This window comes from Vulpes lagopus, chromosome 21 (genome assembly GCF_018345385.1).
Source record: "Vulpes lagopus strain Blue_001 chromosome 21, ASM1834538v1, whole genome shotgun sequence".
Lineage (NCBI taxonomy): Eukaryota > Metazoa > Chordata > Mammalia > Carnivora > Canidae > Vulpes > Vulpes lagopus.
Genome location: NC_054844.1, coordinates 15,242,231 through 15,382,953, shown reverse-complemented (window position 1 = coordinate 15,382,953; position 140,723 = coordinate 15,242,231). Strand labels below are relative to the sequence as shown.

At 36.5% G+C, this 140,723-nt stretch overlaps 1 protein-coding gene and 1 long non-coding RNA gene across 2 annotated transcripts; one reads left to right on the top strand and one right to left on the bottom strand.

Annotated features, from left to right (window-relative positions):
• Positions 1–11,338: 11,338 nt before the first annotated feature.
• Positions 11,339–15,639, bottom strand: LOC121480398. The gene is made up of 3 exons (XR_005984949.1): positions 15,569–15,639; positions 13,032–13,156; positions 11,339–11,583 (listed from the first exon to the last, which is right to left on the bottom strand). It is a non-coding gene; the product is annotated as an uncharacterized LOC121480398 (long non-coding RNA).
• A 43,453-nt stretch (positions 15,640–59,092) lies between these two features.
• On the top strand, positions 59,093–139,620 carry SLC15A5 (solute carrier family 15 member 5). The gene is made up of 9 exons (XM_041736770.1): positions 59,093–59,453; positions 63,858–64,080; positions 75,013–75,182; positions 85,863–86,083; positions 90,274–90,460; positions 103,572–103,760; positions 114,562–114,690; positions 134,035–134,143; positions 139,078–139,620. Exons 1-9 carry the CDS (start codon positions 59,093–59,095, stop codon positions 139,223–139,225), a joined length of 1,737 nt encoding a protein of 578 aa, XP_041592704.1. The 3' UTR covers positions 139,226–139,620.
• The last annotated feature ends 1,103 nt before the right edge of the window (positions 139,621–140,723 follow it).

Genomic DNA, 140,723 nt, shown 5'->3' with positions numbered 1-140,723 from the left:
TTCTCACACATTTACCACCTGCTGTATAGTATACTTCCTTTTTCTTTCCTTCTTTTGTTTTGTCCTGATTTTACCTTCTTCGGGGTTTTAAGGTGTGCCCTCAGGAGTAGCTGTCTAGGATTTGATAGACAAGTCCGTGTTCTACCAAAAAAGGAAGTAAGACTTAACAGTTTGCTCTAGGAAGCAGAAATTAATCAGGAGCGGGAGAACAATTTCTACATAAGCCTATCAGTAGGAGTACTGGGAAATCCAACATCAGAAGATAGTAGTGCTTCATTTTCAGGTCTCTAGCTTTTGAAAATTATATTTATTTCCTTATCTTCTTAGTTAAGTACTCTGGAACCTGGCGGTAACACTAACTCGAATAGGACAGACTTTGAGATGTTTCTATTCTGAATTCTCACCACAAGACTTTAGTATTTTAACTTACTATGAGGGGATACAGCCCAAACCGTAACATTACCAAAAAGGTACAAAGAGCTATTATTAAATAATTTGATCTACAGAATTCCAGTGGAGCAGTTCTAAACGTGTTTTTGAAAAGAGCACCTGACTCATCTGATGATCTAATTATAAGATGTATTCAAATTTCACTAATCAATGAATAAATCCTGAGTGCTTGCTATCAACAAACCATGCACAATTATTGCCTGTCTGTTACATATATGACACTGTCTTTAGTACAACATCAGCATGTGACAGTAATAAATTTAATTCAAAAGGCATTTATGAAGTGAATACAAGGCCCTCGGCTTGATACTAAAATCTGCAACTAAGATGAACAGCATCAAATAATTTTGCTCAAGGAGTTTATAATCTAGTAAACACAAAGGCCGGAAAAGTATGAAGGCCACCAAACTTGAGGATGAAAATATTTCAGTTGAGAAATGAGAATGATAACTGGGGTATGAACTAGGGCAGTAAAGAATTTACACCTTCTATTTGTTACAAACTCTTAGATGAGTACAGAAGAGAAAGAGTTTTTATCCAGCTTGTTCTACTTTGGGTAAAGGGAGGGGTTCAGGCTTTGAACCCTTCTCTTCACCATCATTTTAAGTATATAATAAAATCTTTCAGGAAAGCTCGACCCAAGATTCAGAACAAGTAATTCCCTATTAAATATTAAAACCGTTTTAAAAAGTCAGTGATTTGTGGTGGGAGAGCAAAGGTCATTCAGCAGAGTAGCTGCCACAACAAAGAAAAGAAGGATCAGATCAGAAAGGTCTAGAAGAATAAAGCATTTGCAGCCTAGCAGTTCTTACCTTTTAAGAAAAGCCACAAAGGAGAAATATCAGAAAGGACTGCCATTACCACAAGACAAGGCTTACTGTAAGTGGGAGGAGATCAGGTCCCCATCATTTCTTGTAAATATCTCAGATCTTCATTTTTTTCTAAATCCACAGAAAAAAATGCCTCTACAACCTGAAACTAAGGGGGCATATCCTGTTGAAGATTTGAGTAAACATGGCTGAGAACCTTTAAGATTAAGAGAACCAAAAAATGAAATAAAAATTAGCAACATTCTAAGCATACAAATTTTATTTTAGAATGACAATATGCTTTGTAAAAGTATGATAGATTATGTCTCCCAACAATCTTATAACGGAGTCCCTACTTTTCCTATTTTGTATATATGCACTCTGAGATCCAAAGCAATTTGGAAGCTTTACCAGCTTCTGTAATAAAGTCTGAACCTAAAACCTAGAGGAGGAAAAATTAGCCACAATGAGAGGAACAGGACTAAAAAATAATAAAACTCATAAAACTAATCAAGTGAATATGGCAAAGGTATAAAACAGGCAGGTAAGTCAAAAGACAGAATAGAGTCCAGAAATAGAATCACACTTAATTGGTCAATTGATTCCCAACAAGGTGCCAAAGCAATTCAATGGACGAAGGAGAGTTTTCAACAAATTGAGGTGGAGCAACTGGATAGCCATATAGGAGAAAGGTATATATACTTCAACTCTAATTCACACCATACATAAAAATTAATTCAACATGGACCATAGACCTAAAGACTAACACTGAAACTTCTAGAAGAAAATAGGAAAATATCTTGGGGGGTAGGCAAAGATTTCTCAGACCAGGCACAAAAAGCATTATCTATAAGAGAAAAAAAATTTAAAAAGTGGACTTCATCAGAACTGAAATCTTCTAATCAAAAAATATTAAGTGAATGAATAGGCAAGCACAGACTGAAAGAAAACATTCTCAATACATTTATCTGACAAAGAATTTTGTATGCAAAATATATAAAGAATAGCTTATAACAATAATTAAGAGACAAAAATATACAATTAAAAACAGAAAAAATATGCAAAAGATTTGAATAGACACTTCACAAAAGAAATTATGTGAATGTCTAAGAAGCAGATGTAAAGGTGCTCAGTGTCATTAGTATTCAGAGATATGCAAATCAAAACCGCAACGAGATACTTCTTCCCAAACATTAGAATGGCAAGAATTAAAATGACAGACAAAATCAAATATTGATGAGGGTGTGAAGTAAATGGGATTCTTATACATTGACTGTGATAGTATAAAATGGAGCACCCACACTAGAAAAACTGGCTTGTAGTTTCTTATAAACATAGATCCAGGCTATCATCCAACATGTCCACACTGAGGTATCACTCAAGAGAAATGAGGACATATAGACACAAAGAGAATTATTTTAGGATTTTTTTGCAGCTTTATTTGTAATTGCCAAAGCCTGGGAAAAAACCTAAATGTTCATCAGTAGAGTAAGAGAAAACAAATTGTGGTACCATTCATACAGGAATACTAACTAGGTCTCAAGAAATAGAAAGTACGGATGCATGGTAACACAACTGAATTTTGATACTATATCAAGAAACAAGACACATTTCATTTATATGAAGTTCAAAGACAAAACTAATTGGTGACCTCAGAAATGAGGAAAGAGGTTGTGGTGGGATTGGGTGCCAGTTGGCTGAAAAAGACTATAAGAAAACTTTCTGGAGTGGTGTAAATATTCAGGATATCAGTTACATGAGAATACACATTCATCAAGACTCACTGTACACTTAAAATTGGTGCTATTTGCTTGATACAAATTCATTTGTTTTTGAAATATGAATTCTGTGAAGGTCATAAAGAGCTAAACCAAAAAAATTACATGTTCACCTCTATCGATTCCATCTTAATTTTGGGTTGAATGTATGGAAGGAAAATGTAAATATATTTCAGAAAAGACTGTAAAACCCTAGTTTATTACTCTGTTTCTTCCTCTTCCACAGAAACAGTAGATATTATTTGCTTTTCCCAGAAGAGGGATATTCTTAAGTGCAATTGTCTGCCAAGTGTTAAGAAGGACATCATCCTTTTCACTGAAGCAGTTAAATAGCAACACCTAATCTTGCCAAGATTCTCTGGGAAATGTTTCAGGCAACGTGGAGACATAATTCTCCATTTGTAGGATTAATGTTAACTTTTCCAGCAGATACCACTACTCTCACTCATGAACCCTACTATAGGTCCATTCTGACACTCCAATTTAGTTCAATAGTCTAAGCTAATCTAATCATTCCTTTCAGTGTAGATGATATATCGGAGGCTTTAAAACACTGAATTCACAGAAGCAAACCTAAAAATATTATTTCAAGTTTAGAAAGTAAGCACTATGCACCATTTGCTAATATCTCCATAATTGCTTTTGCTTCTATCACATCATATAAGCTTACTGACAACAATTACCAGGACGTACTAATAAGAGTTACCATTACTTTCCATGTGCTGAGAGAAATCACTTGGCAAATCTTGTAGAACCTACTTTTTTTCTGCCAGACCTGTTTAAAATTCTCCTTTTTCTCAGTTTTGATTTAGTAACTTTAGATCTCTGCATTATGTTGTGTTTTGCACAGAGCTATTGACTTCAGCTAAGGAACCGTGAACTATAATTATTTTGCATGACTAAGCTCTGGTACACCATTGTCAGACAGGCACTTTACAGTACCAGTAGTTTCAAAATTTAGAACAGAACTGTCAAACAAGCAAATGCCTACACCAAAGACTTCTATTTTCAAGCTACAGGCATGAGTTCTATGATGTGCAATAATAGAGTGAATCTTTGTGTTCTTGTGAAAGCTCCTGATTTGACAGTCCTGGAAAGAAAGCCTGTTTCTTTCTAGAACAGATATATCAGTGGTAGCAACAATACAAATTTCTAAGCAAGGCTGAGGTATATGGCATGAGTGCTGGAAATGGGAGATTCAGGCAGTAAGATTATTAAATGCTAAGGACTGTATTTATGGTGAGCAGAGAACAATTTACCCAAACTGAGAATATCTGATTTGGCCCATTACAGCTGGACATCTTCCTAACCATTCAAGAATATTTTTTATGGGGTTAACCAATCTATACCAACTAAAATTTTTATGCTAGAAATAATATAAATCTAATACAAATATTTTTCAACATTTTAAAATGCTCAACAATGGAGCATGTTACAGCAAACAGTACTAGACAGGGACATACATTTTCTATAAGTTAAATGTTTTTTACCGTTTCAACACAACCAGGTATGGCCCATCAGGAACACAGGCCAAACAATTTCTGTTTGAAAGTGGACCTCTTACCCTTTACATTTTTACAACACTTCTTTCCCAAGGGTCTTTTCTTCCACTGAGAATTTGATTCTTAAAACAACACTTTAGAACAAGCATTATCTTTTTTGCATAGATTTAAAAGCTTAAGAACAGAGATTAAATGACCCTGAAGTGTCCATGACCATGAAAAATGTAAAGAAGGATGGGGGGCCGCCCCAGTGGCTTCGTGGTTTAGTGCTGCCTTCAGCCCAGGGCGTGATCTTGGAGACCCGGAATCGAGTCCTACGTTGGGCTCCCTGCGAGGAGCCTGTTTCTCCCTCTGCCTGTGTCTCTGCCTTCTCTCTCTCTCTCTCTCTCTCTCTCCACGCCCCCACCCCCCACCAGCTCTAATAAATAATTTTTTAAAAAAAATAAAAAAAAAGAAAAGAAGGATGGGAATCATGACAAAGATGTCTCTCAGTTGCCTGTCTTTAAACACTTCCTTTTTATTGACATCACCAGGCCAGTGTTCAGGCTCTCCAAAATTAATTCATACTGATATATTTATTATTGCTGTTTATAAATTAGAATTCTTATTTAAGTAAAAAGAGAAAGCCCTGCCTATCTATTGGCCAGACTACTCAGATCTACTTTACGAAGTCCTCCCTTTCCAGGTGGATTCTCCAATTTTAGCCTCTCTCCCCGCGAGTATATCCTACCGAGCTTGGGATGTCTGGACTTTCTGAAGCACAGTTCTGATCGAGCCACTCCTCCACAGCAACTTAAGGTAGGATTTAAGAACAATGATCTCAACTGGTCTACCTTTCCAATCTCATCTGCAGGATATATCATATGACTGTAAAAGTAAAATGTTGGGAAATAGATTGGGTCTTCTTACCTCATTTGATAAATTTTGGGGGTGAAAATCTTGATGTAATACTAAAGCAAGTTGGACCTGCACCCAACAGAATATGTATGTGTAACTTAAACTTCTCTCTTTAAAAAGAGTATAAAGGATTTGTTGGAAATTGTTAAGCAGATATTTTGAAAATAAATCAGTATACATATGTAAAATATGAAATTTGTATTAGGGAACATTTTTAGTTTACAATTTCTTGACACCCTCAAAAGTAGTTGGTAACTAAAAAGGAGAGAGTTTAAGTAACTCTGTATAAGATAGAAGAGATGAAAAAGAGGAGAGGGTTACTAGAGCAGAAACTTTACAAACCAAAGCCAGCAGGAGCTTTGGGTCAGCAGGAGCCATAGGGCAAAGGGTTGAGAAAGAGATAGGATGGCTGGTGATAACAAAGAACTTCAAAGGAAGAATGGATGTTGCTAATGAGGATTTTCATCAGGATTTCAGACACAGTATGTGATGTAACCTTCCTCCTCTTTCTTTTCCCATATACTCTTCAGTAAAGTATCCAACTCTCTCTAAAGTCTTAAGGAGTTGATTTTCTATCTGGAACTCCTGAGAGATGCTGAGCTGGACTCCAACAAACAGAGAGGCCCCTTGAACACAGCCATGTTTTGGTAAACCACTAACATAAAATGAACACACAGCAGGCTCTGACCACAGTTTCAGTTCTTCCTTGGGAAGAAAATGACAATAATTGGATTCAATAACTCAATAATGGCAAAAAGTTAACACAGAATAAATTTTTTCTTCTGTACATTCTACTCTATTTTGTCCAGCAAAATCTATGCTGCATGTTGCTTTAGAAACTTTACTGTGAAGTCTCAGTATTAACTTGGGCACCTGCTCATAGTGTAGTCCACTTATGTGGGAGTTTACAAATGACCTGTATGGAGAGATTTTTCTTTTCAATATGGTCTTTAAGCACAGACAGTGATGCTCTTCATGTCTGCCATCTCTTTGTAAGATCAGTGACCATCTCAGCTCTCATTCACAGGGGATACGAAAGGTAGAGATGGGGTTTAAACTCCCTATTATGTTAAAGAGAGTTGCTTCCTGCTTTACATGAGGTCTGTAAATAGATTGGTCTACATTTACAGTGACAGGACACTTCTGTCAACACCATGAGGCTTCATCCTTCATAATCAATGTCAGCAATGGCTTAGGAATGCCAAAATTTTTTAATAGCTTATGGGGCCAGTATACAAATTATTGAGGTCTTAACTGTACGTGAAATTCCAGGACAGGCAGAGAAATCAGAAGACTGGGCCCGGGAGAGTCTATATGTGTTGCTTACTCTGGGTTTGGTTAATTGATGACATATGTCCTACCTGTTTCCATTGCTGTACTTCTCTGTTGTCTTATCTGACAATATCTTCTTTTCACCTCAGTTTATCTAAAATTTAAATTGCCTAACCTAACTTCTATTTTTCCTTAAATCTGAGGCTTTTCACAAATTAAAGGTGATTTTGTTGTCTACGAAACTTTTTAAAAGATTTTATTTATTTATTCATGAGAGACACACAGAGAGGCAGAGACAGAAGCAGAGAGAAGCAGCCTCCCTGAGGGGAACCCGATGAGAGACTTGATCCTGGAACCTCAGGATCATGCCCTGAGCCAAAGGTAGATGTGCCCCTCTACTGAACTTTCATGCAGATTTTATTTACCTCCTTTATGGTATGTTTATGTTATCTTATAATTTGATAACTTTTGTAATATTTTAACACTATCATTAGATTATTTTTGCTCACCTTTAAATATGCAGTATAAAAACATAAATGGCCCTCAGTTCATTAAGAAACAATGTGCGTTTGTGTGCATGCATGTGTGCATACACACAGAAAGACTAGAAGGAAATAAAGTGGTAATAATTGTTTTTTCTGGCCTAAAGTCATCTGTATGATTTCCATCTTCTTCCTTTTACATATCTCTATTTTTGAAAAATGTCCACCATTATATCTATTAATTTTTTAATGTAAAACACAATATATTTGATTAGAAATTTAAATATTTGATAACTTCCCTTGCCAAAGGTACTTCAGGCTTTTTTTTTTTTTCACAAAATACTCTCAAATGATACCAATAAAATACAAACCACTTATCATCTAGGGTTATTTGCAAGAAAGATAAATAACCTTGGTTCTCATGTTCATATAACGAAAACAAACTCGAGTAGCATCAGTTCAAGTGGTTTTCAAAGTATTTAAAGTATAATTCTGTTTTTAAATGAAATCTTAAACAGAACCTTAATATTTAAAATAATTTACACCAAGGTACAGGTTTCTCGGATGGTCCTAAATCTCTAGTGACTAGGACAAAAATGCATTTCCTAGGTTAGGAAATCCCTAAATCATTCTTGTGGAATCTTGGGGTTCATCTAGCTCAATCCTCTTATTTTACCAGAAAGCAAATTGAGGCAGAGAGGTTACAGTATCTGTCAAGATAACACAGCTGGTAACTAGAACTTGCATTTTCTAAGTCTAAGGTTCTGGCTGTTATGTCATACCATCCTAATTCCTGACTGCAATTATTTTAGGACATGACATTTCCCTGACTCAATTCTGGATTGTGACGTACATATCATTTGAATTCTTGAGTCCTTATCCTTTACTAGTCATCAATATCTAGAGTCCTGCTTTCATTCCAGACCTCAAAGAAACCCTCTCTGCCAAAAATGTCTGTTCCTCAATGGTGATTTTCTGATTTCCCAGGGCTTGTCTTTAGCGCCTTGCCTGTTATCTGACCAGATTGCTCATTACTACATGGCTCCTCCTCTTTTGACAGTGAAGACTTGTTTGAACCTTAAAGTACATCTTTTATGTCTATTCCACATTTGGCCTGACTTTGCAGTTGAAAGTATTCCAGATACCATGTGCCTTTCCCCAAACTTACCACTCCCTTGCTGAACAACACATTTAGGTTTCTCCACTTTTCTGCTCTCTCTTTATTGCCCAAGCCATAGGGAAAATGTGAGAGTACATTCTGTCTTGCTTTTCTAAAAATGATTGAAGTGGTGTATATATATATATTTTTTTCTTTCATGCACACAAGTCTACAAAGTAATGGTATAAGACAACAAATGACTAATAAGCTTTTCTCTAAGATCAACACGAAGGTGTCCATTCTCATCACTCTTATGCAACATACTACCAGAAGTCCTAAAGCAGTCAGGCAAGAAAAAGAAGCAAAAGTTAACAGAATTGAAAAAGAAGTAAAATTGTTTCCATTTGCAAACGACATGATTTTCTATAGAGAAAATCCTAAAGACTCCATCAGAAAGCCATTAGATCTAATTAATGAATTCAATGAAGTTTCAGTATACAAAAGTAACATATTAACATATTAAAATTGGTAGTATTTCTCTACACTAACAACAAGTTTTCTGAGAAAAAGAAAAATCAATACTATCTGTAATAGCACCAAAAAGAATAAAATACTTAGGAATAAATTTAACTAAGGAGTTGAATAAAATCTCTATGCTGAGAACTATAAGACATTGATAAAAGTAATTGAAGAAGATATGAATAAATGAAAAGGTATCCTGTGTTCATGGATAGGAAAAACTATCATTATTAAAATGTCAATACTACCAAAAGACATCTAGAGATTCAATGCAATCCTTGTCAAGATTCCAATGGCATTTTTTTCAGAAATAGAGAAAAACACTCCTAAAATTTATATGGAACCACAAAAAACTCCAAAAGTAGTCCTGAGAAAGGACAAAGCAGGAGGCTTCACATTTTCTGATTTGAGTACTGTAAAGCTACCGTCATCAAAACAGTGTGGTTCTGGCATAAGGACAGACTAATAGACCAATGAAATAGAACCAAGAGCCTAGAAATAAACTTAAGTATATCTGGTCAGCTAAGATTTGACAAGGAAGCCAAGAATACTCCATGCATGGAGAAAGGTGGTCTTTTAAATATATGATGTTGGGACATTTGGATATTCATACGTCCAAAAATGAAACTGAAACCCTATCTTACACTACTTATAAAAATTAACTCAAAATGGATTAAAGTCTTAATGTAAGCCTTGAAACCATGAAACTCCTAGGAGAAAACATAGTAATAATCTCCTCACCATGGGCCCTGGTAATGATTTTTTGGATGTGACACTGAAAACATAAGTAACAGAATAAAAAATAAATAAGTGGTATTACATCAAACTAAAAAGTTTTGCACATCAAAAGAAACCATCAACCAAGTAATAAGACAACATACAGAATGAGAAAAAATATTTCTTTGCAAATCATGTATCTGATAAGAGATTAAGGAAAAACGATATAGAGCAAATCATATGACTCAATAACAAAAATAATAATAATAATAACAACAGAGAACCCAATTTAAAAATGGGCAAAGGAACTGAATAGGCATTGCTCCAAAGAAGATATATGAAAGGCCAGCAGAGACTTGAAAAACTACTCAATATCACTTGTCATCAGGGAAATGTAAATTAAAATCACAACGAGATATCATCTCATGCCTATTAGAATGGCCATCTTCAAAAAGACAAGAGATAGGGGGCACCTGGGTGGCTCAATGGTTGAGCGTCTGCCTTTAGGTCAGGATATGATCCCAGAGTCCTGGTATCGAATCCGGCATCAGGCTCCCTACATGGAGCCTGCTTCTCCCTCTACCTATGTCTCTGCCTCTTTCTCTGTGTCTCTGATGGATAAATAAATAAAATCTTTTTAAAAAAAGACAAGAGATAGCAAATGCTGATATGGATGTGGAGCAAAGGGAAGCCTTGTACACTGTTGGTGAGAATGTAAATTGGTACAGCCACTATGGAAAACAGGATGGAAGATCCTCAGAAAAAGAAAAAGAATACTACCTATGATCCAGCAATTTCACTTCTGGGAATATATCCAAAGGAAATGCAAACATTCACTCGAAAACAAACACTGTTTGGTCTCATATGTGAAATCTAAAAACAAACAACCAAACAAACAAAAACCAAACTCAGAGAAAAATAGATCAGACTTGTGGTTACCAGAAGCAGAGGGTGGAAGGAGGGGAAATTGGAAGAAGATGGTCAAAAGGTCCAAATTTCCAGTTCTAAGACACTTGAGATGTAGTGTACAGCATGATGACTGTAGCTAACACAGCTGTATGATATATAGAAAAGTTAAGAGTATAAATCCCATGAGTTCTTGTCATGGGGAGAATTTTTTTTTCCCTTTCATTTTCTTTTTTCCTTCTTTTTCTTCTTGTTGTATATACAATAAGAAGATGGATAGTGTCTGAACCTATCATGGTAATTATTTCACAATATATGTAAATCAAACCATCATGCTGTATACTTTCAACTTATGCAGTGATGTATGTCAATCATTTCTCAATAAAAATAGAAAAAAATTTTTAAAGAAATAGATCGAGATTGACTTGGATTTAAAAAAAAAAAGTAAAATGTTTGTAGAGGGGATTCTTGCAAAGATTATTTTTCACTGGAGTTTAAGATGAATTATTTTATATAGTATGTCAAGATAATTTCAGTCACAAATCCTTCCAGATTTCTGCCTTGGATCTAATTCATAGATGGTCATATCCTTCTCTGTATTTATTAGTCATTAAGTGAGCCTTAGGTGAAAGCCTGAGGTAAGAAAAGAGTTCATCTGACAACAAAGGTCATCCAGGCTTTTCTCTGCACCTAGAAATATACGAAAATGTCTGCAATGTTATTCTGGATCTGTTAGTCAGCTGTCCTGGTCCTCTTATGAAACAAAGCGGTAATTGCCTATGACCTGAGGTTGATGCCAAAAAGTGTGGGATCCTCCTCTACGGTCTCTCTATACATTTATTAGAAATTTTTATGTTCCAAGTATCAGAATACCCAACCCAAATTCAATTAAAAGTGATTTATTAACTCACATAATTGACATAAATGATTAGTCCACAGGTACGTCTAGTTTCTTTAGAGCTTAGACCAAGTTTTACAAAATGCATTTGCAATCTCTCTTCATTCCTCAGCTCTGCTTGCTTGGTGTCAGCTGCATTCCAGGCAACCTCTCCCCTCATGTTTGCCAGGTAGTCCTGTCTCCAGAAATGTATCAAGTCATGGAGGTAAGCTTTCCCAACCCTAATTGGTGTGAATTGGGTCATGCATCCATCTCTGAAATGAGGTAGATAAAATACAATGAATGACTCATGCTGCTGTGGTGGTTAATTTTACATGTCAATGTGGAAGGTGCTTTTGCATGAGATTAATATTTAACTCTGTGAACCTTGAATAAGCAGATTGTCCTACATAATGTGGGTGGGCCTCATCCCACCAGTTGGTGACTTGAATAGAAAAAAAATACCAGCCTCTGAGAGCAAGAAGAAATCCTCTGGTAGACTGCCCAAGGTTTTCATCTGCACCATCAGCTCTCCTTGGTCTCCAAGCTGCCAGCCCACACTAAAGATCTTGACTTCCCAGCTTCCTTCATCATTCAAGCCAATTCCTTATAATAAATTTTTTATCTCCTATTTGATCTATCTATCTACCCATCCTACTAGTTCCATTTCCCTGGAGAGCCCTAGGCTAATACAATTGCTGAATGGGTCTTCCTCCAGAGGTGGGAATGAGAGAGAGCTTCATCCAGATGTTGAGACAGAAACTAGGAATGGTCTTAGGGAGGACATAGCAAGGCTTGGCTTCTAACTAGACAATGAACAAAGATCCACAAAGTTTTCACAATTTTCTATGACCTTCTGTTCTCTCTGCTTCCTTTTGTAGCTCATTCTTTAGACCAAGTAGCTGGCTAGGTTTGAAATTCAGTTCGGCCACTTATTAAATATATGACCTTTGGTAGGTTATTTGACCTCTCTGTTCCATGTTTTCTCCTCTGTTTCTCACTTAGAGATAATAATAATAATAATAATAATAATAATAATAATAATATAATAGTTCATATCTACCTTATAGGAATGTGATGATTAAATACATAAACAAAAAAAAGGGCCTGAACATAGAAAATATATGTGCTATTGTTATTATTATTATTATTATTAATCATAACTTCCTTTGATCTCTACTTCTTCCCTATTTATTGAGTTCCTAGTTTCTCCACATTACATTGTTCACTGCTCCCAATTGAACTTTCCAGACCTAGTTTTTTTCAGGTTCTTTCTGACCCTTCCATCGTAATTTACCCATGCCAATAAGATTTTTATCAATGCATACTTTCTTTAATTTATAAAACTGAACAGACAACGTAGAATCATAATTTTTAGAACTTGTGGAGATCATCTAGTCCAGTAGTCTCCAAAGTAGAGTGCACAGGAGTTTTGATTCATTTAGTTGAGGGAGAAATACTTTAGGATTTATATTTTATGTATTTTAAATGTAAAATTTAAAAAAGAAATGAGTTTGTTATTTAATGAATGGATTCATAATAACATATTTGTGTGTATATTATATATATATATATCTTATAATACTATATGTTAGAGGGTAAATGCTCAATTTTTTTTTAACTGATAGGATAATGTAATCAAAAAAGCTGAGAGACCAGTGATCTCACTTGGTCCTCTTCTTCACAGAGGAGGCAAGTGACCCCAAAGAAAGAAACAACTTACCCAAGATCTCAACAGTGAGTAGAAGAACCTGATTTTCAATGGGAGACAGCGTGAGATGACGATAGATAAGTCATTTAAACCATGGGGTCTCAGTTTCTTCATCTTTAAAGGGGAAATTATAAGCCCTACCAAATAAAAATGTTAAGATTATTGAATTAAATGAAAGTGTATTAAAGAGGGTAGCACAGTGGTTGACCCAATGAAAGGGCTCAATTAACATTAATTCTCTTCCTTTCGTGTCTCAGAATAGAGGTCTTTTCATTGACCTATAGTGCCTCTCAAAAACTGGAATAAATAGTGCTGTGTTATTTGGTGCTAATAAAGATATATATTACTAAGGAAAATTTTTGCATTTCAAAGTATTTTTAAAGGAGGCAAACATCATCATCATCATCATCATCATCACCACCCCAGCACCACAATAGACTATAGCTGAGGATATAGGGGTAAGAGTTTCCTTTGCTATCTTCCCCACAAATCAAACCATCTGAGTCAACATTGTTGTTGGTATCAGATTTCTCTAGTGGAGGAATTTAGGAGCAGTGATCTGTTTGGAAGGGGAAGCCAAGGACTTGTCCTAAAGGTGGCTGCATAGAAAGTGCAGTTTATTTAATGTATATTTATTTGGGGGGGACTATTCTATTGCCCCACCCTCACTGCAGTCATCTCTGGTTGTTGTCACATATTCCAGTATCCTTAACCTAGCAGTCTTTCCACTCTTTCTCAAAATCCTATGCAAACAATAGTAAATCTCTTTCGTATTCATATGTGTTCCAAATAGCCACTATCCTATATGAACTCTTCACTTTCAACTTAATAAGTCTTCCCATCCTTAAATCAAAACTAATTAGCTTTGTTTTTCAAATTGCTGACACTGGGGGTCTTTGCTATAACAAACCTGTGTGTGATTAGTGATATAACGGCTGGTGCTGAGCTTGGGCAAATATTTATAGAGTAATCATATTGGATAGGGTTGAATAACCTCTTGGATTAAGTGTGAGCGTCTGCCAGGCAATGCTGCAAAATTGTGCTAATTTAATGGTACAGTCCATTGTTCCATCTACTGATACAACCTCTACAGACACTGATACAAATATAATCAGGGATATTAGGGCACAGTATGGTTCCTTTATTGGCACCCGTGGCAGTAATATGCCAGAAGAATCCAAGTATCACTTTGCAAATATAGATTATGTGGTAGGTAAATGGAAGCTCACTCAGGGAGAAGATTAAATATACGCGTGTACACGTAACATAGTGACGACCCTAAGGTAAGTAGCCATTGGATAAATAGATGTTGCCTTATTTGTCTATTAGCTACGAAAGGGACAATTTTGCTTTTATTTACTTTCAGGAACAGTAAACAGACCTGAATTAGGCAAGCCAGTGCTAAAGGAGGATTTCTTGTATATCAAGCTGTACGATATTAATGCCAACTGCTCATGGGGATACAGCAAGTAAATCTGAAAATATACACAGTTAATTCTCAATAGTAGTTCTCAACTTGCAGTCTGAAAGGAGATGCAGACCTTGGGAAGGAAGAAAGGAAAGCAGTAGCTTTTAAAAATCATGCAGTTAGGTGATGGCCAAATGGAGTCTACAAATTCCATCCTAGTGTGTGAACCCACTGTCCAGTGCTTTGCCAGCCAGGGCATTGGGACCTATTAAAACAAAATACTATAATATTGACATACAAATGACTTTAATAAACTGGGTCATTTCTTTACAAATAAATATTAGTTACTGGCAGTATTATATGAATGTTAATTTTTTAAATATTTTATTTATTTATTTATGAGAGACCCAGAGAGAGAGGCAGAGACCTAGACAGAGGGAGAAGTAGATTCCTCATGAGGAGCCTGATGTGGGACTCGATTCCAGAACCAGGATCATGACCTGAGCCAAAGGCAGAAGCTCAACCACCGAGCCACTCAGGTGCCCTATAAATGTTAATTTAATAAAGATTCTATATTTGAGACATATAGGTAAAAAGACCTGGAGTTTTTTATTTGCATTAATAATTTCAGTTGCACCATTTTTTAAAATACAGCTTAGCTATCTTTTTTAGACACTCCAACTGGTTAGCTATATTTAGATGTGAGGAGGAGGCACAGTAATTCTTAAAGAGTTCTATGTTTCTTACAACTGACTTGACTGACAGTCCTTAAGTGCTATTTCTTTCAAAGCAAATATGACTCACAGCCCTTAGGTAGAGTGTGTGCACAGACTAGAAATATTGATCTGTCCACATCCTAGAAACATTAAGACACAATAAAAAGAATTTTTAACTTAATTCTGAATAATGCAATAGCAAAAGCGTACGAACAGTACACAATCGGCAATGGTAATGTATCCGTAATGTTTTCTAATGCCAAGGATTTAATTTAAACTCAGAAAACAGAATCTGTCTTTCCAGCCCAAACTCACCACCCCCAGCTTAGCTGTGACATTTCTGAGAACAATAAGTGCCTAAAAAAACTTACTCAAAGATATAAATAAATATGCATTATTTCAGTCATTGGGTACCCGGGACCCACCTCATAATAACTGGTCGCCAGCTCAAAATTTAGAAATGAGAGCAACCAGGAGGCAGTCTGGTAAGACTTCCCTTCAGAGTTTGCTAATGATGGAATGAAGAAATCTTCCCTATTACTCCTCATCAACACTGGCCAGAGGTAAATGGAGGAAGAGGCAGGTTGCAATAGGCAGCCTGGCACCAGTCGATAGATACTCCCCTCCCTGGTGCTTCTTCAACTACATGGAAACTTCTTTTTCCACTTGCCCCTGGCCAGCCTTCTTGCTGCAATTATTTCTGGTTCCCACAGAAGGCAGCAGAGAATAATCAATACTGCTGTGGGTTACAAAACATGAAGTTTTCTCAGTTTTGGCTCCAGTGGTTCTCCCAGCCTCGCAGAGGTGCCAGCTGCTGGATTCTTCCCTCCAACAGTAGTTCAACGACAGGGTTGCAGGCTACATGGCTGTCACTACCTTAGGAGTAGTATTTTCAATTAAAAAAAATAGGTTTATTACATATAGCTCTGTTTCCATTTAATAAATGTATATAATCCTTCCCCAGGGCAATGGAGATATGCTTCCACACAATGACATTATTTGGGGAGCAAATGGCAATAGATGGAAGAAGAATGGGTGAGAGGCCCAGAGAGCTGATGAGTGTAGGAAGAAAAAGACAGATGGATCACCAAAAGACAGTGTCCATGCCTTCTGACTTCTCCTGTTTCCCAAGTCTGTCTTTCTGCAAATCAGTGCCCCAGTCCTTCACCCTCTCCTTCCTCAGTACCTCCCTGGAGTTTTCAGTGATGTGCTTGGCTCTTGCCACATAAAGCCCGAGTATCGCTTGGGAAAGTGCACATTCAGCCTTCACCTATAGGTTAAAACTTACCCCATACAGTACCATCATTCCAGTCCTTAGGCAGAAGGAATTTAAGGGTTCATATTTAAGATGCTTTATCTCCATGTTAAATCAGGTTGATTGCTTTCATGACATTGTGATTAGGGCAACCAAGTTTCTGCAGGGCTGGATTCCTGTCCCTGAGCCATCTTTAGCACCTGGTCTTTCACCTCATTTGTGCCCCATCCCTGTATGTGAGTTCTTGACATCTACTGCTGAATGTCTGAGTATCTGTTTCTTTGGATCTCTGCCAGATGTCTCTATAGAGACAGGCCCCATAATAACTATATTACCCCATAATATTACCCCATAATATTACCCTGTAATAACTCCATCTCTGCTTTGCAAGACACATGAGATTCAGTCTAACCCTGCTTCATATGCCAGCTCTTCTTTCTCCTTGGAATCATCTCCCCATTTCAAATTCTCTTTTTATACTCATGCCCTTGTCCTCCTGAGTCCAGAGCAATAATCTGGTTACAGTCCTATTCTAGAAGCCCTGCCATGTCTATGGACTCTTGGTTCTGACCATCTTTGAAGTGGTTCAACTCCATACCCCCTAGAAATTCTGATCCAAAACAGTCTAATTAATTCCAGGCAAGAATCTGTATTTTCAAGAAGCCAATTTTTATGGTTATTTAAGCTTTGGAAACACTGCCCTAGAGCAACTTTTCTAGAGCGCAATTTGAGACTAAAATTCTTGTGATACTTCCATGTCTTAAATGAGCCAGTAAAGATTTCAACACAAATTCTGGACTGTAGGAAATGTTTTTGAACAGAATAGGACTTGTGTTTCAGGCAATGGGCTATTTGCTGATTGTTTTAGGTGGAGTGGTGTGATTCAAAACTAGAATCATTCTTTGACATCTCTGGAAACATCATTAGAGACAGCCAATAATTAGAATGAAGCAAGATGATAGTTTAAAAATAGGTCAAATGAAAAGGACATAGAATGAGAGCTAAAACAAAAAGAATTCCATGAAACCTGGAAACGGAGCACTGAGTTTACTATGAAGAATGTTCTGACTCTAAGAACTATCAATTTACCCAGAAAGCATTCCAAAATATGCTTTGTAGAACCATAACCTGTAAATAAAGAACTTAAAGGAAATTAAATGTACGTTGTTATCTGTGGTGGCCATTGGTGCTTTGCCTCCGTGCACATTGCCACCATTCTGCAGCTGTGTTTTTTCTGGTAATGTCTGACAATATGGTTTGTTACATAAAGCCTTTTCAGTAGCTTCTGTCTCCTATTTCTGCAGTTAGCAAAAGCTAATCACAAAAAGGCAAGTATCAATATTAATTGCACAACACAGGTTTATGATGCAATTCTCTTCCTCAGGAAAGTGCTAGAATGAAACAAGAAAAGGAGCAAAACGAATGAGCAATTGTCTCTAGCCTGGTCTTGTAATAAGAATTCATTAAATATTTCTGAGGATGGCAGAGTCATCTAACTCAATAGAACCTCCTAGATGCTCTTCCTGACATGTAAATCATCGATGAGCAAGAGAAACCTACAGCAGAGCTGAAATTTACTACCCCAGGATGTGGCCCGAGCTGGGTTGGTCTTCTTCCAAGTGACAAGCCCTGCCAAGCGTTTAAACACCTGCTGTAGTTATCAGGACACATATTCCCTTAGACAACTGAGAAACAACTCATCGAATAAGCCAATAAGTAAAATAAAGCGCCAAATATGCCCTCAGCAGAGGCTGATAAAATAAAACATTTAAATAAATTTAGCTGAATACTTCCAAATGGCACACCTGACAATGAAGGGAATGCACAGTGGTGGAAGCCATCAAGAGAAAAGCAATATTGAGCCATTTTTCTATAATTCTCAAAAGCTAAAACCCAGATCTAACCTCACCTTCATCGTCTACAGCTAATGTGACTTCTTGCCTGAGGGTGAAGAAAGTGAAATAGAATAAAACAATAGCAACAACAATAATACAATTTAGAATTACATGTTACAAGGGACTTGGAATAAAGAATGCAGTCCTCCCTTATTTATTTGGGTGAAGAATGATGCTTTTCTACCTTTCCTTGTTATTTTTTCTTCCTCCACTACTTAACACCTGTTCAAAAGTCCCTGACTTAAGAGGCAGGGCTTAGCTAATGAGGTGTGTCAACACAATTGGAAGCCCATTTCTAAATGAAAATTGCACTCTGCTGTGAGCACAATCCCTTCAGGTTGGAGAGAACATTGATAAAGCAGCAGGGGGGCTAGCTGGTGCTTTCTCTGGAAGAAGGAGCCTGTAGGGTTCCCCAGCTCGGGGAGAGAGAGCTTGACCTAGAGCTATGGGCGAACGTGATAATTCTCCCCCAAATTAGTCATATTTCTCCAGGTTACCTTCAGAGATAGTGAGTAAAGACAGATATAATCCCTCTCCTAATTGTAAACCAGCACCAGCCTAATTATATTCCCATTTACCCCAGATACTCTAAAATCATTGGCTTTCTGTTTGCTAATTCCTCTTATTCATGGTTTTATGACTCCAGAGGAGGCTTTAGGGAGTACGAATTGAAAAACAGTGCAGTGAGTTAGTTCCACATAGACATTAACTATGAAAAAGTAATGGAATGGAGGAGAAAAGGGACGGGAAGAAAAAAAGCCTCATAGTTTAGATGATTTCAGTCAAGGCTGGAGGAGGAGGTGAGGATTTGCCATTTAAGCATGGGGTGAAGGTCACAGATGTGAGAGTGCAAGGCAATGTTCTAGCCATCCAGCCTGTATTTCCTATCTATCACTCATTCTGGGATAAACTCCATTCCCTTTGTCTTAGGATGTGTTCATATTTAAGATCTATGTAACTGTATTTTTATGTCTGCTTATTAACATTAGCCCTGGGAGGGTCCCCCCATACCAAAGATTATGGGATGATGCTGAAAATCATTAGATGTTAGGACCTGAGAAGTCAGACAAAGGGTGAAGGTCACAGTGGTAAACATGTTTATTTAAGTCTTTCAAGGTAATGTTATCTCCATGTTCCTTTCCCCAGTCGTCACCCCACATGATAAGTGTGGTTATATAATGACATGTTGGGAGGAGGCAGTGTGTGTGTGTGTGTGTGTGTGTGTGTGTGTGTGTGTGTGTTAGAGAGAGAGATCACGCTATGTAGTTCTTTATTGAAAACAACTGCTCTTAAAACAGGCTTAAATGCTTTATTCTTCTGTGGCTTTTTGAGGCAAGTTAAATAATAAAAATCTTCCGAGTTATTGCCAAGATCATATAATGTTTATCTCTTAAGTTTTCCCAAGGCCACAACTAAAAAGGAGATTACAACACTAATATTACAGGGTGCTACTATCAGGGAAGGTCAAGCTTTACCTTAGCCTTCAGTTGGGGAAATGGCTGTTGCTGGCCAGATCAGTACTACTAGTCCACAGGCTAGAAAAGGAGGAGGATCAAGGTCGAACAGGGCCAAACAAGCACACTGTCTGAAAGGGAAATTCCTTCCTAGAAAATGGGCATTTAAGGTGGAGATATATTACTAGAAGGCAGTGTGCATCCAGGATTGATCCTTCACTGCTACAGATCAAGAAATGTAGTGGTCACCTCACCCAGATGACAATTAGGCCCACATTTATACCAAAAGCAAGCAGCCTCACAACCTCGTAGAGAAGCTGAGAGCAGGAAGAGTGATCCAATCATCTTCACACCCACAGCTGGAAGAGTTCCTTCTAAGGTACTCAAGCAGCATGGCTGGAATCAATCCAGAGAAAATCTAAGAAATTCCCATGAACATTTTTGCTTTAAAGCAGACAGGTTATTTGTGTTTTTAGTTTTTTGTTTCTTATTTATGCTAGGAAACATTGAGAAATTGAGTTTAAATTCAAAGGTTGCTTGGTAAATATGGAATCAGAGAAATGGAAATCGCATGGCCTCAAGAGATGATAGTTTCATCAAACTATGCAGCCTAGTGAGTCATTCCTCTCCACTGAAGGGTTGTGTTTGCCAATTTAATCACATATTTGTGTTCTCTAGTAAACTTACGCTCTTTCTTTTCAATGTCATTCTTTCCCTGGAAATACATTTATTTTCACCCTACTTTTTTTCTGGATTCCATAAAAATTCTATTATTTGTATTTATTATCACCATGCTTCCCAATTTTATTTAATCATCCTTTTTTCCCTTTTTTTCCATCTCCAGAACATTTTCCCAATTAACTTGTTAATTTTTAAGGTCTAGCTTAAGGCCTTTCTTTCCTTACCTGCCCTGCTGACAGTTTTAGGGACTTTAATATCTGATTCAATTTGATACACAGCCATCACAGGCAAGGCAATGGATTAAGTGCTGGAGTGTATATAAACATTTATGAGATATAGTCCTTGGTTGGTTTTTTTTATATTTTATTTATTTATTAATGAGAGAGAGAGATTGGCAGAGACATAGGCAGAGGGAGGAAGCAGGCTCCATGCAGGGAGCCCGACATGGGACTCGATCCTGAGTCTCCAGGATCAGGCCCTGGGCTGAAGGTGGCGCTAAACCGCTGAGGTACCCGGGCTGCCCTCCTTGTTTTCTTCATATCACATCAGCATCACATTGGTGAGCCTGTTAGACGACTTCAGAGAGTCAGAGAGTAGGGCGTGCATGTGCACGGGTCTAGAACAATGAGTGCTTGGATTCCCACCCTGCCCTGACACTTGCTAACTGTGTGATCTTGAGCATCAATTTGCTCAACTCCTTTGTGACTGTTCCTCATCTATAAAGTAAGGATGTTAATAACAGCTTCTAGCCTGTGAGGTTATAGTGACAGCTAATGAGTTCATATGATTACATTTCTTGGAATCATCCCTGGTAAATAAACAAACAAAAACAGTATGTTTGCTATCATGCTCTGTTTTCTCAACTGTTAAGACCTTCACATTTACTTCTTTGTGACTACCTATAAGCACAGAGATACTTTGTGTTTATTATCATGCGGATGGTCTTCTTTGTCACTTCATTTTCTGATACTTTTAGTCATGGGGATGTGGATGGGCAATATTTGTCCTTGTTTTTATTCACTCAATCATTTACTAAACAAAATTTTGTTGTGTAACTTCTCTGTGCCATCCCTTTTAACATTAGATATTCAAAGATAAATAAGATAGATACAAAGCATCTAGCCTGATGAAGCCCTTAGAGGAAGAGAGAGGTTTATACAAATGAAATAATAAACAAGATAATCACCAAAAATTGTGATACAAGAACTATGAAGAAAATGAAGAGAATGTTGTGGTAACAATCACAGGAGGGGCGTTGCTTGTGACATTTGTGATGCATTATGAGGTGTGAGATGTGGCAGGAATCTACTAACATTAGAGCTTGGAGGCCATGTTTAGGAATTTGGATTTTATTCTAATCAAAACAGGAACCAATTGCATTGTTCTCAATACCGTCTCTGTATTGAGAGGCAAAAAACAAAAATCAGAGTCCATCAGGAGGTCACTACCATTGTCAAGAGTGTGTAGATGATGAGAGGCGAAAATTTTAAGCTGTATCTTGGAGGTAAAGCAGACAGTACATCTTCCAAGTAGATGGATAAGCACCATAACAGGAGAGGCTGCTTTCTCAGTGAGCCAAGAAGTGAGACAGGTAGATGAGACTTCAACTGGGGTGGGAGTAAGGGGTGCTTGAAATCTATTTATTTATTTAAATTATGCTGTAAATGAATTAAGAGAAAAAAAATGGATCCCAAACCTAAATCTACTAACAAGTGATGATACATGATCAAAAAGGCCTTTTCCAGACAGGATTATAAAGTAGGTAATGTTTGTCCTTGGCTTCACAATCCATATTTCAAAAACGTTATTAATAATTTTTGAGAGCTTATATAAACGGAATGTCTTTCATTTTTTTCTTTTTTTTTGTTTTTATTTACTTATTTATGAGAGACACAGGGAGAGAGGCAGATATAGGCAGAGGGAGAAGCAGGCTCCCTGCAAGGAGCTGATGCAGGACTTGATCCTAGGACTCCAGGATCACGACCCGAACCAAATGACTTAACCACTGAGCCACCCAGGCATCCCACTAAGTGCCTTTCATCCATTTTCTCACTTAATTCACACAGAAGCCCTGTAGGCATTTACTCTGATTACACTTAATTTAATAGATGTGGCAAAATTGAATCTCAGTAAAATGATTTTTCCAATATTGATGGAACCAGGGGCGACACAGCTAGAACTGAACCCAGGCAGCCTGAACTCCTAACCACTAAATAGAACCACTATTTTACACTTTTCATGACATGCCTAATGCTCTTTCTCTCTTTCTTGTTCTTTCTCCCCCACCCCTACCCCCCCCACTCCAACACACACACACACACACACACACACACGCACCTCTCTTTAAAATAAAAATCTTCCCTCAGGAAGAATCTGTCACTCCTAGTCTCCAAACCCACTAATGACCTACAGAGTTTTGATGAATTACATCTTTCATTTCAATACTAGAACCACTAATTGTGAATATCAAGCGTGAGCAAGACAGTAGAGAGATGCTTCCTGAGACACAGCAGCCTTACTGGTTCCTCTGATAGCACATCATAGCCAGCCCTGTGGATAAATGTGGCCTTAGCCAGGAAAGGATAAATGATAGATGATTTGGAAGGAATAAATGACAGGAGTGTTAAAATGTTTTAGGGCATGGGACATTCAAATAAATGCTATTGGATGATTTATTTTCCAAAAGGTGTTATATTCACTGCTGAAACACACCTACGTGTCTGCCAGAAATGTGGCCATAAAAAATCTATGTGTATAAAAAATTTACACTGTAGTGAGCTGACCTCAACCTCTCATTTACCAAAGCCACTGCCTTAGCTCCCAGAACACATTTCCAACTTCCTCCTACACTTCAACACTTGTCTGTGCCACTGCTTTCTCAAGCAGAATGGATTCAAAATTCCACTCATTACCTTCTCCAAACGTTTAATATTTGAAATCTGTTAATGCATCCTTTCAGCCGTCGCCAATACTATAAACTTCAAAGTTTTCATAATCGCCTCCCTCATCCTTACTCAGCTTTCCAAGTCCAATCCAATGCAATAGCGAATGCAGGAATGTGTTCTTCCTAATTATCTCACCCATCAACCCTTTTTTGCCATCTGCATGTGACTCATGTAGCCCTAGTCTTCAACATGTCTTAGTGCAATATCTTAACCCAGGTTTTCTAAAAATCAGAGTTTAAGGCAGAGCATAAACACTGACATTTTATTGAGGGGAAGGATAAGGAGCAATGAGAAGATGAGGCCAGGGAAAAAGGAAGAGCAAATACAAGATGATCTGTTATGGAGCTGGTACAGCTTCTCAAAGAAATCCAGAGAATTTTTCAGTTCTATAAGGCAGAATAAAGCACTGCTAGGAAGGATCTATGGGAAAGGAAAGGAAAGACGAGCAGATTGTCTCTATCTCTCACTGCTCAAAGTCTTCCTTTTGGGCTTTAACTTTCCCATACTTCCATCTTGTTACTGGATCCCTCTGGACAGCCACTGGAGACATTGGAGCCTCTACATATCCACTCAAGTAGGACCTAACATCATAGCTACTGTGGCTCCCCCATCGCAATGGGTGGCATGACATTTGTGCTGAAGCCCAATCCTCAACTCCTGGGGAAAGTGTAAGTGACTGGTGGTATTAGGAAATAGGTGACTAAAACTGCAGCATGGCATGGTGTGAGCTGTTGCTGTGACCCACCTGGATAGAAAATAAGGCAATTCACTGAGGTTGCGGTGAAAAGGCAAGCTGATGTGAGAACACAACTGACTGAGTCTGATAAAGCTCACTCAGGGCAATTCAGTTCTATTTTCACCCTCTAATAATATATGATCTTATATGTAAACAAGATGGCCCCATTTGTTCTCTGGAGGGAATGTATAAAACCAGTTATCCAAGATTGTGCCAGTCGCCATCGCCTAAAACAACTTGAAGAGGTTAACAACACAAGCTACATTCCCAGCTGCTTTGGCCAATCCTATAGCCACATCAATATATATTATATCTCTCTTCTATCCACTTCGATTGTTTTCATTCTTGGCCAGAACTCTTGTTGGTCTGTATTTCTTACCTAGTGGATAACCTTACGCCTTCCTTCTGGAAGGGTCTGAGCTGTAATTTCCTTGTCCTAGGCAGGTTGTGATTGCTACAATTGCCCATTCACAATTATTATAATGCACACAGGCGCCAAGGAAAAGCCCAATAAATCTCCCAAGTTCCACACATGTTCCTTACTGCTCCCATGTGTAGTAGAAGCCCTGGATCCTAAGAGTAGTCAGAGTCAATCACTGTGGCCTATAGAGTAACTCTTTTTTTTTTTTTGCCTGATGGTCTACTGCACAAAAACCGTATAGGGGCCAAGCAGTAATTATAGCTTTCAGTTCTAACTTCGCAAAGCCTAAATTTTATAGGGTAAGTGGGAGAATGAAAGTGTCATAAAAATAGATCCTATTCCTACCTTTTCATTCCTTATCCTAAATATTTTTGCTATTCGGGATATGGCTCCAACTGCTTGTTGCAGGTACAACAAATATACTGGCTTACTCCCTTAAAAATTGTCCTAAATCAGCCTTCAACAGGCTATTCCACATTTTATCAAACTTTCTACTTGTGAATTATGAGAAACACACATGAATATCTTGGGAGTGAGCCAAATGTTGTACCTCCCTTGCCAAACAAATGGATCTCTTAGCCCAAGGCAATATCGTGTGGGATACTGTGTCAATGGATTAGGCTTTCTGTAAGGACTGGAATGTAATGCTGATATGGGTACTGCAGGAAAGAAAAACAATCCCACTCTTTTAATCTCCTATTGCCACTATAATGAATCACCACAATTAGTGGCTTGTAACAACACAAATTAATTATCTTACAGTTCTGAAGATCAGAAGTCCAACATGGATTTCACTGGTCTAAGATCAATGTGTTAGCGAAGTGTATTCTTTTCTGTAGGTTCTAGGGAGGAATGTGCTTCCTTGACTTTTCCACTTTCTAGAGACTGTCCACATTCCTTAGCTCATGGTCCCCTTCCTCAATTTCCAAGCCATCAATGTGGAGCTGAGTCCTTCTCACACTGCCATCTTTTTTATTCTTTTATCCACATCCAAGGGCCCTAATAATTAACATTGGGCTTATCTAGAAAATCCAGGATAATCTCTCTATCTAAGGTCAGCTAATGAAGAACTTTAATTCCATCTGCAACTCTAATCCCCATATGCCACATGAGCTAACATATTCATAGGTTTCAGTAATTAGGACATAGGCATATTTGAGGAGGGGGCGACATCATTCTGTCTGCCATGTCCACATCCAGAATAATGCATTTTGTTGAACCAGATAAAACTGTCATTTATGTAGCACAAAAATGGTCATATATTGACAGATTCATATGCTTCAATCTATTATCAGTTCTGGTAAAGATGAGTTACTGCCTTCTTCAAGATGGAAGGCTAGAAGGCCTTCAGTGTAATTGACCTGTGATCATGTGGCTGGCTCCAAAAACATGGTGGCTTATGAGAGATGTTAGTCATAGCTGCTGGTGAATTGTACATGCCACAGTGCTGGCTGCTAGATTGCCTTAGTAAGTGGAAGACCCTGTTGTTGAACTTATCTTTAGACTCCACTGCTGCCACCATGGCCACTCTATTTATAGGCCCATTAGAGAAATCCTGGAGTATCAAGGACAATGCTGGATGAAAGTCACAGAACAGCACAACTAATTTACCTTGTATTTACACTGTTTGCTATTACAGTGGGAATCAACTGTTCATGGAAACTTTGGCTTTGCCAGCAGCTGCCCAGAGGGGCCAGGTAACAACCCAAAAGAAAATGGGCATCAACACTCATAGTATTTTGGCCAGTTGAAGACAGAAGACAGGGAAGAATTGGCAGATAAACTGCTTTCTGTTTTTGACATTTTCTGAATAGAAGTGCTATTCAGTCTTGCCAGTCAGCTATGGGGTTTGGTTTTCTGTTGGATACTATAACCAGCACTTTACATTTGCTCTGTTTCATTTCTTGCTTCACTTTCCTTTTCCTTCACTGCTACATTCCCAGGCTATCATGCTTCATATCTCTCCTCCCCACAAAATAAAACACCAGCATGCATATTTTGCCTGTTTCTGAGATAGGCTAGCACAGCTATATGATGGGTAATATTAGGCAGCAGACTCAGAATGGAATTTTGACGTTGAATTTACCCACTGGTCTGAAGTATACATGTAAGGATCCCTAGATGCAGTGACATCCCAGTTCTTAAAGCTAACTCCTATGGTTAACTGGGAAAAAAATATATGTGTGTGTGTGTGTGTGTGTGTGTGTGTGTGTGTGTATGCAAAAGCAAGGTATTATCAAGAAAGGAAGTGTCTGTTATAGTTGGGGCATTGATAATGATGAGGATTGTTGCATAGGATAGTGATTTGTGAAGGCATTGGAGGTCTTAATGAAAGAAAATGATAGGCTTAGGCACTTCCTTACCAAGTTAAAACACACTGTTAAGGCCACAGATAGCCTTAACAGAGATTTGTATCTCATGTAGCTATGAAGGTTGTGTCAGAGGATGACCTTCTTCCAGAGGAGGTTGAGCCAATTTGTGATATTAGGAGATGAAATGATTGTGGCCATCATAGAGGCTCAAGAGCCTGCTTAGTGACATTGTTGGGGCTGCTCAGGCCAGGGAGAGAGGCAGACAATAAGCTGGGTTTGGGGACAGGTGGAGCTAGGTAGATCTGAGCTGGCACATAATCTATTACAATAACCATGACAGCAGCATCCTATGGCCTCCCTTCAAGTCCATCCTTGTGATTAGAACTGGTTTTATTGAAACATGTCAATCCCCAACAAGTTTTCCTTAAATATGAAAACTCTATATTCCTAGAAGCCTACTTAGGATATTTTCCTAATCTATCTATCTTCCCTAATCTGTTTTCTAATCTACTCTGCTCCCCTTTTCCTATCTTTGAATGCAAGAGCTGTTGTTCCTGCTCTGGAATTTCACCCTAATCTGCCTACATCTGATGGTCTGCAACTCTATGATCAAAGCCCCTAAAAAATGATAGTTTTTCAGTAAATCCTTCTAGGACACCCAGACAAAAGAAATCACTTCCTCTTCTGTGTTTCCCCATAATTTAACCTAGACCTTAAGGCCCAAGTCAGAGACATCTATTCAGAAAATGCAGCTGTGATGTAGTAGAAAGGGCATAGGACCTGAGTGGTCTGGATTGTAATCTATATTCATTTGCCAGGGCCACCATAACAAAGTATCACCAACTGGGCAGCCTGAACAACAAAAACGCATTGTCTCATAGCTCCAGAGACTTAAAGTCCAAAATCAAGGTATTGGCAGGGTTAGTTCCTTCTGAGAACTATGAGGAAGAATTTGTGCAATGTCTCTCACCTTGATTTTAGTGGTTTGCTGTCAATCTTTAGAATTCCTTGGCTAATAGAAGCATCATCCCAAACTGTCTTCATCTTCACATAGCAATTTCCCTGTATGTGTGTCTGTTTCTAATTTTCCCTCTTTTATAAGGACACCAGTTATATTAGATTAGGGGCCCATCCTACTCCTGTATGATCTCATCTCAATTTTTCTAATTACACCTGCAACAATTCTATTTCCAAATAAAGTCAGATTCTGAAGTAAGAGTCAGTACTGCAGCATGTGAATAGAGTCAGGAGTATAGAGGCAAGGGGTAGAGAGATACAATTCAACCTGTAATCCTAGAATCCCAGTGACTTTGGAGAAGTCTCATAAATTTTTTAGGCTTCATTCTACTTATCAGAAAAAACAGTAATAATAATACAAATATAAAGCCTGGATTCAATGAAGATCAGTAACTATATTTTAGAGCTGGTAGGTAGAATAACAGAGAAAGAGAAGGGATTAAAATGAAAGAATTTTCCCTAATTTAAGTAACAATGTCTGCCTCTCAAGAATTCATGCTTTTAGAGTAAAATCTGGGATTAAAAGGTTGGCCAGCAAATAGGATACAGCAAGAGTATAGAGTAGTTCTTCATTCATAATGAATTTTTCTTTAAATGGTGAGGAAAGAGAGAGCAAAAGCTAGAACATGCATGAAAGAAAATTAGAACATATTACATGATCTTCCTAGGCCTGTTTCTACATCTGAAAAAATGCTTATCTCCTACAAGTATGAAAAGAGCACCAGGAGTTGTAAGCTAGCTATCTCTGGAAATATGTTAGCAGATACAGATTAGCACTGTTTATTTGAATGTATGTGCTGTTCTATTTCATCCCCATGTTTCCTTTTACTTTTTTCATACATATCTTTCATCATACAAGTACTGAATTCAGATTTTCTGTTTGTATCCACAAATATTCTGCTGCACTTTTAAAATAATTTTCTTAAGATACGTATGTACGTAAAATATTTCTTTATGAAATTTTTATTATGCAAGGGGAGAACAAAAAAATCTTCAGGGTCAAATCATTCTCAGAAATCACTGGCATTGAAAATAATTTGTATTCATTAATTGAAGCTGTTGGAAAATTGTACCTTAGAATCCCCAACAAAGGCATTTTGCATTATTCACAACGTTTAAATGAGGCTGTCAATCTCATTACACAATAAATAAGGAGGTTATAATGGTTTTGCATAGTTGCAACTATTAATGCTTTTAGCAGAGACTTCCTAATCTTAATTTAAATATTTAGAAGACCCTCAAACACGTGTACACATATGCACACATGACAGAGAGAATGAGAGCAAGAGAGTGAGAGCAAGAGGGATTCTTCCAACAGTCTTCAGGCAGATCACAACTCTACATCTCTCCCATCTCTCCTATCTTCTGTCTGAGATTTTCAAGTCTGTCGCTATCAACTCCATCCAGCATTCAATTTTATCTTTTGTAACTGGTATTTATGGTCTTACATTTGGCAGATTGCTGGAAGAGAAACAGATCCGAATGATAGTTCCTCTACCTGATGCTCAGCAAACCAATAAAAACTGACCCTGAGCTTTTGAGGTGAAGAAAAGATAGGCTATTTATGGTATGGCACCATGCAAGAGAATGGGGAGCTAATGTTCAGAAGTCCTGAACTCTTATTTCAAAGTGAGAGCTTTTCAGGGCAAAATTTGGGGCAGGGATCTTCTGAGAAGGTGGAACCCATTTATTAGAGGTCCATAAGATCATATTAGCAGATGCTCTGGTGCCACTTCATTCAGTCCCCTGGGAGGTCTTTTCCACCTCAGGAGACTTGGAATCTGAAAAATATATTTATTCTTTACATTAGAGATTTCTTTAAGTACATCTGGTGACTATATCTTTAGAGTAGTGCTGATTAACAACTTGTAGGCTAGTGGGATTGCATCCCTATAGGTTCCTTGGTTGATCCATCTGTGCCTGGGGTGATACAATCTCTAGTGTTCATTCTTTCATCTGAAGTGAGAAGATGGACATTGGCTTCATAAGCAAAGTGAGAAAAAAGACTAGAAGTTGAGTACAATAAGATTCTCTTGTCATCAAACAGGTTGAAAACATACATATATATAAATAACTATAATATAAAACAGAAGACACCATATAGAGAAATAAGTTACAGTGTGTGTTCAAGTGAGGAAGAATCTCCCTGTGGACGGGAGTAAAGGAGGATTAGGAAGAGCATCATAGAGGAGCAGTGTTAGTCAAGGGCTGTTAGCAATGAGCAGAATTTTTGAGAAAGACACAGAGACAATAAAGAGTCGAACTCAACTAAAGTGCTAACTAGGTCCCCAAAGCTCCACCAGACCTTATGCCAGTTAACAAGTATCCCCTTTCCTGTATCTACTTCCTATTCCCTGTACTCTCCTATTTATTCAACATCCTTGACCAACTCCTTTGACTTCACATGCTATCCCTGTCCAGTCGTAGGCTTCTTGCCTCTCCATCTGGATAAGCAGAGCCCAGTTCAGCAGGGTCAGTCAGTCTAAAACTGTAATCACAGCTATCATGATGCTTATTTGTTTGCATGTCTCCTTCTTTTCCATTTGACCATGCTCTTCTGAAAAGCAGTCATAATCTTTATCTGTGTGCCTAGAACCTAGCAGGGCACTGGGCACATGCCAGGGGCTCAATAAATATTGGTTCAGTGAGTCCAAGTCCCACCACATCAACTCAGAAATATAAAATGTGCTTGCTGTTTTAAAATCTTCCCTGAACTTCTAGTCAACATTCTGACTAACATGTGATTTGTAAGCCTGTGGCCCAGTTTTGGGGGGATACTCCTAATCTAAGATAATTATAATTATCCAAAATAATAAAATATAATCTAATCTCTGTGATATTGTTTCACAGAGCCTTATTAATGCATCTTTTAAATTTTCCTTAGGGCTTGTCATGTACAGTTCTGGGCATGTATAGATGCCCAATAAATATTTTTATATTGATTAATTAGATAACATTTCAGAAATATTAATGGCCAGTCTCTCAGAATCATTTTATTATATTAATCTAACATGTAGTCATTGGACACTTACTACGTGTGACGCTGTACTGAGGTGCCAAGGGGGTGTTGGATGGTCGAAGGAGTGTGCCAGAATCGCAAAAGAAGTTTTTATTGCATCAGCCTGTTTCTACCAGGCTTAACCAAATAAAACTTGAAAATTGACCTGATGAGGTGATCTAAAAGTCTCTTTAGGCTCATAATTTTCCAAGGCTCATTATACAATTTCACATTAGAGTTTTCAGCTCTTTAGATCAAAAAGTAATAGACCAAAAACAAACTAAGAATATAAGCAATATTTAGACCACTGTAGGAAGACTCATCCCCCCCTCTCAGCTAATTGACTGAACCAGAAAGCCTAATTAGTGCTACAATCACTTCATACTGGAAAGCATTCACTGTACATTAGAAGAATCTAATGTTAACCAACATTGTACATTAAACCTAGATCATGTTCACTAGCAAGGAAATCATTTTTAATGGAAAGAATTCAGTTTTAATGTTCCGTAATGGGCCATTTATTAGTATACAAGAGGGTCAGAAGAACTAATTAGAGACTATTTGAGCAAGTGTAAGTAATATGGTTTTCCCAGGTTGCCAATTGGGATTCCAAATCCCAGAGCAGAATACTTACATGCAGATACAGTATCAGATTTTACAAGCCTGTGGGATTATTTGAGTGCCCCAAAGCTCAATTTAAATGCCAGGTTGAGAAAATTTCCTTCAGTAAAGCAAGTTTAAGTCACATTTGTCCTTTTGATTTTTATGGGATCTGAGCAGCCAAAAGCCTACTTAGTTTTTTTAAAAATTAGGTTCATAGCATTCTTTTTTCATCTTATGTACTTCAGTATATAAATACTGAAAAGTAAGATCTCTTTTTTTCCGCACAGTCCAACATTCATGACAATAATTATCTGAATTGCTCAATTCCCACTATGTTCCTGTTTGCATGCAACACACTTTACCAGCATTTCCTCAATGTGAAGCCCTCCTAACAGTTTCTTTTTTCAGCAGTTGTGAGGAAAGCTGTCTGAGGAAAGGGAGTAATTTTGGAATTTGATAGCAAGGCCCCTGAGGATATGAAAACTTGCTCAAAATGCATTGTACAACTGCCTTAGGCAAGTAAGGTATACCCAAGCTATGAACATCTGGCTTGCAACTATTATTTACATAATGAACTCGTTCTTTCCCACCCTCAGTATTTACCTCAGGATCCTCTACTCTCTCCCTCAGGGAGTGCTCTAGAATGCAGCGGAGCCATCCTACACCAATGTCAGCCAGCTGGTAGCCAGCATGGCCTCTACTTCCTTACCTCGCTCTTCAGGATCAAGCACATGCTTTGCTCCTCGTGTTTGTCCTTTATGGCTTGCACTTTCATTGTTTCCATCTAAGGTTGTTTGTTTGTTTTTTTTTCTGAATGTATAAATTTCTTCTTTAAGCAACAACCAAAACTCTTTTCTTCTTCTTTTTTTAAACCATTCTTTACGGATTACCTATTTACTTTTCTGTTTAATTTTGAATTAAGATTATAACCTATATACAACAAAAGAGTATAAAAGTCAGTCTTATGATAGAGTTTACAAAAGAAGTGTGTTTAAGTAAACTTAAAGACAAATTAAGAACAGGAGCCAAAATTATCCCCCAGATTAATCTATAAGAGCAATGGAATCTACAATACAAAGGAACAAGATGAGAATCCGGTTCTGAAGGTAAGATAGAATAGCAAAGAAACAAGACTTTTCAAGATAATTTTCCATTGGAAGAGGAGGAGAAGGAGATTTGTCCTATATAACACCAACAATTTTTTTTAAGATTTTATTTATTTATTCATGAGATACAGAGAGAGAGAGGCAGAGACACAGGCATAGGGAGAAGCAGGCTTCCCGCTGAGCAGGGAGTCTGATGTGGGACTGGATCCCAGGACCCCAGGATCAGGACCTGAGCCAAAGGCAGACACTCAATCACTGAGCCACGCAGGTGCCCCTGACACCAACACTTCTCTTGAAGTTATAATAAGAACATGTGGCATTTGCATGGGGTTAGATAAGTGGAATAATAGAAAAGATAGCATCCTAAAATAATCCCACACAAATAACATGGTGTGGGAATTAGAGATCAATGGGGGGAATAATCGTTATTAAGTCAGTGAGTCTAGGACAATTTGTTATCTACATGGAAATTAATTAAATTGGATTCTTAACCCATGCCATATCCAAAAATGAATTACTCCTTGTAGATTTAAGGCAAATATGAAAGGTAAAACTAGAAATTATAGAATAAAATACAGGATATCTTTTAGTGCAGAGACTTCCTAATAATAAAACTGGCACATCATATAGTAAAAGATAGGTATGTTGCTACATTGAATCTAAAAACTTAAATTCATCCAACAACATAAGGGGTTAAAAAGAAAAATCACAAAGAGGCACCTGGGTCGTTCAGTTGGTTAATCAGCTAACTCTTGGTTTCTGCTGGGGTCTTAATCTCACTCAGGGTCCTGAGATAAGTTCCTACTTGGGCTTAGTGCTCAGCATGGAGTCTGCTGGGGATTCTTTCTCTCTTCCTCTCCCTCAGCCTCTTCTCCTCATGTTCTCTCTCTCTCTCTCTCTCATAAATAAATAAATACAATCTTTAAAAAAAAGACAAACCATAGAGCAGAAGACTTTCACTACACATATTTTTAACAAAGGATTTATATGTAGAGCCAATAAGCAAAAGACAACACAATAGCAAAATTGGCAGAAATATAAATGAGCATTTCACAGCAAAGGCAAATAGCCCTAAGCACATACTAAGATGCTTATCTTCCTATCCTCGGGTCGCCTGGGTAGCTCAGCTGGTTAAGCAGTTAAGTGTCTGCCTTCTGCTCAAGTCATGATCTCAGGGTAAGAAGACTGAGCCACCTGTCAGTCTCCCTGCTCAGTAAGGAGTCTGCTTCCCCCCTTTGTCTCTGCCCCTCTCCCAGCTTGTGCTCACGTGCTCTCTCTTAAGTAAATAAAGTCTTTAAAAAAAATCCCTATCCTCATTGGTAATCAGAAAAAAATGTAAATTAAAATCAAAGTAAAAAAGTAATTAATTTTGTGAAAATTAAAATAAATTAAAAAATTAAAATTCAATCAAAAACAAGGTGAGAGTCTCTAACACACTGCTGGTGATGATTTAAATTGTTGCATCCACTTCAAAAAAAGTTTATTCTGATAATACAAGGGAAAATTGAACATAGATTCATATCCTGATTCATCAGTTCCATTCCTAAATATATATGCTATGGTCTGAATATTGTATCTCCCCAAATTCATATGTTGAAACCTAATTCCCAAGGTGATAATATTAGGAGGCAAGGCCTTTAGGAGGTCATGAGTCTAGAGCCCTCAGTAATTAGTGCCCTTAAAAAACAACTAGAAAAAGCTCCCTTACCTTGTGAGGACACAGAGGAAAGGTGGCCATCCAGAAGCTTCATCCTACTCTCTGAAGAAAATCCATGGTATTTTAATAGGGATTGCATTGAACCTGTAAATTGTCCTGGGTAGCATAGACATTTTCACAATATTAATTATTCCAATCCATGAGCGTGAACTATTTTTCCATCTCTTTGTGTCTTCCTCAATTTCTTTCAGAAGTGTTCTGTAGTTTTGCTTGGAATCAGAAAAGACCCCGAATAGCCAGGGGAATATTAAAAAAGAAAACCAGAGTCAGGGGCATCACAATGCCAGATTTCAGGTTGTACTACAAAGCTGTGATCATCAAGACAGTATGGTACTGGCACAAGAACGGACACATAGATCAATGGAACACAATAGAGAACCCAGAAATGGGCCCTCAACTCAATGGTTAACTAATATTCAACAAAGCAGAAAAGACTGTCCACTGGATAAAGGACAGTCTCTTCAATAAATGATGCTGGGAAAATTGGACAGCCACATGCAGAAGAATGAAACTGGACCATTCTCTTACACCATATACAAAGATAAACTCAAAATGGATGAAAGAAAAAACAAAAAAAAAAAATGGATGAAAGATCTAAATGTGAGACAAGAATCCATCAAAATCCTAGAGAAGAACACAGGAAACACCCTTTTTGAACTTGGCCACAGCAACTTCTTGCAGGATACATCCATGAAGGCAAGGGAGACAAGAGCAAAAATGAATTATTGGGACTTAATCAAGATAAGAAGCTTCTGCACAGCAAACAAAACAGTCAACAAAACTAAAAGACAACCTACAGAATGGGAGAAGATATTTGCAAATAACCTATCAGATAAAGGGCTAGTATCCAAGATTTATAAAGAACTTATTAAACTCAACACCCAAGAAACAAACAATCCAACCATGAAATGGGCAAAAGGCATGAACAGAAATTTCACCAAAGAAGACATAGACATGGCCAACAAGCACATGAGAAAATGCTCCACATCACTTGCCATCAGGGAAATACAAATCAAAACCACAATGAGATACCACCTCACACCAGTGAGAATGGTGAAAATTAACAAGACAGGAAACAACAATGTTGGAGAGGATGTGGAGAAAGGGGAACCCTCTTGCACTATTGGTGGGAATGTGAACTGGTATAGCCACTCTGAAAAACTGTGTGGAGGTTCCTCAAAGAGTTAAAAATAGAGCTACCCTACAACCCAGAAATTGCACTGCTGGGAATTTACCCCAAAGACACAGATGCAGTGAAAAGCCAAGACACCTGCACCCCAATGTTTCTAGCAGCAATGTCCACAATAGCCAAACTGTGGAAGGAACCTTGGTGTCCATCGAAAGATGAATGGATAAAGAAGATGTGGCCTATGTATACAATGGAATATTATTCAGCCATTTGAGACAATGAATACCCACCATTTGCTTTGACATGGATGGAACTGAAGGGTATTATGCTGAGTGAAGTAAGTCAGTCAGAGAAGGACAATCATTATATGGTTTCATTCATTCAGGCAATATAAAAAATAATGAAAGGGATTATAGGGGAAAGGAGGGAACATGAGTGGGAAAAACCAGAGAGGGTGACAAAACATGAGAGACTCGTAACTTTGAGAAATGAACAAGGGGAAGTGGAAGGGGAGGTGGGGGGGGGGATGGGGTGACTGGGTGACAGGCACTGAGGAGGGCACTTGACAGGATGAGCACTGGGTGTTATACCATATGTTGGCAAATCAAACTCCAATAAAAAAAAATACACAAAAGAAAAAAAAAATAGAAGCTCCGTTCTCATCAGATGTTGACTCTGCTATCGCCTTGATCTTGGACTTCCCAACCTCCAGAACTGTGAGAAATACATGTTGGTTAATTAGCCACTCAGAATATAGTACTTTTGTTATAGTAGCCCAAACAGACTAAGACAGAAAATTACCAAAGAGAAACTTTAATCTTTGAGGAAGGAGACTTATATAAGGATACCCTTAATAGCCCCAAACAGGAAATGACCTAAATGTCCATCAGCAGGATAAACCATGGTGTGTTCACACAATAAAATAAGATTTAGGAATGAACGTTAATGAATTACTATTATATGCATCAGATGAGGTCATTGGCCTAAGGACCATGAGTACTATTCATGTCCTCAGGGTTAAAAAAAGTACCAGCATTATACCCATATTCCAGCACTCGGGAAAGAGGAAGAAGATGCAGAGACAGCAATTTTCTCTAAGGAAGTGGCCGGGAAGTCACAAACATTCCTTCTAATCACACTACCAAGAATTTAGTCATATGAGCATACAATGGCTGCAAAAGTGACTGCAAAACAGAACCTTTAGCTAGGCAGACAAGTGCCCTTTTTAAGCTCAGGTGAAAGTTCTATTCCTATAGAAAAGAAAGAAAGTAATATGATATTGCAGATAGAGACGTAGCCCAATCAACTGTACGCAATCCCATTCCCTCTACCCTCTCTCCGATTATAACTTTTATCATGAAATTCCTGTTTACCATTCCCATTCATATCTGTGTGTCCATGACACTGGATACAGATTTTTTTTTTTTTTAGTTTTTAAACTTTATATGCATGGTGTCATACTAGATATATCATTCTGCATGTTCTTTCCCATTCATCCTTACGTTTTTGAGGACTTTTTTCCCTTTCTAATACATGTAGCTCTACTTCACTCAATTTACCTGCTGTATAATGTTCACACGTGAATGTCATACAAGCTCTCTATTAATTCTCCTGTTGTTGAAAATTAGGTTGCTTTCAATTTTTCTCCAAAGTCCAGAGCTTAGAGAAAAGGTGTTAGCAATGGTCCAGGATGGAGATAGCCACACTCTGAGCTATGTGCTGTGTCAGTACTATGAAAATTAAGAAGGTGGAGCATACTCAGGAAAAGGAAAACTTGCTTTTAATCTCCTTCACAGGCACTTTTCTTCCTCTTTTTCATAAATTAGTTTTCATAAATTAGTTTCCCCCCAAGTTTTGTCCTCTTCTTGTTCTTTAATCTCTCCCTATATAATATTGTCTGCTCCAGTGAATCAAAGTATATAGTCAGCCTTTGCAGGATTCCTCTCTTCCTTACTGCATAGACCTCCTGGCTACTCCCTCCTTTCTTCCCAGCCCTTCCCTTCCCTCTGCCTCCCTCTTAAACCACCCCCCACATGCTCTCAATATACCAATGCAGAGCAGTTCAGCTCCCTATCCCCACCTCATTTAATTCTGCACTAAGTTTTGAGAGTAGGGCATATCTAAAAGTTAAAATGATAATAAAATTTGAAAAACTGTACATGAAGCCTTTATTAAGCTCTTGACAAAAGTTCTCTGTCCCTCCAGCCTGCGTGTGTGTGTTGTTATTTGTGACACGACTCTTTGGGGTAAGTAGGGCAGGGAGGAATGGAAAGGGAGTGGTCATGTTTCCAGTTACAAATATGGAGGTATCTATTCTTGACATCCTCCTTTGCATGTGCATGTATGGAAACTTGCTTTATGTGTGTCCTCTAAGCATGAATTAGCACTAATTGGTTTATATACCTGTTGTGTGTTTCAGCCACTTTCACGCTTTGAATCTTGGGCTGAATATAGTTGACAGAGGTAGCACTAATTAATTAATGCCACTTTATTTTGCATACTTGGAGTAGGGTCTTGGATATTAATGCAGATTTATGTAAAAATAACCAAATTAATACTGCTGTGACACTTCTTTTAATGGGATCAGAGCCTATTTCTAGATAGAAACAAGTTAAAGTAAACATCTGCCTCTAGGAACTATTTTTCTTCAACCAAGATTGATTTTGATCTGTCTCACAGAGTTATTTAAGGAAAAAGAAAGTTAGAAAACCTCTTTAAATACAACATGCGACTTAAATGCTAAGGCAGCAAAGAAACTTTTTTGGGTGAGAAAACAAATCAGAAAGCAAAAAAAGGATGGATTCTCTTTCCTGAATCATAACTTAGCTTGAAACACCCTCTAGAAATCCTTGACACTACCAGCTTTTTTATGGATCATGTACTAAAGACCACAATCCACACAGCAGTCCATCCTCTCCTGAGTTTCCTATAGGACCTCAATCAAACTGGCTTTCTATAGTCTTGGCCCAGACTAGCAAGAAATCCATCTGGTAGTGTGAGGTTTGGTCACTCTTGCTGGACACCCATACCACACCCACATCCTAAGTCCATAAAATCTACTGTGTCTTAAGCAACAAAGTAAGATATACATACAGTAACACAAAACAAATAATAAAGCGTCAAGGACCTAAAAAACCAGCCTGGAGGATGATGGAAGCTCTGAAGACAGGATCCAATTAAATAGCATAATGCTTCTTTCTTTCACTTATTGCTCAACATTCCTGTGTACCCCCAAAACAACACACACACACACACACACACACACACACACACGCACAGATACTTTGCTTGCTCCAAGAACTTAATTAATATTATTGACCAATTGATTATAAATAAGAAGGGGGGAAAGTGCCTCCAGAACATAGGAGATAACTTCTTAGTATGATACATTTACACACTGTTGATGCAAACAGGTAAGATTGAGGTGTCCCAAATATTTGAGGATATAGAAAGATAAATTGGGAAAGGAGTTTAAAAGGTTTTATTGGTGAAGAGGAAGCTATTAAGGGACGTGATGAATCACTAAATGGATATTAGCAGTAGCAGTATCTTGAACTTATATGGAACTTTTTATTTAATAATATTTGTGGTAATTTGTTAATAATTAAACATAACTGTACCTTGATTTCCTATCTCTATGAAATACATCTTAAATTTCTTCCAGATGCTCATCTACATTTTCCAACACATCCTCATTGGTCTGTGTAGTAGAATAGTCTTAGCAAGACTATGGAAGGGGAGAAAGAAATAAAAATTTTACTGGGTATCTACCATGTGCCAAGATAGACTAAATATGTTATTTCATTTAATCCCCACAACAATCATATGAGTATTACATTACCATTCCCAATTTTTAAATGAGAAATCAGAGATTTAGAGAGGCAAATAATGTTTTTAATGTTTCACTAGAAGGTGGAAGAATTGGTATTTGAATGGAAGTCCATCTGGCTTCAAATTCCAGCAAACTTCCTTTCCCCTACGTTAAAATCCTCCCTAATGAATGTAGTATATAACTGTGAAGAGATCTTCATGGAGAAATTCTCCCCCATGACCATAATCTAATTTCAAGAATTTTTTTAATGGAGAAAACTAACATCAAGTCTCATAGCAAAGCCTGCTAGTAGTGAAAACCTTTAGGGAAACTTCTTAGAATACTGATCCCTAGAGTAGTTAGGCAATAGCTTTGCATCCTACTACTAAGTCATTCCCAGACTAGACTTTTCACTAAAATGCGGTTGATTGCAAGTGACTTCCAAATCCAAACAGGCATTTTAGGTCTATTTAATAGATCAATACAGTAATTCACTCCTGGGCCCCTGAAATCATTTGTTTGGACCTGATGTCTATGTAGTCAGATTGAGGTGTACACATTAGCATGTGCAGGGAATTACATAAATAACTTGCATTGAAAGATGTTAAGCCAATTTAGATTGTGTGAAGGAGGCAGTATTTAACTCATTTCCAAGTGACTGGGATTAAATGGGTCATTATAAAGGCAATGCCTTCAATGAGCATCGCAAAGGAAAATAAACCTTTTGGCCAAAAGATAAAACTCCATCATGTATAGATGCTTCAGAATTCAACTGAGCAGAGGCTAGAAAGAAAAAAAGTTAAGAAAACCTAATATAAGTTGAAAGGTTTTTTTTTTCCCCTTCTTTTCCTTCTCCTTTTTAATCACTTCTATTTGACAGTGAAAGAATCTCCCAAGGGAAATAGTAGAGGACCTGTTGCTTGATTCACTTAAACTCAGTGGACAAAACACCAGAGGGGAATAATTTTGCCTTAATTCCCCAGAGGAATGGGTCTATGCGGAACTAATAATAATTTTCCATCTCTAATTTTGATGACACAAAAACCAGAGTTATGTGCTTATTTGATCCAGTGTTGGATTGGATTTTAGCAGCAACATTTCATACCAACTGAAGTCTGTTAATTATGTGTGCTGGGATACCAGCCAAAAAACTATTACAATAGTCTGAAGGGAATAAAGTAAAAAGTTTTAACATGGATCCTTCCATGAGGAACAGAGAATTGGCAGTAGAAGGAAAATTTCATTACAGCTGAGGTGTGACTCATTTGTCAGGTGTCGAAGTAAAAGAAGATTCTCTATAAGAAAGACAAAAGAGAGTCCTTTGAAAAGAAAGTTAAAAGGAAATCCTTTGCTGATCAATGAATGACTTCAGCGTGCCCACAGATGTAACACTGATAACAGTGAAGCCATATAAACATTCATTCATTTATTCAATCATTTGATAGACAGTTGTCTTATCACCAAGTACTTTGCCAGATGCTGTCAATTTGAAGAGGAATAAGACTCCATCCATGTCTTCAAGAGAGAAGGACAAAGTGGGGGAAAGGTGATATAAATAGAGTGTAATAATATAACATCTTGAACTACAGCTACATAGAAGCACAGAGAAAGAACATGTCACCTGCCATGGACTGAAAGCATAAGGACATCTTCCTAGAGGACAGAAAAGCTGAAATAAATCTGGAAATGTGAAGAAAACTTAGCCAACTGGAGAGGATAGTATTCACAAAATAGAAAACTTCATGGCCAAAGGAAAGAAAGTAAGGCCAGTGCTACATTGGGAACTATTAGTTCAATGTTGGAGCAGAGAGAACCCTGAAGGGAGAGGGAGAGAAGCCAGATTATGGTGAGCAATGTGAGTCTTCTTAAGGAGCAAGGGCTTCATCCCGGGGAGTGACAGGATATGGAAAGGACTATGGAAGCTAGAGAAGGGATTGTAATGTCACCAAAGTACAGACAAAGTGATTAATAGGAAATCTCTTACAATAATTAAGGCAAGTGATAATAAGACCGGAATAAGAAACACTTAGGATAAAAAAGGGGAGACAATCTGAAAAGTATCTGAAGGTAAAATGCATACAGCCTAATGATTGACTGGATGTGGAAGACAGTGAAAGAAGAGAAATACCTCAAATGGCAGATGTTTAAATGAGAAAGGGGAAGGGAAACAATGAAAGGTAACAATGCTTACCCCCAGGGCCAGGACATAAGCTAAAAAGAAAACATAATAAAGACATGTAGGAAGAGACTCTGAGTAATCCTGGTAAATCATGCCATTTCCCTGAGCTAATGTCTTCATTTTTACCTGTGGTACTTGCACTGATGCCATTGAAGGGATTTGAGCAAGAATCCCCAACATGCAGATTATTTTGAGCTGAAAGCTCAAATATGGTGATCTTGTGGTCTCACAAGAAACTTTTTGCCCCCTCCTTTACTACCTAGAAGAATACAAACTGGAGGTCTTTTCCAGAATTAAAGTAATTACTAGAGGTAAATTTTATCTGAGTGATCCTTCAGCATGGCAGAGTGAACATCTAATTACCAAACATCTGCTCTTCTTATTGCCCTGTGAATTGCCCTCCTCCCCCTTTGAAGCCCCAGTCCCCCATCCTATTCCTTAGCACAGGATGGCATATATATCTCATTTTGCCTTTCTGTTTTTGAACCCCTAATACATGTGGGATTCCCATATACATGAAATTAAATTTAGTTTTTTTTTTTTTCTGTTAGTCTGTCTCATGTCAACTTAATTCTTAGACAAGCTGGAAGAATGTTTGAAGGATAAATGAAAAATTTTCCTCCCCAACACTATCTAATAATATACCCAGGTTTATTATATTTGTGTTCTGGTGTTTTGTTTTGTTTTGTTTTGTTTTACTAGATAACATATATCTGTATGTTACATATAAAAGTGCCTCAGTACATTTTGGTTGATTGAATTTGAATCTAAATCTGCTAGTACTTACTGTTCCATGCCTTCTTTAAAGTCAGATGCCAAACTAGTTCTATAATGCTCTTTTAGGCCTATTATTTCCTTCTCTTCTCTTTATTTTTCTATCAGTGTCTCCAACAGACTGAGACACATTGAAAATTTCTATCCAATCTGATTATCCTGTAGCACAATTCTGATATGAATCAGCATTTTCATTATATAAATCTCAATTTTCAGTTCAAACTACCAGTATTTAAGGCATTACATTTGGAAACTCTGAATCATTCAGAGTTTACCTGTAAGTACAAGCTAGGAAAATGATAAAAATCAGAACTTAATTCTGGTAGCTATTTGGACAGATGGAATATCAACATGGCCTTTCTATTCTAATTTTTACTAATCTGCCCTGACATATAAATTTTTTCATTCATTTAGTGAGTATTCTTTGAGAACTACTTTGAGGCCATTGGATGTTTCCATTGTGAGGGGGTAGGGATGGGCAGCAAAGCATCCTGCTATTATGGAACTTAATCTACAATAGGGAAATATTCAATTAAATGTGTGTGTGTGTGTGTGTGTGTGTGTGTGTGTGTGTGATCTGTGTGGATGGATAGATAAATGGATGGATAGATAGATGGATACATTGGTTAAAAATTAGGCAGGGTAAGGTATACTGGACTAAAAGGGCTTCTTAGGATGTGAGAACCAGTGTTAAAACCAGAAAAATCCCAGGCAAACCAGGACAAGTTGGCCACGCTAATGTGTGAGGGTGGGGTGGGGGACACAAAACAATTTTATTTTTTTTAATTTTTATTTATTTATGATAGTCATACAGAGAGAGAGAAACAGGCAGAGACACAGGCAGAGGGAGAAGCAGGCTCCATGCACCGGGAGCCTGATGTGGGATTCGATCCCGGGTCTCCAGGATTGCGCCCTGGGCCAAAGGCAGGCGCCAAACCGCTGCACCATCCAGGGTTCCCCAGAAAACAATTTTAAAGAGGAAGTTCAGTGTATGCCTAATTGAGAAGATGGTATCTGAGCAAAGTCTTGTTGGAAGTGAGGAAGTTAGATATGTAGATATTTAGGAGAAAAGTATTCAAGACAGAGGAAAAAGCTAAGGAAAAGACCCTACAGTAGTGACATATTGGGTGTTTGTGAACATTGTGAAAATATGTATCATGGATGGACAATGTCTACAAGGCAGCAAAATTAAATGAGTGAGGTTTGAGCCAAAAGAGCAATATTCAAATCTAGGATCTTCTACTTCTTAATAGTCTGATATTGGACCTCTACAAACTCTCTAGAGGAATAATTACACATTTTTGGCAATATAAAAATACTAAGTTTAAATAGTTAGTGATAAGATAAAATTATATTTGTGCTAAATTACCAAACCAAATGAACTTGGACCCAAAATTCATTGTAGCTGTTTTATAATAAGTACTCTTTGAGTCATTTAGATTCTGTCAATATAAATAAACCCAACATGAGACCAATCAGTATAATTTCTCTTCTACATATTTCTGCCTTTGTCTTAATAATAAAATATGGGTGTGGAAATCCCAAAACCTTCAATAAATATTTGGTATGATGATAATAACCCCAGCCTTAAGCTGTACCAAGACTAAGTGTTTCTCACACACACACACACGCACACACCCTTAAAAACTTGGATTTTCTCATCATTTTAATTCTTAATGACAGCTTAGCTGTATAATTCATACTGAAGAAAATCTTTCACTGAGAAGGACTTTATACGAATTAGTTAGAACTATTGTTTTCAGTAAACCATGCAATTGTATTAAATTTCATATTCATTTTCCATGTTGTGGACAGCATTTACCTGTTCAGCTAGAGTGAATACTTCAAATAAAACTAGATTTACAGAGTCCAAATCTTTCCTTCTTGGTCATTTTCTACTCAAGGATACATTTTGGCCTGACATGAACCAAATCACAACAGAAGTCTCTTTCTTTTCATATTTTACCACATCCTAAGCAATTCCTCCAAGGACTTCCTCAGAGTTATCTGCAGATGGGAAAGGCAATTCACAATGCAATAAAATTTATAGCTCATAAAATTATGAATAAGCCAAACGTTAAAAAAGAAAAGTTAAACTAGGTTTAAAATGATTTTTATAATATCAGCCACATGAATTGACACAGAAAATGAATTGCAAATGTAAGGGAATGCAACAACTAAATGTTCTGTGCTCTCTGGGTGTTAAATGGAGACTGTCAGCATAGCACAAAGAGATTCAGGAAATAGTCATTGATTTCTCTCAGTAGAGGTGGCCAAAGGAAGGCCCAAAGTAGATTCTTTAAAGCAGATTAACTGGGTATGACTATAAGTACACAAGTCAAAAAAGGGAGGTGTTTGGAAATTAGATGATGAAGTGAAATGAGTAAACCCGAAATCATCTATATGGTTATTTTGTTAAGAATGATAAAAATATAAGCAAATAAAGAATTAATCTAATCTTTATTTTCTCTCAGTACTAGAAGTTCTTTTTTAAAAGAAATATTTGAATACTTAGCAATATTAGGATAACCTCAGTTTTTCACTTCACTAACCTACTTACCATGGATACCCTTGGCAACAATGACATCAGTATCTAGAAGGGTTGTTGATGAAAACAGATATTATAAATATCTAATCCAGAATTGTCAAGTCCCCAACACAGAAGTGTCTTTGGTGGTCTTTTCTTTCTCTACCCACCTTTCTTGGATGACCTCATATATTCTGTTTGCTCTAATGATAATATATACATTGATGATTCCTAAATAAACATCATTATGGCTCATATTCTTATGCCCCCAACCATATTTCTTCTATTGAGATCTGAATATTTCTCAGTAACTTCAACCATATGCCTATATTCACACTAAATATCTGGCCCCAACCTGCTCTTTCTTCTATATTTTCCATCCCGGTTAAACATCTTTCACCCAAATGTGTGGGGGACCCAGGAAAAGGGTAATGAAGTCGCATTTTATGCATCCTTCTGGTACCAATATCTCTGGCTCATTCCAACCAGTCAGCATATTTAGGCATCAATACCTAAGACGTGTCTTCTGAGTTTCTCTTTTTGTCTAACTCTATTATCACTTGTTCATTGCCAGCTCTTCTCTTACTTAGCTCTGTATCACTGGGGTCCCTCTGAAAACTTTGTTTCTGAAGCTCCCTTACCAATTGATTTCTGCTTCAGTTTGATCAGGGTGAGTGGCACATGTGGAAAATTGGAGGCTGGGAGAAGGAAGAGGATCAAGTTATTCTAGCCACATAGAGACCCAACTATTCCATATTTATCAGACTTCAAGGTTTTTCTCAAACTCTGGATAGAATTCTTTTTCACCTTTTCCACAAAGCAAGTTTCCACTGTCTTCAAACCCACCTCAAATACAAACAGATTGTCTCCTCTCCTCACCTCTTACACAGGCATCTTATATAAGCATCAAGCAACATGCTCACAGCACTTTGAAAACACCTTCAGTATAGCACTTAATGTATCAATGAAATTGGTTCCTCATCAAAGATATTAAGGGTACATTTTATTCTTATCTAACTTGACATTTGACATTCAGTTCTTTTTAAATCTACTGGGCAATCCCACCTCTGCCACTCCTGTTTTCTTCCTACGTTTCCACTCACACAACTCTTTTCTCTGTCTTAAATATTAAAATTCTCTAAGATGTTTTGTATTGCCTTTGTTTTTCTCTCCCCACCCTTCTTGACTGGCTTCAACCACTTTTATGTTTCCATTTAGCATCAGTAAATAGCTGACTCAACCAGTATCTGTGGTCCATGTTTGCCTCTGCAACTTCAGATATGAATATACTAGGTATCTCTTTCTGTATGATCCATAGGCTTCTCAAAAGCCTCATAAGAAACTTAGTTCATTATTTTCCTCAATTTCATCAGGTTTCCGACTACAATGTCCCTCCACCAATCTGTGTCTCAGGAAATATCATTGTAAAACTTCTCCAGCCTGGGAGTCAAAATTGATTTCTTCTCCCCTAGCACAGATATTTAAATCAGCCAGAAATATTTTAAATTAGCCGCTTTAATGACTCACTAATGTGTACCCTGTTTTCTATCCCCATCAAAATACCTTAAACAGACACCTGAAACGATGTTCACCATTACCAATCATCAGGGAATTGCAAATCAAAACTACAATGAGATATCACCTTACACCTGTCAGAATGGCTAGAATAAAAAAGGCAAGAAATAACAAGACTTGTCAAGGATGTGGAGAAAAAGAAACCCTTGTGCACTGTTGGTGGAAATGCAAATTCATGCAGCCATTGTAGAAAACAATATGAAGATTTCTTTAAAAATTAAAAATGGAAAACAGAATTACTATATGATCCAGTAATTCCGATACTGAGTACCCAAAGAAAACAAAAACGCTAATTTAAAAAGATATGTGCACCCCTATGTTTACTGCAGCAGTATTTGCAATAGCCAAAATATGGTAACCCAACTGTCCATCCATGGATGAGCAAACTAAGAAGTAATATATATATATATATATATATATATATATATACACACATATATATATATATATATACTTCATCATATATAGTGTTATAATGTAGTAATGTTACTCAGCCATAAAAGAAGAATGAGATCTTGCCATTTGTAACAACATGGTTGGACCTGATGGGTATAATACTAAATGAAAGAAATCAGGTAGAGAAAGACAAATACCAGGCGATTTCATTCACATGTTTTTAAAAAACTAACGAGAGAGAGAGAGAGAGAGAGAGAGAGAGAGAGCTGACTCTTAAATGTAGAGAACAAACTGGTGGTTACCAAAGGGGAGGTAGGTAGGGGATGGGTGAAAAAGATGAAGGACATTAAGGGTACACTAGTGATAAGTGCTGAGTAATGTATGAAATGTGGAATCATTATATTGTACACCTAAAACTGATATAACACTGTATGTTCATTATACTTAATTAAAAAAAAAAAAGTCCTGGAAATCCCAAAACACAGCCACTTCATTGGCTGGAATAGAGATAGGGAGAATTTTCCACATTGAATGCCTCTTCCATTATCCAGTAGCCTCTGCGGTATCTGGCAGTAGGTCTGGAGGAAATGAAGCTCTTTTCCTCACTGAGTATACCCTGCAATGCTCCTAAAGAATGTGCATGTGCTCCACATGGCTCACTAACGGTGAGTTTGCCTGCCCTCTGTTGGCTTTTGGGTGCAGCACAGAGCGCTCAGAATTTCAGTGTTTCAGTGGACATGCGCCCCCCTCGCCTGCCGACCATCAAGGGCAGTGCAGGATGCTCTGGGTTTACTGGACGTAGATGTGCAATCCCCCACTCACGCACGACTACTAAACTAATAAATATTTAATATCAAACAAAGAAAACTACTATACTGAAATAAAAAGCATCTTGGTATAAATAGAGGTTAAAAAAATACCCTTAAATAGAGTCTCATTACTTATTACCCAGATTGCTTCTATACTAACCAGTTTCTATGGCCTCCTGTTCATACTTCCCATTGCTGCTAGAAAAATGTTCCTCGTTGCTCCCTAGAATATAGTTCTGACTGCATCAATCCATATATGGAAACTTTTGATGGCATTCTACTAAGTTCAGAATAAAATCTATACCCTTTATCTTTACAAAAGATTCTCCACAATTTCACCTCATCTAATTCATCTTTCACTACCCCCTTCTTTTCACTGTGCTCATGTCCTATCAAAATATTTGCAGTTCTCAAACTCTTTCTTTGGTTTCACATATCATTGCCTGTGGCTCACTCCTCCCCCTTCCCATAATGCACTTCCTTTGGCCTGGATAACCCATTGTTCTCCATTGATATTTCACTCAACCCTACCACCTCCAGAAAGCTTTTTGTATACAGTTGCCTTAAAGTGTATTTCATCTGTTATCCCATAGTGCCTTGTGTTGTGTTATCCCATAGTGCATACTTCTATGAAAACAATTGTCACTATTTTCTTTTTTTTAAGATTTTATTTATTCATGAGAGACACACAGAGAGAGGCAGAGACATAGGCAGAGGAAGAAGCAGGCTCCTCATAGGGAGCCCCATGCAGTACTCAATCCCAGGACCCCAGGATCAAGACCTGAGCCAAAGGCAGATGCTCAACCACTGAGCCACCCAGGTGCCCCAATGTCACTATTTTCTAATTTTATTTTTATTTCAATCTCTACCATCAGACTATAAATTCCTTGAAGGCCAGATCTATGTCTCTTTCTTTGAGTCCTCTCTATTTATTATAGTTTTCTAGGAGAAGCAAAATTAAATAAATATCTCTTGGATGAATAAAGTCATCTTGTCACAGTCATATGTACATATGGAGTATCTAAAGTGTATACTTATTGAGGAAATTGAGAGTTAATGATCAGGTCTTATTTACCCTTGAATCCCTAGCATCATGCAGAATGGCTGGCATACAACAAGTATTCAATAAATGTTAAATTTTTATTGGCCCTAAATACTCCAGATTGAGTTGATTTGGTGCATAAGTTCCCTGGAAAGCCATGCCAGCCCTCTGCTCTCTTGTCCTATGTCAAACTATGGAGTAATTTAGTCTGTCAGTCTGTCATTTGAAGACCTATATTAAGCAAACACTATGAAAACCTTAAAAGATTTGGTCTTTGTTCTCTTGGAATTTTTACATAGTTGCATATATAAGTTTAATACCGGAGTCCATCACACGGACAAGACAGACAAGGCCTTACTATTCCTATAAAATAGTTCTACACACCCCTTGCCCTCTATGGATTCAGAGGTAACCTTGTTCCCATTTGTGGATGCTGTTTTACAATACAAAAACTTTTCTAAAATCCCTATCAAGAGCTAGGAAATGAGTCAGAAAAAGACATCTCACTCTATGAGATAACTCTCTCTAATTTCCTCATTAGTGAAAACGACATCATCATAAAGAATATCTGCCAACAATCTGATATAAAAATGTACATGCATCATGAAAAATAATTGCTGTTCAATTACTACTGAATTATAAAGCCGTCGTACAGGTGCAATAATGCAAGAGCTTTGAAAGTATGAAAAACTGCTTAGCTTAGGTAATTACATGTGTTCAAATAAAGTCCCCAGAATAAAATTTGCAGTTTGAAAAAACCAATAAAATCAGAAACAGAATGCTATTTATAGCTATATATTTTTTAATTTTCTGGGGTTTTTTCCTCTTATATAAATTTTGAAAGGCCAGGCATAATTTTTAACTCTGGGGTCCAGAAAAAGAGAGCGATGTAGTAGCTCTTCTGTGCTTTCCACCTTCCCCGCCTCTCAAATTGGATCCACAGGGACAGTACTACAAAGATAGAAATAGCCATAACCAAGGTAATTGTATCTTTAAAATAGTTAAATCTTACTTATGCCCTCTGCATAGTTTACATATATGAAAGGAAAAATTTATAGGAAGACAATTCCATTACTATTGTGAAAGGGATATATTTCTTGTAAATTTCCAAGGTCTTTAGCAAGGGAAATTAGAATCAGAGAGCCAGAAAGGACCTTAAATCTCATCTAATCCAAGGCCTTTAGTCACTGTTTAAGAAAACGGAGGTCCTAAAAATTTTATTGTACACATTTGTGTAGACAGTGGAAAAACTGGATCTAAACGCATTCTTGTAATATTATAGCTTCGATTAAGCATAAGCTCTATTGTTCCAGATCAGTTTCTAATTTTCAAAGAACTCAAACTTCAAATCTCTAAGACATATTTTTACCCAACTGCAGTGTTGTAAAAATAAAATTAGACTAGCAGCGAAAGGACATGAATTTATGGCAGGACAGGCTATTAATTAGTTAAAATAGCTTAGAACAGTCATTTCACCTCTCAGACCTTCAGTTGTAAAACACTGTGAAACAAGGAGCTTGGCCAAAATGCCCTCTCCCAGATCTAAAATTATACAATTTTGAAATTAGAGGCTAGCTGGTCTAAAATTATGAGTTTCTAAAATGAGATATGACCAGTCCTATCTGTGTATCCCCAATCTCAACCTCCCCCACCAATGGTAAGACATCTTCTTTAGGGGAAGCATCATTCCTTTAAAGCATGTCTCTTAACTTATGGCCAAGCTCATAGTCTAAGCAAATGATTGTTTTGCGGGAGGGTGGGTGGTGGGGGGTGGTGGGGTGTTAACATTCATCATTACTTTAAGTTTTCAAGACCAGTGCTATAGAAGTTAATTACTTCCTCCTACATATTTTCCCCAAAAGTGGTGCAGGCAAAACCCAAATCTGAGATGAATGACAGAGAATTAGTCTTACCTTCTTGTTGATTAAAATAGAATGTGGTACAACCACTTTCATTTTTGTTTTAATGAAAATATAATCTAGTGTTAAAATAACAGCCACATTGTTTAATTTACTCTAAGTAATAAGAGGAAGTGACTCCAAAGAAATCACAATTAAATGGTGCCTGGGTGGCTCTGTTGGTTAAGTAGCTGCCTTCAGCTCAGGTCATGATCCCAGGCTCCTGGGATCTGAGACCCACAAAGGGCTCCCTGCTCAGTGGGGTATCTGCTCTTCCCTTTCCTTCTGCCTCTTCCCTGTTCATGCACTCTTTCAAATAAAGAAATAAAATATTTTTTAAAAAATTAAAATTAAATTATATTTGTATTTTGTAATTAATTTTAAAACAACTAAAGCATATCGGTTTTCCTATTTTAATAAAAACTTGAATTTTTTCTCAAAAAAAGATTATTTTTGTTCTACAGTTTATGGTTAGCTTTGGCTGCGGTCTCCTACAGCTGTCTCTAAATCCCTTGCATAGGAATGGCATAAGAGCCCCATAAATTCTCATGAAATTTGAATGGTATCCAATAGAGGTGATTAACTACTAAGCAATGTTCTAAACTTTCTTTGCTTTGGGAATGTGTATTATTGTTACACAATGTTTCATTGGAAGGTAGGTTTGCTTGGGCTCAAAGCAAGAAGAAACTCTTTCCACATGCATAAAAAAAAAAAGTGAATCTGATTCCCCTCTTTCATGGCCTATTGAATATGCTATTGGGGCCTCAAACTCCATCTGTCACATAGGTCATCTTCTTTCACCCCAGATCTGTTCCTTTGTGCTGCATAACACCACTATCCACAGAGATGTCTATACTAGAAACCTACACATCATCTTTATTTTTTTTTAAAGATTTTATTTATTTATTAATGAGAGACAGAGAGAGAGAGAGAGAGAGAGAGAGAGGCAGAGGGAGAAGCAGGCTCCATGCAGGGAGCCTGATGTGGAACTCCATCCCAGGACTCCAGGATCAGGCCCTGGGCTGAAGACGGCGCTAAACCGCTGAGCCACCTGGGCCATCATCTTTAATGTCCTTCCTTCCTCATGCCACACATCTAAGGAGCCCTAAAACTTCTGTGTCTGAATTTCTATCAAATCCTAGTGCTTTTTTCCCCCTATTTACTTTTACCTAGATTGCTATATTCATACTCTAGGTGATAATGGTGGGAAAAAGAAGTAGCTAGAAATTATTGAGTCATGCCAGTGTGCTCTCTGAACCAGATTCTGAATCTGCTCCTGCCTTGAGCCATTAAAAAAAAATTCTCAGGTCCTTCAGAGAAAATGCTCTATATTACAGACAACACACTGTCTGTTAGGAAACCCTTCGCCTTACATATTTTCCCCAAACTGAATTCTATCCCTCAAAAGAACCCAAGCATAGATAGATCTTGCTTCAATGGAAACCTTTTTGTGAATTTGCTGATGTCGGGATAAAAGCACTACTGTATTTTCTGTGGCACTTTCTTTATCCTCCATCATGACACATAGCTCACTGGACTGTAGTTCTTGCTTGATTGTTGATATTCCTTACTACATGGTAAGCCCCAGAAAGTCAAGGCTGGTATTTTGGTCATTATGTGATCCTCAGGGCCTGGCTTCTACTGGGCACTTAATAAATATTGGGTCATAGTTAGATAAAGTCCACTGGTACACAAGGATGCTGTTGTTTTCTTCATAATGTCCCCCAAATATCTAATCCTAAAACATTCTTTCATTTATTCATTCAAGAAGTCAACAACACATTCATCCATTCAAAATGTTTTAATACATAGGCATCAAGTGGATTTTACTCAGTTACTAGAGTCAAGATCCTGGTAACAGACTGGGAAAACCAAAGGAATAGCACTCCTTTGAGAACTCTGAATAAAGGTTATTTGTATCTGAATTCGGCAAATGGCATAGCCACCGTCAGCCACTAGACACATACTAAAGCAACTAGTACATTCCAGGCAATGTGCTAGGCAGTGGGGCTATAAAGACAAGTAGTAAACTGCTCCTGTTCTCCAAGATCTCATAATCAGTGCAGAAAATAGTCATGCAGACTAATTAATAGAACATAACATTATGTATTAAAAGAGAGAGAGAAAGAGAAAGAAAGAGAAAAAAGAGGAAGAGAAAAAGAGAAAGAGAAGGGAAAGAGAAAAAGAGGTATAGTGTTTTCAGAGCACAGAAAAGATTATCTGAGAATCAGAGGAGCCTTTCCTGAGGATGTGATACTTATGCTGAGTTTTAAGGAATGAAAAGAGGCTCCCTGAGTGGAGAAGTGTTCCAGGCAGAAGCAGTAGCATATGAAAAGCATGAAAAGATAAAAGAGCATAGCCTAGTCATGAAACTGTGAGTATGTTATCCAGCTCCATGGCAGACTGGCAAGGGAAGATTCTTGTCACAAGGCAGCAACTTGATCTTCAGAGGCCTTAGGTGCCAGCAAAGAATTTTTAATTTAATCTCTTAGTCTAAAGGAGTTGTTCAAAGACTTTAAGCATGGAAGAAAATTGATCAAATTCAAAATTTTATGATTTTTTTTTATTAGAGACAGAGAGAGAGACAGAGACAGAGACAGAGACAGAGACAGAGACAGAGGGAGAAGCAGCTCCATGCAGGGAACTCGATGTGGGACTCAATCCCGGGTCTCCAGGATCACACCCTGGGCTGAGGGCAGCGCTAAACCTCTAAGCCACCACGGCTGCCCAAATTCAAAATTTTTTTAAAAAGTCTCTGGAAAAAAAAAAAAAAAGTCTCTGGAGAGTTTAGGGAGAATTAAATGGAAGAATGTTTCCCAATATTTTGGAATTGGAAATGACTTTAGGTGATATGTAGTTTGGGCATTAAATAATGTAGAATTCTGTGAAAAAAAAAAAACTTGTTTTTTTTTTTACATATCTTTCCATATTCTTATCATAAAAAAAAAAAGCATCTGTTAGGTGTAGGCTCTGGAGTCAAAACACCTAGGTTGAAGTTTCTGCTCTATAATTGATTATCTTGAATAAGTTATTTGGATTCTGTGCCTCAGTTTCCATAACTGTGAAATGGAATTCATAAAAATAACATTTATGCCATCAAGTAGTTTCAAAAATAAGTGAATTAATTCTTAGAACAGAGCCTGACCGAAAAGCACTTAATAAATGTTAGCTATTATTTTTAATTAGTATTATTATCTTTATCTTCTATTAGGGTGAGTGATACCACTTATAGTAATTATTTAAATTTTCCTGTTAAATAGACTTACTTGATTTTAAAGAGCAAATCATTCTAAACAATACTGCTAAGGAATTAATATAACATATGAAAAAAATCAGGACAGTCAGAGGGACAAGAGAATACACAGGTATGGCAAATAGGTGAAAATAATGGTTGAGATCAAAGGAAGCCAAATTGGAGGCAGGGAGAAAGGGAGAAAGGTTAAAAATTCAAATTTAGATCAGGGTAGAAAAGGTGAAGAAGAAAAAGATGGATTTGTGAAACATTTAGAAGGTTGAATTGACACTACTTTCATGCTCCCAAAGTCTAGGATGGTGCCTGGCACGTGGAAAGAACCCAACAAATATTTTCTACGAAAAGATAGATAAAAGAGGTGAGTAAACAATAAAGAAAAAGTCTAAGAAATCTCACAGTTTCCAAGTTTGAATATTTGGGTAGGTGGTGATGTTAAAGAAAGTAGAACAAGAGGAATAGGACCTGGAAAGAAGATAATGAGCGTAGGATGTGATGAATCTGAATTTTTCAGTAGAAATCTAGATGGTGATGTCCATCAGTTTACCAGAAACTCAGGACAAATGTCCTGGTTACACATATAGGTTTGGTAGCTAATCAATTCTATATTCTTAAGTACATCTTTGTTTTTCCTTCATGATCAAAACAGAAAGAAAAGACAGAAAAATAGGGATGGTATGGATGGTTTCGATCAGTCAACATTCTCCAGAGAAACAGAACTAAAAGGATAAACATTTATCTTCTATGTAGGAACTGATTATTGTGAGGAATTGATTTACATGATTGTGGAGGTTTTATGAGTCCAATATCTGACTGAGGACTCTGAGAGGCTTGAAAACCAGGAGAAAGTTACAGTTCTGGACCAAAGGCAGTCGGCTGGAAAAACAGGAAGAGCCTATATTGTAGGGAAGTCCAAAGACAATTTCCTTAAGGATCACCTTCTGCTCAGGGGAGTGAGCCTTTTGTTCTATTTTGGCCTTCAATTGATTGGATTAAGCAGTCCGTTTTGCTTAAAGTCAGTGATTGAAACATAAATCTCATCCAAAAATGCCTTCATAGAAGCATCCAGAATGTTGTTTGGCCAAATTATCTGGGCATTGTGGCCTAGCCAAGGTGACACATGAAAGTATTACAGTGTACATGTGATAAATCCTTCTCATCTTACTGACTTTATACACATATATCTTCTATGTAGGGTTCAGTGCAATAGCAAAATTTATAATAGTCATTAGTTGGTATGGAAGAAAATCCCCTCTGGAAGACAATGGCCTTCATTATTAGTTATCCCCAGAAAAAGAAGAATGGAACATTTTCTGTGTCCTTGGGACTGCATGAGCTATTATCTGCTGGGGTCTGAAGTAATTCTCTTTCTCACTAGATAAAAGGATCAGGGTAGAAATATATACAATTGCCAGAACCTATGTATAATGGAAGAGTAAGGATTAACACAGAATGTCTTTCCTAAAACAAAATTACAGCCCAATATGTACCTTTGCATTTCCACTTTCAGCCTGAACAATGCAGCAAAAATTTCATCCCAACAAGTCTTTGTGCACAATTTTTAATAATTAAATTATAGTTAAGGCCAGTCCTTGGTCATGTTCTTGACAACATTCAAACCAGGTTTTTACCAAACTTTATAGTCAGTGGAATAAAATGGAATTGATAGGCCTAAAAGAATAAATATCTTCAAATGACCTTTGTGCTTATCATATACAGAGAATTATTGAGCTAGGAAAGCTCTTCCCTTAAAAAATGCTTATTAAGTGTTTAGAAGACCTATGAAAAGTCATTCCACAAATGTACATAAAATTTGAAAGTGTTACAGTAACACATTGTAAAATACTACAGCTTTCTCAAAAGTTATAATCAACTTGGAGATTATAAAAATACTTTATAATCCTGCATTGCTAAAAATAGCCTCCTTAAAATCAAGGGTTCCATTTCTGGTACATTATCGCAGCCCTCATGGGATCTGATGCAGTCACACTCTGGCTTCTTAGTAAAAACCATGGAGGATCATTACTTCATCAAATGAGCTTGTTACTAATTTTCCATATTAAATAAGATACATTTTCCAATACCTATAAGTATGGTCAACACCACCCTACACATTGACTTATGACTTTTGTTTTGCCAATGAAGAATGCTACTGTTAAGTATAGTCTTTGCATTCCAAAAAACAACAAAGGCTTTTCAATTAAAAAAAAAAAACCTGAAGTTTATATTGCAATTTGATTTATGTCAACATGCCTGAAAGCTTTCCCACATTTTAACTCAGTAATATGATTAAATACTAGTCTATGAGTATAAAGTGAGTTCTTAAGTTCCATATGTGAGTGACTTCATATACTTGTCTTTCTCTAACTTATTTTATTTAGCATAATACTGTCTAGCTCCATCCTTGTCATTGCAAAGGGCAAGATTTCATTCTTTTTGATGGCTTAGTAATATTCTCTGTGTGTGTGTGTGTGTGTGTGTGTGTGTGTGTGTGTACATACCACCTCTTCTTATCCATTCAACAGTCAATGGACACCTGGGCTCTTTACATAATTTGGCTATTGTTGACAAGACAAATGATCATAGGGGGAAAGAAGAGAGAAGACGACCAAGAAACAGTCTCTTAACTATAGAGAACAAACTGAGCATTACCAGATGGGTGGTGGGGGGGACCTGTTAAACAGGTGATGGGGATTAAGGAGTACACTTGTGATGAGCACCGGGTATTGTATATAAGTGTTGAATCACTAATTGTACACCTGAAACAAATATTTAAATTTTTTAAAAGAATATAATGTGGAAATAGGGGAAGCTTTATGAATAAATACTCATTCTAGCATTGTTTATAAAGGTGTTTTTTCTTTTAGATGTAAATTTATATTCAAAAGTTAAAGGACATCTGGGTTATAACTGATCTGAGACAAATGTAACCAACCAAAAATGGAGGAATAGTTAAGTGAATGATGTATCTATTAATGCAACCATAGAAATTTATGTTCACAAAGACTTCATAATGGAATGTTAAATTACCTACAAAAGGGACAGAAAATGCATTATACAGTAGGTGCATATAATTATATAATTTAAATATTTAAAGTCTATTAATAAAAAAGAGTTACGGGGAAAACAGCAAAATAAATTCTACAAAAACTCTCACTCTTTTTCTATTTCCAGATATTTTCCAGGTTGGATCTAGGGTACATGCATTGCTTTTAAAATGGAGGGAAAATATGATTTTATTAAGGGAGCTGGAGTGAGAAAGAAAACAAGCCTGATGTTTCGGGGGGGGGGGGGTTGGCGAAAGTTTGCAGGAAGTTAGCATAAGCCTCATTTACAGGCTCAAATTTGTTGATAAAGGTGATGGTATTCACTGATCCTGCAAAGTGTTACTGTCTAGTGGAATTGACGCTTGGTCCTTTAAGCTCTCTCTGAGGTTGATATTGAGAATTAGTAAAAAACAAAACAAAACAAAACAAAACAAGAGGTGTTTTCCTATTGCTTTAACTCGACTCAGTAATTGCTGTTGCACTCCTGGACTCAACCACCTCCAAACCACATGTTTGCATTACCTGTGGCCTGTTTGGGGACAAGGAAATGCACTGTAGCTGAAGAATTCAAACATGCTAATCATCAGGCCCTGGAAAGGGTTAGCGCTATCCTACTTCTGATACACCCCTGTGTCAGGTGCTAATTAAATATATACCCAGTGGCTGGGGAAAAAACTGTTCCCTGAACTTGGGACAAAGAACAACAAAGTATCACTTAGGGTTCTCTAAACCACAGAAATCAAGCATGTCTAACTTAGTCAAAACTAAAATTGATTGAAAAGTGAGTCCTTTACAGAAGAACAACTAATCATGTCTCCTGAAGAATACCAACCAGGATGCCACTGAATTTTCCATCAGTACCTCATGAACAATCCCTTTTTTTGAGAGCTACCACCTGAATGACTTCGCTTGCACATCCAAACTGGAATCATTCCACCCATGATGAAAATTCTCAGGGAGGAAATAGAAGAGGATTGCCTGGGACCATGCGCTGATTCCTTTGGCCAGAAGAAAACCCCACCAGGATCTCATGGAATAGATGGCAGTTATTCCCCAACAGTAAGACTATCTTGGGGCTTGCCCTAGGTGGTGCCAGTTTCTATCGACTTTTCAGGAAGAACTATAAATAGCTTTATGTTCACTCACGAAAATGTCCAAGTTTAGATAACATATTGCATGATCACTCTCCACAAAGGAAAAATAGGGCGTTGTTACCAAAGAGGGGGAAGTGGATGCTGAGCAGATGAAAATAGAATAAAACTATTAGTAGGAGCTGAAGCAAAGCATTTGCTCCCAATCTCTCAGGTCAAAAGATAAGAATCAGAGTCAAAAGCCCTTATCAGGCTTTTGCTTCTGACTCCAACATAAAATTAACATTCCTTTACTTGAGTAACTGTTGAATTATGACTTTAAGCCAATAGTTCCATCTCCTCATCTTCCTATGTCCTTGCAGCTAAATCCAGAAATGTTCAAGTGTTCCTCTTTTGCTGCTGCTTTTTTAGCTTAATTGGTGCCCTCCTGCTTTCCAAAATAGAATGCTAACATCCACTCACCCAGCTGGAGGAGGGTCGGGGTGATACCGGATCCAATATTCCCCAAAGCATGTGTGGGATGGTTGCTGCATCCCTGCTGCTGACTAATAATAAGGAGTCAAAAAGCACCTTTTGATTTTGATTTCCTCCGAGAGGCTGTTCTACAAGCATGGGGTCAACTTAAAGGAAAAAGGGTTTTTGTTTAATATTTTCTCCTTTCATTAGCGCACTTAAATTACTTTCTTACAAACTCTGCTTGTTACCTAAATGTACTAGCACTTTTTGTTACCTAATTAGCTTTCTTATCAGAATTCCAACCAAAAATAACAAGAAATGTAATAATGATAAGGTATCCTGCCCCCTCAAAACAGATTTCCTTCCGCGCTTTATCTCTTGGTGCTGTTCTGGCTTGTTTAATTAAAGTATCAGAAATTATTAGGCTCAAATTATTTCTTGATCTAACGCTCAAATTCTCCCGAAAAACTGCTTCTTTTGCCTCAGTATTTAAACCTTTATCAGTGTGAGACAGATGAGTTTCCACACATATGCAACAAGATTCGTGTAATACAATATACGTTTGGAGGAAGAGCCTAATTAGCCTCCAAATAATTAGACAAACAAATCAGATTTGGCTACTCTGGGCTACCATGAACATTTAAATCCTTGTGTCTCCTTTCCTGTGCTCCCCAACATTAATGTGCAAAAGAACCTTGCAAAACTTTAGCATGGAGCTGTGAAATTCAAAGCAGAGATCTTATTTATTTTTTCATTAGGAGGGTGGGAGTAAGAAAATCACCCAGTTCAAAACACTGACATAAGTTCTATTTGAGAAGGGGAGTCATGTCTGTTACAGATTTGAAAATAACGGATGAGAAACTATCCTTACATCACAGCACTGAGAAGGAGAAAACTATAAGGCAACCTGGTTATTTCTCTTCGGGATATACTGTGAAAAAAATTTGGGTTGGAATCTGCTTGCTTCTGGTGGAGATGTGTGAGAGGTTCACTTTCTTTGAAGTTGTCTGCAATATGATCCCCTTTTGCACTGTCAAGCTTGGCTATCCCAATTACCAAGCAGCCATTTTGAACTTGTGTTTTATTGGAACTTCAGTACTTAGCCCAATGTTTGCAGGATGGCTTGCTGATGTCTGTCTAGGAAGAAACAAACTGGTATATGTTTGCTTATGTCTACATTTTCTGGGTGAGTGTCCTTCTGGCTGGATCGTTTTGCAACTTAGTTGAATAGATTTTTGTTAGAATTTTTACTCTCTGTTATCTTTATCTTGTTCTTAGTGTAAAATGTGATAAATGAAGTAAGAATGTTGTTTCAATTTGCTTTATTCTCTGTATTATTTGGGGGATGTCAGGAAATGTATGTGCGTGTGTGTGTGTGTGGATATGTGGATGCTTTGATACCTATATTGTTGTACTGATTGTATTTTATGATAATTATCTCTTTACATATCTATCTTCTGTAGTCCTCAAACACACTTCTTTTCCCCCTTGATAGTCCAAGCCCAAATCTGTGACAAATTCTAAATGAAACGTGAGGTTCATTTGCTTCACAACTAAGATGAAGTGTGCTAAAAAGATTTTTGAAGTTCATGTAAAATAATTGAAGAATGTTCTCATCAAAAGGTGGTTTTTAATTAGTCATATAGTAATTAAGATTGCATATGAAGATATGATTTCTATATTATGAACTATGGTTACATGCTAAATATGTTAATAAATTCAAACACTACAGTAGGCTTCTTTGCATAGAGAAAAATAAATATATCTACAAAACTTTGGGAGTGAAGTGATTGTGAGAAATGTTGGAGAAATGTCAAGATTGTTTGATAAGGTACAGAGAGTGAGTTGATGAACAGTCTAGAATTTTGGACTAAAAAGTTCAGTTGTTCTTCTGTATAACAAGGAGTTACTGAAGATATGATGAAAATATCTGGGAAATGTTTTTTCTTCAATAAACAAGATAGGCAACCAAAGTGAGAGGTTAAATAGAGGGAGACCAGAATACCTCAGAAGAATGGAGAAGTGTCAATCCAGGAGAAAGCATGTGAAAAAGTGTAAAAACATGGCAACTAAACAAGAGCACAAATATTATGAGGAACAAAAATTAACTCCAAGTTTCTGAGCTGAGGAACTTAGGAAGCTAGGATGTGGTTTACCGATACTGAGAAATGTAGCAGAAATGCAAGTGTGGGGAGACAAGGGAAGAGATAAATGAGTGAGGGATGAATATCGAGTATTCAACAAACCCTCCAATAAATTGCCATTCACCATTCATCAATTAGATTGTGATCCAAACATAACTCATCAGTTTTGTTAAGTAAAAATGAAGTCACTGCATGGCAAATATTCATTCAACATTCAGCAAATATTCTTCAGTGGCCACTCAGTGCCAGGCATTGTCCCAGGATCTGGGAATACAACAGAAAAGAAAGCAATCTCTTTTTACCAAAGTTGACTTTCCAGTGTGGAAAAGAGAAAACAAATAAGCAAAAGATATTATGTAAGGTGTTCAGGAGTATTATGATGAAAAATATAGGTGGGTAAGGGACAGAACAGACTAGACAGTGACATGGTTGCTGTTCTGTATCAGGGAATGTTTTCTGATGAGGAGTCATTTAAGTTAGTGTCTGAATGATTTACTTTTCTCAAATTGATAACAGGCCATATCCATGGTACTTGGCAACTTCTTATTTAACACGGCAATTCCTATCAGTCTAAATTCCTGTGTAAGCATCAGACTAGAATTGAGTCCAAATTTTGGAATTTGACAAACAAAAGACCTAAGTCAGATCCACAGCCATTCATTTTCTTACTAAAATCTATTTCCTTGTGCTCCTTACTCATGGCTGCCATCAAATTCTAACCAATCACTGAGTATCAGAGTTTCTATAAAAAATGTGCCTTTTGTTTCAAATGCTAACCCTTAGCTCAAAATCCAGCTTTCTTGTTCAAGGCCATTACAATGGCCTGCTTACTGGGCTATCAGACAATCAGTGTGACTCCAATCCATATACCTTTCTACTCGCAACATTGACTTGCTCAAAGAATACATCTATATATTGGCTCTCTTGCCTAAAAAACAATACCTAATTTAGTTCATAGGAATCTTTACAATCTGTCCCAAATTTACCTTACCAGACTTTTGTCTCATACATGACCTCAACCATGCTGAAGTTCTTGCTTGCCTCTAATCCCCTACCTCTCTCCTGTTACTTATACTCTTTTCTATGCCTGAATTTATCAACCTTCCTTTATCTCTCTACCCCATAGCCAAGACAAGAAAAATCCTGTCCTCCTCTTAAGACCCAAGGTGTTCAACCACATTCTAATCATACCTCTACAATTTCATTTACCACATTATAATTCCCATCTGCATGTCTGTCTTCTACGATGGACTTGTTAGCTCCTGGAGTGGAAAGTCAGCTGTCCCCCACTACCTACAGAAGATATGACACATCCTGGTATTTTATACAGAGCTACTAAGGATATGTGCTGATTTTGTAGTGCACAATAGCACAATCGAAGAGACTCTATCATACATGTCATAGACTTGTATTTTTATTACTTCAATTTTATAACAGATAAAAATAAAGTTTTGATCTAATGCAATCAGTATATTATGACATTTTCTCAAGAGATGGAAGTAGAGTGCCTTCTTAATTTACACAAAGGCACCACTAAAAGTGCTTTGTCTTTAAATATATGGCTGCTGTAAGAAGTAACTCCTCTGCCCATCTCCTTTGGTTAACCCTTAGCCTAAGCAAGCTTCACATCACACTTCCAGAGACAAGGAGGATTGAGGGGCAGAGAGAAAGCAGTTGGTATCATATTTGTCCAAACTTAATAAGAAACATTTCAAACTCACTAACTTACAGGGCCTACTCTCATGATAAATCATTTTGTTTCCACATCCTGAGCATCCTGAGTATACCTATTCTTCAGATTGTAAAGTCCACTATAAGGGAGAGAAAACATTAGACCTAATTTCTGCCTTTAAGAAACTTATAGTCCAAATGAGAAAACTAAACACATACAGCCACCATTTAAAAATAAATAAATAAATAAAAATAATAATAAAATAAAAAATAAATTAAAAAAATAAAATAAAATAAAATAAAATAAAATAAAATAAAATAAAATAAAATAAAATAAAATCAGGGGATCCCTGGGTGGCTCAGCGGTTTGGCACCTGCCTTTGGCCCAGGGCGCGATCCTGGAGTCCCAGGATCGAGTCCCGCGTGGGGCTCCCTGCATGGAGCCTGCTTCTCCTTCCTTCCTCCAGAGTGTCTCTGCCTCTCTCTCTCTCTCTCTATCTCATAAATAAACAAATAAAAATAAATCTTTAAAAAAAAATCATACCAGCACCTAGGTGGCTCAATTGGTTGAGTGTCTGTCTTTGGCTTAAATCATGATCCCAGGGTCCTGGATTTGAGTCCGGCACAGGACTCCCTGCTCAGCAGGGAGCCTGCTTCTCCATCTCCTCCTTGTTCATGCTCTCTCACTATCTCTATCTCTCAAATAAATAAAAAAAATCTTTTTTAAAAATCAAAAATAAAAAAATCATACCAAAAATATGAATGCTAAATCAATAAAATGGAGGACAAAAGTAATAGGGAGAAGCCATTTTTCACTAATCAAATTGACCAAAAAAAAAAAAAAAGATGATTTGACCAGTTGACGAGAATTACAAAAAGTGGCAGATTATATCTGGGTTACTCTGTAACACTGGGAAAGCCACTTAATCTCACCAAACCTGAGTTGTGTTTTTTTTTTTTAAATTGGAATAAGAAAATCTATCTTCTGACATCACAAAGGTTTTCCAAGATGAAACAACATAATACATGTAAATGTTTTACAGAATTTAAAGATCTTAGCAGAAGTATGGAATTGAATCATAATTTCTATTAAACAAGGAAAGTGTTGTAGTCCCTGAGAGATGGAGTTGAGAAGAGGCTCACCACCCACTCCTTGTCCTTTCCTGTCCTCCTCTTCTCCCGCCCTGTACTGAATCACCCACCTCACCTTCTCACCTTTGTGTGTGCCAAGATGGCTCTGCTCAGTGGCATAAGAAGTGAGAGAAATCAAAGGGCAGGAAAAGGAGAAAGAGAAGTAGAAAAAGAAAAGAGATCTATATTCTTCTTACCACTATGATGATGTTCTTCCTAAAACATTTTCTTTAACAGGTTCCTTATAAGTCTGAGATCTTCAAATTTTCTATCTCTCTAGTGATTGAGAACAAATAACCCTTACTAACAGTGGTTTTCTCTGGGGGTGAGATTACAGGCATCTCTCATTTCTTATATATTTCCAAATTTTGTTAGAATGGACATGGTTTGCTTATACATTCTGAGAGAGGAGATAGGTCAAGTTAAGGGGGGGAATAATTAGGCCTCTGGATGAATTAAAACACCTCTTGAAATTTTTCACATTTAGGAAATCATGCTATCTCCAGAACTGCAGTGACTAACAAATATTTCAATGAAAAAATCACATTAGGATGCTACTTTCAGAGAAAAACCTTATTTATAATGCCATTTGGTGATTCAGTTGGTCTATGCCATATTTATTCTCCTCTTTTCTCTACCTACAGGCTCTGCTTTGTTATCTGTGGTTGCTTTTCCCTTGGAAGATTTCTATATAGGCACTTACCATATGATTAACAATATACCAAAAAAAGAGCAGAACAGGCTGTTTTACATAGCGCTATTAGCCATCTGCCTTGGCACAGGAGGAATGAGAGCCATCGTCTGCCCACTGAGTGCTTACAGCCTTCAGGAGTATGGATCCCAGAAACAGATGTCTTTTTTTAACTGGTAAGCATCACTGGCCAGGAAAGAAATGAGGCTTATGATATTTCTCCTCTTCTGAGATTTCTCATTGTTTGCTCTCTGCTCCCATTTTGATGGTAGTAATTCACTGTTTGTCATTGACTGGCCTTGGTAAAGTGATGACGTGACAGTGCCCATGACAATGATTCAGCCAGTAACTGTGAGAGTCTATGAGTCAGGTACAGACCAACACAGCTTACCAGCGCCTTCCTAAAACACATAGATAAATTATAAACAAATGTGAGGTGGCTTGTCATACTTAATAGAAGGTGACTTTGGAGCCAAATAAGCCTTTACTCTACTTAACACAAGCTATCTGACCTTGGTCAAGTCATTTATTCTCAAAAAGTTTCAGCTTAATCATTTGTAAAAGGTTATAATACCTCTTCTTAGGTTTTATTAGAGGCAATAAGATGTGTCTTGCAGCCAGAGAACCTGGCACATAGTAGGTGAAAATAAGTGGTAGCTATTACTAGTTCTGCCTACACTGGAAGAGACTAATACTTGGCAGAGATTATAAATTCACAGGATAGTGCAGAGAAGATAAAGAGGATAGAGAAAAGTATTTTATAATTTGTGGAAACATCAACCAGCAACTCTGTTTTGTATCCACTTTGCCCTTAACATCTAAAAGAGTTTGTATTCCACAAAAATCAAACTGCTGTTCTGTGAATCTTTTTCTCTCCAAGTTCTTAGACAGTTTTATGTGGTTTTAAGTAATCGATTTTTTATTATCAAATACAAATTCAAAAAAATAATTTTGATCTTTACATAGAGTACTTCAGTGTTTAGTACGGAATTTTGTTGTTATTATTATTTGTCAGTGGATGTCAAGTAGATCTGAGATACATTCTTTTGTTCCCTCTTTTCTGTGAAATGAGTTGTCAACATTTTTCTAACTATTCTGTCTTTCTCCCAGTGTTAGCAATGGAAAAAAAAAATCAATGCACAGACAGAATCAGACAAAACATTTAAAGAAAATTCATATTTAAAGCAGCATTAAATGAAAGAATTTAGAACAAATAATCTAGGTATACATAACTATCCAAGGCAGTTTCTTTCTTTCCTTCTTTCTCTCTCCCTTTCTTTCTTTCTTTCTTTCTTTCTTTCTTTCTTTCTTTCTTTCCTTTCTCTTTCTCTTTCTCTTTCTCTTTCTGTTTCTCTCCCCCCCACAATTATATTAATATTACAAAGCACTCAGGCCTATTTTGGATTCAGTCCAAACGTCAGAAAATAATGCAGTTTTACCAAAGGTGGAAGGGACTCTCTACTTCCTTATAGCAAATTCTGCCTCCTTGACCTGCCCAAAGGAGAAAGAAAAATCCTTCTTTTTTATTCTATTCGGAGGTTTTAATCCTTAATTAGCAACATCATTTTGATTAAATAAGACTCTAGAGGATTAAGACTGGAGAGCAATCAGTTGTTCTGAAAGATAGCTCTGGAGAATTTATTGTACTGTGGTCTTAGTCATTCAGAGTTGTGTTTAATCAAAGTGACATTTCTCAGTGTTGATTACAAAGGAGACATTATATGAATGAAATATTTCCTTTGGGAAAGGGGGGACTCCCAATGAGTTTGTACTTTAGGCCTTTAAAGGGGGGATGGGGAGTAGGGTGAAAATGAATTTCTGCAGCAGTGAGGAGCCAGGCCAAATTTAGAATGAACGCATTTCAATGTGGTTTCTTATTCTTTCCTAATTTCACTAAAATCTCTAATAAAAGGTATCAAGCAGGGGCGCCTGGGTGACTCTGTTGGTTGAGCATCTGACTCTTAGTTTTTGGCTCGGGTCATGATCTCAGGGTCAAGACATCTAGCCCACATTGCATCAGCTCCATGCTCAGTGGGGAGTCTGTTAGAGGTCCTCTCTTTCCCCGCCACCTCCCCCTTCCCACCACGCTCAAGTGCTTTCTCTCTTTTTCTCTCTCTCCCTAAAATTAAATAGATAATAAAAATAATCATGCAGAGTTTTTAAAACCTAAAGTTAAAGCACCTAGAAATGTGCATGGGGAATCAAGGTGTTACTTTTTAATGTGGTAAAGGATTCTCTGGATGGTAAGCTTCTTGAAGGCTGAATCTGCTTGTTACAGGTTTTTTGGTAGTTTGTTGTGAGGGGTTTTTAAAATCATAATACCAACCTACAGGGAAATTTCTCTGGGCAACTGCTTTTTGTAATTTATAGAAAAGAATGCTAACTCTATTGGTATACATACTGCAGGGGTGGGTAGCAAGATGGACAGAGACACTTACAGAAGACAGAAAGGACAGGATCCCAGCTCTGTCACAGGAGTTTTATGCTTTTCGGCAAGTCCCTTTACTTCTCAGAGCACCAGTAGCTCATCCACAAAATGAGAATACTCTGGAGGGCATTTGTATAGCTTATAAATAAAGTATCCTAGCACATCATAGATACTCAAATTCTGATAGCTATTATTATTAAATGACAAATCAGCTAAAATCATTGTCTAAATTCTGGGTAAGAAGGAACCCATTTACGAGGAGGCCATCTTTAAATGGGCTGTGCCTTAATTTAAAATCTATTCTCCAAGTAAAAAATGCTTCTAGAAATCACAAGCTTGGTTAATATAATGAATTTCAGTAGTGTCTTTAAAAAACAGCATACCACTTGAATCTGTAACTGCTTGAAAGTTGCATCCAGTTCTATTTTCAGCACAGATGTCAGATGTTCCTAGTCACAGGACCTTTAATGAGATGTGTCATTGCATCTATACCACCTAAAGCTTCCCAGTGATTATGTTAAATAGTATAGACTGGAAGTCTCGAGCATTGAAAGCACCACTTCCGAGTAGAGCTGCCAAGTGTAGGTGAGAAAACCACTCCCAGCCAACATTACCATCTGGTACTGGATCTTCCTCAAGTATGTACCTTATTGAAAGAATAAAGCTAAACTCCCTGAAATCAAGAGGCATAATAATCTTCCAACATCCTTGTGCTGTTATCTAGATTAGAACCTGAATCTTCCAGCATTTTCCAAAATCTGAGGTGTGCAATTAAGACTCACCACATTGGAGATCATCTAGGTAAATACACCTGTGCAGAATCTTTTCTGGAAGCAAAAAGAAAGGTGGATAATTAAGTCTGTCTATAACCATAATTTTAAATTCTACTGCAATTAACTTCAAATCTTGCTTCCACATTTCTCTACTTACTTCACCTGGTAATTTGCATCTGATCTGCATATCATAGCCTGTTCCTAACCAGTTACCAGAGTGAATTATACATGATTTAAAAGTCCAAATAGAATATTGGTAGAGTTTGAAAAAAATCTAGAGACTGACTTATTCTATTCCAGAAATTTTAAATATCTGGTATACAGATTGATTCTACATAACATTTGTCTCACACTAAAATATTCTGATGTTAATACTTGAATTTAATAACTTTTATATTAGGGAGACACTAGAGGTAAAAATTTATTATCCCACAGAATTTCTTTTCAGAAGCTGTTATACTATTCACTTGAGTGTTATTTGAAAGCAGCAATTCTCAATCCTAGATGGACATACCCCCTGAAGACTCAAAAATACTGATTCCTGGGCCTCAATATCAAAAGCCCAAAATATGTTGGTCTGTGATGAGTTCCAAAGACCAGGTTTTTTGCTTTCTTAAGTTGCCTAAGTAGTCAGGTTTAAGAACTACTGCTCTCAAGTAGTCATCTAATTTTGAGAATCACTTAAGGGCTTTATTTAAAAATGTTTCCCAGGCCCTACCTGCAACATCCAAAATCAGAATTTTCTGGAAGCATAACTGTTAATGCATACGATTTTTATCAAGTGCTTCAGAATTTTGAAAACAATTCCAGAGGTATAAGGAAAGGGGATACTAATGTGGTCTAGAGATAATTTTGAAAAGAAATGGAACTGAACATTTTTTGAGTGCACATACTGGATGCTGCGTGGCTTTGGAAAGTTTTGACAATTCCCAGCAATTTTTCACCACACTTAGAAATATATCTGGTTCAGAGATCCTACCTAATCCTTGAGAAGAGAAAAGAAATAGAAATCTACTTAATTCTGCACTAGTAAAATCATAATTTATAAGGTATATTTCAGCCAACAAATTCAAAGCAGTTCATAGAATAACTGTATTAATACTCAGAATATCATCTGAGGTGCATACTGAGGCATAGCCTGTAAATAGCTTTAAAAAAAAAAATCACTAAACCTTCCAAAATTCTATTTGCATGGGCTCTAGCCAAGTTGAACAAATGCTACCCACCCACTCTAATAACAACAGTCACCTCCTTCCTTACCTTTGCCAAAATTGTAAGCTTTCAGGAAATACATTCAGAATTCCTCTCCAACATATAACTGTGGAAACCAAAGAATATTAGGGAAAGAAGAAAGAAAGAAAGAAAGAAAGAAAGAAAGAAAGAAAGAAAGAAAGAAAGAAAGAAAGAAAGAAAGAAATAAAGAAAGAAAAGAAAAGAAAAAAGAAAAGAAAGAAAAGAAAAGAAAAGAAAGAAAAGAAAAGAAAAGAAGAAAAGAAAAGAAAAGAAAGAAAAGAAAAGAAAAGAAAAGAAAAGAAAAGAAAAGAAAAGAAAAGAAAGAAAAGAAAAGAAAAGAAAGACACATTTTTTATGTGGCTTACTGCTCCTTCTTTTTCTTAAGCCCTGCTTGGTTACTATTCAACTTGGTAGGTACATGACTAGGGGCTTATTTTCATCAACAAACATGCAGTGTTCTAAAAATCTTAAATTAAGGAAATAAGAAAATGATATATAGGAACAACTGTTATGGTTGTTGAAGGAAAAAAGGAGGGGGATTCAAGAGAGAAAAAGAATAGAGTAAGTTAAAAGAAGGAGAGGCAAGGAGAGTAAGAGATAAAGAGTGAGACATTCTCCTAAATTTCTTAATTAAAAATATTCCTTTTACTTAAATTGTGCTGCCTACTCACCAAAAATCAAAAATCTTCCTTTTAAATGTCTTTTCCTTAACTGCAATGTTGAAAAAAATTACAGATAAAAGCACCTAGAATTGTAAAATTTCCATTTGCTGCTTCGTTCTTAAATTGATGGCTTCCAGAGTATTCCTTGAAGTCCTTCAATGGGTCAATGGTTATGGTAAAAGGAGCAACCATTGACAACTACCTTCCACCAAGAAATTAGCAACCAAGTGTTTCCTTGACTTTCCTAAACAGTTCCATTTTATCCCACCTAAGAGCCACAATCCCCTAGTGAAGTATCTCAATATTGTTCAATGCAAAATAAAATATTCTCCCTGAACTCTGTAAATTGTCCACTGCTACCAGGAAGACCCAAGAACTTGCCTTCCCTCTTAGGCTAAAACAAAAACAAAAACAAAAGCAAAGCAATGCAAACCATTTTCCCTAAAATCACTGATAATAAGTCTGAAGTGTGTCAAAATGGGTCAAAGAAATGACAAAGAATTTGAGCAACTTTATTCATGATTACTAAATAAGTTATGGGAAATGTTTAAAAGAAATAATTTCAAAGGGACTGTTGAGATTTGCAGCGACAAGTTTTTTCCCACCTTATTTGTATTCAATACCATAGGATCACACAGACAAAAAAAAAAAAAAAAAATTAGACTTATACCTACTCCCAGTTATTTGCAGTTCCCAGTCTGTATTTAAAAGTAGGCTAAGGAAACATATTTTTACTGCTGCTTTCAATTTTCCTTAATCACTGGTATTTATTTTGCTTTAGTGCTTTGCTCTCTGACTTTCTGTGTGAGAGGTGCTTTATATACTCAATTTGCTAGTGAGCTATGAGATGAAAGGAGTCTTAATGGTGAGTTTGAACACTGTGGATTTTTATTTCTTTTATTTTTTTACAGTTGATACATATACAATTTCACCCTTAATTATCTATGGCTTATCCTGTCCATGGATCAATAAAGACATATATAAAACATGCTTGTACTAGGTAATTCTTCCAGAAAATTACACAATCAAATAGGTTGGATGGCATTTGTTAAAATACATTTAGTACTTGGTGTGAAATCTCTTCCTATACATAGATATTCAACACTATAATTCTTTTGTTTCTAACCACTTTACACGAGATTTAAGTCTTAGAATAGTTATAATTTTCCTTGACCCTCTTTAGAGCATTTTAGCTTATATCACCATGTTCTGAAGAGCCACACAATGTCCTCTTGGATTTTCTAAGCAATATTGTACATTTAAAAAAATGGTTTCCTAAAGATTGAAAGAAATATACACTGCTTGCAGCCCCAGCTTCTCCCAGTTGCTACAGCCACAACTCAAGTGTGCAGCTTAAGCAGCATGGGTGACCAGAGACAGAGCCTAGGGACTCTATCCAGTTGTCCTATAAAACTCTAACTTTGTGTCTCACCTGCAGTGTGACAAGTTTCTAGTCGTGAATTATTGTAAACCAGGTTCCTCAGCATGGCCATGTTTGATGTTTTATCACTTTCCTAGTTCAATTATTGAAAGTTTGCCTTTATATGTTGTTGTTTGATCACTTGATTTTTTTAATGAGATGCCATGTTATTCATCAATCATTTATTTCCTATCCCTTTACTGTGGACCCAGAACCATGTTATGTCCTGTGGAGACAAAGAATAAGCTGTTGCTGTCAGAGAGCTCGACAATCTATAAGTGAGAAGACAGAACTGACAAAAGTGAAATCATTCCAGAACAGATTGTTTTAGAAGTTCAGAGAACTTCTATTTAAGACAATATTGAATGAAGGAAAAGAAATTTGATATGGGACTTAAGTAGGGATTGGAGTGGCTAGTGGCTCAGTTGGTTACGCATCTGTCTTCCGCTCAGGTTATGATCCCGGGGCCCTAGTGGGGCTCAGCGAGGAGCCTGCTTCTCCTTCTTCCTCACGCCCCCCTCCACCACCCCGCACGCGGTGTGTGCTCATGCACACACTCTTCTTTCTCTCTCAATTAAATAAACAAAATCTTAAAAAAAAAAAAAAAAGTTATAGGGATGAAAATGAGCAAGTCTGTTTAGAGGAGAGTGAAAGAACAAGGCTAGCTGGGCGCATGTCTCCTTTCCAAATATACATCACACACTTACCTCCCTCTCTTCCTTGACTTTGCTACCCCACAGAAGTTCACTCCTAGCTCTCTTCCAACTACAGTACCTGTGATTGGTCTCCTTACCAGGCCCTATCTACATGCATAGAGCTGACACAGTAATCCTTTTTCCCATTTGAAAGCAGATCATTTCAGCCCCCTAATCAGTCACCTTCAAATGACTCCCCAGTGTACTAAGAATAAAAACCAAACTCCTTACTATGGACTTCAAGTCCCTGCATAATCTGGATCACCTGTACTCACTGATTGTCTCTTCAAACGCTCTACTCCTTGCTCACCATGCTCCAACTTCACAGCTTGTTTTGTTTCTGAAATCAAGATGTATGAAAAGTGAAGAACATAACGATGTTAGCTTAGCGCAGTGCAGCTACGGTCAATGTTCTTCATTCAGGTTTTACAAAAACCCTGTCTAGAGGATATGATCCCTATTTTAAAAACAAAGACCCAGACTTCCAGAGTGCCTAAGACACAGTTATGTGATTCTCACAGTAATCACTCAAATTCATGTCTTTTTTTAAAATTAATTAATTAATTTATTTATTTGAGAGAGAGAGAGAGAGAGCATAAGCAGGGAGGGGAAGCAGAGGAAGAGGGAGAAGCAGGCTGCCTGCTGAGTAGGGAGCTGGTTATGGGGCTCAATCCCAGGACCCTGGGATCATGACCTGAGCCAAAGGCAGATACTTAACCAACTGAGCCCCCAGACATCCCAAATTCATGTCTTTTGAGTACCATTCTAAAGAGGAAAAAACAATATTTATAATTAATAATATATAAAATGTGGTGAGAGGCATGAGTGAAAAGTAATTTCAAATGTTAAAGCTTATACTAATGAGGAAATGGTGGTGTCATCAACTTGATAACTAGAAAGACCTGGGAAGAAGTATAAAAAGACACCTAAAGTTAGCCTCTTCTTAGAGGGTACACCAGCACAGATGGCTCCTACTCATGGCTTTGCAACAACACAGCCATGAGAATTTAGTTGAATCAGTTCAGGTCTCCAATGCCAAAATTCCTTCTCTGAAACAGAGATGGAAAATTTTTGTGATCTAGGGTTAGGGAAAGATCTCCTAGATACAACACTAAACGCATGATCCTTAGGAGGGAAAAATAATAATAATTGGGCTTCAACAAAAGAATTTATGTTCTTCAAGAGACGCTGTTAAGAAATGAAAAGGCAAGTCTCAGCCTGAGAGAAAATATTTATTAATTATATATTTGATGAAAAGACTTGCATCCAGAGTATATAAAGAACACTTAAAATTCAATAAGAAAATAGACAACCTAGTTTTGTTTTAAATGGGCAAAAATTTTGAACAGCAATTTCACAAAGAAGGATAAAAGCACATGAAAAGTTGCTCAATATCGCTAGTCATTAGGAAAATGTAAAATAAGGACATAATGTGATATGAACACACATCTATTAAAATGGGTAAAATTAAAGACTGATCATACTATGTGTTGGCCAAGATGTGGAGGTTTCAGAACTATCATACACAGTTTGTGGGTAAAGCAAAATGTTATAATCACTTGAAAACCATTTGGAAATTTCTTAAAATGTTAAATATTCATCTACTGTATCATCCAGTCATTCCACTCCTAGGCTTCCTCCATACCCAAAATTGAGTCTATATCTATAAAAAGACTTGGATATGAATGTTCAGAAAATTATTTGTAGTAGCCATAAGTTGGAAAAACTGTCCATCAACAGATAAATAGATAGATAAATTGTGGTATATTTATGTAATGGAATATTATTTAGCAATATAAAGGAACGAACTGATAAAAGAAAAAAAAAAAAAACCCAGCATGGGTCAGTCTCAAAATAATTATGCTAAATGAAAGAAGCTAGATAAAAAGGGTACTTTTTTTTTTTTGTATGCTCCATACCCAACACGGTGCTTGAGCTCACCACCCTGAGATCAAGAATCAGAGGCTCTACCAACTAAGCCAACCAGTCACTATCATCAATTCAAGCAGCCCCTTAGTATTACCTAGCAAGCAACCAGTATTCAATCATTCCCTTCCTCCTCTTTTAGATGAGTTCTAACCTTTTCTTTTCTCCTCAAACCTTCAGTATCCCTATAGCCATTCTTACCTGTTGACTCTGTTTCTTCTTTCACTTAGAAAAAGAAAGAAGAAAGAAAGGTACAGGGAAAAGAAGGGAAAGGAAGGGGAGTAGGAGAGAGGGAGGGATGAAGGAAGGAAAGGAAGAGGGAGGGAGGGAAGGAAGGAAGGAGGGAAGGAAGGAAGGAGGGAAGGAGGGAGGGAGGGAGGGAAAGAGGGAAGGAGGGAGGGAGGGAAGGAAGGATCAATTAGAACATGTAGAGGAAATGCCATAGGATGAGCCCTATCCTTGACAGACCTATCCCTCAGAGTCTGGGGACAACCTGTTACCTGATTCCATCCAATAGAATATGGCAGAGATGACAGATATTAACCCCTGATTATGTTGCTATATGGCAAAAGTGCAGGGATTTTGCAGTGTAATTAAAGGCTCTAGGGGCACCTGTGTGGTTCAATCAGTTAAGCATCTGAATTGGTTTCAGCTCAGGTCATGATGTCAGGATCATGAGATCGAACCCTCATTGGGCTCCTTGTTCAGCAGGGAGTATGCTTGAGGCTCTCTCTCCCTCTCCCTCTGTTTCTTCCCCCCTTTGCACACACACTCTCTCCCTTTGTCTCTCTCTAAAATAAATACGATCTTTTCTTTTTTTTTTAAGTCTCTAATCATTTGCTTTTAAATTCGTCAAAGAAGAGATTACCCTGGAATCCTGGGTGGGCCTTATCTAACTAGGTAGGGCCTTTAAACCTTAATGATAATGTTAAGTGTTCTAAAACTTAGATCTCTTAGTGTTTGCCCAAATGAAACATTTATCAGAATTCATAAAACTCTATATTGAGCAGCTATTTAATTGTATTTAATTTTACATCAATTTTTTTTTAAGTAATGTTAAGACGACTCCTCTGCAATGGGATTCCAATAGTGGGGATTTAGACCCAATGAAAAGTTGAGTGATACAGATTATTTCCCCAAAATTACAAACCAGGCTACTGCTATAGGTACTTCCTTATAATATTATTTGTTAGGAAGAGGTACTGAAAGTGTTATTCAAATGACACTCATTTTTCTGGTTTAATGAATGATCTAGTATAACCAAGGTATTCCTGAGTTTACCCTTACTTTGAAAAAGTAGAATAAATAGGAAGGATCAACTCTTTACTCACGCAATCTTTTCCAGATTCATTAGGCACATTTTTTTTAAAGGTGTTATTTATTTGAGAGAGAGAGAGAGAGCATGAACCAGGGGGTGGCAGGTGGTAAAGAAAGAGGGAGAAGCAGACTCCTTGCTGTACAAGCAGCTGGATATGGGACTTTATCCCAGGACCCTAAGATGGTGACCTGAGCAGAAGGCAGACACTTAACCAACTGAGCCACCCAGATGCCCTCATTAAGCATGTTTTAATAAGTATTATCTACTGCTTTTCTAGTGCCACAACACGTAGTTGAGTGGTTGCTATAGAGATGGTATGACCTGCAAAACCTAAAATATTCACTGAGGCCCTTTCCAAAAAGTTTGTCAACTTCTACTGTAGATAAGAGAACACGTTCTTTCTACCTCTGTTCTAAAAAGGAATGAAACCAAGATAACAGAATAAGATATGTATAAGAATATGATAAGAATATGATGACTCCATAGCTGATATGTATACACTTAGTAAGAAATCTAATAAACAATATTTGCACATTCTAGTTCAGCTAACAGACCAACACTTCATAGCTTACATTTAGATCAAAGCATTAAAATTAGCAATCGTTCTCTGAAGTAACTGAATGGTATCTGAAGTAACTGTCTGTGTGTCACAGGTTTTGTTGGATCATGAACCTGAAAGCAACTGTTGTCTTTCTGGGAATATCTTACATTCAGCACTCAGGGGCCTGGGTCCTAGTTTTACTCATTCCTTTTATGTCTACACTTATGGCTCTGATAACTCTTCATATGATGCACTGTAACCTGATTTATCAGCCAGAAAAATGTAAGTAAATCACAACTTACATTAATTTCTTGATTTTTATGGTTTTCTTGATCTACTCAATCCTCTTCATCTTTGATCCACTGTAACTTCTCTTTCAACTCACAGAATTTGTAGATTCTCCTAGGTATTATACTTGAAAGCAACAGGGTCTGCAAGAATATCAACAATCTCTAACTTGTTTTGGTTTTTCCTCGTTGAAAATAGTTTAATACTTGGGTGTTTTAAACATAAACAAAAGTAGGAAAAAAAAATCATGTATGCCCTCTCAGCTTCAACTCTCATCAACTCCACTCAGTCTTTCCCCATCCTGCCTGGTAATTTTGAAGCAATAATTAAATATTATAGTATTTCTAAGTGAAAGAAGTCAGTAAGAGAAGGCCAAATACCCTATGATCTCACTCAGATGTGGAATTTAAGAAAGAAAACAGATAAGCAGATGACAAGGAGGAAAAGAAAATACAGAGAAGGAAATAAACCATAAGAGATTCTTTTTTTTTTTTAAGACTTTATTTATCTATTCATGAGAGACACACACAGAGAGAGGCAGAGACATAGGAAGAGGGAGAAGCAGGCTCCATGCAGAGAGCCCGATGTGGGACTCGATTCTGAGACTTGAGGATCGCTCCCTGGGCCAAAGGCAGACACTCAACTGCTGAGCCACCCAGGCGACCCACCATAAGAGATTCTTAAAAATAAAAAACAAACTGAGGGTGGATAGAGGGAGGTGGGTGGGCGATGGGCTAGATGGGTGATGGGAATTAAGAAGTGCACTTGTTGGGTTGAGCACTGGGGTGCTGTATGTAAGTGATGAGTCACTGAATTCTGCTCCTGAAATCAATATTGCACTGTATGTTAACTAAAATTTAAATTTAAAAATTTAAAAAATATTATAACATTTCATCTGTGTGCATGTATGTCAATGAAATACTTTTTAAAAAAACATATTCACAATGTCATTATTACAGACACACACGCACACACACACACAATGAAAGAGAATTTCTCAACACAGTTGAATATCTGCTCACTGTTAAGATCTCTGTTTCCATTTTTTAAATTTGTGTATTTTGTTTTGTTCTAATCAAATCCAAATAAGGTCCCTACATTCCAAATGGCAGATATGCCCCTTACATCCTCTATAGTCCCCTTTCATTTCTGTCTCTTTTCAAAAATTTTTAAAGAAATCTGTACATTCCACAGAGCATTTCTCATAGTCTGGATTTTGCTGATTGCAATCACGTATTGTCACTCAACAGGTGTTTCTCCTTAATTCCTGTTAATTTTCTGAAAAACTTAAATGCTTGATCAGATTAAGATTTTTTTTTTTTTTGGCAAAATTCCTTCATAGATGGTGTTACGTACTTCAACGAAGAGGTGTGATGTCTCCTTATCTGTTTTTACAGTATCAGCTGATGATTTCTGTCTAATTCCATACTCCACTTTGGTTGCAAGATGGTGGTAGTCTATAGTTATTCCTCCTTTATTACCTGAAATAATTCTATAAAGAGAAATATCTCCTCATTAACTATTCAGTTATACAGAGGTACAGTTTATATAAGAAGAAAACAAATATTTAATTCTTTTCCCCTATTTTTAGACCTTCAAATTAATGAGTTGAACTTCAATATCGTCCATTGGCAACCTGTTAGTTGTTGTTGTTTTTTTAAACTATTATTATTAATTAATGGACTTAAAACCTTCAATAAGTTTCAGTCCACTGCAGTTATTGATGTTCAAATTATTCCATATTTGGGCAGTGAGGTCCTTTTCATGTTGGTGGCTGAGTCCTTCAGATAAGTCCTTCCATTATCTTTAGTTGCTCTCTTGCTTTCTGATATGACAACAAACTCTGTGGTTATCATTTCCTTCCCTGAACTTGGAATCATCTTTTTTCCCCAAAACACTGTTTCCTTTTCATGTACATTGGTATTTAGAGACTATAATTTTGGCTCTGGGGACGCTCAATGCTATTTAGTCTATCACAGTTTCTAGGCTTTTCTGTGCACAGAACTACAAATGTAATTTTTTTCTTTCTAAAATAACATACATTTTGTAATATACTAATACTCTAATCAAAACCAGTGCTGAAGGATTTTTACTTATCAAACTCAGATCCTTTTCTATTTCTTCCCAGGTCAACAATCCTGGTTCTTAAGGACAGCAATACATTTGCACATTTGCTGTATCTTTGACAATAACACCCCCAGTATGGTTGTTGAAAACACTTTCAAGATTCTTGCAGGGTTTTTTTTTCTTTATGTTATAATCCCTAGGAATGCACACCAAACTTACTGTGTTTTAAAGTCACTTATAGTTTTTCTTTGTCTGGTTATGTCACTAACTTTATATACAATTAAGTGTATTTGTTCCATTTTTCTTTATACTTAGACATATTTTTAAAATTTAATTTAAAAAAAATAAAATTCAATTTTTTAAAGACATGTGAACATTTCATGTACTAAAATTCATGGACGAAACAAAGTGTATTTGTATTCCTCTATCCTCTCCTATTCCCTTAGGTCTACACTTATATATTTTTAAATAATTAAAAATTAAATGGAAGGATTCCATTTTTGAATAAGGGAAAATACTAAAGTTTTATATGCATATGTATATGTCTCCATGTATGTATTTTCTTCCCTCCTTATATAAGCAATAGCTATTATTCACTCTTCTCACCTGCTTTTCTCATTTAATATAACGTAGGGATTGCCTCATGATTGTATATACAAAATATGCCCCATTCCTTTTTACAACTGCTTGGTACTCCATTATGTAATGAACCATTGTCTATTTCACCAGTCTCATATTGTTGGGCATTTGGGTTGTTATTTTTTGCTTTTGCTATGTTAAGTAGATTCTAATAAACAGCCTGATGTAATCTTCTCTTTGCATTTTTTCCTCACCTTAAGGATATATTCTTAAAAGATTATTTAATCAAGTAAATTACCCATAATTTTGCTATATTTTGGCAAATTCCCTTCCATAGTATACCATGTTGTGTTTCCACCAAAAATGTATGAGAATGCCTATCTTGCCATAGTCTTTCCAAGAGTAATGTTGTGAAACTTTTGGATTTTTGACAGTTTGAGGGTGGACAGTGGCATCTCACTGAAGTTTTAATTGACACTTCTCTTATGAGAAAAGTTGAACATCTTTTCGTTGTCTAGAACAATTTGTATTTCTTTCAGTGAACTATCTGTTCATACATCTAGTCCATTTTTTTCTATAGGATTGTGGACTTTTTCTTTCAGTTTTTGGAAGATTTTTCTGTATTGGAGATGTTAAAACTTTGTCTAATGATAAAAGTTGCAAATATTTTTTCTGACATAGGCAGAAGGAGAAGCAGGCTCCCTGCAGGGAGCCCGATGTGGGACTGGATCCCAGGACCCTGGGATCATAACCTGAGCTGAAGGTAGACACTTAACCACTGAGCCACCCGGGTGCCCCAAATCTGCAAACATTATTCCTCAATTGTCATATATCTTGAGTTTGATTTCTGTGTTATTTTCTACATGCAAGATTTTTTAGTTTATTTTGTCTTTTTTTTGGGGGGGGGGTTAGGTTTAAAATAAAATTTATCAGTCTTTTCCTTAATTGCTTTAGATTTTGAATTACGTTAGAAAAGTTTTATTTACTCCCAGATTATAAAGATATTCACTCATAACTTTTCTATCAGTATTCATATTCTTTTTCTTTTTCTTTTTTTACCTTTGCATTTCTGACCCATTTGGAAGTTATATTAAAATAAGTTTGAGGGTGCCTGGGTGGATCACTTGACTAAGCCTCCAACTCTTGATTTTGGCTCAGATCATGATCTCAGGGTCATGGGATCGAGCCCCGAAATGGACTCCATGGTCAGCATAGAGTCTGCTTAAGATTTTCTGTCTCCCTCTGCTCCTCCCCCTGCTTGCACACACATACACACTCTCTCTCTCTCTCTCTCAAATAAACAAACGAGTAAAATCTTTTTAAAAAATAAAATAGGTTTTAAGAGTGAACTCAGTTTTATTTTTTCCATACAACTACCAAATTATCCCAACTCACTTATTTAAAAGTCTGTATTTTCCCCACTATTTTGAGATGTCAGCTTCACTGTATACAGCATATTGTATTTCTGGAGTTTTTGCTCTGTTCCTGTGGTCAGTCTATTTTTATCTATCTTGTCTAACTCTAACCTTAATTTCTTATAATTTTCCTTTTACTACTATCAATGTCTTTACTACAACTACGATCACTAAGAGTGATGAAATGAGGTGTATTTTTACAAATTGAGTACCTTCACCAACATTACTTTATTCTCACCCCCAACCTGTGAAGTAGGTGGGAAGGGTACTGTGAGCCTTTTATAGCTCAGATTCCATATGTTTTACTCTGCTCCTGTGGCAACTTCAGCACATCTTTGCCATCTGATCCACCATATTATGTTGCAATGATCTACTTATGAATACAGTTAGGTATTCCTGTGTCTTATATGGTAAATGCTCAGTGTTTGTCATTGGTAAACTGAGTGCAGAAACTGAGGCATAATTAAACTAAATGACTTACCAAGGACCTCACAGAAAATGGCTGATGTGGAACCAGAGAGCAGGCCTTATTTTTCTCAGGCTAGGTCTCATTTTATTTACTTATTTTTATGTTTTAAAATTTTTATTTAAATTTGAGTTAACATACAGTACAACATTGGTTTTAGGAGTAGAATTCAGTGCTTCATCACTTATATATGACACCCAGCATACAGCTCCTTTTATCACAGCACAATCAAGAGTGTAGAAAATTTCATCCACAGGAGCTTCTGACCCCATTTCTCAGGACTCTGTAGTCTGTGGATCACAGCTAAGCAGTGCATATCCTCCTAGCAGGCTGTGGAATGGGTTCAATATGCAGAAAGGTATTTGAGGGATGGTCTTTGTCAGCCCCACATGGCAGAAAAAGAGAAAAATGTAAAGTACTAAATTTTATGGAAAGACAACTTCAGCTATTTCTGGAGTGTATAATTAGCACATAATCCTGGAGTTTTGTGAATATATGTATTTATTACACATACATACATATATGTATAATTTTTAGATTTAAATTTTCTAAAAACTATTATGGCATCCATCCATTTGCTTCCTGATTTCTTGTTTGAGAACATATTTATCTCAATACAGAAGTATAATTCTTCATATTACATATTTTAACATATGATGAAGTAAACTGTCTTTGGAAAATTACAAGAAAAAAATATTAGTTGCAATTAAAAATATGACAGAAAATCTTCATGAGTTGTTTACTTTATACAACACTCCATAAAATGAATACTTCGCAGTTTTGAGTTTTGTTTTGTTTTCTATTTCCAAGTTATAAGATCACCCAACTATGATGAAGTGAAACTCTGTCTTCCCTCTAGCAAACTATATAATCCTTATTTTGGCTTCTTCCTCTCTGATGACTAAATTGGAAATTCCTCAAAGCTGTAATTCAAAGCCATAGGTGACCTTAAAGAAATGATTTTTTATATGCTACCTTTTATTTTAAGGTAACTTTTCAAATGTGGACCATGCATTCCATTATGTTTAGCTGTCAAGCACGGCCTTCATTTGCATTTCTTCCCACTGCTATAATTTTGAGAACTGGCAGGTGACCAAAGAAGAAAAAATGTGCATCTACCATCTAGAGTGCAATGTAGGCTTTTTTTATTATAATTAAGTAGCATAGATATTCATGATTAGATCAAGGTCAGAGGAGCAGAACATCAGAGCCAAGGACTTAAAGGTACAAAGAATAGAAAAATTGCTTTCTAAAGTTTTTTTTAATAGTAATAGCTACAATCTTTAAGTTTTGCAATAAAACATTTAAAATAGCTCATCTGTTTTATTTTAAAATGTGCACGCCTGGTGTGTTTGCCATGCACATTTAAACTAGAGCTTGAAGTCTCGGTTGCATTTTCATTCCTCTTTTTTTTTTTCAACTTCCCATTTCTGCTCCTGGTGCAGAAAAGCAATTTGAAAATTATAATGACAATGGATTTTTTTTAAACGGAGTCTACATGACACCCCAAATTATTTGTACAGAGGGCATGAATTTTCTATTAAGTCTAATGGATTAATCCAAGGAGGTGGTGTGATGTTTAGATGTCGATGTTTTCAACAGGATTATCTCTCCTGACATTCAGAGCTAACTCCCTGGTTTGATGGGGCAACTGTTGCTCTCCTCGGGCAGACAGATTACTGTACGATTCCTTTTCTTGCCCTTTCCAACTAGCTTATGATTCCCTCCCAGGCCAGCTGATCAGTTTAGGCTTACTATTTCCCCTGCTTTCTTTTCCCCTCTGACTTAAAACCCATATAGCACATTGTCCACTCCTTCTCAATGTCCTTGATAGTCTTTTTCTTTTCTCCTCTGATCATCTTCTAACTGATGCGAAACCCTAGGATTCATTCCAGGCACCCCATCTCCTCATATCCTTTTTTCTTAAGTAATCTCTTATCCCACTTTCAATGCCAGCTATGCACCAAATGCCCAAGTTCATATTGACCTCACCTTGAAACTCGTATATCCAACTTCTAGTTAACATTTCTTTTACCATACAAAACTTTTATTTTTTCAATTTGATACATTTCTACACAGTTTACCTCCCCTCTCCTATCATATATATACATTTTGAAATTCAGAGAGAAGAATTCTAATCAAATTTGTGGATTAGTCACATGTGTTTAATGCTACTTCTCAAAACGTCATTAAAATAAAAATACAAGGATGAAAAGGTATAAGCCCTCAAAAAGTGAAAAGGAAATAGGTTATTAGAAGACAAGAGCTCATACATTTCTTGAAGATGGGCATCAACATTTTGCCCTGCTTATCTAATAGTCCTCTCAAACTTAACCTGACCAAAACTCAACCCCTGATTGACCAAGCTCTAACCCAGCCCCTTTCTTGTTTTCTCCATCTCAGTGTAAATCACCAACATCCAGTTTTTTAAGGGAAGAATAAGTAGTCATCCTCAAATTGTCTCATTTCTTCAAACTCCCCCCACATCATAAAATATTGCTGGTTGTTCAAACACATATCCCCTGCTGTCCACTTCTCTTCATTGCTATCACTATGTCTAAGTTACCACTACCTCTTGCCCTATAGCAGCTTCCCTTCTTGTTTTCTAAAACCTATGATCCACACCACTACAAGACTTCTTAAATGTACAATATCCCCCCTCTGCATACAACTTCTTAATACTTTCCCATAACATGCAAGTCAGACCCCAAGCTTCTTACTTTAGCCTGTAAAGTCTGATTGATCCCTGACCAACTCTTGGACCTCACTTCCTTCGATATTCTTATTAACTGAGCTACTGCCTCATTGGCCTTTATGGATCCTGAACCTCTTTCAGCTTTTTTCTTTTTCTTTCTTTCTTTCTTTCTTTTTCATTTCTTCTTACTTTTTAAGAGATTTTTATTTTATTTTATTTGAGTGAGACAAATAGAAAGAGCATAAGCAGAGGGTGGGGGCAGAGGGAGAGAGACAAGCAGATTCCCCACTTAGCAGGGAGCCTGACCCTGAGCTTGATCCCAGGACCCTGAGATCATGACCTGAGCCAAAGTCAGATGCTTAACTGACTGAGCCACCCAGGTGCCCCTCAGCTTATTTCTACCCTATGACATCTCTTACATATGCTGCTTTCATATCTTTTGCCTACTTTGGTCATTCAATCCTCAGTTCAATTTTCAACTCTTTCTGTAGTCTTCATACTCTATCCCATAATGAATGTCTATCTTATCGGTCCATTTTGTTTTCATCATTAAACATGCCTAATATTTTTCTGCTTATTTAGTGCCTCCCCCACCATAAAGAAAACTCGGGGATTTGTGAATCTTGTTCACTATTATATTCTCAGGACCCAAAAAGCCCTTGGCACATAGTAGGTACTTAATATGTTGAATGAATGAATGATTGCATTCACATTTGTTTGGAATCAATTATGTGCCCTCCTTGTCCTAGTAGCTAAAACTTTAGACCTCCTTCATGCTCAATCATTTCTTGTTCTTAACCATTTTGTTTTTGTTGCTTCATATTACCCTATCAGATATAATTTTATTTGTTTAAATATATTTATTTTTCAAAGTTGTATTCAGTTGAAGCTAGTGCTATTCAAAGCCTTATCCATGGAACAGTGCTGATCAATGAACTGTTTGTTACTGGTATGCAACAAAATAAATACAGACACTGAGAAGAAACATGTAGAAATATTTACATAAAGTTAGATTTTATGTCTGTTTAATCTAATAATAAAAATGTCAGAACATATATTTTATATTTTATTTTATTCTCAAATAAGGTTATTCTTTAGGTATTACATTTTGCAGTATTTTTAAAATGTATTGACCATAATGGTTGAAACTTAAAAAAAAAAAAAAGGTTTTTTTTTTTTTTAGCACAGCTAGTTTAAGAAGTAATAATCTAAAGATTTCTCTTTAGAAATAAGATGATAGGCACACCCGGTGGCGCAGCGGTTTAGCGCCGCCTGCAGCCCAGGGCATGATCCTGGAGACCCTGGATCGAGTCCCACGTCACGCTCTCTGCATGGAGTTTGCTTCTCCCTCTGCCTGTGTCTCTGCCTCTCATTCTCTCTCTGTGTCTCTATAAATAAATAAATAAAATCTTTAAAAAGAAAAAATAGAAATAAGATGATAAAGATATTCAACTGTTTAATAAGATTACATATATCAATTTGCCATGCATTAAGAGCAGATGCTAATTCATCTTGAAACAAATAATGATTTGCTTAAACAAAAAAGAAAAAATGAGTTCAAAACATGTATTCAATATAAGTGCCTAAGTTTTAAAAAAAAATAGTGGGGAAATTGGGGAGAATATCCTTGGAATTAGTCTTCCATGCTGTGAATAGCGATCATGTCATCATAAAGCCTATTTGAAAGTATAGAGTAAGTTGGATTAATGCCAGTAATAACCTTACCATCTACACATCCCTGTTTTGCAAAAGTTGAGCAGAGAGTAGGCTGATGAGCAACAGAGACAACATAATAAGGAAATGTCAGGAAGTTAAGCCTCCTAGCCCAGACCTGTTCAAATTCAGTCTCCAGACTGTTCATCAAGACATTCTCAGTTCTCATTTTACTAAAGTCTTAAGTAAACTAATTGAAATAGCTAAGAAAGTCTCATAATAGAGCAGTTCTTCCTGCAATAATAAAAGATGCCCCTATTCTTTCCTAATAGACATAGCACTCACAGGTGTTTCTGGGCCCTAGGCATTCTCATGCCTGGGGCTTTCCTCTGTGTCTGGCAATAGTGACTAAGAAGAGGCAATAGTGACCACAGGTATGAGCCTATAGGCGATGCAATTATTCCAACATACTTCCACTTGACCTCAACACACTTCACAGAGGCCACCAAAGGGCCACTGCTGTAATCATTCTTGGTCACTACCAATTTGGACTGGATTTGATTCAGTGACTTAGAGGTTAAAGGTTCCATATTCAATTACCAGGCCCCCCAGCTTCCTCAATTAATCAAAGGCTGACATAATAGGTCTATTACAACTCTTAAAAGAGATCAAATCAATATAATCACTCTATAACCATAAAAACTTTTTAATAAATATTCTTTATTTAAATATAAAAACCAATATTCAGTGGCACTTATATGAATTTGGTTAGAATGTATCAGGAAGAATTTTATTATGGGAAATTTGAACATAAACAAAATGACAATCAGATTATAACTTCAGTTTCTATAGTGGCCTTCTCTGGGGGAAACCCAAACATTTTTACATTTATTATACCACTTATTCTGCAACCATGATTTTGTGTCTAGTAATTTGTGGGAGGATTTATTTGGTCAAGGGAATACCATGAAAAATTGTAACAATTATGGTGACACAGCTGTACTGCTAACTAAAAGGGGGGGGGGCTTATCTCATTGTATCAGGAAGTCCTAATGGAGTCAAAGAGAAGGTGGAATCTGAAAGATCATAAAAGAAGCAACAGTGAGGTTGCAAATCACAAGCAGCAAGTGACTGCTAACATCTGAAGCAATAAAATGCTTCGGATGCTGAAGTGACAGCCATATAAACCCAGATGAAACTACTGGAAAAGTCAAAAGCCAGCTAATCCAATCTGAACTTTTAGTGACACTATCAACATGTATAAAGTCATTTGAAGAGTTCAAAGTTTAACCTTACGTCTGAAATTCAAGGATAAAGTCAAAGCAGAGAATACATTTCGCTTCATCTCCATGTCAAAATAAGAAACCACCCTCTACCTGACAAGTGAGGATTATTTATATAACAATTTATATTAAGAAATAGTACTAGTTCTTTGTGTTACAACTGTAAAAGAAAGTTCTGGTTGTCTTACTCATTAATGAGTTAGACTTCTAAGAGATTGTGGAATTTCTTACTTTGGTGTTTTATTTTGTCACCTTTCTTCCCTTTTTAGTATGTTCCCATTGATCTTATCTTTTTCATTTTTTACATTAGCTGTCAGGCACCACCTTGGGCTGGTCACCAGGATGCCAGAACCCTTGTCAGAAGAGTGTTCCTTTGAATTCAACCCCTTGGGTGCTAAAACCTTCTCATTCACTTTACTGCCCTTCATCCTTGCAATTGTCATCTTTCTGATTGACATCTTGGAAAATTGAAGAACAATTCCTTTACTAATACATAATATCTCGAATTACTTGCAGGTTGCTCCCTCCTGACAACCTTTGGGGTGTTTATTAATGCACTGAAAATATGCTGTCTGCACTATTGCAGTCTTGCTAGAGATGTGACAAGCTGGTTAGACCATGCCAAGAAAAAAAATGGTGGTTGCTACAGTGAGCTCCATGTGGAAGACACAAAATATTTCTTCACCCTCCTTCCTCTCTTCATTTTCCAGCTCCTCTACAAAATATGCATTATGCAGGTAAGGAAGGGTAATTAGCACTAACCCAAGAATAATAAAATTATCGTATGTGAACATTACAAGTAAATATTTATTTTCAGCCCATCAGACTCTCCTCACTGCCTAACTTTGTCAGGCAGTCATCCTATAAATGTTTTTCATCACCATAGGCTTTAATTTCAAAAGACAAGTGAGGTCAGGCAGAGGCATACCTGAGGAGCACCCAGTATGTTGTTTCTCTAGTAAAACTGGAAATGTCTTTCAGAAGATGTGGACGATATTTCAGAGTGCATAGTCACAAGACATAAGAGCAATACACGAAAATACAAGATCTATGGGCAATTACCCAACCTTTTTTCAGCCAAAGATTGGCCTTCCTCCTTCATTAAGCCTTTAAAAATTAGTACTAACATGTAACTAACTTGACTGATTTAAGTACCACCTCCACTGTATTCTTAAGTATATGTACTAATGAGCAAGTGATTTTTTTTCCCCACCCACCTTTAGTTCCTTGGTGAATCAGTGCCTGTGCTATGGAGAAATTAGAGGGAAAATAGCAAGTCCAAAGTACTTTTCATAAATAAATGTGATTTCAAAAAAAAACAACTTTAATATGATAATTGTCAAAGACAAATTTATGAAGAAATATAAGTGATTATAAAGTCTTTGAAGAAATTCAGGACCATATTTGCTGCTAAGCCACAACTTTTAATTTAGAAGGCTAATGAGTAAGTTATATCCATAAATCTTAGAGCAGTAGAGCTGAAAAGAAATTTAGAGATTAACTTACTCAACTACTTCATTTGTTGAAGAGGAAACTGAACTCGGAAAAATTAAGTGATTCTGGAAGGGATAGCTAAGTCACATAGTTAATATTAGTGAAAGGAAAAACAAATCCACCTGCTGACTCTGAGGACAAAGCTTGCTCTAATAGACCAGGGGTCAGCAAATTACTGTCTGCAGGCCAAATCCAGCTCACTGCTTTTTTCTTTTTCTTCATGCCCTGCAAGATAAGAAGGTTTTTATATTTTTATATGCTTGAGAAAATCAAAAGAAAAAATATTTTATGACATGAAAATTACAACAAATTCAAAATTCAGGAACAATAAATAAAGTTTTATTGGAGCATAGCCATTCTTGTTTATTTGTCATACTAGGTCTCCTAATGCATGAAAACAATAGGACTGAGTATTTGCAATAGAATCAGTATGTGGAAACATTTTTTATCTAGAACTTTGCAAAAAAGTTTGCCAAGAACCTTTGCTATAAACGCTGCATGAAAGCTAAGTTAATTTAGCAAATTCAACTTCCCTCCTGACTCCACATTAGGAGCCAGCACAAAAACACAAAAATATAACCCATATATATGATCTTTAATATCATAAAAAATATTAAAAAGCAAAATTAATAGTAAGTACAAAATTACTAAGTGGTCCATAGCCAGCCTCAAACCTTCTGTGCAAATAGCTGATTCTTTATCTTCGTAATTCAGTGACACTTGCTATTTCTTTTGACTAAATTTGAGCTTCTTCTGCAAATTGTCATACTTTTTTAATTTGACATAAATTACCATAAATTTCAATAAACCAGTTTTTAACTCCCTCACCAAATCTAGATGCCCAGTTATTGCAAAGAACAAAACTACTATTTTTTGATCACCTATATGTATCATAGCTCAGAAAAGATGACTTTACAGTAACCAATTTAATCCCCATAGCAAGCTTACAAAGGCTGATATTATGATCCTAAATCCAAGGCTCAGAAATATTAAATAACTTCTAACTTGCTTGCAGTCACCCCACTAACATATGGCATTCCGACTCAGTGCTGGTATCAATACCCACACTTTCCTATTACCCAAAATGCCTCTCTTTCAGCTGCATTAAAAATTCCTGAGAAACACCCTCTGGTTCCAAAACTATTCACAGTAATGTTATGCCAGAAAATCCAAAAGAAGAAGAAAAGAAGAAGAAGAAGAAGAAGAAGAAGAAGAAGAAGAAGAAGAAGAAGAAGAAGAAGAAGAAGAAGAAGAAGAAGAAAGTTTAGAATGTACTTCTCAAGGGAGGCAGAGAAAACTTCCAATGGGACAAGCTGAAATTAGATTTTTCCCTTCAGATGAAATAATCACCAGCATAAAAGCGATCAAAGTATCAAGAATAAAACATCCTTGAATTCCATATTTTAAATTTAGTAGCTATTATTGACCTTCAGTTCCAAGGCATACATTTAAAATATGTTGATATTAAGGCTGATGATGTTGCCATTTGACATTACTGGCCACTCAAAGGTGAAAATGAATCTCTATTGACAGCAATTATTTCTGAATACTCAGAGGCTTGTATGAAATAAAAGTATTTAAAATTTTAAAAGGGGATGATTTCAGAACTTGAGGCAGAAGCAGAAATGATTTCAAGCTTTCAAGACACTGGAGCCTTTTCTTAGATTAGGCAATATATTAATATTGCTTCACTAAAGATTAATAGTACATTCACCACATTATTAAGTTAACAGGTTTCTGTGTCTGTGATTCATGCCGATAATAACTTTATTCCTATTAACAATAATTCTCATTTGAAATCAGTAACAGAAACTTCCAAATTATGCTGGGAGCCTTTCAGTCTTAGAGCAGATCTGCTGCCAGCACTTAAAAAAAAAAATCATTCATTTTCCTCTGATTGAGGGATTCGTGCTTAATAATTTTATTGAAGGAGGGCAGAACTAGCTAATGTCCCCTTCAGTCTTGCTGTCTGCACCCAACCAAAGCAGTCCTTGTTTATAATTCTAAAGGTCAAATGAAAGCTTGAAAGGTGAATTATCACCAGGACAGATTTTATATAGATAAAAAGAATGTCTGTGAAAATGTGGTCCATTTCTGGTTTTAGGTAGTTAACATAGCTAACATAGCTAACATAGTAGGAGGCTCATTTTATAAGTGGTGGGCTTGTTAACAGCTATACTCGAGACTCTAACACTTCTTATACTCTCTCAAATTGTACAATTGATAACAGTAGTCAGTGAAAAGTTCCAAACAGGAAGTTATCTATCTGAGGTGGGCTGTGCTCCCAATATGGTGGGAAGGCAGAAATCCTAATGCAGTGCATGCACAGCAAGAAAAAATGGTTGGAGAATCCATTCCTTAAGGACAAGACTCAGGGGGACCTCCTCTCCAAGCCACTTAGCAGCCTTGTGTTCCACTGGGAATTAAGGACATACTAAGCACTGTGAGTGACAATGATGAGTGATTGCAACCAAGTTCACAAACCAGAAAAGTGACGAGATGCCCTCCTTCCTGTGACATTGTCTTTTTAACAAGAGGTTTGGAATACTTGGAAAGGCTCCAAGTTAAGGTTATGCTTTTACTTAGGACTAGGGTTTTTTAAAAATGAAGAAATTCTGATACTACTCTGAGGGTTTGGGATGGGGTAGAGGTTTTCTTTGTTTTGGTTTTTTGGTTTTGGGGGTTTTTGTGTGTTTATTTTTCATTTCTTATCTCTTAGTTTATTATGCAAGCCTTTTTCATGCAGCTTCCTTTGTGGTCCGCAAGTGCCACACACTTAGTTTAAAACAGGAGTGTAAACACAAGTATGTTTTATTTCTCGTTTTTTGTGTGTGTGTGTTACTTGGCTCATTTTAGAAGTGAAGCCAATCCAAGAAGGCAATAAAGACAGCCTGTGACAAGTGCTGTGTTTCTAGACTGGGCCTCTCTTCTTTGTAACAATCATTCCTATCTATTTTGTCACCAACCTAGATGCTTTACAAAGGATTTTTTTCTAGCCCCCATTTTTTTTTCATCAGGGTAAAAACAAACATCCATAATACTTGGTACTGTATTTTATTTTATTGTTTGAGGGAAAAGTCTGTTTCATTATAAGCAATGTTACATTTTTTTAGTAAGTTATTTGATTTCTTATGTGTCATCCCAAGCACAAAATTAGGGCCACCTTTACTTTCCATAGGAAAATTAAGAAGTTAGACTGAGTGACAAAAGATTCCTCCATAAAGGATCAAAGGATCAGTAATATTGTCAATAGACTAAACAGAGCTCATATTGCCCTTTGTCAGCTCATAATTGGGACATTGAAGAGCTGGGGAACATCCTGCTCATCTGTCACAGAGAATGTACAAAGGGCAAGAAGGCATCTGCAGCAGGACGCTTTCTCCAGAGTTAAACTACAATCTTAATGCCTGGCTGCTTTCTCCCTCAAATACAGATTCCTTCAGGATATTATGTGCAGACCATGAATTCCAACCTGAATTTGGATGGATTTCTTCTGCCAGTTGCAGTAATGAATGTCATCAGCATCCTACCACTATTAATTCTGGCTCCTTGTATGGAGTATTTCAGCACCTGCCTCTTTCCCTTGAAGAGAAATGGATCATTTTTGTTGGCATGCATTAGTAAGTACAACTCAGCATCTCAAGTGAATTGTTTGTAACTTAAAAAAAAAAAAAAAACTCTGCTAAGATCTAAGCTAGCTATATGTTCTGGAGTAGAGACCCATTTTGGCAAATTGAGAAGAAGGTGAATTTAAGAAGAATAACAGCCAACTCCTCAAGTCTCTATGCAGACAACAGCAGCCCATTTTCTTCCCATCCTTTTATGCTTCCTCAGAGGACACAGCTAATTTAAAGACCCAGTGAAACTTCCAGTACTACCAAATGGCCTATCTTCCCTCAAGGGAGGCAGTCCTTACTCCTGAGTCAATGCTGAATATGTTCTTAAAACTTAACACAGGTTAACGAACCCATAAAATGCCTGGCTGTACTTGGGAGGCTTTAACTTCTGAGCCAGTAGCAAAATATACTAAAAATTATTAGTATGATTCTGAGTTTCTACATAATACGTATTCATAAAGTAAGGTACATAGCAAAAATTTTCAAACATTTTTCCCAATTTTATTCATCTTCCAACTTAATTATCATATAAGATTTTGTAAATTTAAGGTGTAAGATGTGATGATTTGATACATTGTATATATTGCAAAGTGTTTACCACAATAAGGTTAGTTAACACCTCCTCTACCTCACATAACTGCTGCTTTCTTGTTGTTATGGTGAGAACACGGAAGCTCTACTCTCATTTTTGAAAGGGGAAAACATTAGGTCATCTTACTCAGAACACAAGCAGTAGACCGTAAAATAAAATTTCTCCCATTTCAGTGGGAGAGAAGGAGCTGAAGCCCATTCTGATCACACTCGCCTCTTCCTGGCCGAGCTCCCTCAGACACCACCAGGGAACAGGGGACAAGTGCTGGTATAGCAAAAACCAGGTTCAACCTAAGAATCAGAGATCTGAGCCTCAACCTCTGATCTGCCACTGAGCTGTTGCTGGGTGACCTGGAAAAGTCACCTAACCTTTCTTGTCTTCTAGTTCACTTATTTTATTTACTAAGGGGCATATCTTAGATAGATTTGTGGTCCCTCTGTTCTGAAAGACTTTCAGAATCACTCCAGATGACTTCAGTGCCTGGAGCATAGACCGGACACATAGTGAAAGCTCTATAAATGTTAACTACTATTGAGGCACACCTGGGTGACTCAGTGGTTGAGTGTCTACCTTTGGCTCAGGTCATGATCCTGAGGTCCTGGGATGGAGCCCTGAGTCAGGCTCCCCGCCTGTGTCTCTGCCTCTCTCTCTCTGTGTCTCTCATGAATAAATAAATAAATAATCTTTAAAAAATTAACTAGTATTGAGCTATCATGTGTAGGGAACAGGTCTAGCTGGTGGGCATAAACAGAAAGCAAAAAGGAATTTGAAACGTTTAAGAAATATCATGTAATGGTAACTTAATGCCTTATGGTCTACTTGAGAAGTAACTCCATTGAAATAGTCAGGGTCAGGCAACTAGAAAATTTTCTTCTCTTGGTTAACTCGTTCTTAGTCTTAATTCCTTCCTTTTAGAGATCTGTGGAGACCATGTAGCCTTTTAGTAACCTGTTATTATATATTTTTGGCTGTTTCTCTGTTTGTAGAAGTTACTTTTATGGAACATGCTTCTCGTTATTTACCAAAGCCATCAACCAGATCACCTCAGATCACATCACAGGATAGGTTTGTTTTTGGAAAGAATTCAAAATGACTACACTTACCTCGGTGTACATTGCCATCTCCAAGTATGGAGGACCTTAGCAAATAACCTTTGTTGATATAGTTCTTAAGCCACTAACTTCAACATTATTTATTGTAAGAGATTTAGGCAAACCATAAATCTCACTAAGCTTTGACAATCCTTAAATCTTAAAAAAGTACTTTTTGGTCTGCCACTGTAGAAATTCTAAAACCAGTATTTAGTGAATGCCCAACACTATTTCAAGATATAAACAAAAAGCAAGACATTGTACATGCCCTCAGCAAGTACACTAGTTTTTAAGAGATCGATTTTATTTATTTATTTATTTATTTATTTATTTATTTATTTATTTATTTGAGAGAGAGAGCAAGCACACGCAGGAAGGGGCAGAGAGAGAGGGAGAGAATCTCATGCAGGCTCCATGCTGAGTGTGGAGCCTGATGCAGGGTTCAATCTCATGACCCTAAAATTATGACTTGAGTTGAAACCAAGAGTGAAGGCTTACCCAAGTGAGCCACCCAGGAGCCCTCAGCAAGGACACTATTAAAACAGAATGAATGTGGGAAAAAAGGGGGGTAATTTAGATTGCAAAATGCCAAAGACTTCAGCAGTCGTGTACAGTATACTGGAAATCCAGTCTGGGCTCCCAAATTATGCTTAATTACTAATTTTTTTAATTGGGCCATTTTAGGAAAATATGCTATACAACATGGCTGAAAGAACTACAGTAGAAGCCATTCCTGAGAATAAGATATCTTAAATTCATTTTAAATATGAGTTGCTTTCTCTTGGACAGTTCTTCACTCTTACATATTGAAAATCATTTCTATTCTTTAAAAGGGGTATGTTTTTTATGGATGGAGGGAAGTTAGGCAGAGTTACCTAACATATCTCATATATATATATGAACTAAATATTCCCCTTCAAGTTTGGTAACAGACTTGTTGGACAGGAAAAAGAAAAAACTAGACTCATTAAAAAAAAAAAAAAAGAGCTATGTTCCTCTGAGTACAGAATACTGAATTCAGTTGTTTCTAAGCCAGACTCCATTCATTTGTTCATTTACATACTTGTTCATTTATTTGCATAATATTTTGCTATGGGAGTATAAAAAAAAGTGTGATGATATGCATCTTTTAAAACTAGATGTTTGCTTCAGTTCTCCATATTCTGCTTATGATTATGGAAGATTAACAAGTTTTATCAGGACATACAAGCACAAACTTAGGGTAGTTTTTTGGTAGTAATTTACATAAGTGAAATAGTCCAATATTAAAATTTCCTTTTATGAGTTCCTAATTTGAACCTAGGCACCTTCTTATCCTACTTAGCTTCATGATAAACCGTCATTTAATAGATCAAAGGTCTCAAGAGAGACTAAGTGCCATTTGAATTCAAGTCATCTCATTCTAAGTCCATTGCATTATTATTATTAATTATTATTATTATTATTATTATTTTATGTACCAGTTATAAATGATTGTTAAGTTATAGCACGTAAATATTTATCATTGTTAATTGGAATCCTTACTATTTCTTGTTTTTTTAAGATTTTATTTATTTATTTGAGACAGAGAGAGAGAGAGAGATCGCACGCACTGAGGGAGGAGAAGCAGACTCCTCCCTGAGCAGAGAGCTCAGTGTGAGGCCTAATGCTGGGCTCAGTTCCAGGACCCTGGGATCATGACCTGAGCCAAAGGCAGATGCTTAATAACTGAGACCCCCAGGCACCTCCTTGCTATTTCTAATTAAGTCCATGAAATGAAGGAAAAAAAATCCTTTCATCACCACAAGGGACAGTTACGTTTGGACACCCCCCCACACACACACACACACACACACACTCTCTCTTCCACATTCGTCTATTTCCCTCCCAGAAACTGTCATGTTTCAGGAGGCAGATGATGCAGACAGTGTAGATGCCTAGTGTTTGACATGGATAATCACAGCCCAGGCCAAAAGTGAGGGTTGGTCAAACTACAAATTTAACAAAGGGAAAAATAAACTTACTTCTTCTATCTAGCTCATAAACAATGCAACGAAAGAAGGGTTTCTGATTCAAGATATGACAGTCTTGCATTTATCGCCTAAAGAAATCAAAAAGTATATCACAGTACCAACTTTAAAAAATCTCCAAACCCTCCAGAACTGTGGAAGGCCAAGGCTTGATATACTCAGACTTTTATAAAGACTATTTTCCTAACATTACATGTGAACAGATTTATCTGTTTAAAAGTCAACCGTAATTCACCTAAAATCTAAAATCAGTGATATTGTGATTTATTCTCTGTCATAATTGGACATACTTCATTTTAGCCTTTTTCAGTTCAAAAATGTTTACATTATGAGTATTTCCTTTCCTTAGTGTTAATTAAAATCCTGCAGTATGTGGTATTTAGTAGTTTAGTGCTGACATACACAAGTATTAATCTGACTAAAATTAGCCTAATTAAGATTGTTATTAAGTCTTACATAAAGCAGAAGTGTATAACACAGTAGGTAGCAATTATCTTGGCTTTTAAATAACATTTAAATTGAAATGTGGATGAAGTACTTTCAAATATCTCACAGACCTTCCTCTTTAAAATAAAAACTTGAAAATTCAAATTTTAACCCCATGTCCTTTATGATAAAGGGACAGCCAAGGTGTTGGTCACTTTTTACGAAACCAGTAACTATACTTGTTCTAAAAATTGACAGTGATAAAAGGTTCCTTTTTGAGAAAGCCTGGGTGGCTCAGTCGGTTAAGCAGCCAAATCTTGGTTTGGCTCAGGTCGTGAGTTTATGGAACAGGAGATTGAGCCCTGCCTGGGGCTCCACCCTCAGCATGGAGTCTACTTGAAGATTCTTTCCCTCTGCCCCTTCTCCACTTGTGCATGTGCAAGTGCCCTCTCTCCTGAATAAATAAATAAATCTTTTTAAAAAAGGTTCCTTTTTTGATTTGAGCCAAAGTGCTTGATAAACTAAAAATTGAGTCAGGGGTCCAATTACCTTCATTGAATATAGGATTATTTTAGCAAAACCACTCTTTTATTACTACAGTTTTAGAATTGATGCTTTTCCCCCCCCCCAAAGAATCATAGTGCATGCCCATTGAAAATACCCAATGAAGAAACTATAAATACTAAAAAAAAAAAAAGTAATGTGTAAATATCTCTCCTGAATCATTAATTCACTCAATTGTTGATTTGTTTCATTAAAGCATATTAATGTTCTCAAGTTCTTATTTTTAAGGTGGACATCAACGATAGATTAAACTTGAGGTAAAGTAGGCTATCTAGAACACCAACTGAAACAATAATTGATGTCTTATAGGTACATTTGTGAATCTGATCTCTATGTAAATGAGTTACCTGCTCCATATTTAAAAATTAAAACACCAACTAAAGCTGACTATCCTGAAATGAGTTCCAGTGGTCTAAAGAGATACAAAAGATAGAATATGAATACCTCAATTCAAATATAGGAACACACTACTAATAGGAACAATAAAAGCAAAAAATATGCCATTCTAGTAGTGGGTAAGTAATATCTTCTGCAAGTTAGCAGATACATATGACAATAAAATCATAGCTGTCTCTGTGAGAGTGGTTTATGGACACCCATATACTCTTACATAAGCAAATTTTCTATTCTGGGAATTGGCCAAAATCATGGATCATGGCTCACTAGAATTTCATACTCACAGTTATGTTACATATCAGAAACTCATATATCAGAATACCCATTAAAAAACACCATAGTTTTCTCAGTCAGTAAATTTAACCAATAACTGAAGAATCTTAACATATCTATTTTTTTAGTATTAGATTTTGTTTCAATATGAAATGGCAATATTTGAATAAATTCTGACTTTTCTTTATTTCATTGTGGTCTAATTTGGAAAATTATTACATGGCAGGGTAATAGAATAAACTATAAGAGCTTCAAGACTCTTATGGATTTGTCTACAACTACACAGCTGATATTAAAACATACATTATTTATCTGAATATAATATCTCCTGTGGAACCATGTGCTTTATCTTGTAAATACAGATCTGCTGGAAGTTTAAAATGTGTACATTCTGATAAACTACACTCTGCTTTAGACGAGTTATGATCTCATAGAAGTTAAGAATAAAAATGGAATGGATTAAATTTAGGTTGGAATCAAACTTTGTTTTGAATTTTAAGAAAGTCATTTTTCACTAGCATCAGAGTGCAGTAGCAAATAAAAAGCAAATGTAGTTATCTAGATCCTTCAGGTAAAAATATGCTTTGCCCTAAAATATCTGGGTAAATGAGTTAAATATTTGCGCTTCGCTTGAAATTGTCTAGAGAACCGTCTTTCATTGGATTTTGCTAGATTAGGTCTCATAGTGCTTTCTTCGAGAGTAGTACTTCTCAAAGTTTAATGTGTACAGGAATCTCTGAGGCTTATTGTTTAAATGCAGATCTGATTCATTCCTTCTAGGGTGGAGCTTGAGATTCTGCAGGGCTAGCAAGCTCCCAGGTGATACCTATGCTGCCGGATAGGACTACAGTTGAGTATCCAGGACAAAGAGGCCATGACACTGCTCTGTCATGTTTCATGCCTGTGTTCAGGCAGCAGGAGCCCAGAAAAACTGCCACAATTTCTCATCAGGTCAGAGCTAAAATTCAGGAGTAGGCAATAAAAGCTGATGGCTAAACCAGGGCCAAATCTGGCCCACCATTTGTTTTTACACTGCCAGCAAACTAAGAATTATTTTCACAGATGAACATTTGATCTGATGATAAGAAACAATAACTTAAAATACCAATAAACTGAAATTCCATCACCTCCCCAAAAGAATCATTATTTTGAATTTCATCAATCAAAAATTTGTGGAACATTCTATCTCTTGTTGCATAAATTACCTTCATGTCTTCAAAATTTTGCCCTTTGTCCCACAAAATCTAAAATGTTTATTGTTGAGCTTTAACAGAAAAAAAAATAGCAAATATCTTGTCTAAGCTTTTGCCTCTAATGCTACAAACTTTTCTGAATAAAAGATAACCTTGTTTAAATAGTACAAAGTGATAACCAAAAAAAGAGGAATGAAGGGGTGGAGGTGATGTTTTTTTATCTAGATTACCCTAAATTAGTTAGGATGAAGGGCATCATAGAAGATTCTCATAGCCTTCAAATTCTAAAATGAGACAGTTTGAGCACTTTCTTTACAGTTCGTATGATTATCATGGACAAAATAGTTTGTGCAATTTGTACAATTTAATTTTTTTAAGATTTTATTTATTTATTCATGAAAGACACAGAGAGAGGCAGAGACATAGGCAGAGGGAGAAGCAGGTTCCCTGCAGGAAGCCCAACGCGGGACTTGATCCCAGGACCCCCCGGATCATGCCCTGAGCCAAAGAGAGATGCTTAACCACTGAACTACCCAGGTGCCCCAGTACAACTTAATTTTTATATAATGCCTGAACACACCTGTATCAGTTTTCTCAGGCTGCCATAACTAAATACCACAGACTAGGTGGCTTAAACAACAGAAATTTTTTTGTCACCGTTCTGGACAATAAAAGCCAAAGATCAAGGTGTAGGAAGACTAGGTTTTTTCCTAAGGCTTTTCTTCTTGGCTTGCAGGTGGCCATCTTCTCGCTATGTCTTCACATGGCCTTTCTTCTGTGCATGCACAGACATGGTGTCTTTTCCTCTTCTTCTAAAGACACTGGTCCTATTGGATTAGAGCCCTACCCTTATGGCTTCATTTAACCTTAATTACCTCACTAAAACCCTTGTCTTCAAATAGTGATGTTGGGGGTTAGAACTTCAATATATGTATTTTAAAAGGAACATAACTCAGTCCATAGCAACATCAAATATATGTATAAATCCATCTCTGAAATTGGGTGGCATATTATAATGGATTGGCAGGATATTTTTTTCCTTTCTCAGCGATACATAAAAATGTATTTCTTCTTATAGTTGAATTCATCTTAGATTCAGGAAACACGTTAGGTTAGCAAACAAATAATTCTGAAAGCCTTTTAATAGTAAGTAACGGTCTCCAGCTCTGGCTTTCTCCACCATCCAGTTATGGTTCCCAGAGGCAAATTATTTTCAAATTTTAAGTGTTATTTGTCTAAGTGAATACTGCTAAGTAATATGATTACTAAAATATTTTTATTTAGATCAGTGATAAGTTTAAATATATACACACATACTATATTTACAAAATAGATTATTTATTATGTATAATATTTATTAAGATTATAAAATATAAGTATATTTATTTAAAATATAGTATATAATATATAATAATTTATAACTTTTTCTGTGTGATAAGAAAGAACAAAGGTCTATCCTCTTAGTAAATTTCAAGCACACAATAGAGTATTGTTAACTATAGTCACTATGCTGTACGGTAGGTCTCCAGGACATATTCATCTAGTATAACTGAAACTTCATACCCTTTGACTAACACTTCCCCATTTCTTACTCATCCTAGTCCCTGGCAACTCCATTCTATTCTCTGATTCTATGAGCTTGATTACTTGATATTCCATATGTAAGTGTTATCATGTAATATTTGTCCTTCTGTGTCTGGCTTATTCTACTTACCATAATGTTTTCCAGCTTCATTCATATTATCACAAATGGCAGGATTTCTTTCTTTTTTAAGACTGAATAATATTCCATTGTATGTGTATACCACCTTCTCTTTATTCATTCTTTATTCATTTGTCCATTCATCGACATTTAGTTTGCACCCATGATGTCTTGACTATTGTGAATAATGCTGCATTGAATATGGAAACACAGATATCTCAAGATCCTGATTTCAATTCCTTTGGAGGCATACCCAGATTTGAGATTGCTAGATTACCTGGTAGCTCCTTATTCGATTTTTTTTAGAATATCTGTACTGTTTTCCATTGTGGCTACACCAATTTATACATCCCCACCAACAGTATGTATTAGAGTTCTTTCTCCACACCCCTACCAACACTTGTTATCTCTTGTTTTTCATAATAACCATCTTGACTGGTATAAGGTGATAGCTCATTGTGGTTTTGATTTGGTTTTGCCTGATGATTACTGATGTTGAGTACTTTTTCATATACCTGTTGACTATTTCCATGTGTTCTTTGGAGAAGTGTCTATTCAGTTCCTTTGCCCATTTTCTACCAGATTTTGGGGTTTTCTTGATACTGAGTTTTAGAAGTTCTCTATTTTGACTATTACCTCTGTATCAGATACATGGTTTGCAAATACTTTCACTATTTTATAGTTTTCCTTTTCATTTTGTTTGCTATGCAAAACCTTTTTATTTTGTTGCAGTCCCACTTGTCTATTTTTGCTATTTTTTTTTTTTGCCTTGTACTTTTGATGTCATATCCAAGAAATCATCACCAAGACCATTGCTTTTCCATGTTTTCTTCTAGGAGTTTTACAGTTACAGGTCATATGCTTAAGTTTTCAATCCATTTTAAGTTAATTTTTTGTACATATAAGAGTTCAATTTCATTTTTTTTGCATGTGAATATCCAGTTTTCCCAATTTGAGACTGTCCTGTCCCCATTGTGTATTTCTGGCACCTTTGTCAAAGATTATTTGACCGTATATGCCTGGGTTTATTTCTGGGCTCTCTATTCTGTTCCATTGGTCTATATGCCTGTTTTTACACCACTACCATACTGTTTTTGTTATTATACATTTGTAATATATTTCAAAATCAAGAAGTGTGATGCCTCCAGTGTTGTTCTTGCTTAAAATTGCTTTCACTATTTGGGATCTTTTGTGTTTCCACATGAATTTTAGAATTGTTGACTTCAATATCTGTAAAAAGATGTCACTGGGATTTTTAATAGAGATTGAATTGAACCTGTACATCACTTTGAGTAATATGGATATCTTAACAATATTAATTCTTCTAATCCATGAACATATGATGTCCATTTATACCTACTTTAATTTTTTGATCCATGTTTTAGAGTTTTCAGTTTACAAGTCTTTTGTCCTCTTGGTTAAATTCATTCCAAAGTATCTTATTCTTCTTGTTGCTATTGTAAATGGGATCATTCTCTTAATTTCCTTTTTTGAATAGTTCATTCTTGTGTATAGAAATACACGTGATTTTTTATGTTGATTTTGTATAATGAAACTTTACTGAATTTGTTGATTAGTTCTCATAATTTTTTTGTATGTATTCCTTAGTATTTTCTGTGTCAGATCATGTCATCTGCAAACAAATTATTTACTTCTTCTTTACTGCTTTGGACACCTTTTATTTCTTCTTTTTTCCTAATTGTTCTGGTTAGGACTTCCAATTGTATGCTGGATATCAATAGCAAGTGTGGGCCAGTAAAAAGTAGGGGAAAATATTTCAGAAGAACAAAGCAAAGACTCTAAGATGGGAAAAAATTTAAGGTCGTCAAGAAAAACAAAAAAAAATGTGTCTGAGAAATGGTCCAAGAGGAGAAAGTAGCAAGCAATTAGAGTGAAATGATAAGCACAGGCAAGATCATAAAGGCCAAGTTAAAGATTTGGGATTTCATCTTATCATATGGAAATCCATAGAAGAAATTTAGCAGAAGAGTAACATTGAATTTGCATTTATATAAGATCTCCCTGAGTCTTAGGTACTTAATAGGGTACAGGTGGAGAAGAATGAAAAATGGAAGACACATAGTCTGGGTTAAAAATAATAATGACTTGGACTAGAATGATGACAGTGGCTATAAAGTGAAGCAGGTTAATTCACAATATATTTTGAAATAGAACCTGGAAAACTGAATAATATATTTGGAGATAGGAGGAAAGACAGAGGACCCCTGATTTCTGCCTTGAGCATGTGAAGGTACTGGAGGAGATGGGGAGGAGTGAAGAAGAAGTAGGGGAAAGATCAAAAGTTCTGTTTTGTGTAATCACTTCTTTGAAAACTTCCCTTAGAGATTACCTGTATTTCTGACCTCTTTCCATGGTTTTAGCTCTTTTTCTTGCCCTAAATATAAATACGTTGAAAGATATTTCTAAATGTTCTCTTCACTCACTCCCCATCATTTTTTCATTTCACCTGACCTTAAATTTACATTCCATGTAGATGATTCATTAATCTTCATCTCTTGACTCAACCAGTATTCTGACCCATGATTCACATTTTCAAGTGTTTTCTGAGTACTTCTCTTTGAATTATCTCTTTGTGCCTCTACCTCAACTCAAAATCAAATTCATTTTCTCCCTATCGTGGGTCTTACTGATATTATGGGTAGTACCATCTTTCCAGTCAGCTAGACTTACACTCAACATTAACATTTGCTTCCTCCTTGCTCTTGCTGTGGTTTTATCAGTGGAATCTATTGCATCTTATGTTTATATTCTCTATGTTTCCTGGAAGTGGGAGCCCTGACTGTAACTTAAGCCCCCATTATACTATATCAAGATTTTTAACTTTCTATCTTCCTACCTCCACTACCTCTCCCATTCTATCAACCAGCACATAGCCTTAAGAGCAATCATCCTGAATGACAGGTCTAATCATTTCACTTGTGTCTCACATCTTCAGTGATTCCATTATCTTCAGAGCAATGTACAAATTCCTTAAAAATATATTAAATGCCTCTTATGATCTGACCTCAATCTATCTCATCCCCTGATTCCCAAATAACTTGTTTCTCACTATTCTGAAAATCTGTCTGAATCTTTCACAAGTCTGTTTTTGCTCATGCCAATGATACTACCTTCACCTCTCCATATGGACACTCTTCTTTTTTTAAAGCATAAAATTATTTTTCTCATCTCCCTAGATAGAAATAAGTTCTTCTTCTTAGATTCCCCAATAGAATATGAGTTGGCAATGACTGAGAACAGATATTTTTTAATCTTATATCTCCAACTATGCTTTGCATACAGCAGGAAGAGAGTAAATAGTAAATTGAAATGACATATTAGCTCTTTTTGGTAAGTCTATAATGTGCAAATGCAATTTTATGATAAATGTGATCTTAAAAGTAGATAATATTGAAACTCAAATTTTTAAACGAGGTGTTTAAAGAACCAAAATCTCTACCCCACTATCTATGGGCCTTTATGGAAACTAATTTAAAATAATTAAAAACTCCTTAAATTTTCTGTTATTCAGAAATTTCTGTTATTCCCCCTTTTTTATACCATCTATTTCTTAGAGACCCAGTAAAGAGCAGACCTTACAGATGCATTTAAATACTGAGATATAATCAAAAAATTTACCTACCAGTTTCTCTATCAACCAAAACAAACACTAAGCTATTTAAACATTAGATTGATTTTTTTGAATTGAAAGCTTTGCCTTATCTGAAATTTTATGCAAGTTAGCAAAATGTGACTATCTCTAAATTTCAAGTAAATTCCATCAACCTCAGGTTTGCCTCTGTTTAAACGATGGGATTAAGTCCAGTATATATGAATGATAAATTGAGGAATGGAATGGTTACAGTGGATATAAACTATAAAAAAATCATAACAAAATCCCTACTCATTTTCAACCAAAATTTTTAGATAATTCCTCAAGAGTGAAAGGGGAGATGCCTGGGTGGCTCAGCGGTTGAACATCTGCCTTTGGCTCAGGGCATGATCCCAGGATCCCCAGGATGGAGTACCACATCAGGCTCCCTGCAAGGAGCCTGCTTCTCCCTTTGCCTATGTCTCTGCTTTCTCTCTGTGTCTCTCATGAATAAATAAATAAAATCTTTAAAAAATTAAATTAAAAAAAAGAGTAAAAGGAAAAGAAGAGCTAGACCGGTTTTTTAATAATTGCCTCCATTTATACTCTTTATCTGGTTAATTCACCTTTACTATTTTTTTCTAAACAAAAGTTTCTAGTCTTTAATTCTCTAATGGCTGCTTTACTTCTGCAAAGATTAGAGAAATGTCAGAAAACTGAAGGCAGATTATGTCAAACCATTTTTAAATGATTAAAATCTTATGAAGAGACTTTATTTTAAATTTCTCTCAAATTATTTTTGACTAATATAATATCAACAATAATATATCTTATCTGAGAACAAAATTCAAAACTATTGCTTTACTTTCAATAATTGCTCCCTATTGCTACCAGGAGCTGTTATAATAATACCAGTACAGTATCTTATTTAAATCTCATAGTGACCCTACAAGGTAAGCATCATTAACCCCACCATAAAGTTGAGGAAAGTGATCATGTGGCTAACTAACGTTCCAGAGGCCCTCTAAGCAGTAAGTCAGGAAATAAGGAGTAGGTGCAGCTGTTTCTGAGAGACTAGAGTAGAAGTACAGGAAAGTCATATAACACAGCTAGCTGGCATCTGGATATTTCCAGATGCAAAAAAATATTGAGGAAACGTCCCCTAGTATCAATGTGAAAGAAATGCTGTGGTCTATTACACTGATTTGGGACTCTTTCTTTCTTTCTTTCTTTCTTTCTTTCTTTCTTTCTTCTTCTTTGCATTATTTTCCTTCAGTCGCTGGAAATCTTTCTGCTGCATTGTCTGTGATGGTCGCTGGCTTCTTTGAAATACACAGAAAACACTTCCCTCCAGTGGAGCAGCCTCTTTCAGGCAAAGTCCTCACCGTTTCTTCCATGCCCTGTTTTCACCTGGTTCTTCAGTACATTTTACTTGGAGTGGCTGAAACACTGGTCAACCCAGCCTGTGAGTAACGATTTCACCACCTCATGTAAGAACACACCAAGTCTTTATACAGAACACATCACCTCAAGCGGTTGGCGACCTATTCACTCCCTGGAGATTTCCCACAATGCTTCAGAACAACCTATTAATCACTCTCATTTTTAAAAAATGCTTAATTTCTCTTCATTCCTCTGCCAGATGCAGAACAATTATTAATTCTACCTGAATGTAGACGGAAGGAAAGATTTACGAACTTAAAGGCAGTAACTATTTGGTCAAATACACAAGGGGAGGAAAAAACTGCTAAAACATAGAAGACAAATCCAGTATACTCAGATAAAAACTCTCCTCTCTTTCTTCTTCCACCTCCCACCCTCTCGCTCATACATAAATTCACATATATATAGTCTTTCCAAAATGACATTTATAATGTACTCTGAGAGTGTATAAACATGCAAATGAAATGAAAATTTGAGCCAATTTTCCAGATAACTCAATGTCTTCAAATTAAGTTACACTAAATTAAGTGATCACTGGTGTTTTATAAGATGGGTTCAAAATAACTTTATTAAATATCAAGGGTTTTCTGGATTATCTAGATAGCTGATATTAATTAAACTAGCCACTGTACAATTCATCAAGATAGTTCAGTGACTTCTTGCTATACAACGGAGTGTGTGTGTGTGTGTGTGTGTGTGTGTGTTTATTAGAGTAATCTATTGCATCTTATTTTTTACCTTCGTTATATTTCCCTGCAGTAAGAGGGATTATAACTGATTATAACTTATTATACTTCATCAAGATTGCTTTTTGGTTCCTATCTTCCTACCTCCACTATATCTCTCATTCTACCAACCAGCACATGATCTTTAGAGCAATCATCTGAAATGACAGTTCTGATCATTTCACTTGTCTAAAATCTTCAATTATTCTACTATTTTTCCAAATTCCTTAACTATACATATTTAGTAAATATATATATATATATATATATGATACCAAAGCAATTCACTGAATAAGGTAAAAATAAAATCAATTAATAGAGTTTGTGTGGGATGTGATATCTGTCACCCCACTGATCCTCAGGGTTGATATGGCTGATCAGGCTGAAGACAGGTGTCCTCTTCCTCCCTCAATGCTTCATGTGTGTCTCTCCCAAAGCTGCACACTCAGTGGAAAAAGATGACTTTCCGCACAGAGGAGGAACATTCTTCAGTCAAGGGTATGTGAGTAGCTGCGTGCCTATGCTAGCACCTCCAAACAAGCTCTCAGCATACATTCATAGGACAATGTAGGGTAGTCAAGCTTCCAATGCTCCAGACACATCTAAATGAGGTGCTGCATGTGGAAGTCTGACTTTCAAAAAGTGAGAAGAAAAGAAAGAAAAGAAAAGAAAAGAAAAGAAAAAAGAAAAGAAAAGAAAAGAAAAGAAAAAGAAAGTTTATGGGACTATAATCATATATGTGTGTTAGACTTCTTTTTAAAAAGATTTATTTATTTAGTTTGGATGGGGTCAGGGGGAAGAGGGTGAGGAAGTTGGAATATCAAGCAGACTCCCTGCTAAGTGTGGCACCCGACTTAAGGCTTGATCATGACCTGAGCTGAAATCAAGAGTCAGATGTTTAACTGACTGAGCCACTCAGGTGTCCTGTATTTGACTTCTTTTTATATTTTTAAATCATTCCATTCAATACATATTATATAGGTAAATTGTTTTATGAGATTCTTTGATGTTGATGTCACTGTTTGATAATACAAGAAATACAAGAGAACTATAAATGAACACCACTACACAAATGTTTGTGACTTCCCTGACATCGTTTCTAGAAAGTTGTTGGAGGTAGCCAAAATTTTGTACGTTAGAAATGAAGCATGGGAATGAATGCAGATGATTAGTGAATAAAGTCAGAAAATTCCCAGCAATCTTAACAATAGTGGTTCAACGTACAAAAGTTAGAGAAGTACTTACAACCATAGACAATTAAAAAGGTGTATCATGTAATATAAACCTCTTAGTCTACCCTTCCCTGATTTACCCATCAGGAAATTGACATCCAACTAAGTCAATTGTCTTATTTGCTATATAGGTCATGGGGTAGGGACCAGAAGACTGTTTTGATTTCCAGCTGTGACTCTTACTACATTTGTGACCTTAAGAATTCATGTAACATCTAAGCTTCATCTTTCTGATCTTTAAAATGGAAATAATTAAAATTCTCTATATCACAGCATGAGTGTAAGAATCAATGCGAATGGGGACTACTCCATGAAAATTAAATGACAACATGTGAAAGGGTGTTTTGAACTGTAAATTCAACAATTACTTGAACCTCCCACCCACCCCTCCCCCAAAAAAGAATTACTCTTCTGGGAGGCAGTACAGCATAGTGGTTAATATCTATGGTCTTAAAGTCAGACAAATCTGAGTTTAAACCCAGTTGTGCCTTGACTAAGTGTGTGACTCTACATAAATTATTGTGCATTTCTGAGCCTTTCTCATCACCTATAAAATGAGGAAAGGTTGTTGTCACGACTATGTGAAGTACTTTATGTAGAAGAAAAAGTAGAGTACCTAGTATATAGATAGCACTGAATAATTATCAGCTATAATGTGTGCTGCTATTATTATTCTAATCTTTCACATGAATTAATAGGGGAAGACTCAGAACTCAAGCCCAGATGTCCTGCTCATAGCTCTTTCTACCACACCTATCACCACCTGAACACTGGTAGTGTGAGTGAAATTGTGTCTTTCTCACGTGAGTCATCCTAAATCCCTTTTTTCTCCTTACTTCTCACATCCAATCCAAAAGACTCAGTCTTTACTCTGAAATATAATCTAAATCTGGCCATGTCTCACTATCTTCTTTGCTATTCACTTAGTCTACGTGGTCACCATTATCTCATCAATTCAATCAGAGCCTCCTGACTCGTCTCTCTGCTTCTTCTTCTGCCCCAGGAGTTCATTCTCTTCAAAAGAGGTATCATGTTCTTTCCAAAAGAAGTCCTATCATTCCCCTGCTTCAAATTTCTCAATAGAATTTTGAAAATAATACCTTAAATGGTGAATAAGACTGCCCATGATTTGGCCTCTTGTACTGCTCCAACTACATTTTATAACATTCTTCCTTCTGACTACTCCACTAGAAATTTGATGATCTTCATTCTGTGTTTCTAAAGTGTCAAACTTACTTTTGTCCCAAGGCCTTTGTGTTAATTCTTCTCTCTGCCTACAGTTTCCTTTCCTCTATTTTCAAGTGTCTGGCTTCTTCTCAGCATCAAATTTTCTCAAAGATTATCTCTTCAGAGAGGCTGTCCGGATGATCCTATCACTTTTACTCCATTACCCTGTTCCATTTTTTCTAATAGCACTTGTCAGGACCAACAATTATCTTATTTATATGTGTATGTTTACTGCCTGCCTCTCACCATGTGAATGTACAATCTTTAAGTCAAGATTCTTATCCTTATTGTCCATCCTTAAGTTATGAAGTTCTTTCTCCCTTAAAAGTGCATGTACAGAGAAAATTATTAATAAATATACTGAAAAAACAAATGAATTAATAAAATTTATAGCTATTTCTATGTGAGTATAATAAAAATATATCATTCAAATTACTGACAATGACCCACAGTGATGGCACTGAGCAAGGGGGTACCGTGGATTACTCCCAAATTTCAGGGACATTGTTTACTGTACTAAGTCATGTCATATCTTAGAGATGATCTACAAGAAAAAAAAATGGAAAACTTTTCAAATTATGTCTTAGTTATATCAATGTATACCCCAGCTATCTCATAACCTGTGTTTGTTTATTCAAAAGATACTGTGTTGGTATCTACAATATGCTTGGCACTACTCTAGAATCTTAAGGCACATCAATTTAAAGAAAATTCTGCCATTGTAGAACCTACATTCTACCAAAGGGAGAAAGGTAAATGAGAAATGTAATAAATAATTAAATTACAGAACATGTGGGGTGATGAGTACTCTAGAAAAAGAAAAGATAGGGCAGGACAAGGGGGTTCAGTATTGCCTAGCATAGGGGGCAGCAGGTTGCAGCATTAAAGGATGGATAGGATAGACCTCAATGAGAGATACTACTTAGGCAAAGCCTCAAAAAAGTTGAGGGAATCAACCACATGGATATCTGGAAAGAACATTACTGTTAGCAAGGGAGTTACTAAATGCAAAGATGGAAATATACCTGACAATGTAGTGTAAGAGGTCTTGTGCAGTTGGAGGAGAGTGAAGAAGAGAGAAACTAGTAAGAGATGAGTCAGAGTGGCCACTGTAAAGACTCTGACTTGGGCTCTGAGTGAAGCAGGAAAAGGAATGACATGCTATTACTTACTTACACTTTTTAAAAAATATTTCTGAAGATATTTAATCTGCCTTCTTCATTTTGTGTTCCATACATAGATAGAAAAGTAGCAGTTGGTTACCATCCTTACAAAGTTCCAGCAAGCATCACTGTATAAAATTATAGGTTGTAATTGTGTACATGTAGACTCTAAAGAATTTCAAACATTTCCAGTCTTCCAGTTCTCCTTTCTGCCCCTCATCTCTTCCCACTCACACGTTGATCTTCCTTACCTTTCACTGTTGAACCAGTATTTGAAATATTTAGTCAGTATTTTCTCCTTTTCCAATGACTTCCATGCCTGATAACTACTTCCCTTCATCCGGAGGCAATTTCTGTGCTCTGTTTACCCCATGGTGTATTTTTCTAGGCTTCACAAATGAAGTCAAGTCCCACTTTATACAGCAAAAGGCCAGAAGAAAATTCTCCAAAGAGAACTGGTATAATCTTATTTTGAAAAGGATGTTACAGATTATTTTCAGTTACTTACACTTTTTTTTTATTAAAGATTTTATTTATTCACAAGAGACAGAGAGAGAGAGAGAGAGAGAGAGGCACAGAGACACAGGCAGAGGGAGAAGCAGGCTCCATGCAGAGAGCCTGATGTGGGACTCAATCCCGGGTCTCCAGGATCACGCCCTAGCTGAAGGCAGTGCTAAACTGCTGAGCCACCTGGGCTGCCCAGTTACTTACACTTTTAAAGAACCCTTCTCTCTGCTGTGGAGAATATACTACCCTGAGGAAAAAGGATAGATTAAGAATATACTACAGTGAAGAAAATGATAGAAGATAGGTGAATTAAGGAAAGAAAAATGAGTGCTTCAGACCAGGATGGTATCAGTGTGGGTGGTGAGAATAATCCAAGCTTAGTTATATTTTGAGGAAGGAACAATAGGGTATGAGAAAAAGAGAAGAGTTAATGATGACATCAAGGTTTATGGCATGAGCCTCTGGAAGGATGGAGTTGCCATCTTCAGAGAGACAAAAGGCTACAGGTGGAAGAGGCTTTGGGGAGAAGATCACCAAGTTTAGTTTTGGACCTGAATAAGATGTCAGATAGAGGTTGACAAGTAGGGAATTGGATTCCAAGTCTATAATTTCATATTAAGTTAGGGGATATATGCAAATCTGAGAGACACAAGCTTATCGATGGTATTTAAAGCAATGGGACTAGTTGAGATCACCAAGGGAGTCAGGGACATTAGGAGTTGGTGTTATACAAAGAAGAAGATGCAGGAACTCAACCCTGAAGCACATCATCAAGACATTAGAAGAAGATGAGAAATTCAAAGAAGAGAGAACTGAAGTGACAAGCAAAAAAAAAAAAAGGGAAACCAAGAGACCAGTATCTTAGAAGTCATATGAAAAAGTGGTATCAAGGAGGAAGGAGTGTTCATCAAATGCTGCTAATACATCCAACAAGATGAGGACTGAGAATTGACTATCCAACAGAGCAATATGGCAGTTATTGGTGGTTTGGAAAGGAGCTTTCTTATGTGGGATGTGGGAATGCACAAAAGCCTGCTTAGAATGAGTTTAAGGGATAATGGGAGGAGAAGTATTGTAGATGATTCATGTGAAGAATTTTGCTGCAAAAGAGAATAAAGGAATGGGACAGTAGCTGACAAAGTAATGGGGTTAAGAATGAGTTTTTTATATCTGTATAAGGAAGGAAAGTTAATGGCATCATACAGCACATTGGTGGGAATATTCAAAAGAAAGAGGAGATTTAAAATAAGAGAGAGAGGGAAAATAATAGTATTAGAGTGGGGGAAATCACTGCAGGGAGAGAGGTTGAGATCTAATTTACAAGTTGAGAATGTGGCTGTAAGTAGTAGCAAGGATGGTTCATTAATGCTAACAGTTTGGAGGACAGAGTATATAGGTGCAGGAACTTCTTGTGTACATAAATAGGTGTGGAGATTCATGTGGAAACTCCCCGATGGCTAATTGAAGTAAGATGTAAGGCCATGAACTTTGAGTGAAGATATGGCTATATGGGGGGGGGGGGTTGTTGAAGAGAGAGGAGAGGTATGAAATTGTTGTCTAATATGAGAGAATGAATGAGCCAGGAAGATATGGAACATTGCTAGGGAGCAACAAGAGACCATTTGATTGTGGTCAGGAATTTAAAATGAGTTGGTCAACATGGTTATGCGTTCTTCTTCCAGAAATATTGAGCAGCATGGATCTAGGAGCAGGGATGGCAGAGTGTGAATTGTTTGGCCAATCGATTTCCAGAAAGCAAGAGAAAGGCAAGGGAAAGAGGGTATGTGAAAGAGTATCATCATAGCAATTGACTGTGGAACTTAACTTGGCTAAGAAGAGGAATAGGATCATAAAGGCATGAAAGAGGTGAGCATAAGGAAAGGAGCGATGGAGTGAAGGCCCTGAAGGAGTCTAAACACCTCTGTGGTTGAGCAGCAGTTAACTGGGAAGACAGAAAGTTGTAGTTAGTGGGGGATGCACAAAGTTGAGATTGTGGAGCATTTACAATTACTGGTCTAGGGCATGGGTCAGCAAATGTCTTCTGAAAAGTGTCAGATAGTAAATAGATTTTTCACACCAGGCAGACAGTCTCTGTTACAACCACTCAACTCTGTCATTGTGGTGTACGAGAAGTCATAGACACATAGATAATGAATGGGTGTGCCTGTGTTCCAATAAAACTTTCTTTATAAACACCTGGCAGGCTGAACCTTACCTGATGGTAGTTCACCAAGTCCTGGTCTGCTGGCCTGGGGGCCAACAAAGGTTCAGGGTGTGAGCATGGTAATGAGCGGCTAAGGTGCTGTTGAGGACAGGGACATTAGAAAGAAGGTCAAGGGACTGAGAAACCAAGATCTGGCAGGATGCAAGTTTAGAAGGATGATCTATATACATGATAATTGTCAGGAACTAAGGCAGGAATAGAACTGGAGAATGTGACAAGGAGAGAGGAGCTGATAACGTTGACTAGCAGAGGAAGATGGCCTAGAAATTGACAGGTGACTACACAAAAGAGAAGTAGAAGGTGATCTGATTGAATAGCACTGATATAATCAGAAACAATGAACTGAAGCTCTTGAGACATGAGGGAGGAATGGTGATCTGGACAAAGTTCCATAGCCCCAGACAGAGGTCCTTCTCTTACATATGTTCGAAATACTCACCCAACATAAGAAGCCCATCGAACCGTTTAAGAACAATTGGAGTAAAAGAAATTTCAGCAATGAGTCCCCAGTACCAGGTGCCTCAGGAAGGTGGTAACAGCCCTACGGTTTATAGCTTCCACAGATGCTGTGATGGGGCATCTCTGCAAACACTAAGCAGCCTCCGCCTGGAGGCACATTTCAGCTCTCATTGGCAAGACGAGCACTCACACACACTGAGTATTTTTTTACTGTGTCTTCATGGTAAAATGAGAACTTTGGAATAGTGGCAGACTTGTGGGCACTATCTATACTATTATGTGCTAAAAGAAGTACCACGGAGCCTAAAAAATCAGGTTGATGATCGCTAACATAGAAAGAGATCAGAATGTTCAAGGAGATGCCCGAAAATGAAGATCGGAAGACTTGAAAAGCTAAGTCTTCTAAAAGGGAACCGGAGGCTTTCAAAACGACTAAAATGACACCAAAGAGAGATTAACCAGCAGGCAGAGAGCTGGCAAAGTGTGTTCATGAATTATATACCGCACCAGAAGTTCTAGCAAGAGAAAAGCATAGGATTAATAATTAACTAGCAGAGTAATAATGGGCTTGTACATTCTGCTTTTTCTCCGTGAAAGAAATCGGTCTTTCTGCCCATTGTTTGTCTCTTCATATTTATAGAAAGGAAAGTTCATAAGCCAAATCCTTTTTATAACAGTGAATCATTTCTTCCCAAAACCTCTTCAGCTTTTCCCTCACCCTGTCGTCCAGATCTTCCTGAAAAACACTTGTGAGCTTGGCCTGGGGCTCTTGCTGGTGATTTGCACTACACAAGAGAGCTGTGAGACCCATGGCCCCTTGCTGCCAAGATTTGAAGCCCTTCTTCACAGTATTTTATTTATCACCATCATTATCTTCACCTCCAATAAGCATCTGTGGTATTAAGTGCCTGTTTAGCACTACCTTTAGTGTCCTGTATGTCTCTGCTGTCTGCCTGCCCAGGCTTTAAAATCTAGGAACGATGCACCCGTGCCCGAGCTGAGGCTGGCACGCTGCACATTCCCTGGAGCACAGATGGGGACTCCTTTGAATGTTTCTTCGCTGATCAATAAAAACATGTGGAGGACAACAGAAACCAAAACAGAAATGTTATATGAATGCTAGGAAGAAACACAAATACGTGTATATTATATATTAGTAAGTTTCTTTAAAAGGGCTGAACAAATGCAGACTTTTTCTGGGGTAAAGTGCAAGTAAACCAGAGGGTAAAGTTTTCCCAAGACAGAAGGGAAGAGATAATAAGATCTTTTTATAGAAAAGGAAACTAAGGGGTGTGTGGGTGGCTCAGTCAGTTCAGTCCCTGACTCTTGATTTGGCTCAGGTCATGATTGCAGTCGTGAAATCAAGTCCTGAGTTGGGCTCAGTGCTGGGTGTGGGGCCTGCTTGAGATTCTCATTCTGTTTCTGCCCCTCCTCTTTCTAAAAAAAAAAAAGAAAAAAGAAAAGAAAAGACAGAAAAAAGAAACTCAAGTTTTAGCCTCTCCAGTATATCAGTTTTCTATCACCACTTTTTTATTTTTTTAAAGATTTTATTTATTTATTCATGAGAGACATAGAAAGAGAGGCAGAGACACAGGCATGACACAGGCTCATGCAAGGAGCCTGACATGGGACTCGATCCCAGGTCTCCAGGATCCCACCCTGGGCTGAAGGCAGTGCTAAACCGCTGAGCCACTGGGGCTACCCTATCACCACTTTTTAAAATGAACTTTAGTGTTTATTTTTGATCTCTCACTGTAGAAAAATTTGCAAAAGATAGAAGAGTAAGGAGAAGGTAAATTAAAAATAATTCAAACACTCAATGCTAACACTGTTCCTGTTATTTTATGTATTTCCTTCCAATTTTTTGTGACACATATACAAATGAGAGAGATTAGTGTAATAAACTCTTGTGTATTCATGTTCCACCTTCAATAATTTTCATGCCATAGCCAAACTTGTCTCATCTCTACCCTCACTTGCACACTCTCTTCTTCTTCATTGTATAATTTTGAAGCAAATCCCAGATATCATATTATGATAAATGTTGTAAATATTTTAGCATGTACCCCTAAGGTTTCCATGCATATTTTAGTATAGTTAATATCATATGTACAAAATCAGATATACTCATTTTCATCTATGCCTGATACCAGAAAAATTTTGATTTTTTTTCAGTTTTTATTTAAATTCCAGTTAGTTAATATACAGTGTTATATTAGTATCAGGTGCACAATATAGTGATTTAGCAGTTCCACACAGCATCTGATGCTCATCACAAGTGCACTCTTTAATCCCCATCATCAATTTCACCCATCCTCCCCATCCTCTCACCTCTAGTAACCATCGGTTTATTCTCTATAATTGAGTCTATTAAAAAAATTATTTGTAATTGAAATTAAAAAAAAAATTATTCCATGATTTTTTTCAACCTCTTGCCACCATTACCCCAGTAATGACTTGGGAGAAAAAAAAAAGATAACCTTTTTGAAGATCCAAAGCTTATGCAATCATCTCTCTTTAAGTAACCTCTCCTTAAACAGGATAATTTAAATGCACGTAAAGGACTTTGCACAAGTAGGAGCCATTTGACTTGGTAAGATTAATACTGTTAAAAATAGCCAACCTGATTCAATTCTTACAAGTCAACATTTTATACATATTATAGTATTATATGTACATTATAGCAAGTAAGAGCCATGGTACCTCTGCAAGTGAGTGATGATATTCCCATTTTACAGAGAAGAACACTGAGGCTCAGAAAGTCTAACTAACTTATTTAAAATCACAGAGGTAGTTGACCTGAGATTATAGCATAATCTTGTCCAACTCCAGAACCCATCCTCTTAACCTCCATGCTAATTTTATATGATAAATTCAAGTTTTCTATTGGAAAACTAATAATTTACATAGAATCACAGGATCATGGGTCTTATTACTAGACTGTCATATTACCTAGTACAAGCCTCATCTCAATCCCAAATTAATAAGAAATATTCAAATCAGGGTGAAATTTGGGTGAATATATTGGGACACTTAAACCACAAAATAATTAAATTTTCCTTGTAGCTATACAAGAGTATAGTTTGCCAAATATTACTCCTTTTAGACATATGTAAACTATAACATCATAATATGTCTTACTATGGTAACTTTAACAAAGTCCAAACCAAATTTTGCCTTTATCAGTAAACTTTCTTTGAGGTATGATCAATACTAATTTGAATAATATCTATGGAAGTATTTTACAGAGAATGTTCTGAATTTTGACCTTCTCTTTTCCTTTCAGTCTCTGTAATATACAGATTTGTTCCGAGTACCATCAGAGGAACCTCTATGAATTTTCTGACACTGTTCAATGGATTTGGTTGTTTCATGGGGGCATTGCTGGTGGAGTTGGTATATCTCATCTCAGAAGGTAAAAATAAGGTTCATGGTATGCATATATATATATATATATATATGTACATATATATGTTTATATATATATATTGATTTGATGACTAGAGAATCAGGAGACAAAATCTTAAAAGAAGGACTTTGCCAGTGTAGTCTTTTTTTTAATTGATCCACTTTTGCAATTAAGATAGAATTAAGATAGGAAATAGACTCTTGCTGTATTCATTAATTTCTGGGAATTGTTTTTCTTTTGATAGGAGGAGGTAATTACAGAATGTCACTTCTCATGAGACCCTGTCTGCTGTCTTTCTTTAGTGTGTTTTAAAACAAATCGGTCATTATATTCTTATTAGATCTTTCAATGAGGTCATATTCAATAATGCCTCATAGCTGGCACAGATATTCCTCAGGAAAGGTAAGTCTTGTAGAAACGTAGGAGGATGCGGTATCTAAACGATCTTTTTTCCTTGTGATTTTCTAGAAATCATATCTAGGCAGCCAAAAGGAAACTGTGAATTGAAAAGCAAATGGTCTTGGAAAAATTTTTCCCATAGAAATTGATCAAAAAAAAAAAATACCCCATCTGAAAAATGTAACAAAAAAATACTCCTTATATATGTGCTGACAGAAAAAGCGACAGGATGACAATGATTAGATGTCATGGTGAAATGCCTTTGGTTGTATTTTAAATCCACAGACTTTTTCCTTTATTTATTCTAAGATGATAACATGGCTTAACATTTTTTAAAATTTACTCTTGCTTATTTTATAAAATACTACAAGCTTATTCTCTACTTTCAAAAGTACTTACAATTGTGCACTTAAAATAATGTAAAGAAAGTGTGGGTTTGTGTTCTCCTATAATAAATTTAATTTACTTACTTTCAAACTATGGAAAAATTAACTTCTATGAATAAGAAACTTTTTTAACACTATCTTCATTCAAAAAATATTTATATGGATGATGCACTCTGTTCTAAGCACGATGTTAGACGCATTGGCATGCCATGACAAGAAAATAAACACTTTAAAATCCTTGCAAAATTTCCAAGGGTGTAGGGAAGCAGTGAAATTAAAAATGATAAATTTGATGATAGGTAGAGATCTAGGGAAAAAATGTACAATCCTTGATGGCATATCAATAAGATCAAGTATTGCGCTTGTATTAGTTAACAAGAAAATTAAACAAGTATGTATTGAATACTTACTGTGTGCCAGGCTCTGTGCTACGCGGAATTTGTGAGATATTACTCCTTTCTCAAAGGACGAATATTCAAATAGTCATAAAGAACTGTGTGAACAGCAGGCAAGTTGTTGACTGCTCTAGTGGTTAGATTCTTTTATGTATAAACAAGGAACAAAGCACCGGTATTAGACCTTTATAAGATAACCTCAAAAAGTCTTACCTATGTCTTTACCTAAACATCTTATGTGTTCGGCATATGCTTCAACATTACTCAATGAAAATGTTTTTGAAAATTTGCTTTTAAAAATGTCTATAATCAAACCACATTGATATATTCTAGAAGAACCATGAAGTCAATATTACTATCAGTTTATATTTTTTAAAGATTTTATTTAGTTGACACAGAGAGAGAGAGAGAGCACAATCAGGGGAAACGGTAGGCAGAGGGAGGGAGAAGCAGGCTCCTCCCTGAGCAGGGAGCCTGATAAGGGGCTCAATCCCAGGACCCTGGGATCATGACCTAAGCTCAAGGCAGACACTTAACCTATGGAGCCACCCAGGCGCCATCAGTTTATCTTGGTATATAAATCTACATTTTTCACATATATGTTTGAGGAAGGTACCCAGTTAAGCCAAACTTCACAAGACTGTGCTGCTTAGTCACTGGCCACAAGTTCATAGGTTCCTCAGGACTACCATTGCTTCTGATAAGCTGGCTACAAATGTGGAAGTCCCCACAGCTCCCCTTCAGTTTGACAATTTGCTAGAATGACTCACAGAATTCAGGAAAGCACAGTACTTATGATTACAGCTTTATATAGCAAAAACAAAGCAAAAAAAAAAAAATCAGAACAAGGCCTAAGAGGGCTTCAGAAATGAAAGTTCTTTCATCCTCAGGGATGCAAGGGCCAACTGGCACACCAATGTGTGACAATATGCAGAATATGGCCAGCCGGGGAAGCTCACTTGAACTTCATGTGCAGAATTTTCATTGAGGTTTTATTATGTGCACAGGATTGATTGAATTATTAGCCATGTGATTGAACACAGTCTCTAGCCTCTTCCCTCCAGAAGTTGGGCTATCACATGAGTCAAAGCTTCAACCCTCTAATCACCGTGCTTGGTCTTCCTGGCTGGCCAGGCCCCTTCTGTGTCATCTCATTAGCATAAACCATCAGGTGGGCCTCCAGGGGTCCATCATGAGTAACAAAGATACGCCAATTACTCAGAAAACTCAAAAGGTTTAGTGTTTACTAAAGAGGAACCAGGACAAAGGCCCGGCAAATTCTCTATTACACAGTTATTCTTGCAATCCATTTCATTGAAAAGCTAAATTTTTCTTAAAAATCTGAATAGTATGGTAGGAACTGTTACATTATTGCATGTACTGCAACAATCTTATAAAGGCAATATTATCCTTATTTTTGAGATGTAATAATTAAGACAGAAAAAAGAAAGCAAAGTGGTCCAGTCATCACAACTAGTATCTAACAGAGATTTGACCCTTTCAGCATTTTGAAACCAACATCAACATTGCTTTTAATACACCAAAGAGCTATTAGGAGTCACCCAATATAAGGACTTTTTAATGACATTTGTTACTTCTGCAATACAACCTACTCTGATGGGGGTCTGCATGTTGGATATTACTTGCTGATAATATTCTAGATATAATAAAAGATCGATAGACAAAAGTTTATATAATTTTGGCAGAATTTACCTAGGACAAATGGCAAGGACATCTTAGACACATGGGTGTGAGTAGGGTGCTCTCGTACACTTGTATTCAAGAGAACACCATTTAAATTACCACTAATTAATTCAATTTACTTCTTCTTTTAAAGGTTTTTGCTATGTTGTTGTTCATAGTAATATTGTGTTACATTAAGTCCAATCCCAATAAGTCAGAATCTGACAACTGGACATTAACATCAGAAGCCATCTAGTCTAACATTGTACTGAAAACTAGATGTACCAGCATCCTCCAATGCCCAGAAAAATTATCTGCATTGATGTAACCTGTGTCTGTTCTCTTGATGACAGTACTTCATGGAATAATCTGATTTTCTATCCACATATCAACTCTTCCAACATTTGATAAATATTCAGAGAAATAATGAGGTACAATGTTCAAATCCAGGCAGTCTAAGTATGTGTTCTCAGTTTCTCTACCAGTAACAACAATGCATAGTTCATCATGCTGTTATCAGGATTAAGTGATTAATACACACAGTAAATACTCAGTAAAGATAGCTATGTTTCTAGTAGTATGGCATCTAGGATTAAACAAAATACTCAAAATGTTACTTTTATCAAACTGGTGTCTCTCTCCCTCTCTCACTTTCTCTGAATGCCAACAAAGATTGTGTTGACTTTTTCAGTAGTTTATTGTGCTTACAGCCCAATTCAAACCTGAGGCTTTTTGTTTGTTTGTTTTAACAGTTGCTCCCAGTTCAGTTTCACTCATCTTTCACAATTTTTTTCTAATTAAATGCAAGACTTTATCTTTATCCTTGATAAATGTCAACTCATCATCTTAAATAATAGACATTTTTAAAACTTGATTCTGTCACCCAGTGAATTACTAATCTTAACTTCTTTACTAGCTCTGTGTCATCTGCAAACTTAGTAAGCAAGTTCCTAGACTTCTTCCAGGTAATTGACAAAATTGTTGAATTGGACAGGACCAAAAATAGAGCCTTGTGGAAAGTTCCTAGAAATCTCACTGCAAGTTATCAACTAATCTTCCCCTTTTGGATGTAATCAGCTCCCACTTCATCTAATTACTATCATTCAGCCCATGCACTTCTCCATCATTCCCTGAATGACGTCACAGGACACTTTGTCATATGTTTTTCTGGAAGCAGGATATATCTGTGTTTGTGAAAATTCCTTTAGCCATCAGAATAGCATTCATCAAGAAAGGAAATGAAGTTTATTTAGAGGATTTGGTTCTTGTGACCCTAAATTGGCTTATGTGACTAATTAGGGTCCCTAAAAAAGAGTGATCTTTTGTTTACATGACATTGAGTAGGTCACCATCTTCTCTAAGACTGTTTCCTCTTATTTAAAAAAGGGAATGCTGCACTGCACTTTTCTCAGAGATGACGAGAGGATAAAATTAAATAATGCATTTGATCATTTCCATACCAGAGATTCTTTTAAATAGAAAATTAAGTCATATATTATAGTGGCCCCTTTGGTTAAAAACATACCAGTCTTTTAGTCAAATAACCAGACCAATTTTCTTGATAAACCAGAGTGACACCAACACAATAACTATGTGCTTAAGCATCCCACACGCCTCCACATTCCATTTAGCATATAAGATATTTTAAACCTTTAAGGATTCATGTCAGCTGAGCATGTGTGTATGTGAGTGTGTGTGAGTGTCGGTGTACGATTGGGAGAGACGATCGGCTCTCACAGTCTCCCGGGCTCCAAGCCGCATTAGTCATTTTTAGCACCATGATGGAGAATGGTGTGAATGCGGTAAATTCAAAAGATTTCTCAAAACTTGACTGTGCAGACAGATAACTGTTAGAGTGACATTTTCAGTACAAGTGAGAAAACTGATCCTTCTGGGATCTCTAACTCCGAGTGCTTTAAAGGAGAAGATACAAGACTAAACCCATCCTCCTACACTAATCATTTCAGGAATAGTTTCTCTAAAAGTAGCAATGCTAATAGAAGGGAGTGAAGAAGTCACTCAAACTGCTTCTTTCCACTCTATCCCATTAGCAACCAGATCAGTTTTCTCACACTCATGGGTTCAAGCTTACCTTTTGACGAAAATAACAAAATAGAATTCAGTGGAAAGTGACATCTTAGTTATGGACGTGCAGGTGATTGAAAGATCCAAAGCAAACTGTCTAAGGGAAAAAAGAATAATTGGGCAGAATCAAGAAGTCAAGGAAATATCTTCTTGTCCCTGTTAGTCCTGCCTCCTAGAATTCTGGAAAGGAGCCAAGAATTTAGCTGTTTGATTCCCAACAAGATCATTTTAAATTAAAAATATGATCTTTTAAAATTCTCATTTGAATATCTGTGATTATTGAGACCACTGACAGCCATGTCAGCATGAATCCCTGAGTTGCTCTTGAAACAGGAATTTACGGTTACAGTAAACTTGAAAGAAAATATTTATCTACCTGAAAAGCTATTTAGATGGATTCCATGGACCCATGCCTATTTTCTTAAAAATATGTTTCTTCAGATTCATCTCAGCACCCCAGGTCCAAATTCATCTGTGTTTAGAGATGAGATTTTAAACCAAGGTAGAGAACATGACCTGCCACCTCATAATTTACCTTTAGCCAAGCCAGACTCTACTTGCCCATCAGCTGGTCTAATGCCACTGTTCCTAGGGCTTATTTGATGAGGCCCCTGACAACTCTCACAGGCAAATCCTGCTCATGGTCTTCAATCAGAAGTAGATTCAGAATTCTCCTTGTACAATGAGGTTTTGAATCTCACATATAACTTATTCTACACCCTCAAACTTTGGAGATTGCTCAGAGGCCTCAGGATTCATAACAGTATCAAAATAGAGCTCAAAATACCACTTAGACTATGGGAAGCAATTATCTACTGTTGTTGGCTTGCAAGAGGTAGAAAGGGCTGATTTTTGAGTCAGACAAACTGGAATTCAAATTCAATTCAGCCTTTAACAAGCTGTGAGTCTTGACCACAGTACTTAACTTTTCTGAGCCTTAGTTTCTCCTTCTCAAAAATGATGTCACTAATAACTTCTAAGATTTCTATAAAGACCAGAGGAAATAGATATAAAGCATAAGGTTAATAAAAGTGCACATAAATAATGATTTGTGGTGTTGTTATTATAAATTGAGTGGGATCTCAACTTTTTTCAATTAGGCCAGGATTATTATCATGGGTACGATGATCTGGTATAGCTTTAATAATTCTTCAAACAAGAATGTGTTCCATAAATGAGGACATCAAGTGCTTCAATTCTGGGTCTGGATTGGGATGAGATGAAATAAAGTAGTACTCTAAGATTCTTCTTGGCCTCATGGACCTATGTCATTAGTGGCACTTCCTTCACACTGAAAACTTACAAGTCTACATGGAATTGGATATGCATTAATGTTCATGCTGGAAATTGAATTTAACACTAGAAGGATGAGTGGTATTTGGCTCAATGAATATAGGAGTAAAATATTTCTGGCAGAGAGTATATATACCAAGTATATATACCAAGCCCTGGAAGTAAGAATTAATAGGTGCATCAGAAGAACTCAAAAACTGGTAACATGAAAAAAAAAAAAAGAAAAAAAATAGTAACATGAAAATAATCAGCAAATGGGAGGAAATCGCATAAAGTCAGGCTGAGGAATTAAAAGCAAAATCATGCAGGACCTTTGGCTTACGGGAATTTTTTTTAATTTGAATGCAATATGAAATCATAAAAGGCACCAAAAAAGTAACATGATCTATTTGTTTTAAAATTACTATGGATGCAGTATAAATTAGAAGGCAAAAAGAATGGTTTGGGAGAAGTTTACAACTGAACTAACCCAGGCAAGTCTAGGATAGTGATGAACTAGGGAGGAAGTAGGCAGATGGAGAGAAATGAATAAGCGTGATTTTAGAGGTAGAATCAAGAGTGCCTAGTGGAGTCAGGAGGTGGTAGGATGCAGGAAAGAGAAGTGGTATCAAGGAAGCATCCAGATTCTGCCAAGAGCAACTGGGTGGACAAAAATCCACCCAAATTACTAAGTGGAGAACACTAGAAGACAAACAGATTGGAAAACTTGTCACCTGTTCACTTTTTAACACATTAATTTTGGCATACCTGTGAGACATCCAAATAGAAATATCTAGAGCTCAGTAAAAAGATCTGGGTTAGATATATAATTATGAGAATCCTTGGCACGAAAATAGCATTGGCACCCACAGAAGTGAATTAAATTATCTAGTGTGAATATTGAGAATGAGGGCAAAAAAAAAAAAGGGAGCACAGTACTTAAACCTCAAAAGGCCCATGTTAGAGTTCAGATGGTGGAAGAATGGCCTGCCAAAGAAAGAAAAGTAGCAGCCAGAGAAGTTAGGAAAAATATACTTACACACACACACACACAAACATACATGTGTATATATGTGAGTGTGAGTGTATGCATATGCATACTATATTTAGTGAAGATAAAAGAGAAGATTGTTTCAAATAGGAAATGGTAAACTGGATAAAATCCTACTGGGTAAAATCCTACTGTGAGGTCAAGTAAAATGAAGAATGGAAAATATCTGTAGATTTAGCAACATTATGATCACCAAAAACTTTATCAAGAGTCATTTCAGTGGTGAAGGGAATGAAAACCAGATTGGAGTAGGGGTAAAGAACATGTAGGTGGTGAGTAAATAAAATATCACATTCAAACAACTTTTTAAAGGAACTTGTCAATGAAGAAGACTTAAGAGATAAAGTGGTGGCTAGATGGGGAAGTGGGTAGATTTGCCAGAGTTAGAAAATAAAAATACAGAACACCCAGTTACATTTGAATTTCAGGTTAACAATGAATATTTTTCTTAGTACAAGCATGTCCCATGCAATATTGTGAATATACTTTACACCAAAAACTTATTTGTGCACTGTTTAAGACATAATTATCCTAAAAAATAATTTGTTGTTGTTCTGAAATTCAAATTTAACTGTGAGTCCTGTATTTTATCTAGGAGGTTAGGTGTGAGTTCAGGATACTTTTGTATTTATTTCAAGAGATACTTGGACATATTTAACTGATGAAAACATCTGGTGTAGATGGAGAAGCTAAAAATTCAAGAGAAAGAAAAGAGATTGACTTCTCCCTGGAGGGTGGATGCTTCTTTCTTGCATTCATACAGAAGAAAGAATGGGAGGTATGGGTGCAGGGTCAAACAGACCTGTGGTTCTGCTTTAGAAAGATGCTGGCAGCTACTTTTCAAGACTTACAGTTTTCTTGATGAAGTATGCAGTGAGCCATTCATGAGAGCAAAAGGGGGTTTAGATGAAAATGAGGAAAAGGAAGGACAGGGAGCTAAGAATGTGTTATTGCAAGAGAAAGAAAAGATGGTTTAGGAGAAAAGCATTAAGATTGCCAACAGAGTTGAAGGCCAGTAGATGCTGGTAATCATGAAGAGTGATACCGAATGACCTAAAGCGTGATTTTGTCCAGTGCTATTTAGGTGTCCAATGCAGTTATGAAGCTGTCTGGTAGACTTGTAAACAGTCTAAAGACCACAAGATGGGGAAAAAGACACAAATTCTACTCTTGAATGAAAGTAATGTGAAGTAAATCTTACATGCAATTTCCCTCCAAATATGCAAGGGAGGGTGGATATCTTTTCAAATTCTGAAATAAATCTCCATCATTAGCTAACTGAAGTTACAAATTAGAGAACAGACTGTACAAATAAGGAGATATGGGGCAAAATCAGTTCCTGTTACATCCATGATATTATTTAAACTCAGTATTTTACCATTTTAAATAGCTCCACTTTAAGGTTGACTTATAAATTCAGTTCACAAATACATATTGGGTTCCTACTACGTGCAAGCACTGGCCAGATAGTGAATTAATAATACCGGGGCTGATGTTTAATTAACAAGAAGAATCTTATAGAAATATTTGACACTCAAATTAATATCAGATATATTCATTTGACTAATGCTATTACAATTACAGTTCATAGCTAATGGCATTATCGGGCTATTATCACAAAGCATTACCTCTCTTCTAAAACTCATTTCCATGATAATTCATTGAAATCATCATGAGAACACACTATCTTGATGGGTTTTTACCTCCCAATGCTCTTCAAGAGAATGAACTCACCCTTATAAAAAAGCCTGTTATCCCAAGTATCACCCATGCTCATTCTTTCTGCAGTTCAGGTGAACAATGCATAGTGATTTCTCTACAGTTTTGAAAGACATGGTGTCCCTTCCTGAAAACAGCAACCTAACTTCATTTTATCCACAATTCCCAAAGTAAAAATGCAAATTAGAGTCTCAAAGCAGACATTGTTATGAGAGCAAGGTATCAAGCATGTGCGAATTTGGAGCCCAACCTCAGTTCACCCATCGAATCAACAAATAATTATTCTGTCTCCTTTGCATGACTTTAGGTAAACAGTTCAGCTTCTCTGTGCCTCTGTTTCCTTGTCTGTAAATTGAGGGTAATAATACGAGTACTTAGACAAACATGAAAAAGTGGTAGAAAAGCCAAAGTTAGCAGATAGTTGTTAGATATTATTTCCTTCAGATATCATGAAAATTAATGTGTTTTAAAAATTAACTCAGGTAGGAGAACTATGAATCTCAAATGAAGCATTTAAATCAGGTAACTGAAAGAAGGAAGGAAAGAAATTAACATTTATTAAGTGTCAATTATATGCAGACTTTGCTGTATGTACTTCACAAATTTATTATTTCATTAAATCTTCACAACAATTCTTTGGGGGTAAATATTTGTAGCCCCATCACAGGTAAGAGGAAAATTAACTGAGAAAGCTATATAAGTTGCCCAAATCTTACAGCATCGATGGATTCCTGATTCCCAAATTCCTTTTGCTACACCAGGGTTTATTTCCCGTGGCACAGACGCACGTCTGTCCTGGAGAATGGCAGCTACGCATTTTTAATTACTTACTTCTTCAGCAGGTAGTGAATCGAGAGATAAAGTAAGGTATAAAACCCATTTCGGCTCTGTCTCAACAATTTTGGACATTTACTAGCTCACTAGCATTACAAAAAATAACTTTAAAAACACATCTCACAAAGTCTGAGGGGAAGTAATGGTTCGCTGTGCCCAACTATCATTTGAAGAGATTCCAAAAGGCATATTTTAATATTTTCAGAGTTCCATTACATTCAAAATAAAAGTGTTAGCAAAAAGGGGAACTACTGAATCTCCCTCCAAAAAGACAGCAGAAATCTGCTTCTAATCAAAAGGGTTATGCTGTAGCATTTAAAATAATGCTGTGTATATTTGAGAAATTTGGTAAATCTAGGGTTTCAGCAGGGAGTAGAGGGACATATCACTGAAGTGAATGAATCTTAGGTTTCAGAATAGATTGGTTATTGTTACTTGGATGTTATGATTTCCCAAATAATTTCTTAAGACAGTTTTATACATAGCACATAACTTTTAAGTTACAGCATCCAGGCCACTGTTCAATGCTTCAACTGCTGAGGAAGATTAGGTTACAACAGAACACCAACCGTTTCCATTGTTTTGTAATAAACCAGAAATGATTTTTAGAAGTAAGAGTTTTCCAAATGTATGCTTGATGAAGTGGTTTTAAAATATTATTTTTTGCTGTAAAGGTAATATATGATGAAATCCAAATTCTAAAAGGAGGGGTGGGGAAAGACCAACAAGATGATGGTAATTTTTATTTGGGTAAAGCTTTTCCTAATATTTTTTTATTTGTGTGCATGTGTGTGTGGGTATGAGATTTTATATATAGAGAGAGGTTCTAAACAAAATTAGGGTCTGAATATACCCTGCTGAATGCTCAATTAAAAAATTATATCAAGTTCCTACTTCTCTTCCTTTTAGAAGTATCAGGAGCAGATTTCCATGTCATTTGAAAGTCAAAAAAAAAAAAAAAAAGCTCACTTTTTTTTTTCTAGAATCCTGGAAATGGGATTATTCATTCAATAAAGATAAACATTTCAAAGACTATTAAGAAGTAAAGACAAATTGTTTTCTAAAAGGCTGCATCAATTATGCCACCATTGCAGAATACTACTTGTCTTAATGTGTTAATTGCAGCCCTGAACATAATATTTGATCTTTGTTAATACTATTGACAAAAATTATATTGTGTTATTACTTTAATTTGTATTTTTCAGAACAGAAAATTGAAAGTTTTAATGTGATGAACTTGATCATATTTTTTGCTCATTTTTCTTTTTGTCTATTTGTCTTTTTTTTCTTTTTGACTTAGCTTTTTTTTTTTAACTTTAGGGATAATATCATTTAGTCAAATTTATTGCTAATATTTTCCTAGTTAACATTTTAATTTCATAGATGAGTTTATTTTGCACAGGTTTTGCTGATACATGTAATCAGATCTATCAACCTTTTTCATTGTGACTAATATCACTGCATTTATCTATGGTTGTGGAAATTTCAGTAGTTTCATATCTTTTTTTTTTTTTTTTAGTAGTTTCATATCTTGAATATAAGATTCTCATCCATGTGGACTTTATTTATTTGTTAAGTAAACACTTATTTCCTTCAAATAACCAAATTTCACAGTGTAATTTGATATCTGTCGTGAAAAGTTAAACCATAAATACTCCGTAGCCATAGGATAAACGGAACAGAACTAATCAGTTAATAATATATACTTTCTTATATTCTTAGTTCTTAGGAGATTCTCAGGCTCTTTGGGGGCTACCTTTCAGCTACCTCTTGGTTTTAGCTTAGTGTCACCCTCTTTTTAATTATCACACCTTTATGATATATATTACATATCAACTATTGCTAATCATACTTGTCCTTACGGTTATTCTTCATTTGTAAAAATCTTATTTCCTATGGTGTGTATTTTCAGATGGATTTTAGAATCATCTTATCAGTTTTCCCCAAATCTCATTTTTATTTTAATTAAAAAAGTAAAACTTGCTAGTTAATTAAGAAAATAAAGCTTTGATAATACGTAGTGTTCCATCTAAGTATATAACTTTTTTATTTATTCAATGTAAAAAAATTCAGTTCAATAAGATACTCTTTTCTTCATTAATATCCTGGACATTTCTTGTTGAACTTATTGTTGGCATTTTATGCTCTTTTTCTTTTTTGTTTTTGTGAACTGAAGCATCTTCCCTCATTATAACTCGCTGAGATAATTATTATTATATAGGGGGATTATTAAAATTTATGTCTGTGTCTTGCATTCAACTTCTTAAACTTTCTTAGTAAATTTATGAGAGTATTCTAGTCTATCTTTTTAAGTTCATAGCAAAATTATCTAATCTCAAATACAATTTTTCTAAAAATCCTTTTTTCCCATATTAACTCCTCTGTTTTGCATCTTTATCAGGATGCAGCCCTATAGAGCAATGTTAATACCAGAAGACAGTCACATTTTATCCTGTTCATAATCTTAATATGGATCTCTCTTATTTTTTATTAAGCATATTTTTAGGTTTATGAAGATAATATTAAAGGATATTATTTATCATAAGAAAATCTCTATTTCTCGTTTTCTAAGATTTCAACAAATCAGATTAGATTTTATTGAATTCTCCTTAAGTAGTTCTTGAGATCACCTCTTGATTTTCTTACTGTTCCTGATAATATAGTACATTTAATCAATGGATTTTCAATATTAAATAAACAATACTTGTCAGAAGCAATAGTTGGTGATCCTTTTGCTAATGCTCTGGAAAGATCCAGAGGAAAGATTCATTTCTTCCATGAAAATTAAAAGATGCATTCAGGATGTAATGTCTCTTTTGAAGATAATTGTAACTTTTCCCCACTGTTTCTTGCCAGTAAGATTTTTTTCTTTTTTTGGCTCGATTTGGACAATTAGGGTTTTCCTAGATAATCATCCCATTTCCATAAGATTTCTTAAGTATTATTTTTTTCTACTGAAGTATAATTAACATACAGTGTCATAACATATATTATAACAAATATATTATTTCAGGTGTACAATATAGTGATTCAACAATTCTCTACATTACTCATCCTCTTTACCTATCTCACCCAACCCCCCACCTCCCCTCTGCTCATCACAGTTTGTTCTTTATAGTCAAGAGTCTGTTTTTTAGTTTGTCTCTTTTTTCCTTATTCATTTGTTTTGTTTCTTAAATTCCACATATGAGTGAAATATTATACTATTTATATTTCTTGGACTGACATTTCACTTAGCATTAGATCCCCTAGATGCACCCATGTTGTTACAGATGGTAACATTTCATTCTTTTTAATGGCTGAGTAACATTACATTATATATATATATATATATATATGTATATATTTGTATACACCACATTGTCTTTATTCTGTAAGATTTTTGACACTTTATTTTTTCCTTTAACTTTCCTTATGTTTTGTTTTTTAGCACTTTTTTGTGCTGAATGTTTAGTTCATTTACTTTTTCCTTAAAAATGAAAACACATATGCCTTTAAATGTACCTCTGAATAGAATTTACATCTCTATCCCTAAATTTGTAAATGTGATTTCTTCATTTTCTTCATTTTCAAATACTTTGTGGTTGCAGGTTCCATTTTCATTTTGACCAACTAATTATTTAGGAGCAGTATCTTTTTAAGAGCAGTATCTTTAATTTCTAGGAGATTTGGTTTGCTATTGGTGTTATTAAAACTTCTACAAGAGAGGAATTTTTTTTTACTAAACAGTATTGTAATCTTTACTAAATTCTTATCAATGGCATTATTCTAATTCTTTATATTATTTCTTTTTTTGCCTAGTCTACCAAAAATTGACCAAAATGTGATATAATCATTCACAAGAATTGTTGATCTACCTGTTTTTATCCTGTTTCCAACAGACTTGTTTTGTTTTTATTACTTAAGGGATGTACATTGACATATCTTTAATTTGAACTGTGACTTTTATAAATATAAAACTGTGACTTTTTAAAATATAAAAAGATCCTTAGTGTCCCTTTGTCATGATTTTTCCTTTTCCTCTGCCTTATAATTTCCTAAATTATTATTATTATTTTAACTTTTGTCAATTTGGGTTAGGAGTGTTTTTTGTAAGCGACAGTGATGATGTATATTATAGTTGCTTTTTCTTTTTTATATTGGCCTTTTTTTGCATTTAGTCATCCTCAAAATAAGAGATTTGCTGAGAGGCAGTAGTTGCCAACTAAGAATTTGTGTAGATTCCCTTAGCGTCTGTCACTTTCCAAATTTTTAGTAAAGTGCTCTGCAAAAGTGCACCCATTAAAACCCATGTTACTATGAGGCAGACTGCTGGGCCAGAGTGAGAATTTTACACTATTTTCTGTTTGTCCAACAATCTGATCAAATGATGTGATTGTCAACTGGTCTCAAGCATACATGGAGTGCTCCCTAAAAATTACATTCATCTATATTCTTCTCATTGGGAGCTATGCTATCTGACTTCAGTGCCCCTTGACTGTCATGCTCCCACTACTTCCTGTCTTAAGGTTTAAGGAGTCATACTCCCTGATATAGTCTAGAAGCAGAGGTACTTGGTGCTGGCTACTGACTAGAATGGAATACAGAATTACTACTTCTCCTCAAAACAGTAATTATACATTACAGCAACAGCAGCTACCAGTATTCTGTTTAGAACTGACCTTGACTTCTGTGTGGGGGCATGTTCTGATCTACCTCCTATTCACCTGTTTGGTGTGGGAGGGATCCTCAACCTAAATAGGATATGATGGTTGAAAATATGGCACCTGGCACTGGAATGATGGACTGACTGCAGGTTATTGTCACATACACTTACGGCCCAGGGGAGGAGAAGGTGACATGCAGGGCTATATGGGGTCTGCACTTGGAAGTAAACAAAGGTCTGTGGAAGCAGGTTTGGTAGTAACAACACAGTGAGGCAACTGTTGGGTCCTGCAGGATGATGTGATTGCCTATTTGAATAATATTGAAGGCTGGTAAGGATGCAAAAGCTTTAGGGTGAAGACCAGTAGCAGGCAGCTTGTCTGACTAATAGGGAAGCTAGCCAGGTGGGGAGGACTTCCCACGGGGTGAGGAGTGTATCTGAAAGAGCAGAGAAATATGTGATTAGTCTTTTGGGGCCCTGTGAGACTCCAAGACATAAGGCCAGCACATGACATTTCGAGCCTTACAATGCAAAGCATAATATAGGACAAGAAGAAAGCCTATTCCTCTTTCATATTAGCAACTTTGTGCTGTTCGTAGTAACATAAGTCTATTAGCATCAATGGGGGCTTTAGTAGTGCAAATGTAAGATGAGGGTTCTACTGAGCAATGCCTCAATTTACCTCTCTGTGCTTTCGCTCTTAATCTGTAAAATAAAAGAATTAGTGTAGGTCATTCCATAGTCCTTTTGTCTCTAAAATGGCCATGATAATTTAAAATAAACAGAAACATTTTACTTAGTATCTATAAGGCCTAATACTCCAGAGTAATTATCGGTTTGCATGTCTCCCCTACTAATCTATGAGCTCCTTTTCTTAAGCAACTTGGAATGCCCATTTGCTGGTACATGAAAACTTCTTAACTAATGATTTTCAAATGAACAAATAAATCTAACTGAACAAGAAATATTTGGAGGACTTCTGAGCCTTGCAAAATATTTTGTGAATGTTCTATTGCTCGTTACTAACTACACTGGTTATACTATTAGAATACTTAACTAGGGTCCACTGTGAGCATTAACATATGGCACTCACTGTCCCTGACTGTTTATGTGGTACACTTCTTCTCCTGTTGTTAACCTTCCTACCTACCCAAGCTAAGATCTGGAGAAGTTTAGTTCATCCCATTCTAGACCTAAAGTCTTCTCTTTGTCTCCTTTTGCAAGGATGCCCCAGATTTCAATCAGCTACTGGAAATGTCAGATGAAAAATGGCACAAATGTGAATTACGACAATAAAAGTTTATAAGCTACTAAAATAAAGTTATAGTACCTAAGAGCTGAGTCAACTGACAATGTTAAATGGAACATTTTACAACCAGTCCTGGGATAATGATAAAAAAAAAAATGGTACATGAAGAACATGAAGAAATATCTGACAGGAAATGGGCCCAAGATCAAGCTCAAGCTACATGATTTTGTATGAGCTACTTCTAAAGTGTGTGTGGGGATTGATAATCTAAAGTTTATGGAGCGCCATCTCTGTATCCAACCCTGACGTCTATTATCTCCTTTACTTCTCATAACAGCTCAGTGAGAAAGGTGGTGTCATTTTAGAGAGGAGAAATCAAGGCTAAAGTGGTCCAATTGGGCAAATGCCCCTAAACAAAACTAGTAAATAATAGAGACAATATTTGACTTCAAAAGTCTCTCTGCTGGGGATCCCTGGGTGGCTCAGCGGTTTAGCATCACCTTCAGCTTGGGGTTTGATCCTGGAGTCCCGGGATCGAGTCCTGCGTCGGGCTCCTGGCATGGAGCCCTGCTTCTCCCTCCTTCCGTCTCTGCCTCTCTCTCTCTCTCTCTCTGTCTATCATGAATAAACAAATCTTTAAAAAAAAAAAAAAAGCCTCTCTGCCTCCACAGTTGATGCTTTCTCTGTCTTTTCATACTCAAAGCTATCTCTTTACATAGACTGATCATCTCTGTAGAAATCAAACAAATTTTAGATTTCATGAAGTACCTCTCTGTCCAACTCAATGCTGGGGTATACTCCATGCTATCAATTCAGGTGATCATTCTTACCATGGAGCTTACCATGGAAATTAGCTACTAGGGAACATGAAATTATAGCTAAGCAAAAGCAAAAATATGGGACTAGCATGAAGATTGGCCTTATGAAGGAAGCTGAACACTAAAAATGATATTCAGGCAGGACTATAGAAATGTTCTCAGGAGTTTGAATAAGTGGTATGGCAATCTTTCATTTTATTTTTTAAATAACACCCCTCACAATATGTTTTGTGTTGCTCATAAATTCCAGCTGCCTTTCCCTAACCTTCCTGGCACAACATCCTCCAGTCACCCCTCATGCCCATAATTCCAAGTCATGGCGCTTTTCACCTGTGCCCCTCACACGTTCTCCAGTGGCAAATAGATACAAAAACACTGGCCTGCACAGGGGGAGCTGGTGCCATATCCCAATGGGCTGGTATTTGCTGTAATTGCACAATGTTTTTAGAAATATTATGTTTTACCTTTAAAGATCTTACAAAATTTATATTCTTCTTCCTCATCTGACTTTGTTATAATATAAAGATAGTCTTTTCAATTACTTATTATGGACCAAAACTCATGCTCCAAGAAAAATTAATGTCATGGTAATTCTGAGGCTTCGTGTACTCTGTACAAACTCCTCTTACTCCAGCCAGAGAAACACGGTGATAAAATGGTCTAATCGCATCACATGCAAGGTGCTGATGTGAAATGAAAAGGACAGAAATATGATTGGGATATTAATTCAAGAGAAATAAGGTAATAGGACTGTTTGAATAAGCTTAGCAAGGTGAGTTAGCTCTTCCTGAAAATATGTGTGATGTTATCTCGCCTTAACTTCCACCCCAACTCCTTTCATTCAAATACAATCAAATGTTTAGTTTCTACACACATACACACACCCACTTACCATACACACACACACACACACACACACACACACGCACACACAGAGCTACCTAGACCCAACAAACACAAAGGGAAACATTCTGTGAAAGTACTCCTATCAGATGAATGCATTATGTCAATATAGCAATCACGCCATTCATTTCTATTGTAATGGAACACAAATTAATAAAATGGGGGAAGCTACCACATAGCTTTAAACTCAATACTAGATTTTAATTATGGGTCCAAGACACAAGCTAATCTTTATGGCTGGTCCATAATAATAGTCGTTGTTAAGTGACAGAAGAGAAACAGCTTTAGACGAGAAGTGGCACAATGAATCACAGCTGTCATACTTATGTACTTGCTGACTACTAACCCTGAACAGAGCATTTAATTCAAATCTCATTTAAAAGTGTGCACTGTCAAGGAAGAGGCCAAGAACCATTGCCTAGTTCAGGAAGTAACTCACAACCCATGTACCAAAGGTAGCCCTGAAGATCAAGTCGATGGGCACATAGCCTGATTACTCTGGTACCACACCCCCCTTCACAACCACTCTAGGAGCTTCTCCTGTAACAAAGCAAGAACATGCCAAACCCTTGGCATCTGACTGCTCAAATAAGATCAATTCTTTTTCTCAAAATGCATAACTTTTGGGGGCAATATTCTACCCATTCAGAATTGCAATTGAATTTAAGTTCTCTCCGTGAAGATAGAGTTTGCCTTTGGAGCAATCTTTTTAACATTCAGTTATACTCAGTATCTATAATATATTTGCTAATGCTAAGATCCCATTGCTGTTCTAAGATTATTGCACAAAGGGGATCCTGTGTGGCTCAGTGGTTTAACGCCTGCCTTCGGCCCAGGGTGTGATCCTGGAGACCCGGGATCAAGTCCCACGTCAGGCTCCCTACATGGAGCCTGCTTCTCCCTCTGCCTGTGTCTCTGCCTCTGTGTGTGTGTGTGTGTGTGTGTGTGTCTGTGTGTGTGTGTGTGTGTCTCATGAATAAATAAATAAAATATTTTAATAAAGATTACTGCATAAAAATAAGTGTTGTATATATAATACATTATTTCACATAATGTATTAAATAATAATATCTCAAATTCACTGTAGGAAAGTTGAATGTGTGTAGAAATATAGATGATATGCATAGATACAGATTTGGATATGGAAAAAGAGAGAGAATCATAGCAAAGATTCAAAGCAAAAGTTAAAATTTAGCAGCAAAATAAAGCCAATTACCTGGAATCCTAAGTAGTTTTATGTATACTCACTATTACTCACGTAATAATTTTGTATATAGCAGTTTGACATGATATGGAAGTGGGGGTATGTTATTTAGAAGTATTAATTTGAAGGCATTACTTATCAGGTCAAAAAATATTTTCATGTCAACCAGAGATTGCCAGTAATTTGACAATTAGGGTCTGTGATATTATAATGAGGGGACACTGGTCTTAAGCTGTCAAAATAATTAGCATCTGGTATCTATGTGTATTATGTCATTAACTTTACAATTAGAATATGCAACAGACTTTCTATTGTGGCAAATAGTTTTCATTCATTCAATACATATTTACTGAACAATTCCTACATGTCAGGCACTGTTCTAGATACTAGGTATGTAAGGATGAATGAGATATATACATGGTCCTGGTAAATCAGCATAATCAGGGTTATTCTTATAGCCCAGTTCTTCTGAACCTATATTATGTTAAGCAAAATCAGCCGTTTTGACTTTCAAAATATTTGGGGTGTTTTGTCACTTTATCGTTAACTACAGAATTAAATGAATTTTGACAATGAGTTTCAAATGAGCTTTTTTGCTTTGTAGATATTATTGAAGCAAATAAATCTCTGTGAATAGTGGAACGATAAAACATTCACAGAAACTTATAACTCTGCAGTTGAATAACAATTACATTTGTTCCAAACAGGCAATTGGTTTCCAAACACATTAAACAAAGGCAATTTAGAAAGCTTCTTCTTCTTTTTGGCATCATTAACGTTGTTGAACGTCCTGGGATTCTGGAGTGTTTCACAAAGGTAAGTGTGTGGTAAGATGAGTAATTTCTGAGTCCATGAAATATTGATCTGGGAACCATCACTGAGCCAACGGGAATCCTGTATGCCATGACTGGACAAATTAGCATATTAGAGAAATTTAACAGATTACTCAGAGCAAGAAATTTCAATTTACACTTCACTTTTTCCATTGATCCTTATAATAAAGTTGTGCTTTACTCTAATCTAAAACATGTTCTGAAGGAAGATATTTTTTCTCCACTGTATAGTACCATTTTAGAATTAGAAATAACCATATTGATAATAAGAATGAATGAGTCATTATCATTAAAAGCAAATATCATTAAACAAATAGCTAGAAATCTAATGATGCTTAAGATTTGGATTCCATTCAGGCCTTTAAATCAGCAGTGACCATTTCAAGGTCAATAACAAACTGCAAAATCATTTAGTCAGTCACCTGAGACCATTCAGTGGCTTAATATGTATCATCTACCATCCATCCATCGCCATACCACCTCTCTCTCTCACTGACATATTCTTGGATAGCTGTGTACTTTTGAGTAAATTGTGTAACCTCTCTGAGCCTCTGTGTCTATACTACTAAAATAAAATCAAGAATGCCAATATCTTGTGGGTTTTAGGGATATGAATTTTGGTAGAGGACTGAGCATAATGTCTGTCACATTGTCGACACTACAGAGATCTTTATTTGTCTCATTTCCCTCCATTCACTTGTCTTTTTAGTCATATTTTATCCCATCATTGTCCCTTATCCCTTGCCTAAATCATTCGCTTACTCATTAAATAAATCTCTGTTGGAACACCAGTCACGTGGTGGGTACTGAAGTAAATTAGGACACAAAGTTAGTAAGTCAATAGATGTTTAGTGCTCCTGTGCTTCTATTCTCATAGAGCTTATGGTCCAGTATAGGAGAGAGGCACTTAAATCCCATACAAGGCAGAATTATGATAAAAATCAGAAGTCCTAATGGTTCCCTGAATCTTTAAATTTCTTACCTTCCAAAATGTATGTTATTAAATTAACCCTTCACAATGTATAGTTTCTCTAAAATACCTATCTCAGTCTTGGATTAAAAACAAAATTAGAATATCAGAGAGTCTTACAGAAGAATCCAACAGAGGGGCACCTGGGTGGCTCAGTGGTTGAGCATCTGTCTTTGGCTCAGGTAATGTTCCTGGGGTCCTGGGGTAGAGTCCTGCATCAAGCTCCCTGTGGGGAGCCTGCTTCTCTCTCTGCCTATGTCTCTGCCTCTCTCTGTGTGTCTCTCATGAATAAATAAATAAATAAATAAATAAATAAATAAATATCTTTAAAAAAAGAATCCAACAGAAACGTCCTCAGCTTTGTAGCAAAATAAACTCATCAATGAAAACTGAAGGTGAAGGCAAAGCTGCTTTCCATTCCAGACACCTAAGTGGTGCCCATATGCCAATGCTCATAAACCTTCAGTTTCTCAACTTTTACTTTTCTTCCCCCTGCAAGATCTGACCTTTGTCTTTTCATAAAGTAGTTTAAAAGGCGATCTTTCAAATTAGCCCAGGTAAATCCAGTTCCACGACTTAGCTGTACAAACGTCAGCAAGGTATTTAACCTTGCTAAGCCCATTTCTTCATTTGTAAAATGAAATAATAAGAATAGTAATTGTGCCATAAAGTTGTGGGAGTGAGAAAATGTTCAAAAACGTTAGCTACAGTAATAACAATGCCCTCAGACTTTGTCTCATGCCCCCTGCTTCCTCCTTTTTAATTCTGCTTCTAGACTCATGCAGAGGTGTGGCCAAGATGACCAAAATTATGGGCTGAATTCATAGAAGAACTAGCACTGGAACCAGAATCTATTAGCTCAGGGATTTACTCATTCATTCATTCATTCATTCATTCATTCAACGAATATACTAAGCATTGTTCCAGGCACTAGAAAAAATAGAACTGAAGAAGGCAAAGTACCAGTCTACATGGAGCTAATATCTAGTGCTCAAATTGAATTATTTGTGTTTTTTTTTTTTTTATGATAGTCACACACAGAGAGAGAGAGAGAGAGGCAGAGACACAGGCAGAGGGAGAAGCAGGCTCCATGCACCGGGAGCCCGACTTGGGATTCGATCCCGGGTCTCCAGGATCGCGCCCTGGGCCAAAGGCAGGCGCTAAACCGCTGCACCACCCAGGGATCCCAAATTATTTGTGATTCTTTCTCTGTGATTGTCAGACATGTAAATTAGTATAAAGTAGTGAAATATGGTGGAGTGAGGTACAGAGAAGGAGGCAGGCAAGGCTAAACTTGTACAGAGCACCAAATATTAGAGGAACCAAAGGTAAGAAGGGACAAAGTGATAACAGAAGATTTATTTAGAAATAAATCTGATTCTTAGCTTATATTCTCTATTTCCCTATATCTTTTTCCTCCTTTTTCTGTATACTTTTTGAGGAAAGGGGAGAAAAAAGAGAGAACGGTTAAAACAAAGCAGGGAGGAAGGAAATTAATTTTCCAAGTGTTGCGCACGCCTATATCTTGTGCCGCATGTGAGACAAATAACATTTACTCTCCAGCCCCTCCTGTTACCTAAATCTTACCACTTTATAAATAAGAAAACTAAAGTGAAAACCTAGGTAAGTAAATTGACTAGGTTAACACACCTAGGATTAAAACCCAAGTATGTTTGTTTATAAACGCTTTCTCCCATAGTGTGCTATTTCTAAGTGTCATAGTAGAACCCTCTATCTACTCTGTGGCAATCCTTGGACTCCGGTGGGTAAGAAAGAAACCAGTCCCTTCAGTTAAAGTAACCATACCACCATCACCTGTTGATCAGCCACTGCATAGGGAAAGAATGGATGTCACATATCAGAAGAAAAAAGAGTCTGGAAAACTTGCCAGTAAAGATCAAGCATCTAAAACTAATGGCATTAGTGCAGAGGCACACATTACTTTGGGTGTCTATTGTCCATTGGGGTAGGATGGGCCAAGCCAGAAGTCAGGCAAGAAATCATATGGAACTTACAGTAGTAGGACATCATGTCTCTGGTGAGGAGTGAATGATTCTGATTTATTTCTATCCTGATTGTGACTATCAAACACTTAACAAACAAGAAGTATGTAAAGAAACAGGAGAAAATATAGATACTCTAGGGAAAGTATTATTGAAACATATTTAGGAATCAGAAAGTACTTGATTGCAATAAACATCGAGTCACAATCCAATTTTTACCAAACCCAGCCATGTTCAGAGCCAGATAACGGCAGCAAATCTATCAAGAACAGGACAATCCCAAGTCATTCTTGTCCCTAAGATTTTGAGAACAGTATATTAATTATGAAACAGCATCTTCACCAATAAATAGGTGGCCCTAGACCTGTGTTGGCACCCAAGGGTGCCCCCATCACGGAGTTTTCTGTTAGTGTGATACAACCCTTGCATAAGTCCTATAAACAAGTAAATCTTGTCAGGGTCATTGGGATATCACCTAACTCAGTATAGTTAGGAATTATCTATGAATATTAGGCCAGACTTACTTTTCATTTGTACAGAACAAAAACAAATGAAAAAACGACCCTAAAACATGACACAGCCCTCTGCCACTGTCTGTGTTAGAGTCCTCCTCCATCAAATCTGAAATAGGCTAAAGGTAATATGTCATAGCTGAGGGTGTCCAGGTTGGGGATGAAGAAAGTAGATAGATAAAGTGTCTCTCCCTAGCTGAAAAGCATGACATAAACATCACTATAGTGCTGAATATAAATATGTATCCCATATTAACTGCTAAAATAAAGATACCACAGATGTTTTAGGGAGGGAGAGCAAAGGGTATTTGTTTTTATAACATCACCACTGTTCCCCCAATGTTGTAAATACATCTTACAGTTGATACCACCACACTAATTTTGCCAATGATACCAGTAATCTTTTGTGCATAACTCATAACAATTATTGAAAGAGACATAAATCAGAGACAAAAGACTAGTTATTCAAGTACATTCTTCTCTTGCAGTTTCTTTTAACAATATATTGAGAGGGAAAAGAAGGCCTAATAGACTTTGGAAAACTTCACAGATCAGAAGTAGATGTCTGTCCCCAGAGGCCTACATGTATTTGATAAGATTGGACTTATCGCCCATATTCATTTGTTCAACCAGTGTTTGTGAACATCTGCTGTGTACAAGATCCTGGGGACATAGCAGTGAATAAAGCAGTCTGAAGGTCAAGTCCTCCTGAAGCTTACTCAAAGGTGTTTAAGAAAATAATGTGTCTTTAGACATAGTATACCATAGAACCAAAAGATTCTGAATAAGAACTTGATTCCAAACCAAGGCTCACATGAGCCCCAAAGAACTTATTTAAACTTTTAGAATTTCAGTTTCCCTATCTGTGAAATGGGGATAGTAATATCATCCTTCCAGGCTTATAATGAGAATTCAATAAGGTCGAATGGGTATAGTGCCTTAGCATGGTGGCTGGCACTTCAAAGACACTGAGGAAAACCAGGCATTCCTCGGGTCAGGAGTGAAGGGTACACATTCTAGAAATGTATTCATGGATTTCTTCTTTGACAGTGGTGCTTTTCACATAGGTTCAAGACCGAATTTACAAATCCCCCATGCATCTGATGAAGCTTTCATGAGTCCTGGCCTCCAAGAACATTGTTGAGTTGATAGGGTTTCAGACTTTCCAAGTCTCTTGCTGTCAGACCATTGCAGATTGTAAAAGAGCGCCATCCAAAGGCCCTTATGAGAAACCTTAATACGACCTAAAACTCCTTTAGTCGCTTTATAAAAGACTGTTTTGGTGAGCAGGGCTCTTAAATAATCATCACTGTTGTGCCAGTATCTATGGGCCATAATAAAAAGTAGACAAGCACAGGAAGAAAGCAAATGATTTATCAAGTCATCTACATCTGGTCCTAAAAAAAAAAAAACTTTCTTTCTTTCTTTTTAGGTATTGTAATCTAAATCATTTTAATGCCCAGAACATCAGTGGATGTAATCTTGAAGAAACACTTCTCCTCCATGAAAAGTCTCTGAAATTTTATGGCAGTACACAGGAAGTTTCTTCGAGTATTGATCTTTGGGAGACAGCCCTATGAAACTATATTTGACTCTACCTGTCTTATGAGCAAAGTATTCATTGTTTTCTACAGCTGAACATCCTATGCATTTTAGTTTAAGAACTAATATGTATGGGAGTGACTTTATGAATATGATCTGCGTACTTTATTTATAAAGACCAATCATAACTCCTTTAGTGAACTATTATGCCTTTTACATTAACACATTATACATTACAATAAAGTAATTTCAAAGTCTGTCAGTACTCCAACAAAATGACAATTCCATATATATTACAATATTTTGTAACTTTTTACAATAATGGTTCAGCCACTAAAAGCAATATAAATTATATTTGTTAGCTTTAATGTACTAATAGAATCAAAATAATTATATATTAACATTATTCCTTTCTACATGTCTATTGAGCACTTATTACATGCCAGGCCTTGTGATCATGTACTGTCTATGTCTGACTAAATAATAAATCTATGTGTTATTTCATATAAATCCATATGTATGTATCCAATCTTGATGTTACACTATCAAGTTATGAAGTAAGGAAATTTTCTCTGAATTGAAAAGCAATGTTAACTAAAATAGAGGTTCTTAACAAAGAAAGAATATTCACATACTGAAGGAAGTATAAAATAAAGGTAAATGATGGAATGATTTAAAGGAAAAAGGAAAATTGGAGAAGGTAAAATGAGTGTTGAGAGGTGATAAGTGATAAATCCAATAGAGAAACTTAAAGCAATTCCCTAACCCCAATGACATCTTTTGGTGTCCAGTGCTACCAATTTAGACACATCTACAAAATCATCTTCCAAAAGATATTCTTCCTGTATAAACAAAGCAATGTGGAAACTCATATAAAAAATAATGAACTGGGGCACCTAGGGCATCTGACTCTTGGTTTTGGCTCAGATCATGGTCTCAAGGTCACAAGATCAAGTCCCACATCAGGCTCCGCATTGAGTGTAGAGTCTGCTTAAGATTCTCTCTCTCTCCCTCAGTCCCTCCCCAACTCCCTGTCCCTCCCACTGTAAAAGAATAAAATAAAATAAATAATAATAATAAACTAACGTAAAATAAAATTAATGCCCCGTGCCTTTGTAGTAGTGCTTGTTAAAGTTTGGTTGAGGGTCACCTACTTTAGGAGAATCTTTCTGGTCCCTACCAAAGACTACTTTAACCCTAATCTTTTTCCAGGAACAGTGGTTTTAACAAATACACCTGAATCATTCCCGTGCTCCCTAAAGTATAAGCACCACTGCTTTCTAGGACAATTCACAGTGGATAGGATAGGTGGGTTTATCAGCAATTGCAAATGGTTCTGCAATTAAGCCCCTCCCCTGTGTAGGCCTAAAATATTTTAGAACTATAGAATAAAAGATTTATTCATCTTGATTAGATATGATATGCATTTTTAATTGCAAAAGAGCAGCTGTAAAGCACCAGGTGTTTCTCTTACTCAAACGATTTTTTGTTTCCTTATTTGTTTTGAGGACAAAAAGACTAGCTCTTGCACACATG

What these genes read in the sequence shown, in the direction of transcription:
- SLC15A5 (XM_041736770.1), top strand. Translation starts at nt 59,093, where the DNA reads ATGTCTGTTACAGATTTGAAAATAACGGATGAGAAACTATCCTTACAT. An exon ending in CTTATGTCTACATTTTCTGG is followed by an intron (nt 59,454 to 63,857) that starts GTGAGTGTCCTT and finishes CTCTACCTACAG; the next exon opens with GCTCTGCTTTGTTATCTGTG. An exon ending in GGTATATCTCATCTCAGAAG is followed by an intron (nt 114,691 to 134,034) that starts GTAAAAATAAGG and finishes TGTTCCAAACAG; the next exon opens with GCAATTGGTTTCCAAACACA.